The sequence below is a fragment of the Rhipicephalus microplus genome, chromosome 2 (genome assembly GCF_043290135.1).
Source record: "Rhipicephalus microplus isolate Deutch F79 chromosome 2, USDA_Rmic, whole genome shotgun sequence".
In the NCBI taxonomy this organism is placed as follows: Eukaryota; Metazoa; Arthropoda; class Arachnida; order Ixodida; family Ixodidae; genus Rhipicephalus; species Rhipicephalus microplus.
This window is the reverse complement of record NC_134701.1, coordinates 177,919,194-178,028,600: the sequence shown is the minus strand read 5'-3', so window position 1 is coordinate 178,028,600 and position 109,407 is coordinate 177,919,194. Positions and strand designations below refer to the sequence as shown.

Below are 109,407 nucleotides of genomic sequence, written 5' to 3'. Positions count from 1 at the left end.
TTCGGACTTTTCGGAGTTCCGTTTCTTATGTGTCATAACTACAGCAGAGCGTAATAACTAATAATAACGCTCTGCTGAAGACGCACGTAATCGCATTACGCGCGTCTTCGAAAATGAGTCCTGTTGGAACGTCTGCGGCAGCTGCGTTTTTTTCGTGGTTTTGCTTTAGTCAGCAGTCAGCTCGTCAAGCAGAGTTCCACATTGAATTCCCGGAAGGTTGCTCCCTTTCAGGGCCACATCTTACGGCGCGATGACGAATTTCTTTCACTCGATAAAGCGGCGCTTGCTCGAAGGGACCTTGTTTTATTCGCAGCTCTGATGCGCAGCTAAATATTGAGTATATAGTGTGGAGTCATGGTCCTGGTTTTAGATCGTACCTTATAGATCACGGCTACTATATTCCGGTTATGTGAACGATGAACTAAGGTGCTATGAGTGATGAAGATTTCTGAAGAAATGGGCAAATGATCCACACGAAAGAAAAATTGAGAAGGAAATCACGAATTACCTTCCATGCCATACTTAGTCGCGAGGCAGGGAAAAAAAAGAAACAAGATAAAATTTGAACCTGCGCAAGGCTCTCACCGCAGAATAAAGGTGTCTAAAATAAATAAACAAATAAATAAATAAATAAATAAATAAATAAATAAATATAAACCGTGTGCCTTGCCTCCACATTCAAGAAAACTTCAACAAACATTAAAAAAATTCACAGTACTTTGCCATCTCCGTTATCTGACGAAAAGGGCCTGGTCCAAAAATATACTGCTTAGAAACGGCTCAGTAGCTTCCTTTTGTTCAAACCGTGTCGATAGAATTTTCGTGTTTGATGGGGGGAAAATTAGCGCGTATTATGTCGTGAAAGCTTGGTCACAGCATAGTCGATGAGCACCGGGCTCGCCCTGACTTGGCTAGATTTTTACCCTCTAACCTTGCTCTTTCCCACCGTCACTTACAGTTGTAAACTGTAAAAAAAAGTAGACGCAAAAGCGTACGATTTCACTGACAGTGACATAATTACGTGAACGATTTTACCTCGGAGAGAGTGCTCGCGTAAGAAACGAATAGCATGCCATTTTTTGTACTTCCGAAACAACGGGATTTCATATACTACTGGATGTCGTTTTGATGAGATAATATGCGCCATGCCCAAGAGAAAAACAGAGATCTCTAAGAGTGTATATATATATATATATATATATATATATATATATATATATATATATATATATATATATATATATATATATATATATATATATATATATATATATATATATATATATATATATATATATATATATATATATATTTATATTTATATATATATATATTTATATATTTAAATATATATATATATATATATATATATATATATATATATATATACGTGATGTACGTGATGGCCAGCTGATGAAAAGCATGCCCGTACTAAAGTATAGCGTATTAATAATAAAAGATCTTGAACGAGCAAGAAAAGAAAATAACTTGGTGCGTGCTGAAGTGCAGATGACCTAAATGCCGAGGTGAATCCATTGATGGACACTCCTGTAAAACGTAATTATGGTCACCGAAGTTCTGCTTCACGGGGCACGCAGAAAGTTTCTACGAGTGGCATCGAAGACACGAAAGAAAGAAAGAAAGAAAGAAAGAAAGAAAGAAAGAAAGAAAGAAAGAAAGAAAGAAAGAAAGAAAGAAAGAAAGAAAGAAAGAAAGAAAGAACCTTGCCGAAAGCTCAAGGAGGTATTGGCTCGTGTCCTGTCTTATTAGCTTTTTCCTTTTTTTCGGGGGGGGGGGGGGGGGGGATGAACGATCTTGCGATTATGAGACTTTATGAGATACCTCCTAGGTACTGGCTGTCTTGAATTACCCGCAAAAAGATGGATGCCGCAGACCGATACCGCAGGCAAAATAACAGCTTCGCCGGGCCAAATTACACGTCTTTTTTCAAGTGCTCGGGCACTAGCTTATGCTTGAGCCCGTGTTTGTTTGCGTGTCTGTTATCTTCACATAGGCGCCGCTTTGGACGGATAGTAGTGTATTTCGGTACAGAAATTACATATATATCGTATGGAAATCATGGGAGTTGGACGGAAAACTTCGGAAATATTAAAGGTGTCTTGAATATCGTGTTGACGCAATGCTAACGTATTTGTTTGTTTGTTTTTCACATAGAAGAAGGTGGTACGCTGGCTTTCGAAGAACAGTATAAGAAGAAGAACAGACGCAATTTAAAGCGGTAACCTATCCTTAAATTGCATACTCATATAATGTATAATGATAATAAAAACGGCAATAACAAGCAGGAAATAAAAAAATGCTGGAAAGCTACCAGGTCGGTTTTTATATTGTTACTTTTCCTAGTTGTAATAAACGTTTTTTTCCAGATGTTATGATGCACATATACCTTGCTGTTAATTCTTAAAGTATCAATTATTTGGATTGCTGTATTAATAATTTTTCATGTATTTATAATACCACCTATGATTGCTGGCCAATCCTTCGCAGTGGGTGTGAGCTCCAAAAACCAAGTGAACAATAACAACAAGAGAGAGTTCCGGAATAACTCTGACGTTTTTGTAGATGAGAAGCAGCTTATGAATGAGGTTTGTCCTCTGTCTCACCGTAGCCGCCGCTGACGGTGACGGTGATGCCGATGACGATGACGAACAAGCGCGTTTCAGACGACACATTCTCTTTTTGTCATCACGGCACAGTACATGCAAGATACCCACTACACGTCATGACGATGACACTGACGCTCATGACGATGAATATTCTTACGAAGATGATCACGAAAAACGACTGGCTCGTGCAGTTTATATACGTCTCGATATGCTCTACGATGCCTTTCGAATGACTGGAAACAATCAACAACCACCAGGGGAACGTGCCCAGACCTCGTCTTTTCCTAGTTCGGGGCAGATCAGATACCACAAAACAGTAATAATGAAGATGCAAAGACATTCACAACTCAACACAACACACCAGTTATGACCAATAAACATTGTATATACCTGTACACCACTTGGAACTTATTTACATGCGTGGGTTGTCAATGTCACGGGTGATTTACGGTCACACCGAACGATCCTACTGCTTCACCCACTCATCATCATTCACTTCGTGGATATGCCGTGATTTTTAATTGAGAAAGCCTTGCCTTATCTATAGTGGGACAGTGTGTCAAAGATGAGCAAGCTTGTTTGCTGCTGAAATCCAAGAGAGAACAGTGAAATGGTCCATGAACACAATAATCAGGGTTGCGTGGTCAGCATGGCTTGAGACATGTTGCTTTTAGGTGACGATGATAGCTTAAATGCAGATCTAGACAAGTAATCAGCAAGTGTGTTACTGCCACGTGGCGCATTGTGGCGTCACGAAATGGTCACGATGTACCGTAGGGGCCGCGGTTTTGTTGCGGCCGGAGAGCCGTCACAGACGTGGTGACCGTAATCCAGACACAAAGCCTCCGTGACGTGAACTCCCATCGGTGGTTTAGTTCCACAGAGAGGTCGGGGTACTTGTCGATACTTAACCGAAGGATACCGAACGATACTTGTCGATACTGATCAATGATAAATTTATCTCCTTTTAAGCGCTTTGTTATGATGCGTGGCGTAAACACACACTCGGCCCAGATTGCCGTTATCACAATAAGTCTAGTGGAAATTTTGATTATAAGTTTAGCTAAACCTAGTTAAGCCTCGCTTATAGCTGCCTGTAGTATTCCGTGGCATATACTCATGGGCGGATGCATACAAACCGGCACTAATGAGCGGGCACTCTACAATGACGTCATATGTCAGACGGCTTGTGACTCCGCCTTCGGACAACACTGCCGAGTGCATGGACCAGTCACGTAGGTGATCGGCGGCCGCGCGTCGGGGGGCCTCCCGACACGCTGTGCTCGGAGGCAGCTTTGCAGCAACTGTGCCAGTTGTCACGTTATCATAGAGGGCGATGTAGAGCGTCGGGCTGGGCCATGGAGGAAGGAAACATCTTGGGCTGGGTGAAGCCTGAGCGGCTGGACGTCGCTACAAGTGCCTCAGTATGTCGATGGCAGTATGTCGATGGCTGTTAACAAACATGGGATAGGTCTATAGTTATGCACTGCCTCCATGTTCGACTCACCTCCATGTTCGACTCACCAAGTGACGATGCCGTGTGATGATGTCATGAGGTGACGTCATGTTATGTGACGTCATACTGGAGTCGTGAAGACGCTGGAAATTTTGGCGGCATGTGACGTCACGATGATGCCATATGATGACGTCATCGCGTTGCGATGATTCTTGGCGTCGTTCGTGTTGATGGCGATGCTGAGAGACACCGACAGCCAATATCCGCGTTTGAAGAGGTCTACAAGGCTCTCGCCTTAATATTAGGATATGTAAACCCGCCTCTTTCGTGATGCCACGGTGCATGCGCACTTCCTCTTGCGGGAAATGAGTTTTCCTCTTGCGGGAAATTGAGTTTACGACACAATAGCAAAGATAAACGGTTCCGCAGTTGTACAATAAAACAAAATAATTGGTTATTGGCAACAACCGAAGGAGCGACGAAATATATGTATAGATGCATATATAAAACAGTCCTGAGAGTAACCACATGTTAGTGTCGTACGAACGTCATCATCAGCATCATCAGAAACTTGACTACACCTTCCACAGGGCAAAGAACTCGCCCATGTTCCGTCAATCAACCAGGTCGTGCAGCTTCTGTTGTGACGTTATACCTGCAAACTTTGTAATCTCATCTGCCCACCTATTTTTCTTTCTCCCTCTCACGACTTTGCCTTCGCTTGGAATCCGGTCAGTTACCCTCAATGACCAGCGGTATCCAGCCTACGCGTTACGTGCCCGGCCTATGTAGATTTCTTCTATTTCAGTTGTCTGATGTCCATAGCCCCCGTTTGTTTCCTGACCTACTCTGCTATCTTGCTCTCTCTTAAGATTGCACCTATCACTTTCCTTTCCACCACTCACTGAATCGTCCTCAATATAAATTGAACCCTCTTAGTAAGCCTCCAGGTTTCTGCTCCTTGGGTAATACCGGCAAGATGCAGCTGTTATATACCTTCTTCTTGACGGTTGCTGGTGGATTACCATTCATGATTTGATAATGCTTGTCGAATGTGCTCCACCACTCTCACTGTTCGGCTCCGTGGTTAGGCGAGTTGGAGCTTACACTTGAATCAATATAATGATTAGCATGATGCAATCACACGAGAGATGCTACTCTATATTCTTAGCGAAGCGAAAAGAATGATAAAGGGGAGAAAGATAAGATGACGTTTTCTTTTTTTCCACTCGTTGAAAGGATCATAAAGATGAAATACAAATAAGCAAATTGTTCGTGGTATGTATAAGGATTGGCAAGCATTTTAGAGCTAGTGAATTCGTAAAAAAACATTGTTTCATATACCGAGCAAACTCTGGCCGCTCGACAGAAGTGGGCCCAGAGATCGAGCTAACATGCATGTCGTGCCTTCTATAACATGCCACTCCAAATGTATTCCATCGCTAAAAAGATAAGAATAAGCGATGCATGGGAAATTATTTGCGCGGCCTGCTTACATGGAACGCTCGTCATAACCCCGATGTATTCATTTTTTTTCTTGTTTTATATTTCTCAGCAGCCAGCGAGTTCGATCGCTCTTCGGATACGTGGGCGGCGTTGCGAAATGTTTCTCGTTTCTCAATATAACTTCGCTGACAGCCATACAGTCGCAGCGACGCGCTCGGCTTGTTTTTATTGAGTACGTTCTATGGACAAGGGACGTTGCGCAAGCGCCTCAAAGCACGACCGCCTCGCAAACATTGCAAGTGCGCAAAAAAGAAGTAACTGCGTTGGATTACACCTCTTCAGGGGTGTCGAATTGTGACTTTGTTGAAATGGCCGAGAAGATCACGAGGAGGCACAGAACCTCGTTAGAGTAGGGTGAAATTGCACCCCCATTTTTGTTTTAAGTTTTCTGCCTATACAACGTAATCTTCTTGTAATTGTGTGGAGGTAAATATAGTAAAACCTGACTATCCGCGCGAGCGAAATCGGGGACGTCAGAGCGAGTTAGTGCACCCCCACTTCCAACTTCACGCCTTTCCAGTGGACCCTATATATATTACGTGCATGCAACTTCGAAAAAAAAAAAAAACGGACGCTGTAAGTACAAGCTTGTCGTGACCTGCATTTGCGTTACATCTTTACGCTAACTTTCACAGTTGTGCAACGGTCCACACGAACACAATCGAGAGACGTGAAATAATACAGCACATGTTAAATGAAGAAAGGTGCACATAAAAAAAGTAAAGAACAACTGGAAGTTTAAATTTCTATTGTGTATCGTCTTGCTATTATATAGTGAAAGCGTTTTGCTCTGTAAAGTTGAGTGGGTGAGTGAGTATGCGTCATACATGAAAAGTGAGTACTTGATTTGTGGTTTGCTACCCTATATGTGCCCCGACTTAGTGAATGAAAAGTTAGATATAAAGAAGAAAGACAGCTTATGGTTTAACCTATTTCGTTGTGGGCTCCCTAAAACAACCATTTTTTTTCGATTGAGCAACCTCATGACCACAAATACAACTTGAGACAAAGACAGGCGCAGCGTTTTTTAATGTTTAAGAATGCAACATTTATTCTCAAAAATAATCATGTCCACTGACCTTTATGTACCTTGAATGGCTGAAAACAGCTTCGGGCCTCTCCAGCGCACACGTGATCTATAAACAGGAGCGCCTACTGACCACCATTCGTGGACGGAAATTAACGCACAGACAAACATCCCAAATGAAAAAGACCCAGAAGACACGGGCCGCTGAAGCAGGACGACCCAGTAAGCATAGGTGCAATCTGTCACGTTCAGAGCCCGTTTCCGGCCTCGATGCTTCACATTGCACAGGGCACGTTTCCACATTTATAGCGAAGAAATTCATTGCACTGAAGTGCTCTACATTGTTCTCACGCTCTGTTACATTATAGCGCATTTGAGCGAAAAAAAAAAGTGGGTTTACGCGTGTAAGATAGGGCAAAAGCAGGTCACAATCATATATGACCATTACATCGCTTAAGCAGTAAAAGTAGCTGTTTTAACAAGTATCAATACTAATGGCACAAAAATTGTACACCAAAATATCAAGAGCGCTCAGTACACAACTTTAAAAAACTTTAAAGGATGAACTGTTTGCAATAGGGGAAGTATACCATTATTACAGTACCAAAAAAAAAAAAATATCCCACCGTGAAGCAAGAATCAGATATGCATTTTGTGATTGTGGTATCGATAACACCACTATTAACGTTGAATAAATTAAAATTTCATTTTTATTCATTAAACGTTTCATGACTGAAAATAAGATCATCACCATCATCATCAGCGGCAGCCTGACTACGTCCACTGCAGGACAAAGGCCTCTCCCATGTTTCGCCAGTTAACCCGGCCCTGTGCTTGCTGCTGCCATTTTATACCCGCAAACTTCTTAATCTCATCTGCACACCTAACCTTCTGTCTCCCCTTAACCCACTTGCCTTCTCTGAGAATCTAGTTAGTTACCCTTAATGACCAACGGTTATCCTGTTTACGTGCTACATGCCCGGCTCATGTCTATTTCCTCTTCTTGATTTCAACTATGATATCCTTAACTCCCGTGTGTTCCCTAATCCACTCTGCTCTCTTCTTGTCTCTTAAGGTTACACCTTCCATTTTTCTTTCCTTTGCTCGCTGCGTCGTCCTCAGTTTAAGCTCAACCCTCTTTGAAAGTATCCAGGATTCTGCTCCGTAACTAAGTACCGGCAAGATACAGCTGTTGTATACCTTCCTCTTAAGGGATAGTGGCAATCTACCTGTCATAATTTGAGAGTGCTTGCCAAATGTGCTCCACCCCATTCTTATTCTTTTAGTTACTTTAATCTCGTGGTTCGGTTCCGCGGTTATTACCTGCCCTAAGTAGGCATAGTCTTTTACAACTTGAAGTGCACTATTACCTATCTCGAAGCGCTGCTCTTTCCCGAGGTTGTTGTACATTACTTTAGTTTTCTGCAGATTAATTTTAAGACCCACCTTTCTGCTCTCCTTGTCTACCTCCATTATTATGAGCTGCAATTCGTCCCCTGAATTACTCAGCAATGCAATGTCATCGATGAAGCACAGGTTACTAAGGTACTCTTCATTAACTCTTATCCCTGACTGTTCCCATTCTAGGCTTCTGAAAACCTCCTGTAAACATGCGGTGAATAGCATTGGGGAGATTGTGTCCCCTTGCCTTACACCCTTCTTGATTGGTATTCTGTTGCTTTCTTTATGAAACACTATGGTAGCAGTTGATCCCCTGTAGATTTCTTCCAGGATGTTTATATATATTTCATCGACGCCCTTATTCCGCAGTGTCTGCATGACGGCTGATATTTCTACTGAATCAAACGCCTTCTCGTAATCTATGAAGGCTATGTATAGTGGTTGGTTATATTCTGATCATTTCTCAATTACCTGATTGACAGTATGAATGTGGTCGATTGTTGAGAAGCCTGTTCGAAATCCTGCTTGTTCCTTTGGTTGATTGAATTCTAATGTTTTCTTTACTCTGTTAGCAATTACCTTTGTAGATAGCTTGTATACTACAGAAAGCAAGCTGATCGGCCTGTAATTCTTCAAGTCCTTGTCATCTCCTTTCTTATGTATTAAGATGATGTTAGTATTCTTCCAACACTCTGGTACTGTTCCCATCAGGAGACACTTCGTAAACAGGGTGGCTAGTTTTTCTAACACAATCTGTCCTCCATCTTTCAGCAGATCTGATGTTACCTGATCCTCACCAGCAGGTTTGCCTCTTTGCATGCTCTTCAAAGTTTTTCTGACTTCTTATCATTACTGGTGGGGTGTCATCTGGGTTACTGCTAGTTGTTATAGTATTAATGTCGTGGTTTTCCCGGCTACTGTACAGATCTCTGTAAATCTCCTCCGCTATTTTAACTATCCTATTCATATTGGTAGTTATTTTGCCTTCTTTGTCCCTTAGTGCATACATATAACTTTTGCCTATCCCAAGTTTCTTCTTCACTTCACTTCAATATAAGATATGTTTAGTTTTACGTACTTAAACTAACAAATTCTTTACCAGCTTCTAGCTTTGCCAACGCTGTTTGGGGGTGTATTTTTCCCAGCACGTTAGTTTTGTATCCGGCACTTTGCATGACATAGTTTGTCATTGGTTTTTGTCATTGCTGTTGGAGTGCGACGTGGCCTGTATCCTGTGTTTCTACTGATGCAGCGATTTTTACATTGTTCGTAGCTGCTGGAAACCTCTCCATATATATTATGACGAAAAAAATGATTTTAAAATCTTCAATGTTTGATTTCACTGAAATGAAGTAGGTAAAAAATGAAAATTATACCACATTTTATCTAAGTTATCCGCAGACGCTCTGAACCCGATCTGTTTATAGTGTCGAACGGACGCATACACGGGTGTTATGATGGATGGATGGATGCGTATACACTAATGTTCTCTTGGTGCCTTCTCTCTTGCTTCATAAACATTTCTCTTCTATGCATCACCTCATATTTTTTCTCATTTACCTTATTTTCTTTTCTTCCCTGTCCCATCAATCCCTGTTCCCCCCCGGGTGTATCAGTCGTTGAGGGGCACTCACTTGAAAGACAGTTATAGGGCACTCCACACCCCATTTTCTGACATTTCTGCCTTTCCTTAAAGAATCACTCCCCCCCCCCCCCCCCCCCATACACGAACACTTCCAAAAGCACCAACAGAAAAATAAGTGTAGCGTAACGCAAAATATACCGATACATTTCCGTGCTTGATGTAGACGTGCCTGTTTCCATGTCCACAGCTGTCGCCATACTAAGTGAGCGGAATGTTTTTGATTTCTTTAATCGATTCCGTCCTTGACTGCACCTGCACTCTCGATGCACGAACTCTGCCTGTGTTCAGTACTATAACAATCGAGCGTACTTGATATGCATGTTGAATATTTCATCTTTTTTTTTCTTCTAGATATTAACTCGGCATCAGATATGTAAAATGTTCCACTCATTATTCTTTCAACGAGCGTGTCTTCTTATAAGCGCCCTGCGTTTATATAGATAGGTTGAATGAAAGGAAAAAGCGAAAGGGCGGGGGGAGGGAGCGGGCAGGCTTTATGTCGTGGCCAACGTGTTACATACTTTGTGGTAGACCAACGTAAGCGCAAGTCAGATTCGTCTCTGTACTTTCAGATGCCGACGTGCACACAGCAACAGAGAGGCGGGAAGTCAGCCGTGTGAAAGTTTATTTTATTTAAGTTGATTTATTCTCACATTGCCTGCGTTGAAAAGTCTGTAATGGCAAATTAACACTTATTTTTGAAATCAAAGAGTGAGAGCAAGAAGGTTCGCTTATAACGGAAGAAAAAAAATATAAATAAAAAATCGATCATCGCTGGATGGATGCAAGGGTGCAGTGCGTTTTCATCCGGTAAGATCCGCTTGAGGGGCCCTGGTTTTCAGAGGACGGAGCTATTGAATGCACAGTGGTTTATATACGCAGGAAACGTTTAGAGTGTTTCCATAAATAGCAAACAATAAAAAACGACAGGGAAAAGCTGGATTCATTATAACCGTGAATAAATTTGCATCACGAAGATAAAAAGTTACATGAAAAGAGAGAGATCAGCTGTACGCTAGTGTGTAGATGAATCCGCGATAATAGCACATGGCCTTTTGATTATACTGTCGGCATTGAAGGAAATTCTCATAAAGACCACCACGCACCTCTACCAGTGATGTGTGAAGGTTCAGTGTTTTTGTGAAATTTCATGTAGTGCGAGTTCTCTTGTTTACAAACATTTACTTATATTGCAGTGCTGAGACTTCGAGTACGTGAATGTACATTCGCCTCTTCTTTTCTCCGTAGTCGTGTTTTCTGACAAGTTTGCGAGGTGATCGAGCTATACCACGTATAGAAAGAAGAGTAGCCGGCGCCATTGCTAGGCACATATTGCTCTTTATATATGCCCATTTTTTTAAAGAAGAAGGCGTAATGTGGTCTAACGAGAAGTTTATAGACAATTAGTGTGTTTTAATTTTCATTAAGGTCGAACAGTACGAACGACGCCTTGCTTTGTGGACTATAAATTCAACCAGAAAACCGACTTTATTCTCTATCTCTCTTCTTATTATCTAACCACCACTGAGCACTCGGAAGGTTTATAAGACAATATTATTTTGAACAGGGCCGAAGCAGCCCGAACTTATAGCCCGCTGAGCTAAAAACGTCGATACGTATTCGTACGGTAAAGATGGCGTTCGAGTGACAATAACGGCTTTCTATTTTCAACCAATGAGACTCTCGGGAGCCGTAATTTCGACCCCGGATCCCATCTCCGTGCGTGCTTCGGCCGCCGCTTGCTCCACGGGTCGCTCTGTTTACCCTGCCTTCCGATGTCTCGCAGATTCTCGTGCCGTGTGATGGAAAGCAAATAAGTCACGGTTGCGACCGTATGTTCCTATTTACGTCACGCGCCCCCGTTTTGTGGGCTCTTCGGCTTCTAGGTCGTGGGTTCGTTGTTCTCTTTCTCCTGCGTACACAAACACAGACAGAGGGGAAGAAAGAGATATACAGACTGACAGGAATATTTAGCGACTACCAGTCGTTGCGATGCGGAGTGGGGTCCAGTCTTGGTGATCAGTCTATTTCTGGGGGGGCTGTTCTTACGTTGGCTACCAGGAGCGGCCGCAGCGTCGGGTGTAGATATATATGCAAGATGTATAAAATAGTGAGCTTAGAGAGCTTATACGTGCCACATCGCAAATAAATGAGGCTGTTTACTTAAATAGACAAGTATGAATGATGAGGATCCTGCTACATGCCATAACTCAACCGTTACATGCCTCGCGCAACCACATGCTATAGAGCATGTAATAGGGACGGGTCAGGGACGTAGCCGCAAATTCTGGGCACACCTCCCTCCCACCTGACGACGCCATTGGTCAGGGGGACGACACTCCCGCCATGTCCGTAAAAATAGGCGTTCGCGCGTGCTTCCATAGTGCTGGCGTCCTTTTTGCGCACGACTACTTTGCCAAGAAAGGCGCGAAAAAAAATGGCAGGTCCCCCGTACAGTGGCAATCGATGATATGCGAAGCACGAATGAGGACAGTTGATATGTCTTGAAAAAAAAAAAGCACAACGTTACGAGGCGGATGTGAATCATGCTGTACATGACTTCCTTGTCATGATTATCATGTTTGGGCGTGTCATTAATCTTTGTCGTCTATTCACGTCACATGATACCAAACTTGGTATATGTGTAGCTAGCGAAACAGCCGCAAGCGTGCTATGAGCGTAGCAAGTTGTCATGTTCTACATGACACGTATGTCCTGATTATTATGTTTGTACGTGTCATTTACCTTCGTCGTCCGTTCGCGTCACGTGACATCCAATTTGGAATGTATGAAGCTAGCGAAATGGTTGCGAGCGTATCTTGAGCGTGGCATGTAGTCATGCTGTTACATGACACGTATCTCATGATTATCATGGTTGGACGTGTCATTTACCTTCGACATCCATTCCCGTCCCATAATACCGAATTTCGTGTATGTGAAGCTAGCGAAACGGCCGCGAGTGCATCATGATTGTGGCATGTATCATGTTGGCACATGACACGCATGTCATGATTATCATGGTTGGACGTGTCATTTACCTCGGTCATTCACACATGCCACATTATACCAAATTTAGTACACATGAAGCTAGCGAAACGACCGTGAGCGCACAATGAGCGTAGCATGTAATCATGCTATTACATAACACGCATGTCATGATTATCATGCTTGAGCGTGTCGTTTACCTTGTTGTTCGTTCACGTCACGTAATACCGAACTTGGAATATGAGAAGCTAGTGAAATGGCCGCGAGCGCATTATGAGCGTGGCATGTAGTCATGTTCTAACATGACATGCATCTCTTGACTATCATGTTTGCAACAGTCATATACCTCCGTAATGCATTCACGTCCGTAATACCAAATTTGGTAGATGTGAAGCTAGAGAAACGACCACGAGCGCACCATGAATGTGGTGTGGACTCATGACTTAGTTGACATGCATGTCATCATTTCCATGTTACGTTCTGTCGCTTGTGTTCGCCACGCAGTCATGTCATACCTTACCGGTTTTGCAACATGTCATGTAAATTAAACCACCGCAAGAGCAGCAAGACCATGAAATGTAAATCATGACACTTGTGACATATATGTCATGATATCAATGTTATGACTAGTAATTTATGCATGTCCTACATTTATGTTATGCCATAAGAAATTTGGTATTGATACCATTATCGAAACGGCCAGGAGAGCTGAAAGTCGTAGGTGGATAGATAGATAGATAGATAGATAGATAGATAGATAGATAGATAGATAGATAAATCGATAGATAGATAAATAGACAGATAGATAGATAGATAGATAGATAGATAGATAGATAGATAGATAGATAGATAGATAGATAGATAGATAGATAGATAGATAGATAGATAGATAGATAGATAGATAGATAGATAGATAGATAGATACGCTCAAAGTCGGCGAAGTTCACTAAAAAATGCTTCGCATTTAAAAAAAAAAACGTGGTATGGCAAACCACTCCAGTACAGTTCTCAAAAATGCTTCGAATACAAGCGGAAATGGTGTGATGACACTAACGGCAAAAGTACGCATTCTCTTCACACGTGGTGTCGTCAGTATACGACAGGCTTCTCCTCCGAGCATGTTCCCGCCGATTTTCCTTTCCGCGAATGAGCGAGCGATGCAACTAACTTGTCCATATATGATATTTTATATATTCTGTATAGACTACGGTAAACTGCAGCTCGCGGAGCTATGCGGCGTAGAACTGGAAGGATACCACCAACCACTCAGCCTTGCACATGCTATCACGGATACGCAGAATATCCGGAGTGTTTTGTAAGCACGAGTCGCATTTAGTATGCGAGGTCACAATGAAGCGCATCTGCGTGGACGTAAGAGACAAGCGGCCGTGGCAGAGAAAAGCCAGCTGCCGCTCTTGCCGTCAACCTTGCTTCGATTGTGGGCTGCAGCAGATATCCATGCATGCAGATCCTTTGACACATCTGTAATGGTGCATACATGTGCCCTGTCTTTCTCGGGTGACATACAGCTTGAATCGAACTGCTCAGCGTAAGATTAACGCGTTAGCGAAAAAATAAGCAAAAAGTTCAAGACGATTTATTGTGGTTTAACCAACAGGCCCGTGAGGCGGCGGCCCTCGTCGCGGGTGGCCTAGGCCCAGGCCACGAATTTACTGGATTTTTTTTAAAATTGAAGGTTTGATTATGCTACTATCGGGTTACCTAATATCAGAACCTGTTAGATTAGTGCACGTCAGGTTATAAAATTATAAGAATAAAGTGGAAACCTAATATAAAAAATGGCCAAAAGGGAAAAACAAGGCTTTATCTGACAGTATTAAAGACGTGTTTTGCTCGTTTGTCATTGCACTACAATCATCTAGTAGCAATGAATATTTGTAATCAGTTAAATGTGTCCCTAGTTTCGGGTAACATATCGATACCGATTTGCGAAATGTCTAAAATCTGGACGCTGATTCCGAAATGTAGACGTTTGTTTTAAGGTTCTGTAAAAATGAATGACGACCACAGGGGGGGTTCGCCTTGAAAAAAAAAAAGTTTGTATCATTAAACTTTACATCAGTCACGCCTTTGAAGCTCTTCAACATACTTATTACGCACTTATCAAGAAAAAAAACATGTAAGGTACGAAAACAGCCGTTTGTGGACCGAGCCGCTAGCGAGAAGTTCGTGGGTCGTATATTGAGAATACTACCGGCACATATTGTATGATATCCATTAATAAACATAGTAATAATATCTGCAATTCTACATTCCAGAAATACGGTATGATTACAGAGACGTAGTGGCGGGTTCCGATAGTCTCAGCAGCCGCATACGAGCACCGTATCTACTGCTTCATCGCAGCGGAGACGTATTGTATTCATTTCGTTTCAGGTCGTCCGTCCATCCGTCCGTCCTAACTGAATAGAGCGCAGCGGACGCGACTCTTCAACGCGCCCAGTGCGGAACGTGTACGTCGACGCCCACTCCTCGGCGATCCGATTCACGCCAGACCCCGTGCGACCACCGCGGTGGGAAAACTTCGCTTGGCCTCTCGCGCCCACACACCCCCCGTATCATCACTGCGTACAGCATCGCGCTTTTCCCGTGCTTTCGTTGCCTTTTCTGTCCAGCCCTGCCCTTTCCTGGTTCGCCCATCGCGACCGTCTTTAGATAGCCGAACATGCCCTGCGTCGACACGTGCGGTTGTTCGTTTACGTGTTTGTTTACGTCTTTTTGCACAAACACGTACACACGAAAAAGCATGCACAAAGAAGTTGCGCGAGAAGGCCGCCATGTAACGTGTACATGCGTGCATCTGCATGTCATGTCGTCGCACATTTAATTTTACAAGTGGGCATTCATTTGTCTACCTGTTTTGATGCTGCAATCTTTGACAAGGCCTATGCAGTGTGCGACCATGAAATGTTTCCGGTGATAACAAACTGAAACAGCAATTACAATACGAACAATTTCAATCGCATCCATATAGAATACCTGCTGCATAAAAGTCGACTGGTATAGGGTTAATCCTGTTTCTGTTTTGCTGTATTATTCCAGCGTGACTCCGCAAGGAATGCGTAAGAATGTTCAAAGGGACTGATGTAGAAATGACAATGAAAGCGAGGATGATGCGTGTTTGTCTTTGAAACTTCTTGCGATCGAATCGGAAGCAGTCATACTTACTGATTCTCTCTTAGCATATACTACACTCTCTGAAGCAAACAATTTTACACCCATGAGTATGTTTAGTAGTTTATATACGAGCAAACCTGACTAAAATCCACTTGTTATGGGTACCTGGCCTGCGCGGGATTTATCTCAACGAGATGGCAGACTCGTTAGCCGCCGCATCGTTAAGCGGACCGCTCTTCCATATTTTACCTGATTAGCAGCATTAAGATTTACTAATGCTTGTTTCCACAAGCGAACAGACAAATTATCATTGGATAAAGTCAAAGACTTCGTACATCTAAGATTTTGCTGGATTAAACAGTGGTGTGTATCTCGGCAGTTATAAATTACAATCACCAGTTTACGCTGTAGAATACCACTTCTGAATTATTACTTACATAAGGCTGGGCTCACAGCATCTCCATTATGCTTATGTTGCAAGGAAATAGAAACAATAGACCATTTCTTTTTATTCTGTCGCCGATATTCTTATCAAAGGAAAAGATACCTTGTCGATCCTACTGAAAAGCTATGTTTAGAAATAAATGTTGCAGTAATTTTATCATTCGGAGGCATTACATTAGGTTATAGTCACAGGGAGGTTTGCTCTGCGTGTTTGCGTATGCGTAAAAGAGACAGAAACATTACCATGTTAGTAAATTATTATTCCTATCTTCGGCTCCGAGCCTGTCTGATTGCCCGACTGCTCGCTCGTGCAGCATTTTCATTCATTATTTACAATTTGATTTAATAGGCTTAATTTTTATTGGATGGTTTTAGATACATAACCCCCTAATTCAGACATCCTGCCGTCCTGTTCTTGGCCGATCACCTTTTGTGGGTTAGTGCCATAATTAAGAGAGGCACACCATCACCATCAAACTGCAGTCGTGTGTGCAGGGGTGATGCTACATTCTTTTTTGATTATGATGTTACTGAGCAAAAAAAAGGGGGGGGGGGGAGGAGGATGTTGAGGCGACGAAATTTTATGCGCTGTGTTTTCACTAGTTTACCTTAGGGAAGTCAGGGAGAGGGGAGCGAAAATTGGGGTGGGAGGCGGGACCCACCGTGAACCTTCCCCCTTGGCACTCCTGACTGTGCGGAGGAAATTAGGTTTTAGTACGTTTAATGAAGTACAGTGTTTCGCATACTTTTCTCGTTATTTTCTGCCTTCCTTAAAACCTCTATCCCTATCTATTTTTTCTGTTTACCTACTTCAAATCATCAAGGATTCCAGCATATAGTTTTGGTTTAATCGATATTGGATTTAGTTATTACTGAACTCTAATCAGTTAACGCTGCAATCAGCTTTGATCTCTATGCTTTTTTTTAATACGAACGATGCCTGTTGTCCTGGCTTAGTGAATATATTGGCATTACGTTTAAATGCGGTCGGTCGTCTCTGTACTGTTTTGCTGCAGTTAGACGCAGACCTTTCCAAGTAACGATGTATACTCTTTCGTGCTCGTATCCTCACTTAGTTAGATGGCTCTGCTCCAAAATTACTAGATCATCGGCATTATCGCGCAAATTTTAATTCTTCTTTCTCACTGTTTAATATTCGTCAATCTTAACCAACTAATGGTGACCACATCCGTTGCATCAAATTTACTATAACTGTTGCTCTCACATACATTTTGACGACTCCAGGTCGTCAACTTGCACTTTCACTTGCCTTGTTCTTGGTTGCCGACTTTATCGACCTCTTACGGCAATCCTTGTCACGAATTTTATTCACGCATTTACTCAAATGTAACGCGAACTTTTCTCTTTTTGTTTCACATTTCTCCTACTTAAAAGTGGATCCACGCGTTATCCGAAGAAAACCGAAATTACATTTTTTTCCCTTCGTGAACGCAATGAAGAGTCACCCCTCGTGTTTCAAAAGGGTAAATATGGTACGAATCTTGCCGCTAATTAGCATCCACAAACAGCCAAGAAGATTATTAGAGTCGGTTAGGTATACGGTACGCTCTTTCCGCAGCTTAATTAGCGTACCCAAGGGAGCGCAAGAATCATGCGCGGTGGCGGCGAGCTCTAGCGCAACGTTTTGCGTACGTTGTTCGAAGACTGGTTTATTTACGAACTAAGCATCTGCGACCCGTGACTGAAAATTCCCAGCTATGACGACGTGCGTCGCGCTTCTTGACGAAGGTCCCGTTTTGCGAAAGAGGGCTGCAGCTGCTTGCTCGGACGCGGTGCGCGGGCGAGGCTGATCTCCACACTTCCGAATACAAACCCTCCCGCCCTTTTCGCTCCCTGACACACCTCCCCTCTCTTCCTTCGCTCCTTGCTCGCTACTTTCGCGATGAACAACAAACTCCGCATCGACGACCCACTGTGGCATCGTCTCCGTCGGCGCCGAGGAGGGTCGCGACGAGCGAGCCATTTGTAACCACGACCCGACCAACCGTGTTACGAGCAGTGAGTGCGTTTGGGTAAAGCAAAAAAGAGAGAGTACACTCGGTGGTGTTAGATTGGAGAAGAGAGAGAAAAGGAGAGAGAAATATAGAATAAGGTGGTTGCCGTACGCTGGGCAAACCGCAGAACCGTACAAAGGCTCTGTGCACCGACACGGCTCAAACGCGTACCCCGCTAAACGGAGAGTTGTGTGACAAGTCCCAGAGCGCACAACTTGCAAGGGAGGGCCGAACGTCGAGTCTTCGCGCTTCGAAGGCCGCCTCTCATCTCCCCCTGACCTCCGTTATTCACTTGGGGATATTTGGGGAGGGGGAAAAGGACCACATCTCGGCTCTGGATCGTGGCGCACAATTTCACCCTCCACGTTCCCTCGCTCCGTTTACTGTTTGCTTCTGAGGCCCTTACCGGTGCCTTCCAAAGGCAAAGCGCGCGTAGTCATCCCCAACTGGAACGTGTTCATTACTTCTTGCCGTCTCTCATATGCCTCGTCTTATCTGTTCTTGCTCATGGATTTGATGCCGGAGAAAAAAAATGTTGAGGATATAAAAGGGGATGCGTTTGGCGATGAACAACGGGGAATCGCGTTTGCCGTAAAGGGAAGGCCACGCACCACTAAGGGCGCTCGCGACGCGAAAACACCATACCCCGCTGCCATGGAGATCACACCCGAGCAGCTTCCTGCGTTTCCGCTCGCTCTGCATCGTTCCCCGCTCGGCCAGCGGTTCCCCTACCACTGCGGGAGGACTGACGTTTGCGTTCACTCACGGATAACCTAAGCTGCTATTTATATTTTTGTGATGCAGCTATGAAAAGTGAGACGTCTCCCGACTTGTAGAAAGTTTATTGAGTGGAGTGCTCAGTGCCCGAGTTTCGGATTATCACAGGCCCGGCGATAGTGTATGAGGATGAAGCAGCTTTTCTGCGTTCTCTTAGATGAATTCCTTCAAAGTTTCTTTCATTCGAGCACCGAAAGAAGGAGTTGTTGAAGTCGCCCAACACAATCCTTTCGAATTCATCGTTTTGTAGCGTAAGCTACACTGGCCGAGGTTGAGCGGTTTCACATGGCTTGTCGAGAGCCGTGCTGCGCATGCCCAAGAAGCAGTGACGTCACAAGGTGCACAGCTGGCGCGCCGGAGAAGGCGTGGAAGCTCCTGGAGAGACGTGTAACTGGTGGGCTAGCGCTTGACTCGCATGAGCTCGCTCGCTAGTCTGTCTGTCTGTCTGTCTGTCTGTCTGTCTGTCTGTCTGTCTGTCTGTCTGTCTGTCTGTCTGTCTGTCTGTCTGTCTGTCTGTCTGTCTGTCTGTCTGTCTGTCCACCATCCGTCTATAGCTCACGCTACGTATATCCTGGCATAGCCGAACTAAGCCTCTGCTAACTTTTTTTCTCTCTGTTTTTTTTTTTGCATTTCTCATTTTTGATTTTCGCCAAACCTAGATATATACGCGCGCTTTGAGATGACATGTTAATGTTTCACTTCATTACAAGTTGTACCCAGCCCGATGGTACAGCTGTTAGGCCAGTCCCCAACCGCAGCAAGGAGGTATTACCAGCGACCATTTTGTGCCATTCGTTGGCACTTGGCAGTGAGTGCAGTCAGTGGTGGTGTGTGAATGTGGTGGCGTAGCGAACGGCCCAATTTCAGTCACTGTTTTGTGGTTTGCAATGGGAGTGCAAGAAAGGGGTGGGAAACCCCACTTCTTTCACAAAATACCAGAAGCTAAGTTTGAATGCTAGAACCAGGAGAAGCTGAGACGCCAGCGCATTTCACCATTACCGCGAAGAAAACCAGTAAAACGTGAAAATAGGCAATGCTGAAGCGCAAAAAGCAGACACAGCTTACCGGTTCAGTGCCACTTTTCCCGGTTTCTGCCTCTCAGTTTTAGGGGCGAAGCTCCTCTTAGTCTAACCTTGTCATGCGTCTCGCGTAACCGAGAGAAGGAGAGACGAGAAAGAAAAGAAGGCATTATCTCCCGAACAGTATAGTAGACGGCGCTGTCTCATAGAAGTGCATACAAACTGCAGTCACGTTGTGTCAGGATATTCTAGATGGCGGTGTACCGCTACTTTCCGGTTGGCTGCTGCGCAGGCTGTGCCTGGGTACGCGGAGAACGAGTGCCTCTCTCAGCCTTCTGGATCGTTTCCGTGCGTGGCGGATTGTTGGTGGCGGGGCATGGATGAAGCAGAGCGCCGAACGCGATGAAGACGCTTGCGCTCGGCTTCCTTGGCTCGCGTCTCGTCGGTGTTACCCGCGCACCGTCTCCATTCTTGAACGCGATCGGACGCAAGTATGCATGCACGGACGGGCGGACACTGGACGGATGGAAAGACGGACGCTTCGCCCCACCCATCATCATTCACTCCGTGGATATGCTGTGATTTTTTTCCTATCTCCACTTTTTAGGAGCGAAGCTCCTTAAGATGTGGGCTGTGCGTCCCCTGTATGTAGCCACCTCTCGTTCAGTTCTAAGTATTACGCTAGCCACCGCCCGATTTAAAGGGTACAGCCATATCCATCCGTCCATCCATCCATCCATCCATCCATCCATCCATCCATCCATCCATCCATCCATCCATCCGTCCATCCATCCGTCCGTCCGTCCGTCCGTCCGTCCGTCCGTCCGTCCATCCATCCATTCATCCGTCCATCCGTCCGTCCGTCCGTCCGTCCGTCCGTCCAAAAGATGCAAGATGTTATAAACTAGACGGCGGTACGTGTAGTTGATTATGAAAGATGCGAGGTGTTATAAAATAGGAATGATGCCACATATGGCGCGTGTCATCGTTCGATATAGTGCGGCGACGTACGCTAGGGGGAGCGTTGCAATAAAATCGAGTGGGCAAAATGTACGGAGGATTCATGGTTTACCAGGTTTACCTCCGGAGCTTCGCCCACTCATCATCATTCACTTCGTGGATATGGCGGCATTTTTGGTGACACACTTCGGGTTGAACCATATACAGACTTGGCCAACAGGCAATTTTCTTGTACGCTCCATATATATTAGTAGTTCACGCACCATAGAAAGATTTCATTTGAAGTGCACGCCATAAAAAAAGAAGGAACTCAAAAAGAAGGTGACCACGTTGTATTCGCTAGAGCACTTGGCGAGTGGGAATATATATATACAGCCAGATAGCATGGACTGGGCAAGCGAGAGGGAAACCGTTGTCATAAGTACGGGAAAACTGTCATGTTCAGACAAAAGAGCAAACATTGCAGTGATCTACATCTCAATGGACACCAACTACCGGATTAAGTACCGGAGCCTATCCTCTCTTACTTTTTTTCTCCCTGTCCCTTTCATTCCCATTTCCCCATACCTTTGCCGACCTATTGTGGTGTCATCTTCAAGATAGACAGTTGCGGGTGACACTTTTCTCTTCTTTTCCTTTTATGACCACTTAGAGAGAGCGAGTCGTGCGCGAAACCGAAAAGTGTATGAGCGCTGGACAACCTGACGCAGCAGGGACGCCTAGTGCATCATATTATGACTCCGGAAATATCTCTTACGGTAACTCTTGCATCACCAAGACTTCCCTAACGCTGTTTGCCTAAGACATTAGCTTTCTGCGCAAACCGTATAAATAACTTGCTCTGCCTGATTCCACGAGGTGTTTTCTCTTTTTTTTTTTGCCCGCTTTTGTCTGGTTCTTATATCTTACGAAGGTGGCATGATTTATTGACCTGTATGCAAAGGCCATTTTGTTCGACGCGATCTATAAATACACTTTATTGCTGTGAGTAGTGCCCATATGTCTGTGTCTCTTCCTTGGTGTCCTTGTCCAATCCAGTGCTAACTAACTGCCTTTCCATTATGCGCCAATCAGCGCACGTCGCTGCGCCCGAAAATACCACCCTAATGACAGCTCTAGCATACGCCTGTTGTCGTCTGCTATCGGTCCCTTTTTTTTAAGCTTTGAAGTTTTTTTTTTTTGGTAGAGTATAAAGTTGTATACCACGCGACGGCTTTCAGCTCTCCCATAGTAGAGTACATCGTACTCTGAATCGTTAACAATTTTTTCTACACATACAGGTCCTCATCATGTAAAAGGCTCACGGCAGGGATTTTTTCTCTCCCATAGTAGAGTACCAAATACTCTAAATCGTTAACAACCTTTTTTTAAACACATATGTACACAGAGGCCGTATAACACTAGTTCCCAAGAAAGACCTAATGTCCACGCGACCAGAAGATTGGCGCCCTATTACCCTGCCTAATGTAGACTCTAAGCTCTTGGCCAACATCTTGGTGCGCCTAATCAGTCCATCTGTTGCAACATTATTCGCTCCCCAGCAGGTCTGTTCTGTTCCGGGCCGAGAAATACACACCCATACGTGGTTATCGCGTGACATCATTCAATACACCACTAGCCGATGTGCGCAAGGACTGTTGGTTTCCTTAGATCAGGAGAAAGCTTTTGATTTTATAGAACATGGCTACTTACTAAATGTTTTACATGCATTCGGATTCCCGGATAAGTTCATGGAGCTCATTCACGCATTGTACACTAATTCAAAAAGTACTCTTTACATGGATTCCTGTGAGAGTCACCCATTTAAAGTAATGCGTGGGGTCCGTCAAAGGTGTCCCCTCTCCCCAGTTCTATTCATACTTGCATTAGAACCCTTCTTACGGGCCGTTGAACGTCACCCGCAGATTCAAGGCTTATTCCTACCTGATAACACTCAAGTAAATGTCACTGCATATGCAGATGACATGACTCTATATGTACATAATGAACAGTCACTGCAGCATGCTCTTGATAGTTTACATGATTTTGTAAATATCTCCTGTTCAAGGCTAAACTTTTCTAAAAGCCAGTACATTTCTAAAACCCCAGTGATCGTATCAGCATCACGTCGCCTTTACACGGTGGTGCCCTAACATAGCAATACTGGGAGTTACCTTCACTGCATTTGGTGTACAGGACAGCATCTGGTCATCCGTTGTACAAACTCTTCAAAGTGACATAAAAGCAGCCAGGTACTTCAAATTCACCCTCTCGGAACGCCGATACTTATTTCAAACGGTGTACCTCAAAAAAATTTGGTACCTTTGTCATTCTGTTAAGCCGCCGCTCCTCGTATGCAGGAAAGTACAAAGCTGCATCAGTTTTTTTTTTTTTTGGTCTGGTGCCACAGAATTGTTATCTCGTCCGGCGTTTGCTCAACCGCGAAATCAAGGCGCTTTTGCATTCCCCGACGTTTACGTCAGGTCTTCTACATTGTGCACCCGCACTCTATTGCGAATACTAAGCAATGATGGCACGTCTGCTCAGACACTGGCTCGCTACCATCTGGGGCCATCACTACGTGTCTTCCTGCCTGCCGGCTAGCCAAATTAATCAAGGCCCACAATCAACTGGATTACCATCTTTGAATGGAGCCCTTCTGGCATTTTGCCGACGTTTAGAGGCTACTTGCCCAGAAAAAGAGGTGGCTGAATCTAAAGTGGTGGACACAATGGCGGCCGTTCTACGGCCCTTGGTGCCCCATCATCGTCAATCTATGAACCAGGCTGGGAAACCAACAACGGCAGCAGTGTTGCCACGGCATCTCCGAGACTTTGTCTGGTGGTTGTGGTGGGGCTTGCTCCCCACGCGAGATTGGTTGCAGCGATGGCAGGTGGTTCGCACTTCCACTTGCCCCAATTGCGTCATGGTAGAGGCCAATCGACATGCGACGATTGAATGTGTGGTCTCCCGCCTTTTTTGGCGAGCAGTCCATGGCGGTTTTCGGGGACAGGGTGTGCGAACATTCGTGTCCAACGGCCGATTTCCGCGTGGCCGCTTCTCCGCTCTTTTAATAGTTGCAGGGCTGTTCAACCTTTGGCAAACCCGATGCGAGGCTGTTGTTGCGAACTGCCGCCGGTGTGCTTTGTGGCCGATACTGGGCCGAACTAGACGAGAGATCCTCGCGTTCCTCTCTGAGGAGCTTTTTTTTTTTTTTTTCGGGGAGCACGAGTTTCTGCGGCATTGGTTGTGCTCTTTCATCAGCGTTGAACACGAAAGAGTACAACTCATTTTCCGACCGACGTGGTGCTAAGGAGCACCAGTGGAGTAGTTATTCATGATTTCATTTGCAACCAATCATGTTTCATTGCAACTGTTGTATCGTTATATCATTAATTGTATTATGTTATCACATTGAGTTCTTGTGTACATGTATGCCAACATTGTCATGTATGTATTAGGACAATGATGTCTTCGTTGAAACGCAGTGATGTTTGTCTTGGTACATGTGCCAAAGTGTATGTGCTCTCATTACTGAAATGTTATGAATTTTTTGTTCTCTGTACATAGTGTAAATAAACTTTTTCTAAACATGTGCATGTTCTTTCCACGTCATTTCATTTCCATGTTCATGTAAATGAAGTCTGTTTTGTCATCATCGTTAATGAATGTCTAAGAAGAAACTGTTCTGCTGAAATGTTATTGACATCTGTGACAATAGTTTTTTAATAGGCAATCATCAAATGTGAGGCTCACGGGACGGCTTTATGCTCTCATATAGTTGAGTACTCATAGTACTCTAAATCGTATTCACTTTTTTTTAAAAAAACACACCAGCCAGAGCCTCATTAAATGTGAGGCCCACGGGATGGCTTATGCTCTCCCATAGTGGAGTACCTAGTACTCTAAATCGTTACCCGTTTTTTCTAAGCTCCCATGTGTTGCATCGTTCTACGGGATGGTATTATGCCCCCATAACAGAAAACCAAATACTCTGAATTGTTGAATACTATTTCTATACACACCGGGATAGCCTAATACTCTACAATAGTAGAGTACCTCGTGCTCTATATCGTCGAACATTTATTCTAAACCCTATCGTCGTCCCCGAAGACAGCTTAAGGCTTTCCCATAGCAGAGCACACGGTACTCTAAATCGTCGAACATTTTTTTTTTTAAATGCGGAGCGTTTTATAGTCGCACCTACTCGCACATGTAGCGTCCGTGGTGTCGTCTACACCCCCACTGCGCATGATCCCGTCTCGTGCCGCATGCTCACGTCTCGCGCTAACTGTCGCTTCTCCCCTCCCTCTCTCGCCTCGCAAGGCCGACGCAAACAGCGTCTGCTAGTAAAAAACCGACTCCACGCGCTGCACAACCGTTCACTGGCTTTGGATCGCACGTTCGGCATTCAGTCAAGGGCATCTTTACTTGGCTTTCGCTTGACTTGACGCTTTGGGCACCCGCTCACATGGATAATCTTGGCAACGGGGTGGCCAACTCTATCGCTCGCAATTCGACCGATCGAGCAAGCCCGCCTCCGCGGGAACGGATACGCGCGAAGCGCTTCTCGCGTACCACGACATCACACTGCACTACCGTCTCTCCCGCCTCACCTTCCCCCCACCCCAGCAATCCCTTTCCCAGCACCAACAACACCTGTGGCGCCAACTTCAGGCCCGCCCCTTCCTTACTCCTGCACGTCTTGCCCTCTTCCACCCCGGAACGTACTCGCCGGCCTGCCGCTTATGTGGCAGCTCCATCGTCAACCATGAGCACATATTTTACTTTTGCCCGGCACACTTGTCCCCTGCCTCTTGGCACCTCAGAGGTCCGCAGCAGTGGGAGGCTGTTTTGTCCAGCACCAGGCCGGACCTGCCATTGGCTGGTGACTTGGGCGGAAGACGTGGAGGCTGGGCATTACGCGGACGCCGCAACCGACAGCCTGAAGGCCGCCCACAGTGCTGCTTTTTAATTTTTAAATATTATTTTACTTTTTGGTCTTCAAAGGAATAAAGTTTTTCACCGCCACCACCACCCTGCTTGACTAGACGCTTTGCTGTACTCGAGTATAGATGCGATGGAAGCAACAGTACCTTCAACCACTATAGGGGGCGCAACCCAATATCAGCTTCCCACTACTCGTTGAATGCAACGCTTGTACTTCATTCAATAAATAAGATAAATAAAGACGAAATAACAATTAAGCATTCCCAAACCATACCCAATTACGTAACATTCACGCGATGCCCCCCACACACTGTGACACATTCACTCGAGTCCCCCCTTGGGGAGATGCGGACGACTTCTTTTTTCTAGACGCACCGAGTCCACGAAAATTCGGATGTACAGAATAGTCGACCCTTCGCTCTAATGCTGTGAGCATTGCGGTTTGCTACGTGGGTGCGCGATGACTTATTCATCGAGCCGTACATGTATTATGCGCATAACTGCCATCAGCCCCTGTACACACAAGAGCTGCTGCGAAATCGCGCCATCGATCCGACACTCAGTGAGACAGTGAGTAATAAGCCCGTCCCCAAGGCGTGTGTGTACTCCTGCAGGTGCCGGAACGGCCGGTGTTGTTCTTATCATTCAGCAGCAAACGGTGCCCCGTTCAGAGTGAGGTTCCGTCACTTGATGTGTCCATCTATCAGTGGCCTGGCCCGCTTCCGTTTTCTCGTTGCTCTGAAGGTTGAATATAATTTGCTTTCTCAATATCACTTTCACAAGATAAATATTAAGCATGCATGCACAAGTGGGCAATGCACACCGTCGGAGAAGGGGGGGGGGGGTGAAATCGTAACAAAAAAAAAGAGAGGAAGGTTTCTCCGCCACACTTCGACAGAAGTTTCTGCGGAATTTAAAGTAGGCCGTTCAATGTTGCATAGCTCGTTCTGTATGTATGACCTCAATTTACACATCGTACAAATTGCAGTAGAACACATGTACAGTACACAGTTCTGGCAACGCAATGCAGCGGACCTTTGGCGCAAACTGCCTAAGATTCGCTGCATTGCGGACGGGGGAGGTATCTTCGCTTCCTCACCTATGCACAAGTTTCAGGATTGCAGGTGTAAAGGAATCGAATGAGGGCCTCCCTCGCTTGGCACCGCTTGGACGCGCTGAGCGTATACCTTGATTTCTTCCGGGTCAGTGCTTCCAGAGGTGCGCCAAGAACGGTGACAGCACGAAAGTCGTTCTTCAAACTCTCCAGGCCCCTGGGCGCACCTCGTAAAACCCTTTGGACAAGCCTGAACGACTACCGGATTAGGAAGAGCAGTTGTTCGTCCAGGCTGCTTGGTTCTGTACGTCAAGGTGTCTCGGACAATGAGGCAAGTCAGGGGACGTTTGCCACGTACTCCGTGGTGCCTTCATGGCGGCAGTTTTCCACAAGCCATGGTGCGCCCGGCGCCACTGACCATGGTCAATACGCTGCACCTGAATACAAAAGTTGATCTGCTCGTAGAACCCAACGTTTTCGTGCAGCGCTGTGTCGTGCGCATTGTGTAGTGTTTTTTTCTCTCTCGCCATGGGACTAACTGGACGGGCCTCTTCCCTCTTTCCTGGGTTAAGAAAAAGGTGGTGTTTCACACTCCCCTTTTGGGGGCGGAGTAGAAGATGGCACTTTCATTGGACTGTCCTGGCCTCAACTGTTTTTCATGCGCTGTGCCGTGCTCTCTGCCGGGCTGCAGAAATTAGGCGCCTTCTTTTTCTTCTAACCACTATCACTACCAACTGTTTTCCCAGCAGGGAATTCTGGAAAGACCAGGGCATAAAACGAGAGCGCCGAGACGCTCCCGTCAAGCTTCAATTGTGAGCTTCCATAATGTTACCATCAATAATGTAATCACGCTACCTGAAAAATGTAAATATTGTAATTAAAAGTTCCTGTTAACGGCTTCGGCAGACCACCGACTACATCAGTATACGTTTGCAAGGAAACCCAGTACAAAAGTGTACAAACGTGGCTTGCGGATGTGTGTTCACTTGCAACAGTGCCCCAGGTGGCTTGCCCATTGTGGCGGGAACTGATTGCATGTATAGAGCTCGACGACTCAGCTCTATCGATCAAGCTCTGTGATGGGCGCCTCCGCCGTCAGCGATCAAGCTTCTATTTAATAATCGTTCGCTGTCGTGGTGAAATGGATAGGCCACTCAGTGGAGTATTACAACGCCCCACTCACTATAGGAATAATGGTATTGACAGCGACCAAATGGGAGCAAGCACTCAAGGCGTACTGGTGGACTGATTGGTTCATAACTAATGGAAGCGTGCATTAAAGAAATACGAGAAAGTTGCATATAAATAGACAAAGACGTAATCAACGTATACAATAGACCAGGATGCAAGTGAACGTAAACAAAGAGATCTCGCAGTGAACTGAGTGCGCAACATTGTCACGCCAAGATTGGTGGCAAATATAGCGATGAATTTCCATCTCCGTTAAAGAGGAAAACGCATGAAGATACTGAAGGAGTTGCGCCTTATCGTTGATGCAAGGAAGTCGTTTGGAGACAGTATCACGGATATGTAAGTAAGTATGACAGCAGCAACAGGTTCCTGCAAGAGGAGAATTGGGCAAAATGGTGAGATATATAGATATATATATAGATAGATAGATAGATAGATAGATAGATAGATAGATAGATAGATAGATAGAGAGAGAGAGAGAGAGAGAGAGAGAGAGAGAGAGAGAGAGAGAGAGAGAGAGAGAGAGAGAGAGAGAGAGAGAGAGACGTTCTTCGTACGCGACTCCTTTTCCGACATAAAGCCTGCTAAGGAAAGTTTGCGAACAACTCCCAAGCACCGGCGTGGCTCAGTCAGAATTGTAATATATTTATCTTACCCCTCGTGTGTGAAATTCATCTGAAAATGAAGAAACGAAAAAAAAAAAAACGGCGTGGCTTAGCGGTAGAATAGTGGGCCCGCACGCAGCTGACCTGGGTTCGAGCCCCACTGTGTCCTTGGTACTAGGTTTCTCTTTTCTTAAATTGTGTGACGGTGGTTACGGACACTATCCCTTAAGAGGAAGGTACATAACAGCTGTATCTTGCCGGTACTTAGCTACGGAGCAGAAACCTGGAGACTTACAAAGAGGGTTCAGCTTAAATTGAGGACGACGCAGCGAGCAATGGAAAGAAAAATGGTAGGTGTAACCTTAAGAGACAAGAAGAGAGCAGAGTGGATAAGGGAACAAACGGGGGTTAAGGATATCATAGCTGAAATCAAGAAGAAGAAATGGACATGGGCCGGGCATGTAGCGCGTAGACAGGATAACCGCTGGACGTCAAGGGTAACTAACTGGATTCCCAGAGAAGGCAAGCGGGTTGGAGGGAGACAGAAGGTTAGGTGGGCAGATGAGATTAAGAAGTTTGCGGGTATAAATTGGCAGCAGCAAGCACAGGACCGGGTTAACTGCATGGCGGAACACGGGAGAGGCCTTTGTCCTGCAGTGGACGTAGTCAGGCTGATGATGATGATGATGATGATGATGATGGTTACGGACATCGGTGGCGGCGACAGCGGCAGCGGATAATTATACGGCGCCGCGCGTGACCCGAGTTATGAACACATAACAGCTTGCGCTGTAATATTCATTCACATTTTCCCAATTGTACATCACATCACCACAACACAAAAACAAAAAACATTTTCACACAGAGCGACATTTCACATGGATCGAAATTATAACAAATGCGTATAACTCAATTGGCACTGTAGGAAATGAGTGTTCAGAAAAAGTGTTTAATGATTTAGAGTACTTGGTACTCTACTAAGCGTGAGCAAACACCGTCCCACTCAGACACATGACTAGCCCTAAAGAGAGAAGTGAAATGGGTATTACAGTGTGTTTAGAGAAAGTGTTGAACGATTTAGAGCACTTGGTACATGGGAGAGCAGAAAGCCGTCCCAGGGTATATCATGGGTATTACAATGCTGTGTCTAGATAAATTTATTTTCACAGACGTCAAAACATTTCAACAGAACATTTTCTTGTTAGACATAGATTAATGATGCTGACAAAACAGACTTAATTTAGATGAAAACATAGATGTGTTTAGAAAAAAAATTTACAGAACCCAAATGTACAGAACCCAAAAGCTTCATACCATTCCAGTTACAGGGCACATACACCTCGGCACATCTATATTTCACGACTAACATCTACTCAAAACGGTTCCACCATCTGGTGCTTGAGACGCTCGTCGACGTTGTAGCGAAGTGTCGTCTAGAGACAAAAGCCTCAGACGGCACCTGGTTGTGCACAGTGACGTTGAGCGTTAAATTTGGTGAGCAGTGCAAATACTTGAGTCGCAGTTGCGCGCAAATGTGCAATAGTAATCTGGCAACGTATCCTCTATACTAATTAGCACGAAACAACCGATCAGTCTTTTTTTTTTGTTGTTGTTGTGCCGGTGGTTTCTTATTTCGTATATTATTATGTACAGTAAGTAACTGCACCTCGTGATGTTTCGTTCGTAAAGGAAGGGATAAGGAGGGATTAAGAGAGGCAGAGAGAATAGTAAACATGTTGAGAGAACAGTAAAGGATTAGGAGAAAGAAGTCCGCCCGATCCACGAGTGGTTGTTGAAGAGAGGACATCGTGGATGGGACAACGGAGCCACGAAATGGCACCGAGCATCTCCTGTTCGGCGGCCTCGTCAGATGAAAACCCACCATTCTCAGGTATTAAAATATACAATTTCCATTTCACCTTCACTTGAAAAACCTAAACGTGTCTTCTAGAGATAACCCATGAAAACCAGGTGCGTCTTATGCGCTGTTGCCCACCAAGTGACGTCAACCCAAGGGATTTATCCCCAATTTTTGTCAACAGGGCTTCGTCGAGTGTGAGGCCCACGAGATGGCTTTATGATCGGCCAAAGGAGGGTACCTCGTACTCTAACACGTTACCCACTTCAAGTTTCTAAACATACTTTTGTTCATTTCTATTTGACGATGTGCCAGTGAGGCTGACTAATGCTATTTCATGCTGTTCTATTTGATTTATTATAGCTTTTGTTCATAATTTCATTTGTGTATATCTCTCCTGCACTGGTGTTATTATTTATTCAATATTCCTGTCACGTCTGTGTTGTATATGGCAAACTCAGTATCCTTACGATTGCAAAAAAAAAGAAGAGAAAAACGTAGCTATGATAAAAAAAAACATCCCACCAATATTCAGCTATTCCCCCCCCCCCTTTTTTTTGCAGCTTATAACAATATTTCTGTAAATTATTTTTTATCAGTTTAAGAAATATGTATACGCTTGGACCACGATAAGTATTTATTTTATTTAAAAAATGTAGCACGTCCAGTATACGCAAAAAAAAAAGTGCTGCTCTTTTTTTTTTTTTTTGCAAACTAGACAGCTTGAACTCATGAAAGGGAAGTTTTTATGGTTGACCACGCACTGTTACCATGGTAATGGTATGTGGGGTTTAACGTCCCAAAACCACCATATGATTATGAGAAACGCTGTAGTGTAGGACTACGGAAATTTCGACCACGTAGGGTTCTTTAACGTGTACCCAAATCTGAGCACACGGGCCTACAGCATTTTCGCCTCCACGGAAAATGCAGCCCCCGCAGCCAGGATTCGATCGCGTGACCTTCGGGACTGTTACCATGATGCATGCGGAACAGCCTTCAATATGCATACGTTTGCACATTAACATAATGATACACGGAGTTTTCCGATTTAATATAATTATACTTTATGAAAAGACAAGCAAAAAAGTGCATGATTTGTGGTTGATACAGTCATGTAATTTTATGCCAAGGCCGCGGGATCGAATGACGGCTATACGGTGGCTGCATTTTCGATGGAAGCGACAATGTTTGAAGCCCGCGTACAAAATTTTGGCGCACATTGCAGAAGCCCAGGTGGTCGAAATTGTTGAAGCCCTTCACCTTGGCGTGCATGGTTTTTGGGACGCTGAAGCGCGGTAATTATTATCATAGTGTACAATTTTTCGTCCTCGGTTCGTTATCGCCTAAAAATGATGCGCCTGCGTATCAATAAATCAGCTCATTAGATACAAGATAAGATAGCAACATAAACAACAGCGTGGCTAACGGCATCAGCAATGGATCTCGCGTGTGGCGTACTATTTCTCGGCACATTATATACGCTGTAATGCGATGTCGATACGCTCGCGACGCATCCGGCTTTGTCCGCTAAACGACGTGCATCCGCTTATCTGGTTTTCTTCTTCTTCTTCAATACGACACGTGGCGCTAGATGACTGACGTCATTCTACGCACGCATTATCGGTAACAACAACAACAACAACAACAACAACAACAACAACAACAACAACAACAACAACAACAACAACAACAACAACAACAACAACAACAACAACAACAACAACAACAACAACAACAACAATAATAATAATAATAATAATAATAATAATAATAATAATAATAATAATAATAATAATTGGGGGGTTAACGTCCCAAAAACCTCGATATGATTGTGAGACACGCCGCAGTGAAGGGCTCCGGAAATTTCGTGTTCTTTAACGTGCGCTTAAATGTAAGCACACGGGCCTATAGCATTCTCAACTCCTTTAAAGCGAGACCACCGCTACAGGAATCGAACCCTTGAACATCGCGTCAGCGGCCGAGTGGCGTAACCACACTTTGCGGGTGATTGGCTCACTTTACTGACATGGATATTTTTTTTCTCTTTTTTCCGATCATGTAGTTTGGTAGATATAGCTCAACCATTGCGCTCTTCTATTCGAAGTATCGGGTTCGATATTGCCGGCGCCATCCGCATTTTAACGGTGGCTAAAAGTAAAAAGAGAAGTAGTAAGAGAAAAAGCAACCACACAAGTCCTAATATTTAGGCCATAAAGTATACACAACAAGTCAAAATGACTCGAGAGTCCCACACTATCAGGCGTGCCTCACAAAAAATATTGGAGGTTAGACATAGCAAGAACTCTTATATACAATTCCAATTAATTGAAGACCAGAGATGGACCTTTCCAGCCAACCTTCTCCGTCCCTCGTTCTCGTCAAATAAATCAACTTAGCCTGAGGTTTAACAAGCGCTTCTAACCGTGTTTTGTAAAGTGCCAATAAAACATTGTCACAATACTGCATTGTGACAATATTACTTACTTGTTCGCAGGAATGTTTTTTTTAATGCCTGTAGCGAAAAAGCTGCACGATGGCGAAGGACACGCAAGACGGACAACGCATCTCTGTGTTCGCGTCAATATTCGATGACACTGACACACACACACACACACACACACACACACACACACACACACACACACACACACACACACACACACACACACACACACACACACACACACACACACACACGCACACACACACACACACGCACGCACACACACACACACACGCGCGCGCACGCACACACACACACACACACGCACACACACACACACGCACGCGCACACACACACACACACACACACACGCACACACACACACACACACGCACGCACACACACACACACACACGCACGCACGCACACACAGGCAAATGAGAAAAATACGAACACAAGCACTGTGTGTGTTCGTCGTGAGTGTGTTTGCTTATTTGTATTAGACAAAAAAGATACCGCTATACTTCCTGCATACTTGTGATTATGTTTCAGTTGGTGTCACTCTGTGCGCTGATCTGGGACCAGATGTGCTTTGCGCAGTTCTGTGCAGATAAATAGTCTATGTTTCCGATTATAAAACCATTTATATAAATCCCCTGTACTGTGTGTATATTCTCTGCTTCGTCCAAGTGTTTATTAATTTTTTGCACGCTTCTTAATCATGCACCAATTCCAAATAGGTCAGATAGCCGTGTCGCTTCTGATTTATACGTGTGTTTGAGTGTGTCTTCTGTTTACGCAGTATGTTTTTTTTTTTCCTTTCTTTGCTCGAGGAGGCACAGCTATATATGGATCGACCCACCAACTAGCGAGAACTCTCCACTTTACTCTACAAAGTATCCTCCTTTCTTTATTTATTATGATAATAAAGTCATGACATTTATTCACTTGACAACTCAACAGCTGAACTCGACTCACTATAGTACATAACCGCGTGCACGTTCAAAGCGACACGCGAAGCTAACGGACTCCATGACCGATTATGCTGCGAAACACAATAGATGCAAATCTCGTTTGGCTTCCCTCGAACACAGCTCGGTGAGAGGCCTGCATTTGTGTTTAAATCATTCCTATCTACAAAGGGGATTATTTCGGCTTCAGCAGCAAGCTAGGATTGTGAGTTGCGTTCTGTAATCACTTGTCATTGAAGTTAGCGCGTTATTCTTGCTTTTAAATTATTTCTGTGAGATTACAAGGCATTTTACTGTAGCTCTGTCACCCTGCTATGTGCATCACAATCATTCTCAATTCTACATTGTAAAAGAGGTCCCCTTGCAGTCTCTGACTATGGGACCTCTTTCTGTATATTATGCACATGTATTCTTCTTCATTTAGCACAATAAAACCTTCTGTACAATAAAACCTTCTCTTCTGTCGGACATAAACTCGGTCGGCAAACATCATACCTGTGAAGTTTGTGGATTCGCAAATCACTCACGGAAAAAATGTTTTCTTGTCATTTTATTTCTTTTCAATTAATTTCAACTTACGCAGTAACTACTAAATTACAGTTAAAAAACAACAAATAATTTCCCCTGCGTTTTTCTTGGTTTCTGTTGTTATTATTGGGCTGTGCCCAACAAAGGAAAGAGTTCCTCGAACAATTTCACTACTTTCGTCAGGTTTATTTTTTGGCTCTTGAACTCCATATAGTTTTCTTTACAATCTCGATCACCACTTCATAACGACGTGAAAAGCCTAATAATAACGTGTGGCATTTTGACCACCTGGCATTTCGCGTGCACTGATTACGTGACGATAGCCGTGCACTCGGTGCACACGTTTTTTTAGTTTTTTTTTTTTGTTCGCAGCTGGCCATTCATGGAACCCGTGCCTTTTAACAACTCAGCCCATTAGCCTATACAAGCTATACGAAAGCAAGTGCGGAAAAAAATGGGCTCAATTAAGAACAGCGTTTCTCTGCGAAAATCCGCGTGCGACGGTCCTCACACAGGCAAACGCGCCCGCACCCAGTAACACTCGCGAAACACAATACACTCGAGACCACATGCTCGCGAAAACACAAGTTCACAGCGCACGAACACCTTAAACGCACCCACCCAGGGAGAGAAGCTACGCAGAGATAGAAGAGCAAGTGGCTATCAACGGGGGTGGCGTACATTTTGTGTGTACATAAACGAACAAACACACAAACACATGCACGAACATAGATCAATGGGCGTAAGTACCACCTCTACCGCCCCACCTCCACGGAAGGAAAAATTCATGCGACGCCCCTGAAGACAGAGATGAGAGAAAGAAACGCAGGGTGGAGGTCAACAAAAACAAAGATCGGTTTCTACATAACAACAACGCGCGTGGGCGGAGAAGGTAGAGATGCGCGGAGAGAGAGAGAGAAAGCACATGCAAACAGTCTATGTTCTTCGAAGCACAGTATATAGAGCAGCACAGGTTAGTGCATAGTGAGAACTAACAGACAAATATACCCTATATATTGGTCGGAGGGATGACCGCCGCCCTAGCTCATCACAGGACGCGTTATTCGAAGGTCGCCAGTTCGGCCCTTGCCGGCGGAAAGTTCTCTTTTTCGTCTACTTTACTTTCTTCACATTTACGCTACGATTACTACTAGTAGCATCTCCTATCCATTCCTTGCAATCCATTGTTTGTTAGTCATCATTAACACTGTGTCTTAACAAGAAACACGAGCCCTTCAATTGACGCTTCTGTCCTTCATGTCTGGTATGTAATAACTACAGTCGTTAATGTCAACCTTACTGATCGTAAGAGCTGTCATAAAGCGATTGTATAGACCTTTGGTTTGTTGGCTTATAAGTTATAAGTTTAGTAAAGCAGAACCAGATAGCGCCTTCTTGTCAACTGTATGCATGGCCTGACGGGCCGCATCACGGTCGTATTGATTAGCGCCAGTGAAGTCACCCAACATTTTTATGATTTTTTTTCCTTGAAGAACTGCTGGAGTATTTACGAGCCAAAATGAGGATATGAATATGAAGCGCTTTTTTTTTTCTTCTCTTGTTCACTGTTGCGACTTGAAACCTTCTTTTCTCGTGCACCAAACTTTTTTTTTTGTTTGTAACTTCTCGCGAGAACGAGGGTACGGAAGCGTTTAGGATATTTTGCACAGGCTATAAGCAACATAAAGCGTGACGCCGGTCTTTGTTCGGTACAGACGACCGTGTACCATATGTCGAAGAAGGACGAAGGGGAGCCGTGTCTTGAATGCTCTGTCACAATCGCCCCAATGATTGAGCGGCCGTATATGTATGCAAGCTTCTTCGTGCATCGAAATGATTCAAATGTCCGTCTCGCTTGAGACAAAAAAGACAAAAAAAAAAAAAAAGACTACGACGCGCGCGCAATGGGAGTTTTCCCGGTGTGACTCTAAGCGACCAATCATTACCCCCTCCCTCCCCCTCTTCCCGCTCCCACTTTCCTTCCACACTGGTCACCTTCCTTTCGGAAACTGCACATGCGCCTATCGAGTTGTCGCAAGGCCTCTCTTTCTCCTTTTTTTACTTTTAGGTTTCGCGATTGCCATGCTTAAGTATACAAATGCCCAAGTCAAGCCCGTAGCCAGCAACTTATTATTCCGTTTTTTTTTTGTGGGAAGGGGCGAAGAGGGGGGGGGGGGGGGCACCTGGTGAAGGTTATGACTATTGTAAAAAGTAAGCACCTTCCCTATTTATTTTTTGGTAAAACACCCCCTTCAATCAGAGTTTTTATAGGAGGGTAGGGCAACCTCTCTGGCTATGGGTCTGGTCCTATTCAGCTTGGAACCATTGTTGCGGAGTTGCCCCTGCGGGATCGGAATGATTCCGGAATCATCAGATTTTCGCGACCCCGTAATAAAGTCGGGTCAACGCTTGGGGGCAATGGAGTGGGAATGGAATTAGGCGTATTTCGCATGGCATGGAAAGTGAATAGAATCGCACCTTTTTCTGGAAATACAGCACGTTTTAGTCAGCGCGCTGTTTTTCAAACTTCAAACATTAGTAAGTTAAGGCCTCTAATTTAACAAGAAGGCGGTATTTTTTTTAAACAGTTTGGCTGATTACAAGCACTGTACATTTATAAGCAACGCACCTGCTACAATTCTGTCCTTATATAGACTGTCTTGCTCCGAAGTTTGTCTCTATTCTCGTGTGACCTTGGCTCTATGCCGTTGGCATCCATGATGCAGAACTGCGGTAGCGGCATACTCGCATTACGCCTTGTAATTTCGTTAGGGGCGAAGCTTCTTAGACCCCCACGCTATTCGACCGTTGTCGCCGATGCTCGCCATCGTCACTTGTCGAAGTGTAAGTGCGAAACATTTTAGCGCAATATCGTCTACAGAGACTGCATAGCACGCTTATATATGGTTTAAAAGCAAATATTAGTTATATCGTTTATCATCTCGTCAATAGAGCTTCGCTTCATCATCAGCACTCACTTCGTATATATTAAGCAACTTTTTTTCCCTATAAGCTCCTCGTGGGGAGCCCAGCCCATGGAGTAATGTGCTGAAAATTAATAAAGTTTTTCTCTCCCTCTCACTTTAATTGTAAGCGAGCGTCCACAACGTTTCTTCCCGAACTGTGTTTTGTTTCGCCATTTCACAACGATTTTACGGTTTTCAGGCTGAAATATTGCCCACCCATTTCTATGCGTCTTTCGTGGTGTTGCAAAAGCGACGATGTCATGAGGTGACAGCGTCATCAGACTGGGTGAGAACCACGTGTTGTGAGTGACGGCGCAAACCTTGACGGTTTTGGACGTTATCGACGACGTCGCTTGGAATTGAGGCCGTGTTACTTTTGGTGCCTCTGGTGTTCACGACGTCGCCTTCTATCGGACATAGTGTGGTTCCCTTAATTCATTCACGTGAGTGTAGTGCGACATTTAACTGAGTTTTATTATTGAATTAAAAAAAAAATCTCTTGGTGTTGATGGCTGTCGCCGTATTGTTCGACACTTTAGGCTTACGCCATAGTAAAATATCTTGCGTTTCCCCTGTTCTTCATCGAAAAAAAAGAAAAAAAAAACGCTCGGGGAACCTCTATGCACTCACCTAAGGCCAATCGAAGGCGAACGACATTTTCTCCTCAGTCGCCTGCATTGACCCCCCCCCCCCCCCCCCTCAAAATTCGTCTGCGCCTAACGTGGTTTTGTATTTCATCTGGGATAGACCCACTTTCGACCAAGCGGCGCTAAAATGCTTGAGCATCATGGTGATGCCGTGATGACGTGACAGTCACGCCACAATTTTTGGGGATCGCTGACGTCACATGATGATGCTTTGGCATCACTTCGTGTTGACGTCAGTGTTCGCGTTTAACAAGGCATTCAATAAATGGGCGTGCTGGACGCACAGTGAAGGTTGCAAAGTACGGAGCGAACTAGGGGTGGTTTAGAGGCCATTTAAGCCAAGTAATTGTGTGCGTTGTTTAACAAAAAAATTAGTGCCTCGAAAAAAAAAGGTTGCCTCATCTGATTTTGTTATTTGACAAAAATAACACATAGACTCTAACTTCTTGTGTCTCATTGTTAGGCCTGTCATTGCCGTAACTTCTTTACTCTACGAAGACTTAAACTAAGCAAGAAAATCAGTTGCAAACTAAGCTCTTCATCTTGAAACATTAATGTTCTAGCTTCCCGTTTTTTTTCCCGAGCTATTGTTGAAACAAGCTATTGTCAGGTTTTTTTTAATGTAAGAGGGACGAAAAAGAAAGACAGCGCTTTACGTCAACGTAGGGACAGCCCACAAACAAACGTGACTCGGACGGGTGTCCCATTTTTCGCCGCTGCAGCATCGGTACACTTTTCTACCCTGCCTCAACGAGGATGTTGACCGATCGCCCTAAATTTAGCGAAGTCCCAAAACAACAACACCTTGTAGGCTATCATGAAATGGGTGCAAGACACATGATTAAACTTCGCGTGCAATGGTTATCGCTTGAAGAAATATAGATTGGTTGTTACATGAACGTGGGGCTCGGTAACTATCGCAGATGTTGTAAAGGTGGCCCTATACATGGTGTCATCTAAAGGTACAAACGATGAAAAAAATAAACAAATGTGTTTCACGTTTAATTAGTGAGTGAAGCAAGTGTGAATTTCTGAAGGCCGGCCTAATGAGAGACAAATTATACTTGTAGGGACATCCGTCGGTAGTTTATTTGTATGCCTTGATGCAGCATATGCAAAAGAAAGAAAAAAAACAACTGGGAAAGTGCAAATGATGTGGGGAAGGTTGTTCCAGCTCCAATAACGTCGTCGTGCATTTGCTGGGCTAACCGTTGCCGTTTTCATTCTTAGCGGACGTTGGAGAGTAGTGGCATTTACCCATTGCGGCACATAGCCGCTTTTCTTTATTATTTTTTTGGTTGACCGTGACTACGTGACTACACCGTGACGACCGGAAAAGCCGTTAAGCCTGGCTCCTAAGGTGATTAGCACCTAGAATGGCCCAGGTGGATGAAATTTAAACCAAAGCGGATTCCTCGATGTTCATCTAAATCTCAATGTACACGAGAGTTTCCGGTTTGAGGTTACATTCTACAAGCAACTCTATATAATATTTGCCATAAGGGCTTCGGCGCCATCGTATTGGGCTGCTAAGCCAATGTTTTCTTGTTTTTGTATATCGTGGCGCGGCTATGGAACATCGTATCTACCAACCCAAACGTTTTCATGCGTATGCGTCTACCGTAACACTTTTAGTTTAATTGTTAAAAGATACAAAACACAAAGGTTACCCAATATGGCGACCAGACCAATCCATAAAGTAGTGTGCAGTTACAACTCAATTGTTTAAGAAGCAGTCCTTCGTCTCTTTCTCTTTTACACTTGTCGCACGGTTGAAACTGAATTGTCGCACTACGTTTTTCGGTGAAGATGCCTGTCTCCCAAATGACCGATTATAACATCCGCCAAGACAAATGGCGAATTCGCACTGGGAGTGTATCCAGGGTACAGGTAAAGAAGGGAGGGGGATATATTTTGGTGTCACAACACAAAAATGTTCTGAGAGTGGCATACCCCGATTCACTTTCCTTTTGGGAAGATATCCTATGAATTCATGATAATCAGTTCTTTCGAGCAGCTTTGGATAATGTTGCATCACCCAAGCCTTGTGTTCATGTTTTATTTGTGCGTAACTAAAATACGTTTGACATCGAAGCCTACTACGCAGATGTTTGTAACCTTAGTGCGTTTTTATCGCTTTTCTGAGATGACTTCATATGCTTCTAATAACTCAGCCAGAATTGTATGATCCTTAAGCCTCTGCTCTAAAACCAAGCTACTATCTTATTTATGTGTTTTTATAGTTTACTTTAACCACTCCCATCTTTAATGCCTTCAGCCCTGAGGGTTTTAATAAATAGACAAATGAAATAAATGTTCCACAAATCAAGTCCTCAGCACTCCTGTCGTCGCATCTCTCCTTCTATTGTCTTCGTGTGTAAGCGTTGTATTATGAAGCCCTCGGAGTCCTGTGTGTGCTCGTATTTGCATGTAGATATTACAGTGAACGAATCAACCAACCGGCTAGGGCAAGCTAGGGCCGGTCTGTTGGACATGAACTCGGTCTTCAAACGTCATCCCTGTGCAGTTTGTGGATTCCCATCTCACTGACGGAAAATATGTCTTCTTGTCCAACCCAAGTTCATTTCAATTTACGCAGTAACTACTTAACTACAGTTAAAGATAACAAATAATTTCCCCTGCGTTTTTCTTGGTTTTTGTTGTTATCATCGGGCTGTGTCCAACAAAGAAGAGGGCCCTTCGAACAATTGCACTTCTTTCGTCAAGTTCATTCTTGGTTCTTCACCTCCAGCTTTAGATAATGTTGCATCACCCAAGCCTTCTGTTCATGTTTTATTTGTGCGTAACTTAAATACGTTTGGACATCGAAGCCTACTACGCAGATGTTTGTAACCTTAATGCGTTTTTTATCGCTTTTCTGAGATGACTTCATATGCTTTTAATAACTCGGCCAGAATTGTATGATCCTTAAGCCTCTGTTCTAAAAACCTAGCTACTATCTTATTTTATGTGTTCTTTTATAGTTTACTTTAACCACTCCCATCTTTAATGCCGTCGGCCCTGAGGGTTTTAATAAATAGATAAATGAAATAAATGTTCCACAAGTGAAGTCCTCAGCACTCCTGTCATCGCTTCTCTCCTTCTATTGTCTTCGTGTGAAAGTGTTATATTATGAAGTCCTCGGAGTCCTGTGTGCTCGTATTTGCATGTAGATATTACAGTGAACGAATCAACCAACCCTTCAGATTTTATTAAAGCAGAAAAGGAACCAAGATGGGTTCTCCTTTTTTTTTACCTGCAACTTTTGACGCCCCCATCCCTCCCGGAAAATATTTCTGGCTGCAAATTGTTTGTTTTTACTTGAAACTTATGGCGCGTACACACCTTGGCCAAGAATGCGTTATTGAAAATTTAAAAGGTTACCAGAAAAAAGCTGGGGGATTAAAAAAAGAAACGAAATGGCAATAATACGTAATACATGAAATTAAGACTACAAGTAATACGCTATTGAGCTCGTATTAACCTCATCGAAACAATTTTGAAGAGATTAGTACGATTTCGCCGAATTTTAGTAACGAATATTTTTGAAGACAAGACAAGATTAAAATGGTACTCGTTTAGGTGTTAGTATAAAATTACACATGACATCAAAGGCATCTCTGGGGCAGTATCTCAAACCTGAGGCAGCGAAGCTTCATACAAGTTCTTCGCACATGATTAATCCTATTTTGGAAAGCGGAGTAATGAAAACCTGGCGTCGATCAACTTTTCTCCACCCTCGATGTCTCCTTTCTCAATTAATCTCCGAGTTTCGGATGGTTGTGAAACTTGCAAGTTATGGTTCATTCTTTCATTACGCCTGAAAGGGGAAACGCGGTATTCCGGGCCGTACGTTTAAATTCAGGCGAAGAAGAAAACACACGCTGGTAACAATCATCAAAACAATTAAAAAAAATGAAATGAGTGGGTCACGAGACCTGCGAAACCGAATTAGTAGTGAAAACCACTAATTCCACAGGAAAGGCGTGTTTGTGGTGCCTTGCAACAGGAAAAGCATCGCAAGTTCCAGGTGTTTGTGGTGTCTTGTCTCTGCCTTGCATGCCCCGCCGCGGTGGTCTAGTGGCTAAGGTACTCGGCTGCTGACCCGCAGGTCACGGGATCGAATCCCGGCTGCATTTCCGATGGAGGCTGAAAAGTTGTAGGCCCGTGTGCTCAGATTTGGGTGCACGTTAAAAAACCCTATAAGAACTAGCAGTAACCCAGATTACACCCCACCAGTAATGATAGAAGAAGTCAGAAAAGCTTTGGAGAGCATGCAAAGGGGCAAAGCTGCTGGTGAGGATCAGGTAACATCAGATTTGCTGAAATATGGAGGACAGATTGTGTTAGAAAAACTAGCCACCCTGTTTACGAGGTGTCTCCTGACGGGAAGAGTACCAGAGTCTTGGAAGAACGCTAACATCATCTTAATACATAAGAAAGGAGATGACAAGGACTTGAAGAATTACAGGCCGATCAGCTTGCTCTCTGTAGCATACAAGCTATTTACAAAGGTAATTGCTAACAGAGTAAAGAAAACATTAGAATTCAATCAACCAAAGGAACAAGCAGGATTTCGAACAGGCTACTCAACAATTGACCACATTCATACTATCAATCAGGTAATAGAGAAATGCTCAGAATATAACCAACCACTATACATAGCCTTCATAGATTATGAGAAGGCGTTTGATTCAGTAGAAATATCAGCCGTCATGCAAACACTGCGGAATCAGGGCGTAGATGAAGTATATATAAACATTCTGGAAGAAATCTACAGGGGATCAACTGCTACCATAGTGCTTCATAAAGAAAGCAACAGAATACCAATCAAGAAGGGTGTAAGGCAGGGGGACACAATTTCCCCAATGCTATTTACCGCGTGCTTACACGAGGTTTTCAGAAGCCTAGAATGGGAGCAGTTAGGGATAAGAGTCAATGGAGAATACCTTAGTAACCTGCGCTTCGCCGATGACATTGCATTGCTGAGTAACTCGGGGGACGAATTGCAACTCATGATTACGGAGTTAGACAAGGAGAGCAGAAAGGTGGGTCTTAAAATTAATCTGCAGAAAACGAAAGTAATGTACAACAACCTCGGCAAGGAGCAGCGCTTCGAGATAGGTAATAGTGCACTTGAAGTTGTAAAAGACTATGTCTACTTAGGGCAGGTAATAACCGCAGAGCCGAACCACGAGATTGAAGTAACTAGAAGAATAAGAATGGGGTGGAGCACATTCGGCAAGCACTCTCAAATTATGACAGGTAGATTGCCACTATCCCTCAAGAGGAAGGTATATAACAGCTGTATCTTGCCGGTACTTAGCTACGGAGCAGAAACCTGGAGACTTACAAAGAGGGTTCAGCTTAAATTGAGGACGACGCAGCGAGCAATGGAAAGAAAAATGGTAGGTGTAACCTTAAGAGACAAGAAGAGAGCAGAGTGGATTAGGGAACAAACGGGGGTTAAGGATATCATAGCTGAAATCAAGATGAAGAAATGGACATGGGCAGGGCATGTAGCGCGTAGACAGGATAACCGCTGGTCATTAAGGGTAACTGACTGGATTCCCAGAGAAGGGAAGCGGGTTAGGGGGAGACAGAAGGTTAGGTGGGCAGATGAGATTAAGAAGTTTGCGGGTGTAAATTGGCAGCAGCAAGCACAGGACCGGGTTAACTGGCGGAACATGGGAGAGGCCTTTGTCCTGCAGTGGACGTAGTGAGGCTGATGATGATGATGTTAAAAAACCCCAGGTGGTCAAAATTTCCGGACCCCTCCACTACGGTGTCTCTCATGATCCCATGGTGGTTTTGGGATGTTAAACCGCACGTATCAATCAATCATCTTCCTTGCATACATGTTTACAAGCCCTGTCTTTTGATGATTAATTATGACCAAAACGGATGGCATACACCCACTCTGGGGGATTGGCAAAGAAACGATTATTTAGATAGTGGATCACATATTAAATTTAAATCTAATGAATGTTAGAACGGTGAGAAGAAATCAAATTTTTAATAACTGAGAGATTTGCAATCGAAACCACCTTGATTCGACTAAGAATCGTTGTACAGCAGAACAGATATCCCAGTGACAATGACCTGATGAGGAGGCTCCCCAAAAAGAGAATATTAGAAGTAATGAAATTCAATCTAATTCGATTAAAAGCCACTGTAACAATGTTTTCCTTACTGCATGACTTGAAGCGAGTACACGATAAAAAAATAGTAGAATGAGGCCAAACATTTTGGTTTTGTTTGTTATTTCAACGCTATGGCACATACTCACCCAAGGGATTGGCCCAGTATTCGTAGTTAAGTTTTAAGAAGATAATTTGTACAATGTGGAATGATAACGATAGTAAATAAAACGGAAATAATAGGCAATATATTAAATACATGCTGAAATTAGTCCTTTCCACTCTGCACTTCGTTGTCGTCGTACTGTGCGACTGTGTCAATATTACTAGTAATCGCCATGATAATGTCAATTAAATCATTGCGTTAAGTGACTCACGCGCAGTTTATATGTATAATTTAAACATGGGCTTGATAACTTCATTATTAACCAGTAATGTAATTTACTGGGACAGTTGAGCAAGGTTATATCTGTCGTTTGGTTATAAGGAAGTTTTTGTTTATTTTTAAGCACGATGATTGTATTGGTTGTGTACATATGTAAACTGTCTGTATTTCTGAAGGCGTTAATGTTTGTCTCAAGTACTATGAATGTAGAAGATTTAGTTGTGCTTTTTTAAACATTTTGTTAAAACACGAGAGAGAAGCCTCTGAACTGAAAATGTGCCTATCTAGGCATATGCACTAAAAATTCTGCAAGAGTTTCAAGCACCGCCTTATTAAGTATGAATTCTACCAAAGTCTCGGGAAATCATTTGGTAAAGCTAAACTGAATTGCCTTCCACAAGAAAACTCCGCGCCTATGCGCTACGTTTCAACAAGATTGTTCCACTATCGCGTCGGTGAGTCGACTCAGTTCCCAGAAACTTATGCGATGCTCCGCGCAGGTAAGTCAATACAAGATAATGAAGAAAGAACCAAGAATGGACGAACGTTTTGTACAACGTGAATCTCGAATCCGCCTCGCTGGGTCCACGTGACCCCTTAACTGCCTGCCCGAGTGATCAATCTTTCTGGAACTGACAAAGTGCTTCGCGCGGTGTTCCTAAGTTATATTGTCCACGGCACTCGTATGGAGCGAGTCACATTTCTGTCGCCGCGCGGGCTTCAGCTGCCGTAACATCGCGTAGCCAAGACGACACGACACCGGAATGAGAAAAATAAGAGGGTGTGAACACGACGACTGCAGGCGGCGAACAAGCTTCCTTCCTGCCCTGCCCGAGGCGCTTAAAATAGTAGCGACCGCCAGGAAGTTGGCCACGCTGACGCGTCGGTTTCGGATTTCCGTTTCTTCGCTGCCTCAGTCGGTCGTGACATTTCAATCGCAGCATTTTCGCAATACGGCGTGCGCGCCTTCAGCAAGCACCGCCCGACTCATATTTTCGCGATGATTCCATATCGAGCGGAGATTACAATGCGCCGAGCCAGCGCGGCACTTGAGCTAGTGATTTTAACGACCGGTCCGCCATTGCGCGCCCGACGCGTAATGGCGGTTGGCGAAGAGCGCGCCCGCCCGCCCGCTCGCTACGGTTGAGGCAACAACGCCGCGAAGGACACACGCTATCGCAAACTGGCTCCGGCCAGCCCAAAGGTCGTCGGCGTTTCCCAGCCGCTCGGGCTTCGCAACGCAGCTGGCAGGGCCGTTTTACGAAGCGCCGCACCCCCACGCCCTACAAAGGAAACAAACCAAGCAACAACGCAAAGAGAGGAGACACGCAGGACAAGCCGCGTCAGTTGTTCACATGACTAGCCACGTGACACTGTTTGCCGCCTTGCGCCCTCTACTAAGGGACTCCGACACTATGCCGCCGCAGCGCTTCAATGAGATGAAAATGAAAGCTCGTTTAAAATTGCCGAATTAAAATTTATTGGACACTTCTTACCACAAACAACAAATGTCTGATTAAAAAAGACGTCGAGAGTTTACAGCGAGCTCTGAATTGGTGTCAAAGACGACCGAGACTACTTTCTTGCGCGGATGTAGCTCGGTGCGCGTCGTCTGTTTTGAAACGGCAGAATCGGCGGGAAAACACCAGGACGCCATTTTGGATGTGAAAAAGTACGCGGCCCGATTTTCTCAGCGGTGACGGGGACCGCTTTCCAGATGAATACGTCGCCCGATTCCGGCTTACCGGACCACATCTGATCGCCGGAGTGACCAGGGACCATCGTGGTACACGAATAATCGAGGTGAGCGCGCCGTGGCGCCTCCAAATTGCTTCATTTCTCAAAGTCCAGTCGCCTCAGCGGCCAAACCGCCGCGCTCCTCATGACATCTAGGGTGAAACGGAAGCACTACTCCGATAGCGCCTGTTCCCGCTGGGCCAATATTGAGGAACCGACGGCGGTGCACATAAGAAAAAAAATGGTCGGCGATCGCTCTTGGCCTCGTAGAGTTTGAGCTCGCGGTTTCTTTAGCATTTCCCGCGATCTTCTCCGTTTCAGTTGCCGCAGTTCAGCGGCGAAATAGTCTACGCAGCGGCATTGCGTAGGTTCTCGAAAACTCGGTCCCCAGCATAGGCCGGCGACTTGCAATGGCGGATTTATCGCTCTGCGGGCGCTCTCCGAGTTCGCTGGTGTGGCTAGCCCCTTACGTTACCGTTTCGTGGTTCATTTCGTTACCGAAAAACGTCCACGCTACGTCGGTCTTTAACGATTTCTACAATGTGCGACCGGCGCTGAGAGCCGACCACCTTGCGTGCTGCGAAGGCTGGCGTAGCTGTTTCGCTCGGGGGCGGGTGCCGTTTTTACTTTTTTATATATTTACAACGAGCTCGCGCTTCCGTATAACAAGCGGCCGCCGCATCGCAGCCGTTCCTTGCGCGAAATCTGATATTCCCGGATTGATGTCATGATTAAGTCAAAGTTAGAATAGGATACGTACCGATTAGGCGCTGAACGCCTGAAGGCGGGAAATTGCGCGCCAGTTTTTGAGGTAGCGCCCGCCAGATGTTTACGCTTCGCGATGGAAAAGTTTTGCGTAGTGCACGCTTTTGCGATACGTTGCCGAAATAACTGCTGCGTGCGGCATCTCTAATTTCGCGCGAGCTGAAGGAAATCAGCCTCGGTGACTACGGATCGAGATCGGTGCCCGATGCGTAGTTAAATGGTGAAACCTGATAAGATGTGCGGCGTGTTTTGATCGATCTTTCTGGAAGACGGCTGCATTCGTTTCCGCCGGCAATACTTCACGCTCAAGGAAACCTTGCGTGCTCAAATAACCGATTATTTGCAAAACGCTCGTGTAACTTCAGTAACTCGCTCTTGGAAAACTGCTCACGCAAACAGAACGATAATTGCCTTGTGCGGTATTTTGCGCTGTTTCCTGCTTAAGCAGTGCTTGCCAACTTGCCCGATATAAAGTCCATCCTTGAGCATACCAGCTGCGACGCTTAGAGCTGGAAGCCCCCGGAAGTGACCGGGCCGAGCTTAGATGTTTAGCGTACCGTAGACACGAATAAAAATGCGGGTCTGCGCCCGAGTAATGCAGCATACCTTTCAGCCTGCACGGAAATTTGAGCGTGTTCACGTTCCGTCGCGCAGTATGGTATGCCAAAATCGAACCATGAAGGATCAGCAATAGTTATGTCTCTAATGCACGGAACTGAAGGGAATACAAGCAGTTCTGCACGAGTTGCAGTAACAAAGCTGTTAAAAATTTTGACTTGCAAAGCACAGTGTAGCTGCGTCATACTTGTTGTGAAAGCCTTGCACTTTGTTCTTTTTTTTCCCTGCATATTAAATAAACAAGCAACTGTAATATCTTTCCCCTGTCTCCTTTATGCACTGGAAATGGTGCATGCATAATCTAATTCAACAATCCTAACGTGATCTACTGTGGTGACTCAGGGGGTTAACGTGCCACGCTTGGAATGACAATCAACGAAATTAAGGCATTCCTGCTTCATTAATGTCTACATAACATATTGCACAGCTTATATTTAAAGCTGTACAAATAGTGAATTTTGGAACCGAATCGAATATGGATAAAACAGTGATAAATCGAATACCAATAGTGATCAAATACTGTTCGAATGGTGAAACAAACATTCTTGAAATAGTCATAGAACTCAGCCAGCATTTTATTTAAAAGAAGTATCTAGTAACTGCCACCAAGAAACATTATGGTTACTATTTGACTCGAAATGCCCCAATTATAATAACCAGGGTAATCTCTTGTAGACCCTGTTTATCTGGTTTTGTACACCGATGTGCATTAAATTTTAATAGCATCGGTGGACATCAAGAGCTTTAGAAAATAGCCCGCTGATTTTCTACAGTTTCTTTCCCTTATTTGGCAAAATATATGCAAATAAATGTTGTTTTGAGCTATGTAAAAAATTTAAAAGATTCTCTTGTACTTTATGCACGTTCCTTTTATGTGAAAAGCGAGAGACTTTCCTTACCCCCTGAAAGAAACCTGAAAACTTGCAATCAGTTTCGACCTTGGGAACTGTGTAAATGAGATGACTGGAAGTTTTGGGGGGTACAACACTTGCAAACTTGAAACCGTCTATACAGCTGGTACTAGAGCCTTCGTACTATCTTGTCATTGTAGGTTGAAATACAGGTGTCACTGCAGGAATCAATGTGAGGCTTTGTTGCGAGATTTTCAATAAAATTGGGACGCAAAAACTACACAATTTTGAACCAAACACTGTGGATACAGCTGAAGATGGAATGAAACAGATCAACCTGTTACTGCATGGGCCTCGTCACTGAAAGCATATAAATATCAGCATTAAAAGCTATATCTTCGAAGACAATTTAGTTGTAGTTCTCACCTTCAGTAATAACAAGATGCAGATGGAAACTTCATAATGCAATACAGCTTCATTAAGTAAAAAGTCAGCAAAAGTAGGCTTTTTAGAAGAAATGCCTTCATTCAGTAGTCAATGTAGTGTCAATATTCTCGTAAAAGCTTGGGGTGCATGCATAATAATTTAGGGATTAAAAGAAAAAAAAAGAGTAACCATTAGCTGTTTCAATATTCTATTTGTTTTGGAGTTCTTTCGTCGGTGCTGATTATTCGAAAACCATTTAAAAAGATATTTGGCATTTCAAATATTTAATATTGGATCTAGCACTGAATCGAATGGAATGCTATTAGAAATTTTCGAATGTGTGCTCATTCCTACTTAATTTGACTAGCAGTATCAGTCTATGCACTTGTGCGAGACATTGCTGGCACAGAAATATAGCAGGCAGTACAATAACCTGACAAAAGTTTGTGGAGCCCAGTTGTGTTACCTAATGATATCCCTTTTCTTACAATTTTCCACAAGCAATCACATACCATTTCACAGTTTAGCCAGATTTGCCTGATGTAAATGTGCCAGGTTTGAATTTGTTCAGCATAATATTTGTTATGGCAAAGCTGGGCTAATAGTATTCATCTCATAGCAGTGGTGATGTTGATCATTTATACTTTATGGTTAGTGCAGTGTGCAACAGCTACGCCATATTTCAGTGAAATAGGTGCTTATATGCATGTGGTATGCTATCTTAGACGTGTGGCACATACCTATGAACGAGAATGCACCACAGGTATGCTGGTAAGATGTGCTATGCAGGTTAAGTATGTGGTAAGATGCATTCTAGACAAGCTATGATTAGGGACGTTGCAGAGGGAAGTTTTTAAATGAGAAATATGAGAATAAGGACACATTGAGAGCATCATGTTTACTGTTAAATTATGCTCATTATTGTCAGCACTAGTTTTTCACATTCATCGTTCCTCTCTTTATTCTTCCATTGAAACCTTTAAAATGTATTGTAATCTCTTTAAACACGAGTTAGTTGTGTTTATTGAAAAGTTTAATTTCGTTCCCCGGATTTTTGGAACCGTGGAATGCATACAGCTGCAGAATCTATGAAAAACTTCCTGTTCGTCAGAATGTTTTGAAATGTCGGCGTAATGTGAACGCTGCCGAAAACTTTCCGGGGAATCTCAGCTCTGGGAATAGCTGCTGTGTAATGTTTAACATAGCTGGAGAGCTCAGATCAGGCTGGGGAAAAAAAAAAGAATAAGAAATTCATTTGATGAGAAACCACAGAAACAGTTAAACTTGCCAAATGACAACATGATGATACTGAGAGCAGCCACTGTATTGTCTTCCTGCTAATTTCGCTCAGACACGATGCATTTAACAAACTCTCAACACAGGCACAGTTGTAGACATGCATGTTTAAGCATTCATATGGTACACTCTGAAGTTTTGGCATTTTCATCGGCGCCTTTGCTTTAGGTACACCACTCGAGTTTGTGCAAAACACAGCCTAAAAGGCCTTGCACAATTGGAATTTTGTAGATCTAATTCTTAAACTGTATTGTCTGAAAAGCTTGTTATTACTGAAGGGATCTATCAAAGTGTAAAGCTACTTAACAATATTTCGCTAATTAAATAAAAACTAATTACTTAGGAGATATTTCAAATTTTAAACTAGCTGGCAAGTTCACAAGGCACATTCTTATGGTGGACAAGTTAAATTAATGACAGGAAAATTTAAATAATTAATTTTCCTGTAAGGTTCACTATGCAACTTACCCTGTTCTTAGAAAACGCTTTTATGCATTAAAGCCACGCAAACGGTGAGAAAGCCAGCGTATTCTGTTATGCATTATGGAAATTATAGTTTTTAAGCCGGTGTCATCCTGGGGATCCTTTGCAAGTTGATATGCCTTGCAAACTCGTTGCTTACAATTGACAATATTTACTGCAAGCTAATAATTAAGAATGAACTAAGTAGCTTATTATGCACCCCAAATTATTGTGTAACTTCAAATCCAGTCCTTCGAGTGATACGTCGTGACAGCTGTAATAGTGCTGTCGGCTGTAGGAGAATAATAATAAAGTTTCTGTATATTTCTTAAGAAAAATACAAAGAAGCAGCACTTGCTCTATTATTGTGCGAGGGAAGCTTGGTAAAGGGACTCAGCGGCTACCTTGTAATGCATGGGACAGTGGCATGATTCCGGACGAGGCATTCTAATAGAAAAATTGCTAATAGAACTGTACTCTTGCTCTTCAGAGCCGATTTATTGCTCAGGCCAGATGTTCTACTTAATATGCCTGCAACACCTTCCTCTTTTCTTTCTGTGATAATGAAAATGAGCAGCTGATCGAACACATTATGGCTTGCCCCTCGACACTTTAAAAGGAAAAATTATTCACCAAATAGCATCTTAGTTTTCTTGCACTGCATTAGAGCTGGGAAGCATGCTTAGACAATGTACTAGTGACCTTAGATATATCGAGTGGGCTGTGTTACTTTGTAGTGAACCATATTGATATGGACACAGGGCAGCGGAAGCATTAGTGTGAGGAGCATAGAAAAGTGCAGATAATTGATTGAGGTTTCTAACATGTAGTGAGGCTGTTTCTTGTTCTCCAAAGGCAGGGCAAGAGTTTGTACCTTTCTGCTTAGCCTAGCACGCTACCGAGCGTAGACTTGTTTTAGTACAAATAACACTTCTGTCAAGTGGTCATTTATTGCAATCAGGTCTGATCCGAATTAGATTTGTTGATCGGGATTGGCTTCTTTAAGCGAGGAATTCGTTCCAGATCAGACATAATCGCGATCAGCGGGGCAGTGTGTGAGACTGATATGCACTTAATTCAATTAAGGTGCTTTACCACAAAAGTGATTTTTCAGTGGGCAATTGTATTTGCTGTTTAGGTATTTCCTTGCTTTCTTATCGTCCTCAGGTATAGCCCAAGTTTATGTTCAGGAAGTTCTTTATCCTTGCCATGTGGTGCCACGCCGAAGTAGCTGATGCCTGCGCAATCTGCTGATACCTCGAATGCGATCTCTTGCAGGAAGGGGACGTCGTGAGTGGAGGGCAAGCGTCGGGTCGGGGGGCAGCGTTCCCCCTGACAGCTGAGGGCGGCCATGTTTTACGCACACTTTGTGTTGGCCAAGAAGGGCCCGCTGGCACGCATCTGGCTAGCGGCCCACTGGGACAAGAAGCTGACCAAGGCGCACGTCTTCGAGACCAACATTGAAAGCAGCGTCGAGGGCATCCTACAGCCCAAGGTGAAGATGGCGCTGCGGACGTCCGGCCACTTGCTGCTGGGCATCGTTCGCATCTACTCGCGCAAGGCCAAGTACCTGCTGGCCGACTGTAATGAAGCGTTCATCAAGATCAAGATGGCCTTCCGGCCGGGAGCAGTCGACCTACCTGAGGAGGGCAGGCAGGCTGCTCTCAGCACCATCACGTTGCCCGAGGTGTTCCACGACTTCGAGGCCACCATGCCCGACCTCAGGTGAGGAGAAAGACGAGCCCTCGTTTGAGGGAATGGGGAGGGCATCGCCAGCTTCGTATTCGTTGGCGTGTGTTGCTCCTGAAGCCTGGCGTCTGCACACTTGTGTCTGGATTTGGCTAAATTGTCTGCATTAAGATGACTGCTCTCATGTTAGGGCTGCATCTTCAACTTGGCAGCCCGAAATTTGGCAATAAGTCCAACTGAGAATAAGAATTGGGATATGGGGATCCCAACATATTTCAAGTGTCGACATATTCTAAATGAAAAATTACAGTTAATCTTCTGGATATTTTAATGCTATGGCCTGCATGAAAGATGACCTAATCCATCAATGCGGTGGTGAGCTGAATGCAAGCTACCGTAGCAGGGGCAGCAAATACATGCTAGGCATAGTTTCAGGCAAATTTCTTCAGAGCGCATATAAAGCACATTACTCTCTGTCTCTCTATCACATGCATATTTTTATTGCATGTATTAGCTCATCTGAGAGGTGACTATACTATCAAGTGCTCTTGCAATGTGCTTTACATTGGGATTCACGTTTATGTGCCTGTTGACATTTTGAATAAGCGATCTCGGTCCTATAGTTCAAATGCAAGTTTGCTTTCTAAGTATGACACAAAAGGCTGCGAAATGCCCTGATTGCGAAGGCGTTTTTCTTTTAAACAAAAACAAATCAATGCTGTTGTTCAGATTGCGGTATGGAACTTTGGTAGTGGCTTAGCACTAACAGTGCTCTTACATCTGGAACTGTAAAACGTGTCTCACTGAGTTCCTCCTGGCCATTCGCGCATGCAGCAACATTGACATGGAAGCGGCAGTGACGCTGAACCAAAGCCGCGCGGAAGACATCACACTCAAGGAGGACTATGGCTCTCTCAGTCTCATAAATGACGACAATTTTGGTGAGTATATCTCTTGCTGCACGGGGATGTGTTTGGCTAATGAATGTATTGTCACTGTGTCTGAGGACAATGTGAAGGATTGTGCGACTGTGCTCCTCAACGAACGAGACCTCAGTTATGTGCCTTGCATTTCTCATATTGCACGTTGAAGAAGGTTGTCCCAGTTTAAAATGCAAGAAAAGTGTGTGCTTTGTGTCGTAGGTATTTGTTGGCCAGTTTGGTAGGGCTACTGTCAATGCTGTAGCTTTTCAGTTTCAGCACCCAGCAATATGTGATGGGCAGCTCTTCTGGCTGAGGTATGAAAGTACTCCCTGTAGTTACAGCAACCTTGGCTCATGTGTACAGTGACTGGTCTGTCATAATTATTTAATAAGCCTAAAAGTGCTGCCATAGTGGACCACCTTCAAGTACTTTAAGCATTAGTTTTGCAGCATTGTTGGGAAGTGTCGGTGGCCAGACCGTTCGCTCTTGCGTGGCTTCTGCCTGTAATCTTTGCTGTTACATTACTTAAAAGTACTTTCAATGCCTTTAGAGAAGAATGGGTGAGTTCTGTTCTGCCATACTAGAGATTGTGGCTTGGAAAGATTTTTGGTCAGGATTGTTGGATGTAAGAGGCATGAAGGTGTTTCTATTTGGCAGCAGTCAGCGGGAGGAACGAATTAAGAGTTAGTTCAATAGTTGGGTGTGTACTCTTAAACTGGCGGAATGCCTGGGGATGCAGTATTCATGATTACAGAACGGCGCAACATAAATTATCAAACGGCACGGCCCGGCTATCAGTGCTGTGGGATGTTGGAAACTGGTACGAACAAATCTTGAGTTCTTGGAAAATACATCTCGTGGAAAAGACGTCGATGGGCAACTCTCTTTCCTCTGCATGACTTTTGCATGGTTTCCATGGCACAACACGAACGCAGAGATGAGTAGCAGATTGCCCTCAGTGTTCCCAGGAGTGTGCAACCCTTGCTTACAGGAGATATGGGCTTTGACGACCCCGAGATGGCCCGTGAGGCGACCAACATAGACGAGGCGTTTGACCAGGCCAGCCTTTTGCTGGGAGGGTCTATGCTGGGGCGTCCCTCTGAGGTCCCTCGTGGTGGCCCCTCTTCAGCCGACAATGAGGCCGGTGCGTCGTCTTCAACCACCGAGAACTCGGCTCTGGCAGCGATGCCGGTGCCTGGGGAGTCCATGGAGGCTGGAAGGAACGCTCGGGAAGGGGAAGCGGATCCGTTTGGAACTGCGGCTGCGTCGACCGAGGCCGAAGCTGCCGAGGGTGCCAGAGAAGGGGCACTGCTTGGTAAGTGGCGAATCGTACCTTTTTCTTCTGCAGTGCGTTCCTGTTTCGCCTGCATTTGGATGCCTGGGCATTAGCAGCTGCATTATGAGTGTGAAAAATGCCGTTGTTCGTCTTTAGTAGAGATAAATTGTGAAATGAATATAAAAAATGAAAAGAAAAAGTTGAAGATTTCATTCTTCCTCACTGTTCAAAATCCAGGACCCCTAGTTTAAATGTTGGGTACATATGGCATAGACACATATGTGCCGTATATTGCTGATTGTAAGTCAACTTTTATTTCATAAAATGGCCTTCCAAATTAAAGGGTCGGCCTGTAATCGGAGTTGACTTATACATGGTATCGTAAAGTCTACTTTTCCGAGGGGTCTGACTAATGGTCGTCCTCGGATTCACTGCTATTAGACGCATCGAAATCATCAGCCGCAGAGGCAGCGGAGTCGCAGTAACTATCGTACAATGCCTACTTGCCCCATCCAGAGCGGGACATTTTTACAATTTGACGATCTGCCGCGACGATCGCAACACTGGATGAGGTGTCAGCAACAGCACGAAAGGGGATCCGACGGCCGAAACATTGGAGTGGAAATACAGCATTTTTTCATAATGCGTCGCCGATAGTATCCGTTTCAATGGTAGTGCCACCGCATCGGATGAGATCGGATGTCGGATGAGATCGTCAGCAACACCGGCACTCGCCGCGTATCAGTATCACAGCGCATTTGGCTCGCATTATGCGTTTATCACTCACTAACAATGCGACATACGTTTATCTTTCGCGAAAAACTCCACATGCATCTCTTGCTCCCCCAAAAAAACCTGATGTTTACCGTACGCTAGAGACGTCACATGCGTTTTTCGCTTTAATGGACAGTGTGCCCAAACAGCGCTAGCTTACTAGACAATCAGGTTTTTTGCGAAGCACCATGGGCATTCCACGGAAAAGCTGGCTGTGCCGTGTGGGCTGGCAACACTTTGGGGGGCACTAAACCGCATAACCAGTCACATGTGCCCCACGCATGTGCCCACAAGCGTCTTTACGTCTTTTTGTGCTCACGCCTGTTTGCCATTTCTTCATTTATCCTCGCTTGCAAACAGTGGTGTGCGCGATTTGGGAAGCTACTTGCCCATCCTGCATGGGCCAGCGTATTGACTTGCAGTATCGATAAATAAATAAATAAAATGAAAACCTGAAAAATGCATTTTTAAGGTCTTTGAAAGTCCTGGAATTTTTTCTGGTCCTTGAAAATCCTGGAATTCTCTGAGCACTCCCAATCTACATTGCGGCTTATTTTATGTGGTAGGTCGGCATACCTGCTAAGTCTCTCTGTGTCTCTTGTCTTCTTTCGAGTTTGCGCCAACGATGTTTTACACGGCTCTCGGATTTCGACCAGTTCTTGCGTTTGTACGGTTGTCAGGAAAATCTCTAGGAAACTGAAATTTCTGTCATAATCTGGCCGCATTCACAGAAATGCAGTCCAATCCAATCCAGGCTTTTTGCAAAACCATCACATTTCATTGTAAACGAATTTAAGAGGAGTTCTTCTAAACGTTCATTGGGCCAAAATTCAGATGATCTGAGCTCTTTTCTTCATCGCGGCGGGTCGTATGAATTTTAGTCCGAAACCATGGAACGATGGCCGATAGCACCGTGCTCGAAGCTTCGGAAGAATACGCATAGCCAGCGCACGCACTGTCAGAACTGCGGTTATCGTTTGCCACAAGTGCTGTGCACAGAACGGCGGTCTCTCTTGACACGATCAAGTGTGGCGGCAACGTAACTCCCAGAAGTCCGAAAGTGCATGCGCGTCTAGCGCTCGACCAGTTAAAGCGATGTTACTTTCCACAAACGCTGCAGACGAAATCGTGGAAGATGTGATCACTGATAGCGAAAGACGACATGGTTTTGAAGGCGCGTGCGTAGCCAATGCACACATATTGAAAACGGAGCTATTGTGTTCCGGAACTGCCGTGTGTGAAACAGCGGTCACGACAACGCGATTACTAGCCGAAGGCATGCGGCTAATGCAGTGGTAGAGGTGATAAAAAAAAATGTAAAAAATGCTAAAAGCGTTTTGGCGTTTCTGTCCAAAGAGTCTAGTAACACTGTTCCTGTCCACCTGGGTACATTGGCTATACTTTGGCCTTAAGTGAAGCTTCGACCCGCGTTTTCCCGGCAGCCGGCTGCACTGTCCTGTTTGTTCACGTGTGTCGCAGGAAGACATATGCGAGTTCTTTCGACAGCAATAGATTTTGCTAGTCGTTTTGATGACGCGAAATTTTCAGTGGTAGAAGTATGCTCACCCCCCTTTGAGACTCGCACATTTTACTGTAGTTGGGAAACGTTACCCTCGGGTGTTCGGCCAAGCTGGTATGAGACTGTGCCACGCTGATGTTTACTGAAACCCTTTCTTCCTGGGGGCAAAAAAGAAAGGAGAGAAAATAAATCAGACCCCCCCTTTCCTGTTGCTGAAATCTCCAATCCTTGAACATGGCAGATTTGGATCGACCTCGACCTGACTAACTCCCCATTTCCGAAACTATAATTTGGCGTGAGTTGATATGGTTTCATTTTCCAAAGCTGCATAAGGAATAGTTTTACTGCATCAAACCACGAACTAAGATAGTAAGAGACTCGTAATGCTCTTTGGTGCTGGCTTCTTCCCTATTGTGGAAGCGGTGAAGCTAGTGAAGCCAAAGCGAGAGCTAACGTGCAGACTAGACATGTTTGTTATAATTGCAATATGCATGTACTTCAGAAGTGCAATAAAATTGTGTCAATTTTGAAAATTTTAGAGTAAGAATATTTTAACATTGCGTGCTGCTTTTAGTCCTTGAAAAACGTGTGACAGGTCCAGTGATTGAAGTGCTGCTCCAATTGCTGCAAACTGCTCCAAAAGAGAAATGTTGCTCCATGCTGCTCCAAACAGTAATTTTTGTTAGTAATTGCTCGAAAGCTGCTCCGAAATGACACTGAGAAAATGGAAGTGATGAACCTTTACTCTTTGATCATCTCATAAGTCCTTAAGAAACTTGAAAGAATCGGTGTATTTTCATCCCAGTGTGCAGCAATGTCGGCTCTGATCCCATTTGTGCGACAGAACTGTCATATTGACCATATAGGCTGTTTTTTTTTCCTCTCAGCTTGACATGCAGGCTAGTCTTGTGAAATGTGAAAATGAGCCGGATTGCTTTTATCTCGTACCTATTATCTACTGCTCGTTTGGCAACACTCATATGGGACTGTGGTTACTTCTAAAATGTGGTGCTTAGCTTTTCCGCTTTAATTCAGTTTCTGCCCCAAATAATAATATTTCAAGTTGTAGGTCATTTCACAGCCCATTTTTGACAATCTGCCATTCTTTGCGTCATGAAATTTACTTTGATTGTTGTCTGGTAAATACATAATTAAAAATATTTACGAGATGCTTCGACAATGCTCTGAACTCGAATTAATGCATGGAAAGCCTAATATCTGCTCCTAAAACACTACTAGCAGCTCTAAACAAGCATTTTTTTTCTGATCCGAAAACTCTTATGGCTGCTCCAAAGTAGTACTTTTCCTGGTCTAAATTATGCTCCGAAAAGTAAAAAGTCACTTCCATCACTGCATGGTCTTGGAAAGTCCTTAAGTATCCTTGAATTTCCACTTTGGAAACCTGTACAAACCCCGCTGAACTCCATAGAATGGTCTTCTACAGTAAAATAAATAATAAAATCGGGAAAAATTCTATGCCATGCACTATCAAATATATTCAATAAGCTATAGTGTGCAGAACTGCGCTGTTCACTTGCTGTTGTAACAGCAGTGTGGGAAGATAACAACACAAGACGAAGGATGTCAGAGGCACTTAACTATCAGCTTAAGAGTTAGTTCAGTGCCTATCTTTTGTTCTTTGTCTTGTTTTGCAGTCTCTTTGGGCTGCTTTGAACATGGTAAATAAGCATTTTCAAAGTCTACAGTGCAGCATGTCTGATTGATACTGTTAACACTCGGGTGCTTTCAATTGTGATCGGAACTGATCTAGATTAAGCTCGATATGGATCAGGTGCTGCTTCATGGTAACAGTTAGTCATCGCGATGAGGCCTGATCTGGATCAAGACGATCACAATAAGCTCACTGTGATCTGACTGATGTCAGCGCCAATCTTGATATGAACGAGTTTGGACTGCGTAGCCAGTGACCATTGCTGATCGTGATCAGGCAATTCTATGCAGATTTGCCCTGATCGTGATCAAAAGTAAATATGTGAAACTGGTGTGATGCTTGATTATAAGTGCAAATCAGCGTAATTGACAGGAGGGAACAGAAGATAGGATGCAGTGAGAGCATCTCTATGATACATTGCACTTCGGCATTTAGGCGAAGCACTTTTGGGGAAGAGTGATTTAAAGTGCGTGCGGGTGCGCAGAGGGTGAACCAAGTGGCTTGTTCGAGCCAGCGGGGCTCTTCGATGATGCGCCGCTTGGACACGTTCCCCTGGACACCAGTGGGTCAGACCGGGACGGCCCCTTGGGGGCTCCGGGTCCCGTTCCATCTGGTCCTGATGCCCGGCCTGCTGACGAGAGTGATGATGATGATGACATGTATGGTAAGTGCGCTGGCTTTATTGGTGTCTCGACAAGGCGGTGCTGCTGACTAAAAGTAGCACAGAACTTCAATATTGTTGCAGAATAGCATTTCTGTCACCTTAATTTAACTTCATTTGTCTTTGCCAGTTAGTGTATTAATTTATTATCTTGCTATGAGCACTGACTTGTGTGATGTGTCAAAGAAAATTATCAAAACTCTTTCTTTTAGCCACATCTTATAATTTATTGTCGACCTTAAGTAGACGACAATCTTTTAAAGGGGCCTTGCTACACATCTTAAGCAGGGTCAGGAAACCCTGCCGTTTGGTAGTTGAGGCTCACGAGAACACACAATCCAAATATTATAGCGCAGCATGCAGCCTGTAATCCACAATAAATTCTAAATGTCAGCTTGAAATTGCTTTCTCTTCCCTCGACAAATGACGCTACAAGCTAAAAAATCCCTTGTCACAGCCATTGGCTGATTTGAGCATGGCATGCTTAGCTGTTACTGGGCCTGTGATTGTGTCAGGGTTCGAACATGCCTATACATCTATTGATTAATTAACCCTATCAATTAATAAATTATTACTGTTATACAGATATGGGTCCTCCGTCAATGGGTGCCCCGTCGGGGCCGTCCAGTCCTGGAAGTTCAGTAGGTGATGCCCGGGACCTCGATGGAGGCGCCACAACGTCGGCTGCTGTTGGAGTGGCCGGTCCGTCATCCTCTTCGGCGATGCCGGGCATGGACGATGGCCTGCTCGATCAGCAACAGCAAGAACAGGCTGCGATGCCCCCGCCTCCGCAGCCCCCTTCCGCAGACTCTGCTCCGATGGGTGGCGTCGACGTTGGGCCCGGAGAGCAGACCACTCTGCTCAACAATGAGGACGAGAGCTTTGCTCTAGCACCGTTGGACACCACCGTAGTGCAGGGTGGGTCTTGCGTGGGAAGCACTTGCTTCAATGAAGAAAAACTTTATAATATGGAGAAGAAACCAAACAAATTTACTTAGCAGAGCTCTTATTTGAGTTGATTTATGATCTTGATGAAGCTTTTTCCCAACGAGAAACGGATGAAGTCAGAGGATTCAAGGACCGTGAGACAGTGCTTGTCTGTGTTTTGTTGTTTTTGGTCCTTTGTCCCTCGCCTGTATCGTGATGGGAGAAAACCCGCTTATGAAATAGATCTGACTTGCCACTGGTGAGTTCATGACCCTACTTAGCAGCTCTGTCGCTTCGCATGACCCAGTTGGTCAACTCGTGCGACTAAAGCGGGTGTAAATGTTTGGGATGTATTTTCAATGGGATGTTAACGGATGTTGTAGTTGGTGCTGTGAGTGACAGTGTGGAAGTAGGAAACAACTGAAGATGCACAAGTAGGGGACGATCCCTCCAAAGATGTGCACTTCTACAGCAGAGCATACAGGAACGATTCTGATGGCTGCAGATATTTGTTCAGTTTTGCTCTTCCTTAATCTAAACTCCTTCTTCTAAATAAAGATATTCTTTCTAGTTTACCTTAGACTGTGTCTGAGAATAAAGAATTGTGAACCTCAAACTATTTTTTTTTTCTATGCTGCAGGTGTGGAAAAAGCCCGCGCCAAGCGGAAGCGGAAGCTGATTGTAGACGAGGTGAAGAACATCTCAGGCGAGGAGATGAAGTCCCAACTGTCGGACACGAGCGACATTGTGACCACGCTGGACCTGGCGCCACCCACTAAGCGGCTCATGCATTGGAAGGAGACCGGAGGAGTTGAGAAGCTGTTTGCACTGCCCGGCCGGCCGATCCTGTCCAAGACTCTGTCGCGTCTCTATCAACGGCATCTGACGACGCGTGCCGTTGAAAACGAGCTGGCTGCAGGGGAGGAGCATCTGTTGCAGCAGCTCGACGATGAGCAGGACAACATTGGCGAGCAGCCGCAGCAGATGGTGCAGCACGACGAACACATGCAGGAGAACAGCCTTGGTGAGCGTGCCTTGCAGTACTTTAGCCACCACTGTTGCACTAAGCATGACACTAAGCACAGTGGGTGCGGGCAGCACCCACTGTTCTGCCTTCCTGATCATCTAGAAAGATTGGGGGGGGGGGGGCGAAGTCTTCTCTGTACTTTTACTCAGTCGACCTGTCCCGTCATTGTTTACAAAGCAAGCAGTGTTGAGGGCGTGCAGTCTTTTAAGAATCGCGGTGGCGTAATGTCCTTGATATTGCATTCCAAGAAATGCCTTTAAATTTTTTTTGCATTGTGAAGCATGTTCTCTTTTGAATTGTGTCAACGAGAAGGGTGGAAGCTACAACGAAACGTACGCATTGCGGCCACATTTTGATTGGGTAGCATTCCTTGCACAATGTCAAACACACTGTGGCCCACTGGTGCCAACACCTGACATGGAGTGCTGCGATAGCTTTTCCAGGAATAAATGACCATTTTACCACCGTACCACCATGTATACTGTGCACCTGTAAGTGATTTTGACACGAGCCCTTTTTTACCTAACGCAGGCCACCACACTAAGCGGAGACGCCTGGAAGAGGACCTCGTGGTTCCCCATGGTGCGGTCAACGACCAGTCGGCCCACCACTACGATCTCGGCGCACCCGACTTTCCCCACGGCGGCCCTCCCAGTCACCTGGGGCCGCCTTCCGTGGACCACTATGCGGCGAGCATGGTCCCTCCGCTGCAGCACCAGGAGTACCAGCAGCCCCTGCCGCAGACGCCCCTGCAGGACGGCTGGCCCACACCCGCCGACTACACGTACGCCCAGCCGCCACACACGCCCGTGCCGGACTACACGGCGGCGTACCAGATGCAGCAGCAGCAACAGCAGCAGGCGGCCATGATGGCCCACCATCCAATGGCAGCCATGCACCACCCTCACCACCAACAGCAGCTGACGCCTGCACCGCACCTTGAAGAAGAGCACCATCAGCACCACTCCTTACATCACCAGGCAGCAGCGGCACTCGTAAGTTGGCCAGCACCACTGTTTACTTCATGCCTTCTGTGTCAGTTCTTTGTGTTGTGCATTTTCAGTGCATCAGCAGCCCGCAGAAGTTGTGTAGCGGATGTGCTCAGCTGCTGACTTGAAGGTCTTGGATTTGGCCTTGGCCGCAGCAGTCACATTTCGATACAGGCGAAATGCTAGAGGCATGCATATTGTGCAATGTCAGTGCACGTCAAAGAACACGGGATGGTTAAAGTTTCCGGAGTACTCCATTAATGCAGCCGTCATGATCATATCGTAATTTTGGGACATAAAACCCCACGGGTTCTTATTTATTGCATCACTAGCTTCAGATTCGGCGACCATGACTTGATGCCGCGCTGATGCAGGTCTTTTTATACTGCGGCCATGCGTCAGGTGTAAAGCCTAAAAAAATGCAGATTGATTGTACTGCAGATTGTACCGAGCTTAAAAAGCTGTCACACCTCTTCTGCGTTCGGAGCTCACCATCAGAACTTGAGCTGTTGCTGAGAGTGGTGTGACGCTGATGATCATATTCAGAAATGGTCGGTGTTATTTTGCAGTTCCCGACGCTTCAGCCAGACCAGCTGCAGTCTGAATACCCAGTTCACCCAGCAACACCTGTGCCGACACCACAGTCACCCCCAGCCGCCATGATGCCTCCTGCAGCCCAGATGGGCCCACCTCCAACACCGCAGATGATGCCTCCACACACGCCACAGGTATGGTAGCATTGGGGTTCGTTGATTGTGACCAACACAAACACCCCGTGTCATCTTGCTGTGATTTTGTCTTAGGTGAGAGCTGAAACAGGTTGCATATATGCGACATTTTAATGTGTTCAGTGATCACTATACTCACGTTGTTGCTGGTAGTGTTGCAGGAAAAAAACCCTTCCATGTTGTAAATTGTGTAAAGGAGTTTTTGATTCCTGACGGAGTGTGTGCTTGTTTGCTCTGCTTTGCAATAGCCCTCATCTCAGCATCTTTTTTTCACATGGTGTCAGTACTGTATTTGCTCAAATTTATTGTTTCTTTTTCTTCTTTATAGCTGGAAATACTTAAGATTAGATTGCGTATGCAGACTTGGATATGATATAAAACCTGTAACTCATAAAAGAATATTTCTCAAACTCAGCACTGTGGGTTAAATGAGCTCTGATGTTGGGAAATGACATCGTTTGTTACATTGCGAATTTCACAGAGTCGAGATTTCAGGCTTTGCAGCAATAGTTCATTCAGTTTATTCAAATTTTATGAGGCCCAGATAAAATGTCTGAATTAATGGATTGTCGAAACACCAAAATGATCAAGAAACCAATGAGTAGATAGATGCTTGTAACATAAATACAGTAAAACCTAATTAATTTGAACTCTGTTATTTTGAAATCCTGCTTAGTTCAAAATGTTTCCGCAGCCCCGTATTTTGCAATGCTAGTCTGAGTGGATAATTTGAAGTGGCGTTCAGCACCAGTCCGGTTAGTTCTAAAACTTTGGGTGCCATGTGCCAATTCCAGATTCTGATTTCGCTGCAAGTCCACCGAAACGACAGCCCTTAAAAGCCACAAGGCAATGCAGCGTAGCGATATAATGAGTGGCAGCTGAACCACCCCAGGGTTCGTACAGGTCGTTGAAATCTTTGAAAGCCCTTGAATTTCAAAAATGCGTTTTCGAGGCCCTTGAAAGTCCTGGAATTTTTGGCCATCCATGAAAGTCCTTGAATTTTGTGAGCAGCACACTCTCATATCAACATCGCGGCCCCCTAAATATGGTACATCGGTGTGTGAACCTGTCAAACTCCTCATTTCTGAAGTAATAATACGGCATGGTTACACATGATCCCATTTTGCAAAAGTGCAGGTGAAAAAAAAAAGTTAGTTTCTGGCGAGGGTGAAGCAGTGAATGTGATAGCAAAAAATTAGAATGTCACAAGAAGAAGGGCAGGCAACCCCACACATGTGACGCGCCGCTCAAGCACGGACGCACGAAAAGAAAGTGCTAAGGACGAGTGCTGATGAACGACTGTCACTGCTCGACACGGGAAGAATGCTGCTTAAACAAATCAAGAAGGGTGCTAGAAAAGAACACACTTGTATCTACAGGAAGAGTATAAATTAACCACTGTCCCAGTTGTTACTTCTTAGTTGTTGAGCAACGTGCTGCGAGTGTCAACTGTGCACAAGCTGACACTTTTGATAGTATGGTGCCATCAAACTTCAAGGCTATAGCAAGCACCGTGTGAGTTAATAATATATTTTAAGCCACTTCCCAAGTATACCTAAATGCTCATTTTCCTAATCGAGGCGCATCGCGAGCGCATCCAGCACTGACGTAGCTCTATAGAAAGGACAACGAAAGTTCTAGTGACGTCACACTAGATCTCTAGTCAGGTGAATGATTTCCGGACTTCCATCCCATACATACCGGCAAAGCATCGCGGCTGCTGCAGGTAGCGACGAGTTTGTTTTGCAGGTGCTTGTGTGGCAAATGTGTGCGAGAGCTAACGATACTCAAAATCACGCGTGCAAGGCTTTGTGATTACATGACTAAATCAGCTACACTGCTACGTACCTGCCCAACTCGGACCCTACAAACAGGAACTGAAAATTGTTCATATCAAAAAGGCGGCAAGTTATATTGAGAAAATGAATCTTGGTGCTTGTATCGTGCTTATTGGAGCTATAATTAAAGCTTTGCAGCAAAAAGCGCGCAAGCCACAAATATTGTGGCACGACCCCTTTAAGGCCTGACGACACAGGCGCGTTTAAGCCCATCAGCGCCTAACTTTCCGACATGACATCATGCCCTTTCCTATGGATAGGGTGGGAGAAGTTATAACGACTACGCTCTTTTTTTATAAATGCGATATTCATTTATTGTAAGTGCAATAAAATTGGTAATTTTTCGAAAATTTTAGAGTGAAAAATTCAAACTGAGCATGCTGGTTTGAGTCCTTGAAAAACTTGCGACAGGTCCTGAAAAGTCCTTGAATATCCTTGAATTTTCGCTTTGCAAGCCTGTACGAACCCTGCACCCCAGCCCTGTCACTTCCAGAGGGGGGAGGGGGACGGCCTCGCGGTCTATTGAATGTTAATTGACGAGCTTTCTCTGTACCGTTCTCTCTCCCAGATGCAGCATCAGCAGCCAGCACAGGAGGAAAGTCCAAGCATGGACCAACCCCTAGCTCCGCCATCTGAATTTGACGCCCTGGTGGCGTCGAGTTCTGGGCTGCACGGTTTCGGGGCACCCATGGAGTCAACGTCAGTTGAGCAGCATCACTTAGAAGAACCAGAGCCCCAGGCAGAGCCGCAGCCAGAGCCCCACACGTCTGCTGAAGAGCAGCAGCACCAGCAGCAGCAACAGCAGGACCAGTTGGCCCAGCTGGACGACGACGATGAGGACTACGGGCCTCCCGCGTCTGTCGGACCAGTGAGTGCAGATCATCGAGCTTCTATGTAGCGTCTACCGACCTGTATTTCATTCTTCGCATGGTTGTGACTATAAGTTGTGTGGAACTATCTGTAATTATGCTTTTATAATTGCTGTTGTGCTCCCAAATCGACAAAGCATGGCACCACTCATAGCAGGAACGGGGCCTAGAAAGATTAGGGCAGCTATGCACTATTGGCGTGAAGACAGAGCAAAAGAGTGTAACTGGTGGCGTTATTCTCCCCTCAGCCTCGCTTCCCTCTCCCACCCCTTGACATATACTATACTATACAGGGCTATGCTATGCTTCTTTTCACTCTAACTCTATTTTGTTTCTTTCGCTTTGATTTTTTTTTATGTCATACTCTCTCTTTTTTTTAATGTCTTTTTGTTGTGTTTCTAACCTTTTATTTCCCATATTTATCTCTTTTTATTTCTCTCTGTACAACCAAGTCATCTAGCTTTTCAGAAAATGGATTTTAAAAATTCGTAGCCAATTCCGAAATCACGGCTGTAAACGTGGCCTTCATGTGTAACATGCCTGCTCTTCTCCAACCCAGCTTCGTCCAGCAGACAGATTTGTTTTACGCGGCAACGATGTGAGCACAGCTTTCTTTGCTGCATAGCGTGTTACTTATTGTTGACATCAGGTCTTACAGTTAGCATGCTCAATATTGAGCACCGTGGAGATCGATGCGGAGTACATCGTCTACATTACACTCCGGAGTCTCTAAATCAAAAGACGATGCTTCCGCGCTCAGATAGTAGCTGCAAGAATCGCTGAATTGTCGCTGGTAAGTTCAGACAGGCTGGCACAACTTGATTCCACGTGGGATGACATCGCCAGCTTGGTTTTCATGTGATAGAAGAGGCAAGTGTGCTATGGTTACACCTTGTCTAGCTGTGGCAGTGTGAAGCATACTTTGAGACATCTCATACCCAGCACAGAGCAGCTCCTTGTTTACGTTTCGGTTTTGACTCTTCTTTTATTGCTTACTTAATAATTATTGACGAGTCTCTCGGCAAAATGAACCACCCTAGCTGTTGCAGTACAGGAAATCCCAGAGTTGACGCGACAGCTTGCCCTCTTTCTCTTGCAGGCCGAGGAACAGCTGGCCGACGAGACGTACGAGCAGTTCGAAGAGCGGATACTGAACAAGCGCACTGTGCACATGCTGCACATGATCCGGTCACCACTTGAGGCAGGTCGCCAAGTGCGCTTCAGTGATGTTGCACGAGGCAGCAATCGCAAGCAGGTATGTTGTCCTGTCCCATGGGCTGCACTTTCGGGGCATCCCTTCTTTGCAGTCTTAACCCTGTTGTGTAAATCGGCGTGTAAACCCTGTTGTGTAAATTGGCGTGTGAGCCTTGTTGTGTAAATCAGCCTAATCGGCATTGGTTGCCGTTGGATTGCGTGCTATCATATTGGCATGGAATGAACGAAACTCTTTGCAATGGCTGCACTTGACGAGAAGGGATACATATCGTTAATGAAAACCAGGGTGGCATGTGTTGCGATCGAATGGTGGTTTGGGATTCAGTGGCGACGTCTTGTAATTGGGTGTGTGCCCGTGAAATTGAATGATAGGTGTCTTTCACAGAGCGAAATTTCGGGCACGATTCGACATTATGTGTAATGCGCGTAATCGAGGCGGTCTGAGAAGCAGTCGTTGAATTTTCATGATGGTACTTTCTCTTGTTGAACCCTGCCCCCCTTTTCATGTTCAATTCGTTGGCAACATGTTTCTTTCATGTAAAATTCTTTTTTTTTTTATGAACATTCTGAAATATAAAGGTTGTAAGCACCACGCACTGCATGCCTCGATTCACGAACTTGCGAGGCGGCTTGCTCAACACATTTTGCACAATGGCGGCCCCTGAAAAAGGTTGTTTTAGTTGTAGTGCAGTACCGCTTATAGTGCTGATATTTGCAAATCCCCAGATTTACGTTATAAACGATCTATAATATACACTTGACCCTGTAATAGAAGGTCTCTTAACCTAAACGGAACCGCCTCTAATATCGGTTTTGGGACGTTAAACCCCACATATCAATCAACCGCCTCTAATATGATTAGTTTCAAGTGCTGCAACCCTGTTCAATACTCAGTGAGTGGAACTCCCGCTAAACTGAATGTGTTTTGCCTATCTTTTCAGGTTCTATTTAACGAGAGTCTACCATGTTGATAATTTGCAGCACAAAATATTCCCGCGTGAAGCTTATCTAAAAACCTGGTGCATCCCGTGAAATCTCATGAGATTGTGAAGAGTGCTAATTTACAAATTTGCTGCTCTAAGTCTACCTAGGATACGTGAAAGCTGAATTATTACCGTAAAAAAACAGAATATAGGTCGAAATAAAGGAAAATAGCAATGATAAGTCGAACCTCATCCTATATATCGGTCGTTGGCAGAAAAAAATGTAGAAGTCTTGGAGCAATGGGCAGCTGAAGTCAAAAGCCTCCATTGCCATCGTGAGCATCGACAGCAGCGCTGTTGGGCTAGGCTAGGCAAGGCCTACACTGTACTAGCAATGCTATTTTGCTTTGGCTATATTTGTCAGTCTGCTGCTTTTTAAAAATTTTTTTCAGAAATGAGTGCTAGTTGACGGCAGTTTACGATAGGCTTTAAGAAAAAGTTTATTAAGTATGCCGAAGCGCACGGCAACCTGGCAGCACAACGGGAATTAGACGTGTTGAAGAAAAGCATCCGATACTAGAGAAGCCAAAAGCAGCGCGTCACATCTTGCAGCAATTAAAAAAAAAAATTGTTTCGTGGACGAACTGCAGTGCACCCTGAGCTGGAAACGCTACTCGTCGAATTCGTCCCGGAGCTGCGTGCCAGGTCGCTAGCCATAACAGTCGAGTGCACCCGTGTGAAAGCTGTCAAGATAGCACGCGAATCTGAGCTCACGAGGGCGCAATTCAAGGGCTCGCCATTGTGGGTGCGCCGATTTACGACGTGGAAGGGCATTGCACTGAGGCCGCAAACTTTTGTGTGCCAAAAACTGCCCGAAGTATTCGATAACAAGCTGATTGAGTATCAGCGCTTCGTCATCGGGCTTCATCGACAGCATTGCTACGTGATGGGACACATGGGCATTGCTGACGAAACTCCGATCTGATTCGATATGCCTTCGAACCGGACTGTGACCACTAAAGGATGTAAGCTAGTGAAGCTCTTGACAATGGCCAATGAGCATTCGCGATTTACAGTGATGCTCTCGTGCACAGCCGATAGAAAGAAGCTGCTCCTTTATATAATTTTTAAGAGAAAAGGGCTACCAGAAAAAGACTTTTCCCGGGATGTTATCATGAGAGCAAACGGAAAAGGGTTCATGAATGAGTCCCTCATGCTTGAGTGGATCCGGCTCATGTGGAATCGGCGACCTGGTGTGCTTTTTTAGCGACTGAGCATGTTCGTGCTCGACTCATGTTGAGGCAACCTCACGGCCGATGTAAAGGAACCTCTGTCCGATGGCAAGATGGACCTTGTCGTGATCCCTGGGGCACTAACATCAATCCTCCAGCCACTGGACATAGTGCTCAATAAACCCTTCAAAGATAGTGTGTGTGAGATCTACAATGAGTGGATGCTGGGCGACAATCCGAATGCCCCCCCCTGGCTGCCTACGACGTCCGCCGCTAGCTACCGTTTGTAGCTGGGTATCGTCAGCATGGAAATCTCTCCTGAAAGAGACCGAAAGTCTTCTCACAAATGCTGCATCAGCAACGCATTGGATGGAACGGAAGACGATGCACTCTGGGACGTAACTAGTGTGAAACCGACGTCATCGGAGTCAAGTTCGGACAAGTCTGAGTGACAGCACTTTGTGGTCTTCTGGTGTTTTAACTACATAAGATCAGGGTCGAAGTAAACGAAAACGCGAAAAAAGAGAGAGAGAAAAAGCACTTAATTAAGGGCATGAGGAGCGCATGACATATCTTCTTTCTCCATGCCATCCTTCCCAGCTTCGCTTCCAGTGCTTTCATCGGGATGAGAAAAGAGAATGCAATCGCAGTATGTAATAAATCTTTGCAACCTTGCTGATACTGGACGGATTCTAAATATTTTTGTCGCGGTGAATTCGTGAGGCAGTACGTATTTTTATTGAATCCATTTCATGGCTACTTGAAAAAGTGCTGCAGAACCCCTTTATATGAACATACTATCCTCAAATCGATTCATCATTTTTTTTTTCAGCTTGAAAGCTTGTTATGCCAGCTTACATGCACTAAATTTAATAAATTTTAAAATGTTACATATTTTACAGGTTACCACTTTATCCTTCTGAAAGTCAAATACTTCTGCTACTCAAAGCTGTTATGACTTCTAACAAAAAAAAGACAAATTTGCATAGAGGCCTTATTTCAAATAAAAAAAAATATTGTGCAAGTTAGGTCATGTTAAACATGCCCATTTTCCTTTCTACGTCATATGTGTTACAGTGGAATGAAACTGATGGGGCACTAAAAATTTTCATTGAAGGGAAAATTTCATTGTCGGGAAATCGAAAAAAATATCGCTGATCTGAGCTAGCAAAGCAAAGGAATGTTAATTCTCAAGATTCAAAGAAATGTCCGCTGCTTCTTATTCTTTCCCATCAGCGTCACGACGTGATTCTCACCTACGCATAGCGAGGCCATGGTGAAAAGCACGCTGAAACAACGCCTAAAACCGCTTTGGCGAATGAACAAAACAGTTGCATTAACACATTAACACCAGCAGCTGTCCGTCGTCAAAAGTGTCCGACAACGCCGAGATGGAGGGAGGGTATCCTGGAGCGGTGACTTTTGCATTATTCTATGCCATTCTTATCGTGCATCACTTGCGGCTAGCTGATTTTGTTAATAATGCGGACGAACAGCAGCTCTGATTAGTTCCCTCACTGACCAAGCGCGAACATGATTATAAGCATCGGAATCGGAAAAGACATTGTGCTGCGGTTGCACCCAGCAGCTGCGAGAAGGAAATCATGAACTGAGCTTCAGCTTCGGATCGTCTGCGGCTCGAAAGCAAGCCAGTGGCAAAAGAAAATCAGGGCAGTCTCATTGTCATCACTATCGAGCAATGGCGGTGCCCATGCTGGCTGAACAGCGGCGGTATAGCGGCGGTTTCTGGTGGTGCCAACGCGTGTTTTAGAATTCGTTGACACATTTCCAGGCTCTGAAAATGCATTTGAATGTTAAAGATTGGGTTGACTGCATAGCAATAAGTATCTGAGCCTGGAATTGCAAATTTCGTTCAAGCGAGACGATAGAGAAAAAAGTGGGCGACAATATTTATGCATGGACTCCTATAAACTGCTGACGGGTAATCGTGATTTTTTCGTTGTGGCAAAAATTTCATTGAAGCAGTGTTCGTTGTAGCGGAGTTCGACGGTATTCGAACTCGATTAGAAATTATTCGACCAAAATCAATATATCATTCAAACCTAAAATTCACTATTTGCATAAGCCTAGTTCTTACGCTTCCAAACATGTGTGGAGGGCATGCTGAGCCGAGTTCAAAGTGAGCGAGAACAGTTCCTAAACATCGAACAAATCTCGGATTATCTATGTTCGTGGGGTAGTGCGAGCGTCTGCGCTGGAACGATACCATACTGATCCAGACGAGACACAGACGCAGTTGATTGGGTACAGTAGATGGCCAACGATGATGGCAAAGGGCCTGGTCACCCCAGGCTGGCAACGCCAATGATAGTGTAACAAAACTGAAGATCAAAATCTGAGGAGAGTCTAGTTGGCCGACCGGTATTCGAAAGATCGGTGGCAGTATGAAACCGCAGGCCTCGTCTGGCAATGCAAGGTGCTCAGTGTAGCGGCGGGGACAAAGGATGGAGCGGGCGTGTAGTAAATAGTTGTCAGGGTAAGCGACAACTGGAGGGCTGCAGAGGTAGGGTCAGTGTTTAACAATAAGAATCTATGGGCATCTCGCCGATAGTTTGGTTGAAAGTGGTTTCCCGGGATTCGCTGGAGCGCCGACTTCGTTCGCTTTAACTGATCGACGACGCTCAGAGACGTTCGTTGTAAGTGCGATTTTGTGCCATTGAAATAATGTACATTTCCATGGTCATGCGGGTATTATTTGTTTTAAGCGAGAGTTCCCTGCAAGTAGGGCTGTCATATCTGGGCTCAACTGTATTACGGGCATGCATAAATGAAAAGCAAACATTTGCGCCCATCTAACATGTTCCTTCACTCCAAACAGAGAAAAAATTGATGCAATGCCATGCTAAAAATGTTTTATATTGTAACCACCACAGGGCTTTTTTTAACGCAAAAGCACTCCTTAACTAGGTTAGCGAAACAGTGCACCCAGCTGGTGGTGGCCACAATCGCTGCGTGTTCCACTATGCTGAAGCAACCACCTGCAGCCACTGCGTAGGAGCTGACTTTTCGGCAACCCTCCTTGTCTGCGTCAGATATATCTGGGCCCGATACATCAGAGGTAGAATATATTATTAACACAAATCTCCAAGGTGGAAAACATAGAAAGGAGAAAATAACAGAATCTTGCTTAACTGTGCTATCATTGAGTTTTTGACGTTTGTCAACTTCACGATACAATTGCATGCTACAACAAATGACAGCCCTTTCATGACGACCTTTTTCTTTGACTGTTAAGCTTTCACTGGCAATGCTTACAGATGCTTGCGACACCAAACTATAGTGCTCCGTGCACTGCGTTTTGTCGTTGCAGGTTGCGCAGAAGTTCTACACCTTCCTGGTGCTGAAGAAGCAGCAGGCCGTCGAGCTGCGGCAAGAGAGCGCCTTCGCCGAGCTCTACATCGAGAAAGGACCCAAGTTCGAGCAGTCATTGCTCTAGCCCGCCAACCCCGCCATGGCCATCTCTTCTCACTCCCTTCCCACCCTCCGTCACCGAGACAGCATTTCCCCCTCCTCCTCCGTCATCACCAACACACCCCATTTCTAAGAGAGCACTCATGGACACGCTGATGCTGCCTCATGTAAATGCCCCCTTTCCCCTGCTCCCAACATCTCTTCGTTTGCGGTTCCTGTGTTGTCGCCCCCCCCCCACCATCATGTGCGCGAAACAACGCCAGTGCAATCACCCACGGACGTGGACACTTCCTCCGGCCGCCTTTCTGGCGAGGAACGAAAAGAAATTTGCACCGAAAGTTCGCGCACGGTCTGCTACGGTGTCCCAGAGCGCGCGTGTAAGCATTGATTGGACCGAGAGCTCTCGACTCGGCATTGCGAGAGCACGCGCGATGTGCAACCTGGCAGAAACAAACCAACACCCAGGCAGGAAATCTTTTTGGTTGGTGCATGTTCATCTTTTCCCCGCTCTTTTGTCTCTCGCATTTGCCACCAGCAAAAAGAATTTTAACTTTTCCGCAGAACTTTTGCGCTTGTTTTGCGGAACAGTGTGACTGGCGGGGTAAATGAAACACCTGCGTAAAAAAAGAGAGATAGAGAGGGTCTTGTCACCTGCTTTTTTTTTTTTTTTTATTGGCGAGAGAAGTTGCAATCGAGTTGTTCGTCACATAGATGGCAATGCGTGGATTTTTGACGACAGTGGCTTTGCATTCTTGTAGGAGGTGAATGATCTTTCTTTTTTGTTCCACCTTCTTCTGCTTTGCATGAACACGTGTGTGTGTCATTGTCCGATGAAATGCAGCAATTCGTTTAGCACTACTTCTCTCCGGCGATTGGCATTTTAACACGACCTCCCTTGCTAGCATTTAAAAAGTATCGCCGCCTTTGCCGGTGACATCGGTGTGCATCAGCAAATTCTGTGAGCAGACAAGTAGCTCGAGGGGGAAAAAAAAAAAAGAAGAGGGATATTTTCTGCGATTGCATGCCGCATGGCTTTTGCTTGCCTGAGGCTTTGAGAGGGTATGTCACACTTATGCAGTGTTCTGGCACACATTAGCAGGCTTTGATGGGGGTGGGGCAAAAGAAAAAAAAGATAGGTCAGACAAATGTGGGGCCATTTACCAATCAAAGCAGTTTTTCTTTCACATCTCCTCTGTGAACCCGGACTGTCCACTAAATGATCACGAGACTGTGCTTTTAATTCATTGCTGTATGCGACTCGCAAATTTTAAGTTGAGAGGGGAAAGGGTCTTGTAAAAATCAGACATATGCATCGATGTTTTCGTTTGTTTGTCGCATTTGATTCTGGCTGCTTTGCACTTTTTGCATCGTCACAGCACGTCATTTCCGCTTCACGGCCCCAGAATGTGTGCTGTCTGCCAGACCGATGAATGACCTCATATGTGTTCCCGTGCAGTTATCTGGTTGTTTTATGTGGTAGTCACTGAGGGGTTTTGTAAACCAGTCACAAGGCAGTATAGAACTCACTGTGCGTCTTAGCTAGACAGCTTGTTAACGATATTCCTTTATTAGTTACCATAGCTGTCATCCCTCACGCTTTCTCTGAAGGTTTCAGTACGCAAGTTAGTGTATACGAGGGAGGAGATGAAGCATTGAAGAAAGGGCCAAAGAAAAATAGGCTTGTGTAGTGCCGCATTTATTATGACAATGACATTCATCAAAAACAAGCTAAATCTAAAGCTTGCTAAAGTGGCAGTAACTAATTAGCTTGAACACTTGTATGGACCGGCTGATGGTAGTGGCAACTCTGCCCTAGAAGTCTGCCATCAGTGGTGGTCCGACTGCGCCAGATCCACCCGAATTCAACTTCCTTACCTTTTCTGCAACAAACCTCTGCGGATGCTTGCGTTCTTAAGAAGAAACAGAAATGCACGGAAGCCAGGTTATTATCATTGATCTCTTTCCAGTTTGCAATCCTGTGGCAAGCCTGGCATTCTAAGTTTACTGTGCTCGATTACAAAACTCTGCATTTGTCTAAAGCTGCCCGAGCATTCGTGAACGCTGGCAGCATGATGGAAAGTGGCATTTTAGATCACTTGAAGGGTTTGAGAGTAACGCTTTCGTAGATGCAAGTTCTGCCTTCATACGTATTTTCTTTTTTTTTTAACCTCGCAATAATGTTTTGTTGTCTGTAGGCATTGTCAAAGTCAACTAGGAACGCTAATGGATGCAGTACCATTTCATTTAAGGTGCTTCCTCAGTGAAGTTTCGCATCGTGACATAGTCGAGTTCTCAGACCAGCACTGATGTGCAACCTACATGTCTTCAACTACGGCTGGGCAGCCGGCTGTCACCATTCTCTTTCCTGTCCTTGCTGTCGACATTTTCGCTTGTGTGCACGTTTAGATTGTCTAATTTTTTGCCCTTTCTTTTGCTCGAATTTGTTGCCCTCGGACAATGTTGGCCTTAATGTTTATGGTTTGGAATCATGAATTGTTCCCCTGCTTAGGGCAACGAGTTTTTTTTGAAAGGTTCTGCTAACGGCCTTTTTTGATCAAAATGAAAGTGCTTTTGCTCCACAGTTCATTTTGTAAGTGCTTCGCTACGAAATCCCCATAAACAAAGCAACTATATATTTGGTCTAGTCGCAAGCATGCTTTTTTTTACGTCTTTATATGCAGATATTGTTGTTCCAAGATTTTGTGTAAGACGGCACAAATGGTTGCCTTTGTCGATTGTGAAGAGTTGTCTCCTGCACTTACATTAGTCTTCACATATATTTTGCATGAGACTATGCAAGCTAAGTTTAAATCGTCTTTTTTTATCAAGATGTCAGCGCCGGTGGGATGAGCCCTCAAGTCATTCAACGACTCGCCAAATCTTGCGAAAGTGCGAGGGGTCTCACGATTGTGCAACGGACAGAAATCGCGAGCGAAATTCTAGGAGGGCTGTTGTGCTTTGTGCGGGTCTGCATCGTCTCTTGATCGTCGTGTCAGAGGGGGGATACTTTTTACGGCCACGCTTTTTCACCAATCTTCTTGTACATTGCAAAACATCTACTGCGCATGTAAATTTGCTGGTTGATAATGATGTGAGACTGTTATCAATATAACGCGCAAGACACCTCTTGCGCAGAGCTTGCCAGGCTGGAATGTTTGGATGTCGATGTAGTGTGCGAGTTTGGAACTTTCTTGAAAGGGTGCGAGAAGCCGGCCACGCCGTTGTGGGGGATCGTGTTGATAGTTGATAAAGGTTTTTCTGCCCCTGTCTAAGCGTAATTAAATTGGAGAACTGTAGAATTTTCACTTCTGTTGGATACGCTCAAAACACTTTCATTTCTTGAAAAAAAAAATTGTATTGCATTCGGAAAAAAAGTAGAGGGTGCCGCCCATTGTCTAGTGACGCCCATTAAAAACGCCGAGTATTCTCATTATTCTTGTCCGTTGAGAGCGTATTGGATTGTCTAGCACTTGTGTATTTGAACAGCGGCCCATTCACCTATGGACTTGAAGGGACACTAAAGGCAGGTAACAATTTGTGTCAAAGTGAAAGATGATTGTTTGGGAATGTAATGTCTAAAATAGCAACATTAACAACAGAAGTGGTGAACTAATTGAAAAAATAAGCTAAATATACGACACCACATGTGCTACGAGTGGAACATTTTGGAAATGATTCGAATGATGTCAAAGCGACTGCATTTAATCAATAGTAATTGAACTAGCTGCTATAAAAAAGAACCTTCTGTGCATCAAGAGACGTAATAAAATGTTTCTTGTCAGTTTCTGTTTGATTTATAGAAAAAAGAACTGCCGGACATTAATATGGGGAATGGCGCGAGTGGTTCAAAAGTTACATTTTTGCCTGGTTAGGCTGGGTAGGTGGTGCCATCTAGCAGGGCCTAATTGAACCAAGCAAGCTAAAAATTGTTCGATGGCCATTGTTGTTGCTGTGCCTCCTGCTACTTTAGCCCTGCTGCTGCTAGCGCCAGCAGCCGTGCAGTAAATGCGGGCGACACTGCGCGAGGCAAGTGCTACGTCAAGAGGTACATTTTCAGGCAGGTGATTTAAAGTGTGCTAACACTGAGCGGACCACTAAAACGTGATTTTGTTTCAATGTGAGCGTTTCCTTGGCATGAAAGTTGCACTACAAAGTTTCTGGACCTCTATTTCAGCAGTCCACATCAGCTTATTATTTGCCTTTAGTGTCTCTTTAATTTAATCGATAGAAATCCAGCTGACCAAAGTACTGGCATTGTATTGCTGCCACTTGAGCTGAAAACAGGGAGCAACGCATTTGCAGTTACTTGCAGTGGACAGACTGGTCTGTGATTGTTGAACGTTTTTAACAGTTTTTCCATTATCGTGTGTGCTTTTATAGTCGTATGTTGCTGCTGCGGCAGTCACTTGTCCTGGTTGGGGCATTACGACAGCACTGGCTTTACTGTAGCTTTCCGTTGCATCAATCATGGTCTCTGGCACAATTCATTTTACTTTTGGGTGTTGTGTGTCTTCAGCAAGCGTCATTGTGTGGTCACCCCGTGCTGATTCGACGGGTTACGGCTGCGATAGGTAATATCAAGGTGATCGTGGGCTAAGGAAGAGGCTTTTGTGTTTGTGCGTGCCTGGTTTTTGTGGCACCTCTTTCTGTGTTTAAACGTTTTCGGAGATTTCATTCATCTTGCAATTTCTGTCCCAAAGCAGCCGTGCTCTTTTCGTAATTGCACGGGCGACTCATCGGAGAATGAATCTGTCGCGTTTGAAATTTGCTGATTACGGTTTCCTTTATTGAACTGTTGAAACCATATCTCTTGCCATGTTGATTTGCAGCGAGCTTGTGCACTGCATTGATTGCAAGCTTTCTTTATTGTTTTGGAACAGTAGAGTGCTGAGCGTGGACACTTGAAACAAAGCAGGAAATATGACTGTCGTATGTTGGATACATTTGAAGACTGATGCAATTTGCCTACGCACTGTCTATGTTTTGCATAGCTAGGCTTTAAGAAATTGCCTCCCATTGCCATATGTTTTGTGGTCTGTGTTTTAAGCTCGTTCGTGCTCATTAATGCGCATTCTGGAACATGTCGTCTGATTTGTCTTTGTGCAAACACTTATTCTATTAGGGGAGTACATTACATGAATGCTGAGTTGTATGCTGCGTGCGATGGAGCCGTGATGTGTTATGTTAATGCTCCAAGAATTTGCAGAAAAACAACAGTGTGGCAAAGGGAGTATGGGTGTAAAGTAACATTCGGGATAGCTACTGAGATGACTTGACACTAACAGCCTCTTTATCACGACATGTGCACTGTTGTGTGTTTGACAGATTGCTTTAATCTATCATCGGACCCAATCGAGAGGGTTCAAAATGAGCGCAGCATGGGGTTGTGGTTTTCCCGGCTGCATTTCCGATGGAGGCGGAAATGTTGTAGGCCCGTGTGCTCAGATTTGGGTGCACGTTAAAGAACCCCAGGTGGTCGAAATTTCCGGAGCCCTCCACTACGGCGTCTCTCATAATCAAATGGTGGTTTTGGGACGTTAAACCCCACATATCAATCAATGGGGTTGTGGTTTGAGGAAACCTGTAACATTACTTGGAAGAGGTGGCATCCAATTTCCCCGTTTTAAGCAGTTGTTTCCTGTCAGAAAAAAAGGAGTCTGTTTTAAAGTTATGACATTATTTGACGCCGCAGCAAAGATGTGGTGGTGCTTTGTTCTTCGTATGGTCAGTTCTGTGTTGCCAGAAAGGTGTTGTCGCATCTGCTCTCCAAGGAGGGGTGTTTCCACAGCTCCACAGAGCACTTGGCTTGTGTTAATATTCTCAGTACTTTGGAAAGGTGTGCGCGCATTTGTGCGTTTTTCATTTTTTAGATTAAAATGTTACGCTATGTGTTTCTGTGCCGCGAAAGCTCTTGCAAGTATTGATGGTATTGAAGCTCGAAGCAGTGAGAAGGAACACTCGCCGTGGAGTATAGGTGGGAGGGTCGTTAATGAAAGACTCGTTACTCATTGTGACAGCAAGCATTGGCTGTCAGTTGTACATTTCAGCAAGTGGCAGTGCGGGTTTATGTGTGCCCACCCCGTCGCTATTGAAGGCAGAATCAGTCCAGTGTAAATAATTCATAAAGCACACCCACACATGACAACAGATATCAAAGAAGCGTTTTGTCATGGCAATGTGCAACTCTTGGCTTATCTTGATGAGTGGGACGAGCTTATTTCCGAGAGTTAGGTTTCAAAAAAGATAAAAGGCGGCGATAATGCTTTGTCCTTAGTTTGCAACACCCACGCTCTTTCCACAGCCGAGACTTGCACATTGCCACAAAAAATGTACATGCGCCTTTCTTTTTGTTGGTGAAAAGCATAGTTGTGTTGCTTAATTCAGCAAAAAAGAAAGTTCTTGTATTCATTGTCTAAAAGAAAATATCAGATTAGTGTAATCATATTGTTTTCTTCTTTTTGTAAGAAATAAAAGAAATATATTGTGAATATGCCATATACATTCTTGGTACCTCTTGTGTCCTTCATTCGCATGGCCTGTTCTCAAAGCAGAACGTAGATCATGCGTTTGCGGTTCAGCAAATGTGCTTTTTTGTTTTTTTGAGGAAGTGATGAGTGGAAGAGATGTTACCCGCAAGAAGTAGCAGTGTTGCTGTTACTTATATTTTTTGCCGGTAGAGAAAAATAGCCCTGTCACACTGATAGTTAGAAGTTTCAACAATGTAAAAGTGTTTGCTGTCGTTGATCAAGTAAAATCATTTTTCCATTATTTGTATGGTAAGAAATGTCATTAAAATGTAACACAGCAATATATTTTATCTTTTATCTAGATTCATGGGGGATGTCTTATTTTGTGATAATATGCATAGCATTATCTACCTCCTGCACATTGTCTTTAATCTACAAAGTGTCATTATTTGCTAGACACAACCACACATTTTACTTGTTAGCAATATTGCTTAAAGTTAGCTGTTTAAAAAAGGTAACAGTGTTACAGCTGCTAGTCCTTTGAGTGAGAAATTGGATATTTACAGTTAGAGCTTACTTAAAGGGGCCCTGCAACACTTTTTGAGCATGGTGAGAATACGCTGCCGATCGGTAGGAGAGGCTCGCGACGCGAGTCAAATGTTATAGAGCAGCATGCAGCCTGGAATTCACAATAAATGATCAAAGTCAGCTAAAAATACCTTTCTGTCGACAAATGTCGGAATAAGCCCAAAGGTCACTCGTAGCAAGCCCATCTATCAGCCATTGGCTGATTTGAACATGGCGTGCTCGGTTGTTACAGAGGTAGCCGCAAGAGGCCGTCGCTTTTCGGTGCCGTCCGCGCGTGCCGGCGCGATGGCACCGAAAAAGCCGTGTGTTCGAAAAAAAAAGAGGTCAAGGTCGCGAGACGCGAGTGACGTTTTTCGTTTGCCCCTCCCATGCCTCTCTGCTTAGCTTCCAGCGCTTTCATTGGGACGAGAGAATGCGATTGCAGCATGTGACAAATCTTTGCAACAGATTTTCAAAATTTTTGCGGCATTCAATTTGTGAGGTAACATGCTTTGCCAGTGAATTAATTTCATGGTTACTCAAAAAAGTGTTTCTGGGCCCCTTCAAAAATGTAACTGGTTGCCAGTAATGCATTGAACTACCGTAGTTGCTGCCAAACGCTGCGAGTCGCACGTATAGCGAGTACTGAAAGATGCTGCAGCGGCTCAGTGATTATAGTTGCGCAGTTGCTGACTCAAAAGACACAGGTTTGATCCGGGCTGCAGCAATCCCGTTTTCATGGAGGCTGAATGCATGAGGCCTGTGAATTGTGCTATGTCTGTGCATGTTAACGAGAGGTGGTTGAAATTGCCCTCAGCAATCCACTTTCATAACCCGAGTCACGTTGGGATCGTAAAACCCATAAACCTACAAACTTGTCGTGAGTACTGCAACATGAGGAAGCTTACAGGAAATGCAGCAGGAGGAAAAATTTCGACCAATGCAAAGCAACCAAAGCACACTTTAAATGAAGCAATGTGAATGGGATTGGCATTTAGCTCGCGGTCTGGCCATACAGCAAGGACAACAGTGCGCTTAATAAATGCTCAATTGTTTAGTAATGCACACCTTCACTGTGGATATGCTGTATGGGCAGTCGGGAAAGAATTCGTTAGAATGACAAGTGAGAGAATAATCTGATGGAGAGTCCCCTTTGTGTCTACATCTGTGCAACACTGCTTTGTTGAGCCAATGACTGGAAGACACGAATCGCAATACTATCGGTTACTTTTTATTTCATCTTTTACCAGACATTGCACAACGGCACAAATTGGTTCTACTGCAGTTTAAAGACGGCTGGTGCCTTCTGCAGATTACTACTCAAACAGACATGCATATAAAACAAAAACAAGGTACATATTTGCTCACTAGTGTAGTTTAATTTTAGGAAAAATATGTTTAACAAAATGCTTAACGATGGACACTTTTGAAACACTTTACACTGCGCATGCAATAACATTAAGCTCAGTTAAAGCAGTCAAAGCGTGCACTCTAGCACAGCTATCACAAAAGTATCATAACAAGTAACCTATGGTATACGGTATACCATATGCTTGTTTGGCTCAAATGTATGCACATAGTCACTAAACCTATCACTAGATTTCTTTTAGTTTCACAAGATCCTTGTCTGCTTGAGCACACGTTTAAGTAGTACAGGAACGCTGTGATAGCAACAGTATGGACATCAATAGTGAAAGCTCCCGTATCGACTCTCAAGACTGTGTGTGCCTCATACTTAGTCTCAAGTCTGACCGAACCTCTTCAGAGCAAGCAATATTGTCCCCGAATCTGTGTGCTTTTTATTTGCCAGCTGCACCATACCAGTAGGAAAAGAAGCACACTAAAGAAGGTCTGAATACTGTGCAGATTCTGGCATCGCGATTGTAATTGTGAAGTATTAAATGCTTTTGGTACATCCGGCAGGTACTGCAGCACAGCCAGTTCTGACACTGCAAAGCAGGCTGGGCTTGACGAAATTCCTTTGAGCGTTGACAAAGTCTTTGTTTGAGTTCACCCCCACCACACGCTCGGAGAGGAACTTGTGGGTGCTGTGTCCGAAAGTGAGCCCACACAAGAGTCAGTTCGAGGAAGTGCCTTTGCTTTCGACCTTGTGTCCCAACTCCTGAGCACGGCGTGTGGCAGCCTCGACAGCCTCGGCAAAGGCGGCACGCACGCAGCGACTCTCCAGGGCCGATAGACCGTAGGCCGTGGTTCCCCCTGGTGAGCAAACGTTGTCCTTGAGCTCCTCCGGGTGGTAGCCACTGTCGAGAGCCATCTTGCCGGCACCCTGTCAAAAGATCACAGGAATTTAGTGCCGCTATGAATGTCCCGTATAGTGGCATCAATATCGTCGTTCATCTGTTTCATAGACTAAAAAGAAGGCAGCTTGAAATAGCCGTCTTAGATGGATGTTAAGCCTTCATCTGGGCAGTTGGTAACTTGCACTCTCTCGTATCTGTGCTCTTTAATATAAGTGCAGCTTTGGTTGGCTTTTCAGTGTGCTTTTCATGTGGAGAAACATAGATCAACAAATCATTTATGGTAGCGCACAGCTGTGATGCAACGGTCATCTAGAATGTGACTACTGCCGCATTCATTAAAAATGTGTAGATACGAAATTGCACGAAGTTCCAATGGCTGCAGCTAGCCGAAATGATTTATTGTTCATACATGGCGGTTGTTCATATGATGCCCTTTCAAAGTGCTGAGCAGTTTACAAAGTAAATACAAGATTGCAAACATTTGATCTTGGTAAGCAGAACAATGGTGATGAAACAAGAAAAAAAAGAGCACATAATGAAAAAAAGTGATGAAATGTATAAACTTCTCACAAAAGTGCAGCAATAGTAGTAGCAAACATAACAAAGCTCTCAAGTATCAATGCTGGCACTGACATGTAATAAATGCATGCATACAAAGGACAGTACCAGACGTTACAAAGGTATTTTTGTGTGCTATATGTGCCAACATTACGACCAGATGCTACCTTTCAAGTAGAGAAGGAAAAAGGTGGGGCCAGTGTTCCTGCTCACCATAATGGTTTGTGCAGCAAACTTGAGTGCTAGCTGTCTCGGCATGCCCATCTTGACTGCTCCATCCGCCATTCCCTGGATTGCCAGGCATACCTGTGGGCAGCAAGTGGGGGCGAGAATGACGCATCATCATTTGCTCCACTGACTCGTGTTTTGAACTCAATCTGCCTCTACTGAACTCTCTCCAGCTGCTCCCTCTCAACCTGCCTGCAAGTCATTGGACTCTTGTAGAGAGCTCAGCGTCTCCTGGTTATTCTTGAACTAGCCTGAAAACTGTTGTGGTTGACTGCTGCTCACCATTTTACGCAACAAACACACCGAAAAATAGATAATGAACACCACAATCTGCCATTGGTTCAGCCGATGTGTTAAAAAAAAAACTGATTATTTGCAACTAGAAAACAGGGTCATTTTATTAGAGAAGCCGAGGGACAAAGCAGGATATGGACAATCAACATGGCCACTCATTACCGATGAGGCAACTTGCGACAGGTGAAGTAGCAAATTAGGCTAGTTTTTGTGCGCTGATCGTGATGAGTGAACTTGCGACAGCCATTATTGAATCTAGCAGTTGCTTGCCAGACACAAGAGTAGCTAAGTAAAATAATTGGAATAAAGCATTATTGCCCGAAGAGCTACAGTAGTTCTAAAGTGACTTGCACATACAAGAGGTGTTCAAATGAAAAATACGAAATGTCTTACCAACATTACTGACATAGATGTCTATGCCGCTATCCGAGAACATTGCAAGACATCTAGAGATGCGACTGAAGTCGTGTATTAAAGAATGCGAGGGTGACCGCATGTGCAGGAAGGAGCAGAGGCTCTTGGTAAGGATCACTATCCAATTGACGGGGCAGTGCGTGCGAGGACACAGTGGCGTTCACACTGCAAAGCTTGACGATTTAGGAGCACATGTGATTTTTGATGAGCCACCGTTAATCGCCTGCGACTTCAACGTGTTTGGTACCGTGTTTGGTTCTGACACAAACATTTCACCAAACCATACGACATCTTGTCAAGCCATCAGTTTTGTGCCGGGCAATGCAGTCTGATCCATGCAAGGTGTAATTTAGTATGCACTGGGAGCTCACATAGGCAGGGCCTGAACCGCTGAGTCCACAAACAGCGTCCATGATGCTTTCCGAGACTTCCTCGCACATGCCGATGCTACCCAGCAAGTTGGTGATCAGCGCAACATCGTCCGCATCCACACCAGGGCCGCGACTGATGGCGCACACACCTGCACCCACTGTCACGCACGTGTTCGGCATGCACCGAACCACTCGGCATGGCACGCGGAGCATCTGTAATGCAGGAAACGGGCGGTTGGAGGTGTGTGTTAATGCATTTTTTCGCTATGCAAGTACACGACTCCCTAATGCATACACCTCACATGTGGGCTTTCAACAATGTGTAACTGGTGGTGCTAACAGTGGTTCTTTCAAGAATGTGAAAATGTGCTTCACTAATACGTGAAAAATTGTTGTGCCCTTTAGTGCCCCTTTAAAACACCATTTAGCCTGCACTGGCTCAAACTGGGTCCAACGATGCTAGCTGCTAATAGTAGGCCTTCATGCTACCAGACTGTTAAATGATGCATCTTGACCCCATGGGCCTTACCATCGAACCATGGTGATGTATACTGCCAAAACTAGCCTTAGCTTGTACCATATACAACAGCCCATGCCAATGGAGGCACTTTTAATATACTAATAGAAAAATCTTTTTCATGGATAAAACTGCTAAATATCTTCGTTGACTTCAAGTCAACATACAAACTTATGTATAAATACTACACTCAAGAAAAAATACAATAGGAGTAAAGCCTAGCATGTTTACTCGCACAGTTGGAATGATAGTGAACATTGGCTATTTGTTTTAAAACAATCTAATAAGGTAACACGTATGTACAGCTATGCCACTGCTTCCCTCTGTTCAATGCTTTGCATACGACAGTTCCCTTTAACGAAATTTGCAGCAAATCTTTATGGCATCCTCGAAAATTTCTGCACCAACTGTCTGTCTGTTAGGATGTCACTTCCTTATGTTTAAACTGAATAGGTTAGTATAGTCGCTTCACTTCTTTATTGGGCACTAATTTTCAGCTAGTGTCAGCACATAGGAGCCCCTCGCAGTTCGTGCTTGGCATAGAATGTAGGTATTTGGGAGTAATACTTGGCATTTGGGAGTAATACTTCAAGAGCTTACAGTTGGTTAGCATGAAACCCAAATATACCGTCACTATATTCTTGAGTTCACTAGCATGCAGAAATAAGAATGTACAGCACTAAAAGAAAGGCATATACACAGCATACAGCTGCGTCTATGAACACGCCAGCGTAAAGATCCTCAAGTGAATATTATATGAGAAACTTGATGCTGATTTATGCCCTTTTTTTCGTCTCTGGTCATTTTACTGTTTAGAACTCCTCATACTTCGAAATTTTCAAGAGTGTTTACTCGGCGAACACGTACAGCGACTAGGTGAGAAATCTTGACAGCCGCTGCGACGCTGATGACAAGATGGTTGGTTGTCAACTGCGGCTGAATCTCGCCACCAACAACATCCATCAGGTGTGGCTTCACACAGAGAAACACGATGCTACACTTCTTGGGTACCTCTGCGTTTCGCTGCGTTGTGTTGTATCCCTCCTCCTGGGAAATCAGATGACATCAGGGATGAACAAGGTATGCGTAAACATGGGTGACATATCCAGTAAAACATTGCTACAACTAACTTAAAGGATTGCTAATAATATTACTTTATTTATTTATTTTTAAATGAAATGCTTCTCACCACCATGTCACGAAGTTATCGAGCGGTGCAAGACGGCTTTACACATTGAAGGCTTCTCAAATGTCAATTCTAATCAGATTGCAAGAGTGTATCCAGCAAAAATTTATCGGTCATCGAAAATCAGTAACGCGTGCTTTTGAAATAAAAACTCGCAAGCCTTCACACGGTATCTTAACCAGTCAGACACCGCTGGCAATCTGCCAACTGCGAGCGGTAGGGCACTACGTCGAGCTCTCCTACAATATTATGGCATGCATGCATACTGGTTCCCAAAATGTGGCGCCACACCATGCATTTCCTCCTTTCTTTGTTCGATCTCTTGTGAGGTCACGCACTTCAATTACCCCTTCCGCTCTTCCCTCTTCTCAAGCTAAGCGGCAGACGCGGTTGCCAACGCACGCAGCCGCGTTTTAATTCGCTCTAAACAGGCCTTACGCGATCAAGGTACTTGTTTGCACATAGTGCGGAAGGTTCCCGGCAAACCGCCCACGCGAGCACTTTGTTATACGTTACGCAAGAAGTCCGCGACATCCAACTGTAGGCGAGAAATGACCATCGACACGTGTGACAGGTGGCTGAGGAAGAAGAAATATAAGAAGATGGATTGGTGAAGGCTAAGCATACTGACTGATTGAACCATGCCAGGCAACTGCAAGAAAAAAAAACGACCAAATATTTCGCACAAAGCGTTTATCTCAGCGAAATTAAGTGAAGTCGCGTTGAAATTCCCGCTTGAAAGCGATGAAAGATGCACAAGACCGTCGCACTCGCCATTCATCGTTTGAAATGTCAAGAAACCAACCTTGAGCGCATCCAGGTTCTTCAGGGATGGAGCACTGACCCAAATGTTTTGGGCTGGTACACCTGCGTCAGGTGAATAGCGAGAAAAAAAAAAAAAAGTTTCACGCTAATATTTTGGCGAAATGAATGCTCTACCGTGATCGACTCCATTCACGTGTTTACCTGCGCTCTTGATGCCCCTTATGATGCACTGGGCCATGTTTCCGGCGCCTATAAATCCCACATTGTCGATCTTTTTTGTAACTTTTCCGTTTGTCGCCATGTGTGACAACCGCAGCGATCACAGTTACGAGAAACAGAAACTGGGAACGAAGACGGACGAAGGGAGAGAAAGCAAACCTTGCGCGACGTGACGTTTTTGCTTCTTGTAAAACCCGCATTGTCGTATTTTATATTGTCTTTACAAGCTATCCTAACATGCATAAAATATTGTGAAAAATTTTAAAAAAATTTTATATTGTTAAGTACATACAATTGAAAAACTGCCACACAGTTTCAACGTGTGTTCTTGTTTATACGAAACTCACGCAGTTCAGAAAAGTTGAGACCGAAACTGCAAGCTCACTTTCTTGCTGTACCTGCAGGCGGTCGCTGAGTCATTTCTGTCGCCGTTTTCAAAGTTTGTGGCTGAACGACGAAGTTCACGATGACCAGGGGACTTCTCTTCGGTGCCAGCTCGGGCAGTCAGAGCCACAGCAAGTACCTCGTCGAATTCCGGGCCGGCAAGATGACGCGTAAGGGCAACATGGTCCACCCCGACAAGCGCAAGGGGACCGTCTACGTTCACCAGAGCGAGGACTCGCTGATGCATTTTTGCTGGAAGGACCGCACCTCGGGTTCTGTGGAAGATGTGAGTCGTTTTTTTACTGTAGCACCACATTCTCCTGTTTCAAAAGCTTGTGAAAACGACCTTAATTCTTTTAGAAGCGCCAAACATCTCACGCACAGCCAGCGATCTATGCACTCATGGAGCCCGTTGTAAGCGAACGACGCGGCGGGATACCGCACTATTGATTGTTTCTTGTAGATATTTGCTGATTCAAAGGACGTTTTTTTTTTTCGTTTCAAAGCCTATTTGCTCCAAGCGCAATGATTCCGCCGAATCACGTGCCATTTGCAATCTCTGCGGGCAGCTTGATTCTCATCGTTGAAGAACTTACCTTTACAAACCATTAGTGTTTGCGTTTATTACTAGAAAGCCTTCAACAGCTAAGGCTACTGGTAGTGCTGTCCCTGCATCTAATCTAAAAAAAAAAAAAGGTAGGCGACGAAATGCCACTGAGACTGTCTCACAGGATACCGTAATTGGTAGAATTAGTCTGAGGAATATGGCGCAAATGTTTAACCCCGCATCTGCGGTTTCACCATCTTTTACAATCCTGCTGTACGGGGAACACAAGCAGCACAGCGAAATGAAATTTATTTTCTCTTTTGTTGCTTTAAGTATGGAATGACGGGGCAGCATAAACAAAGGCAAGAGGTGCCACAGGAAAGATAAAAGAAAAGTGTTTGTAGCTATTTTTAAGATGGAGAGGGAAAAAAAAAACAAGACTTGACTACAACAGATGCACAATGGCTCATAGTAGTTACACATAATAGGAGGAACAAGTGAACATTGCTTAGCACAGATGTTATTGAAATTGTAGTATGCTACCGTCTGAATGTTTCACACACTCGCTTAAAACTTTAGCAATGCTGCTATTGTCAGAAGCGACCATTACATTACATGAAGGCAATGATGATTTCATAGTGTGAAATAAGCACCTTTTCGCTCGTAGAAAGTTTATGTGAATAAATAATCTTCCTTCTTAACTTAATGAGGAGAACTACAGCCTTTTAGCTAACTCATCAGATAACCAGACTCAGTGCAGACTACCTGACTGGACTTCTTCCTTTCTCCATAGTTTGTTGGGAAGAGAATTTGATAGGACTGGAATGCAGCTTCGTAAACTTAATTTATTATTCTTTATTCGCGCAGAGTGTGCGGTATTGGATATGTGTCTTCTCGGCAAGACCCTCAACAAATATGGGCTTCCGTTGATACATCTGTTTAGATACGCATCATATTTTTATGCACATATACCTCTTGTCAACTTGCTTCTGTTGACAACCAACATTTGTTGCTTTCGTTCGCGACACAGACAGGTGCAGGCGAAGAGCCTGTGTTTGTGTAATCTGCTGCGTCGCCGCTAACTTGCTAACCTAAACAAGCTTTGGATTACTTGGCTCTTATGCATAAATTTCGTAACCATGGTAACCATTATCGTAGGACTTGATCATCTTCCCTGAGGATGCTGAATTCAAGAAGGTGACACAGTGCACCACAGGCCGAGTGTATGTCCTCAAGTTCAAGTCGTCCAGCCGGAGGTGCTTCTATTGGATGCAGGTGAGACAAGCCGACGCTCGCCAAGTCTATTGAGAATCCATTTATTGCTTTGTGATGTTGCAACTTGCTCCTTGGCCCGCCACGGTGGTCTAGTGGTTAAGGTGCTCGAATACTGACCCGAAGGTAGTGGGATTGAATCCCAGCCGCGGCCGCCGCAATCTTGATGGTGGTGGAAATGTCCGAGACCCGTGTGCTTAAATTTAGGTGCATGTTAATAAACTGCACATGCTCGAAATTTCTGGAGCTCTCTACCACGGTGTCTTGCTTAATTGTATGGTGGTTTTGGGATGTTTAATTAAGCTTTGACAGTTAACTAATCCACTCCTTTTACAGCTTAGTGTTTTCCTGCAGTGTGTACAGATAAATGAAAAAAAAAATACAGGAACTCTTATCCTGTCGGGGGGAAATAGGGTGTGCGTGAACATGCTTGATGGACTACTTGTCCTTTTTTCTTTCTTTTTATTGAATTCAGCAACACTTTTTCTTGAGCGTTTCCTTCCTCCATGCCGGCAGCTGGACTGCCATCCTTTTGCTTAGCAGTGCAACACTCCACTTGCCACCAGCAACGATGACTATCATGCGTTAATATATAAGCAACAGTTAAATGTGGCTACATGTAATCACTAGCTACCTCGATAACAGATCAGATTGGTATATTCGTAACTCTTGATCGGTTTTTCGTGTATGCCACCGTTACCAAAATCAGAGTTGTAGACGCTTTGCTTTAAAATACGGTATTTACTCGCATAATAGGTGCACTTGCATATTAGGCTAATCCCACATTTTGCTGCTAGAAGTCATATTTTTTTAGTTCCGCGCATGATAGGCGCATTCCGAACTTGGTCGGGATCAGTAGTTATGTCCAGTAATTGCACAGTTGCAATTCGACGCCCTCTTATGTTAACTGTAGCGAGGAAAAACAAAAGAAAAGACCTTGGCATCGCTGAGCCAGCTGCGCAAGCTCGCTGATTGAGGAAGAAGGGCAGTTGCCTGAGCGTCTGAATAACCTTTGCACCAGCGTGGCTCCGGTTGCATGCGTTCGCGTGGAACATGCAATCGTGGCCTCATCAAGTGTGCTTTGAGTTTGCTGTCGGGCAAAGTGTCGGCATTATCTCGTTTGCTACATCATCCCCAAATTTAAAAGCTTTTCGACTTTCTGACACGAGCTTTCACTTTTGCTGCCACCACTACGTGAACTTGGACAAGCTCGGCTGACTTTCTTCGCCATTTGTTTACCGGCCGCAAACATCGTATTAAGCACGCTGCTCCTGAATCAGTGCTTGAGTGCGATATTTTCCACGCCCAATCCTCATGTTGTCTTCTAAAACTTCCTGGCACAATATGCGAAACCGTAAGCTAGACCTAATCAGCGTTTTTGCTCTTCAGTGGCAGCCGCGGGCAATCAAAGTTGCGATTTTGTACGGAATCAACTCTTTGTGGTGGCTCTAATTGAAGGAAATAAAGAATAGGCAGTGCTTATAGTAATACTCGAATGCTGGTTCGTGACTTGATCGCAATGTCTTTGGATATGGGGTGTGAGCCCGTGAAATCGAACGATCGGTACAGCTCAGTGCACAAAATTTCGGTGGTGGCTTGAAATGAAATTGGTGAATTTTGGCGATGCACTTTCTTTCCATAGATTTTTTTTTTTGCATTCATTTTGTTGGCAGCACAGATCGTTCAATGCTAATTTTTTGAAATTTCATGCTTGTAAGCGCACCACATTGCATGCCTCGATTTGCGGACACATGAAGCTGCATGCTCAACACGTTTTGGGCCTGTGTAAACTATGAAGGAAGCTGTTTTGGCTGTAGTGCGGATACTTTCGCACTACAGAGAAATATTTACGAAGGTCCACCACATGTATAGAGTGTGGAAGTTGCCTTCTCAGCCAATTTTCAGCTGCTTTGGTTTCCCTTGTATCGTCACATCACACACAGGCCCACATCTAGTGTCACTAGTCGCTTCTATGGTAGCGGCGTCATGCGTGCATCTGGGCTGCAAAAAACATGCGCCGCTCGACAGTGTATTGCAACCACATCATAATCGAGTGAGGACGACAGCATCTCAGCTTCAAGTTTTGTGGTGATTTTTTGTGTCAGCCTGAGACAACCGCAAATGTTCATGGGTTTGTTTTGTTAATGGGCTCAAGCTGTCTCCTCCACTGTAAATGCGTAGCTGCTGACCTTTGTGTGCAGTGTTGTAGGTACTCTGGTTACATATGAGGTCCACACGTCGTTGGGGCACAGTGTGCTGGCGCCGGCTGCTGAGCTTCTCCTCGCGACAAGCAGGCCACCAGAGCACACCTTGGCCTTCACTACGGAGCAGCGTGAAAAGTTTTAGAACTGCGCAATAAGATGTGCAAAAATGCAAACAAATATGCTTGGATGCGTATGTTGGAGCACTAGCCCATGCAGAGTGAGGTGGCTCATGGATAGAGGTGCCGCTAGAGGAAATAAGGAAGTTCATTGGACATCTTATTTATAGATAGATTATTCACATCATGGAATCCATCTATATTGGAATACCTGCAGGCTCTTATTGAAAAAAGAAAATTACTGAGAAAAGTGAACGAGTTCACTTGTCTCATACACACACACACAAAAAAAAAACAAGCAATACTTCACTGCATGGCACAAGCAATAAAGCAGCACCTCGGTTCCGATTTTCTTTGTCTATATGAAGAGAAACATTTTGTATGATATATATATTTTTTTATACTGTTCCTAGCTCATTTATCTTTAAAATGTATATTCTGGATTTGCTTTGTTCTCAATGTTTTTGCATATAAAGTGTTCTTTCTTGCACTGCTTACTAGCTGACCACCAAAAATTACTTTTTACATTTTATTCATTCCAAAATACTTTTGTTGCTCTAAAACATATATTTTTTGGAAAGAAGACTTCATTGAGCAAAATTTGATAGGCTGGCTGAAATGCGTGCTGGAGTACTTTTTCAACTGGCAAAAACTTTTTTGGCAGGGACATATAAAAATAACTACTTTCTCACGGTAATGAAATAATTTATGTCGTCCTTTTCATATGCAAGAATTGTGCAGTACATTGCATAGAACTGTGAAAACGTGTTTGAATGCTTGTTTCAGTACACCCAATGGTGATGAGAATGATCAAGCAATGTCGACGCCATGCAGTTTACGTAAAAGCAACTTTACAACATTTATGAATGCTGGCGCATCCCATTTGCAGGAGCCCAAAGAGGACAAGGACGAGGAGCTCGTGCGCAAGGTAAACGAGTACCTCAACAACCCACCCGTGCCGGGCTCTGGCCGCGGTGCCGGATCCAGTGGTGCTGGTGGCTCGGGCACCCACCTGCACTCGGACCTGCCCAACATTGGGGATGACGACCTGCAGAACCTGCTGAACAACATGAGCCAGAACCAGCTTGTTCAGCTCCTCGGTGCGCTTTTCGATGCATTAATTAGAAGGGAAAAAAAAAGCGCAGGAGTTTCTGGTGACCAGGATTGAAAACGTGTGTACATAGCGCCATCTGTCACTGACTTCCTGCCATAATTGAATGGAAAATAACAAAGAAAAGTATCCGACAAAAAAAATATTGTTAATAAAAGAGAATCCCGGTTCTACGCAGTATGGATCAACTGGAAAATTCTGGTGAAGTTGCACTATCGCACTACATAGTGCATAGCTTCCCCGAATTCTTAGACTTTTGTGTTGTCACCCCAGGTGTTTTTTTCAATAGCCGCTGTTCATATGTCTTGGAAAGCCACATTCCTTGTAGTGGGATAATGCAATTTTACCCGAATGTTCCAGTGGGTCTCTGCTACACAGAAGCAGGCATCCTTTTTTTATACTTAATTTTGTCGGCAGATAGAACCTTTTTTTCTTCTGCTTCTGGCTAAGTTCTGACTGAGTGGTTAATGCAGTTTCCCACATTGCAGCATTCCTCTCTACCATGTCACTGCGTCAATGTGTAAAGTCCTAGAATTTGATTTTTACTTTAGTCATGCTTGTCTTCTGATCATTTGTCACTCAGCAGCCATAGAACGTTGCTGTCAATCTTGCAACGCTACCGCGTTTATGCCTTATAGTGTGCATTAACACACAAACTGTCTTGTGCACATATGCATAGCTTGCTACCAGTATTGCACATATGAACATCGTATGATCTTAATGTTTCAACTAAGACGATGCAAGAAAATTTGCATTACGTCATCATCGCCGTCGTGAACCTGACTATGCCCACTGGCAGAGAAAAGGCTCTTCTCCCATAATTTGCCAATTAACCAATTAACATGGCCCTCTGCTTGCTATGGCTATATTTCCCATCCAAATTTACGTAAGGGCATTAGGTAGTGCTACACATAGCTTGATAATGTGGAAGGCACTTTCATGCATTTTGTACAGTTTCGTGACATTCTGCTGGCTGCTTCGCATAGACTGCATCATACATGTGCTAGATGTACGCGCACTTATTTGGGGTGTATTTCTGTTTCTAGGTGGTATTGGTGGCGTGGGAGGTGTTGCCAACCTGACTTCTCTGCTGAGTGGAGCGCGAGGAAGCCAGAGGTGTGTACCAGCAGCTTAGTATTCAACCCTCCCTGTTTCGACACCTGTCGTGGTGGGGACTGTGGCATTCAGCGGCCAACCTTAAAGTTGTGGGTTCGATTACTTGTTTGTGCGTGCCATTTTGACAAGGCCAGGATGAAAAGGATGCTCTTGTGACGCTAGAGATTAAAAAAATGATTCAGAGTCACTTTTACTAAGTCATGCTGTACAACTCAGTGTGCAATATGGGGATGTTAAGGTACTTATTGAAAAACATTTTTGCAGTGGAATCCTTTTGTAATAGGCTAGAGGCTTGTCTACTGTGTGAAGTCGATGCACATTAAAAAATATACTAGATGGTCGAAGTTTCCGGAGCCCTCCACTACGAGGTCCCTCAGAATCGTATCGTGGTTTTGGGATGTTAAATGTAAACTTATTTTTATCAAAAGCTGATGTAACAAACGATACACCGGCGTGCTTGCATCAAAATATGGGTTGATAAGAAAATACAAACGTCGTACCCCGCTTAAAAGAGCCATCTAATATAACTGACAACAATTGTTCTCTGGTTTAAGCCTCCTATAAGGGAGTTAAACTGTAGTTCTTTTGAGAGAGAGAGAGAGAGAAGCAGTCTGCTGTAGTGAAGACAAATAAAAATAAAAAACTGGTGGCGGGGGGAGGGGGAGAGCGTGGTTTTTGATGAAGGCATTACTGAAACCTGCTGTAATGTAGCTTTCTTTTAGTTTCGGGAGCTGTGCAATGAAGTGTGACTGCTCCTTTGCCAGATTTACCATTGTATTTGAGAACTGGTTACCAGCCTACCTTCGGCAAAGCCATTTAGAAACATAAAGGGGATATGGATGGACCTGATGTGTTATGTAGGTTGAGAAAAAAAGCAAGCCACCCGCGGACCTTCCTGGTGTAGTTGCTCAGTGCTGATAGCAAGTTACAACTAAAAAAAAAGAAGCGATGCCTAGTTGAAAATAAATGCTTTAGTTGAAACCAGATATGTAATCAGATTATCCAATATATGTTCAATGGTTGGAAGATTGTCTGTGACATTTCCATTCCGATGTATAGCATGGTACTACATCCATATATGATACATCGAACAATACTTGACCGCTAGTGCGCTTCTTCTAATTGGATCACAGTGAGTCAGGCCATTGAAAGAAATTTGTGCAGATGCGACTGTTTTGGCAGACACTGTCGAACAAGTGGACACTGAAATCAGAGGGCAATGTGAGCTATGCAGAGAAATGAGTAAGGTGTGTGTCTTATAATAAAAGAGTGCTTGCACAAGTTTTAATTCCGCTCGACAATAATAGTTTTTTTTCTCTGCAGCACAGATATGTGATGCAGTAAAAAATACTCATGGCAGAGAGAACTTGTTGTGCAGTGAAGCACACTACTTGTGACCTCAGTAATGCAAGAGGTTCTCCCTCTTACACTATGTGAATTGCACAAGGAGGCGTGGAACGCAAATGAATGAGCAAACTTCTGTGTCTCCAACCATTTCGACCAACAAATAGAAATATTTCCTCTGTTCATGATCTCGAAAGACTGTCCAAATTGTGATGGGTTTTTGGAATAGTTTCAGATGGGCATAATTTGCACTGAAGTGCAAATGAAGCCCTATTTGCTTCAGGTATATTTCTCTATGTTTATGAATATACTAATAAATCACTAGACGCAGTCAGGGGCTGCCAAATCGTGGATAGCTGTTGTGAAAACTTGATATCAATGTCACTATAATTTTTTTATTTACACCTTTTCTAGCTTGCAAGCTATTTTTTTACAGTAGAGACAGAGTTCTTGGAATTGTTGGAGGCTAATTTGCCAAGTATAAAACTCAAATTAGCCTTCCTCAGTGAACAGTAGTGCTGTGCTCAGCTGCTGACACGGAGAGTCCAGTGCCCAATCCTGGCCACGGCGGTTGCATTTTGGTGAAGGCTTGAGGCCCAAATACTCCAAGTGTACTTTAAAGAACACGTGATGGTAAAAGTTTCGGCAGCCCTCCACTATAGAGTGCCTCATGATTGTATTCTGGTTTGGGCACTTCGGACACCAGGTAATATTGTTTTCATAGCTTGAATTAATTGTTATATTCAGTGTGTTTAGTGAAGCTGCTAGCTCACCTAGTTATCCCTTCTCCCCACAAGTATCACGCCAACTGGTAGCGTTGGATCCACGTCCGAGGCTGCTGCGGCATCTGCTAAATCGGCCCCAGCCCCGAGTACAACGGCGAGCTCGACCGCCGGGCCTGTCACTGAACTCCCTGCTGCCACTGCTTCCGCAGCTTCCACGTCTGGTAACAACTCAAGCGGCAGTGCCTCCACCTCTGGCCCGGCCATTCAGCTGAGCGATCTCCAGAGCATCCTCTCTGGCATCAAGGGTGAGTGGGAGACATGGAGTACTCTTGTGTTATGCATACACATATGCACAAACCTCGTTTTGCTGTGACAAGGCAAATGTAATGCAATTCGCCGTAAATGACACTTATGCAGAATGTCATTGCAGTCTTGCGTTCCTGATCTGCGTGGTGTACAGAACGGCACTTGCAATTGTGGTCTGTTTGAGATGTGAACCATTTATGAGCGAGCTTGCTCCGAGGTCTTCTGCGCTCCTACGACCATGCTCCACTGACCACGTGCATCTCCTCCCCTCTATCTTCTCTCCTACGTTCCCCACTCTCTCGCCTCGCAAGGCTGATGCAGGCAGCATCTGCTAGCAAGTGGCTTGATTGAAAAAACCGATTGGTAGCGCCACGAAACCGTTCACTGGCCACCCCGAATCTTGATCTTAAAGGTAGTGCCGGTGGGAGATTTCCCCTATGCGCTATTGAACAATAAAAATTGGCAGTGTGCAGGTGAACTAAAAGCAGACTGGAGGTCTGTGTGTCCATTTGGACTCGTCCGTCTCTCATTGCCCATTAGCACTGTTTTCGCCACACGAGCTTCACACTGAACGCCGAGATGGCCGCCTCGCCCGGAGTGGACAGTGTGTGCGACAAACTTTCACCCGCAGGCATTGCCAGTGTTTCGACTCCAGCCAGAATAACCCTTGAGGGCTTCGCTGACACTGACAAAGACCTCGAGCTATGAGCAGAATTGACCGATGACTAAATCATTCATCAAGCTACAGAGAATTTCGACGACTCCGACACCAAGCTCGAAGAGGCCGCACTTACACGAGCAACGAGCTCGGAGATGATGCGAGCACTGACACTGTCATCGGTGTACAGCAATAACATGACGTGAACTGAAGTTGAGGCACAAATCGCGGGCAAGTGGAACGCCATGCAAATGAAAATAAGCGAACCCCCCCTTTTTTTGCAGCTTAGCGTTTACAAGTGCGTTAGTGCCAGATTTTTCTTCTCTTCTTTATTTTTTTTCGGCTATTTTCACAGCCTTCTAAATGATGCATTTGCTGAATCGCTATGAGAGCTTTGTACACCTGCTGCAATCCTCTCCGTCAGTGAAAAATACCTGTTTTTTTAATAGTCACACACTTTTAGTAGACTATTAAAAAAGTGTGTTTTAGTTTGCATTCGTTTTTCAAGACCACCCGGTTTTCTGGACGTTTTCGCAGTCCCTGAAGGCACAGGGAAATCGGACGTTGACTGTATTTAGTTCCAGTTTTACTGACCATGCGTGATCTGTGTGCTACTTTTGTAATGAAAGAACACTGTTAATTTCCACTATGAGTTTATTTGCTTACTCATGCATGTAATGCACGTGGTGTTAATCTAATTGTTACTGCTTCAATGTCGTTGCTACGAATGCTCGTTAGGGAGCATGTTCAATCATAGCAAGTCTTTCGTGCTGTCAGTGGTGTTTCAAATGCCCACGACATTGAAGGATTTTCTTACAGAGTTGGAGAACACATTTCCTCACGAATTCTGAGAAGGCCACATGTAGTGGAGGTGAATAGTAACTGCAGTTGCTATGATAAAATGCATTGCTATGATGACCTGGGTAGCTTTTGAGCTAGAATGAAATTGCGGGTGAAAACGAAAGATCACCACAGTTGATGGTATTCAGCTGTACTACAGAAGGCACCACTGCCAAGTTACCCTCAGGTTGGGATGAACTGAATCGCAATATTTGAAATACGAGCGCAAGGGCTTAGTAAGACATGGGGCAAGTGCCAGGTAGTGAAGTTTTCCAGTGTAGGTCCCTTTTTTTTTTCGTTTGGTGAAATCAAAATTTTATGTTTTGGTTTGCAGTTCCACCTGGCTCCGAGGCAGTTGGAGCAGAGGCCAACAAGGAACAACCTGTCAATGGTGAGTGCTGCAACAGTTTGTGTCGGTTTTACTTTTGAAACATAAAAGTTGTGTGGTGTAAACGTGGCTCTTGAAGCTGCGCTTGTGCCGTTTTAACACGCCCACTCATATTGTAAGTGTTTTGGACTTTTCACTCCGCTGGGTTTATCGAGATTGGTAAACAGTTCTTTAATCTGATGTTTTGCGTTGGCACACACCCACGGAGATTCAGACAGGACAATTTAGTTGAGCTGTGCGAATAGCGGAATGTAAGGTGTGAAGCGAATCAGAATATTGAAGTGCGAGTGTGAATCGAATTGAATATTTTCGAATATTTCTCAAATATTTCTAGAATGTTTTTGGAGTACAATTGAAACTCACAATAACGAAATCGGCGGAGAAAGCACAAAATTTGGCTCTTGCGGGAATTTTGTTGGCGCGAGAATGCGGCAGAAAAGACATAGAATTTACAAAAAAAAAACATTTTATTTCCAAAAGTCAGTAAGTTTACTTTGGCGGGTCTTACCATGCAGCGACTTCATGCCTCTCGACTCACACTGTAAGAAATATCCCATCACCAGGTTGTCGTCGTGCTCGCCAAAAAACGTGCGAATTGTGTCGAAGGCATTCAGCACGTCTTGTTTTCTCTGGCTGCTCCGGTCGTTGCTCATCGGGATCGGCCACATCGCACACGCTACTGACGATGGCTTGATCAGTCACTACTTCGTGCACGACGACACCTTTGTCCACGCAAACGAACTCATGGACGCTGAGGCCATTAAAAATCTAGTTTGCCACGGCACAAAGTTCGCCCCATGCACTGGTCAGTGATGGCGGCACTGCGCTGTTACCAGTACTGTCATCAAGTGTGCCTACAGGCAAACCTTCTTCCGGTTCTGCTGGATCAGTGCATGATGCCTGCGGAGTGACAAGGCCGGTGTGTGTAAAGCAATTCGTTATCATGGCTGGACTCGTCGCAATCCATGCGGCGGCGATCATCTCTAGCGCCACGAACAAGTCCACGTCAGTGGGGAGCTTCATATGTATATTCAGCAGCAAATGCTGAATCAGCCTCTCTCTGTAAGCGCTCTTCACGCTGCGAATAAATCCCTGATCGAGAGGCTGCAGCACCGAAGTGCAGTTTGGTGGGAAGAACACGAGGTGCACATTTCCGAGCTGCACGTCGACGTTATGGGCGCTACAGTTGTCGAGAAGAAGGCAGACGGACCTGTTTGCCTTCCGCATGTCGGCATTGAAGGACTGGAGCCAGGTGCTAAAAATAGCGCGCGTCATCCACGACTAAGTTCGCGATGTAGCTTACTGGCAGCCTGCGATTTCCCTTGAAACAGCGGGGCTTCTTGCTCCTGCCAATAACGAGCAGTGGCCGTTTATCTGTGCCATTCATGTTGGCGCACAATAAAATCGTCATGCGCCGCTTGCTGTGCTTGCCACCATAGCACTTCTGGCCTTTTAAGTCGAAAGTCTTGGATGGCAGCATTTTATAAAACAATGCCGTTTCATCGGCATTATATATGTGTGAGGGCTTGTACTGGCCGAGCAGTTCTTTGTTGCTCAGCAGCCACCAGGGGGTGGCATCTTCACAGGCAGCGAAATCGGATGAAGCAATCGCAACACATGGCTCACGTTGCACCAAGCGACCAAGCAAACTCTCCACAAATGGCTCCACACATGCGACCACGTGTGTGCAAAGCCAATAAAGCCAAGCACAGAGCCAAGCCAACGAACCACACTCCATGAGGATTGTGGCTTTGGCTACGTATGTAGTTCACGATAATAAGCAGGTGTTTCGGCAAGCCACCATCATCATCATTGTCGCGAGCTTTACGTCTTTTTTTTTTTTTGTAAACAATGATGGCGGCTGCTTTTCAATTGCGCTTATTGATAGTTTTGCACAATTTAAGCGTAGCATGAATGCATTTCAGCAGTTTTCGAATGTAAATCTTGCGAGAATAGATTATTTGCGCACTCGTGTTTAAAAAATTTCGTTAATGAGGGACTGCGGTATGAATATTTTTCGTAGTCGCGAGTTACGAAATGCATTGACTCCTATGGGCGTTCGCCGCTGCTCCGAAAATATTTCGTTGCGGTGAGAATTTCCTTTCCTCCGGATTTCGTTATCGCGGGTTTGGACTGTAGTTCAAAGCAACATTGGTCACCATCGTGACCACTTTCAATAAGGGAAAAGGGAAAGGAAAAGGAAGAAGGAAATGTGAAGCCAGGTTTGCATGTGCTTATCTGCTATCTCTGATTTTCCCCGATATGTTGCCCAGAGTCATGCTTTTGCTTACATCTGATAATTCGTGCTTCTGATAATTCAAATTGCAGGGGTGCACTTGAGTTTGAATTATTGAGTCTGCCATGTTTTGCTCGATTGCTGGCTATGCACAGGGAATAGGTTGCTACAGAGCAGGCTATTTTACAGCATTGTTAACCCTTCGAGAGTCAGACTTGCATGTACGTGATTGCCTGCATGTTTAAGATGCGCCTTTTTCAATAATTTCTCTTGCTTGGCATGTGCTGCCGCACTAAGACAATGCGTGTAATTTTTTTCTTGTGCCGATGTCTCTGTTTTTTTCTTTAATGCTTTAGTGCAGCTCACGGACAGATTTCAAAGCGCGGGGATGGCTGGCCCATAAAACTGATGGTTTTCTAGTTTAGAATCATTCAAAAGGTGAGGGACTGGTTACTCTCTCTTTTATTGCTTCTGAGTAGATGATTACGCCCGTTTCCGAGCATGCGTTGACTGACACAAATCCACTGTGATTGAGTTTCCCGTTTTGAGAATTCACAAAAACCGCTTCAGTCTCGTTGGCGATAAGGAAGAGCACTGTTACAGATTTCAGACTTGCTTTCTCTTTCTGGAGGCAATCACAAATACACAGTTTTCTTCAGTGCGCTCACTCGTGCAGTTTGCTTTGGCTGTGGAAGGGCGTGCCCGTTTCTCTGCTGCAAGTGAGTCTAGCAGCGATTGAATCGCTTCTTGACTGCAGAGTCATGATCACTGTGGTGTAGTAGCTAAGGTACTCGGCTGCTGAACCGCAGGTCGCGGGATCGAATCCCGGCTGAGGCGGCTGCATTTCCTATGGAGGCGGAAATGCTGTAGGCCCGTGTGCTCAGATTTGGGTGCACGTTAAAGAACCCCAGGTGGTTGGAATTTCCGGAGCCCTCCGCTACGGCGTCTCTCATAATCATATGGTGGTTTTGGGACGTTAGACACCACATATCAATCAAATAAATAAATCAATCGTTTTGTGTTGGTTTGGAGGGACTTCGCTTGTACTGGCTACTTACTTATACTTTGACCTCGAGCATTTGCAAGCATCCGTGCACAGAACTTGTTTGCCGCACGTGCAGTGGACCTGTCAGCGGCCATCAACATGGAGGTGCTACAGCCCTTGCTGGACAACAAGGACCTGATGGGGCGCGTGGAGAAGCTTCTTCCTCCGTCCACAGATTCTGACAAGCAACCCGACGTAAGCGAACTCCTGCAGGACACCGTCAAATCCCCACAGTTTCAGCAGGTACTACAGCAGAGTGTCCCCTCCCCCTGCCCACTAACCATTCCCCTCACCTTTTATCCCTTCCCCCCCTATCCGCCCCTCCTGTAAAGGTAATCGAACGGTGGGAAAGATGGAAAGTGGTCTAGATGACAGCCTGCTGGTATTTTGTTCAGTTCAGTTGCCTTTAAAGAGTGCTCCAGGTAGCCTGGTTAACCTTACCATATTGATTTGAAATAGGCCGATACAATCAACGTCCAATTTCTCGAATTGTCTAAAGGCTGTGAAATCATCCTAAAAATAAGACAGCAGAAAAACAAGAACAAGAAATTTATTAATGCTTCTTCGCTCCACTCAAGCAGTCATGTTGCCAGAGATGCATTGGAAACAGCTCTCGATGCCTGCCAGTACACTAATTAGTTTTTTTGTGCTTGCCAGGTGTGCAGCATGTTGCCTATTAATTTCATGTAACTACTGCAGTGCTTGGTGCACCGTATGTATGTGTTGGCCGTGAGCGTTCTCGTTTCTATGGCATTCTAGACTACACAGGGGCGCGGCGGTGGTGAACTGCTTTAGTTTCTAAAAGCTACGCATCTGTGGGGCGCACTTAGCAGTCTCGTCAGAAGCGGCAACAGGGACGGCATGCAAATGTAGTAGGCTACGTGCTGCACACAATTAGCTGGGAGTAGTGGGCTTCACGCAGCTGCAAATGTGGTGCTTCAATCAAACGGCTGAGATTTTATGAATAGTTGCTCATTGTCTATGTGTGCACATGTGTTGGGGAAAGCCAGACGATTCGTCCAAAATACCACTGCTTTATTCACAATTGCATGCCATCTCTGCGCAGTCCAGTCCTCATTATGTGTCTCTTCTTCATTGCAATATGGTTTTGTATTTCAGAACAATGGCTTTTGGTGCGCCTGTACTTCTGCGTAAGCTTGGTGCGATTCCCATCGCAGCAGAGGCCATTTTTCGCATCGCGGTACCTCTCGCTAGTGAATAAATTAGGTGTAAGACACACAACTGATATGTACCTTCTCAGCTCTCGTCTTGGCTTGAAATACTTAGTTCTTGAATTGTGTTCACTGTTACATTTAGTTAAACTGGTGCAAGCGTGAATTTCGCCTCTACAATATAAGATAGTCTAGGGGAGAAGCGGGTCGAAAAGTCGCGGTTTTCCGGAAAATTTTCAGTTTTTTCCCCCGGTCGTATTGGCATCCTTGGACTATAATCCTTTACTTCTGAAAATATCAATCTGAAATTCGCACGAGAAATGATCTAAAAATGCTTCCAAGTAGGAAGTGGTGACGTGACAAATGCGCAAAAGTCGCCAAAAATGCCATAGTTCGCGTTGTCCTGTTGCGGAAACGACGCGTTGGCCGCCATTTGCAATTGTGCACGCATGCTGTGAGTGCCTTTCCCTTCACAATCCACTAGTAGCCAGTCTCGTATCTTCACGAATAACTAACCAAAAACAGGAAAAACAACTCTACGTTTCGCGTTTCAAATATCGCGGCAAGCAGCGCGAGGCCGCCATTGGTCAGTGGTGCGCTCCCCCTCCTCCCCATTTTATCCTTCCGGCAAAAGAGCGAAGCCTCGGAAGTCGCAATGGAGTTGTTCGGTGTTTCTCTGCAGTTTCGCGTCATGGCAAGCCCTGAGAAGCGCAGTCTATATAATCGGAAGTTCAGAACTCGCCCCAAGTATTGAGGGAAATGGCGTCAGACGCTTCCCAAAGCAACAGTGAACGCTGATGTCACCGCCGACCAACGCCCCGACTTCGGATAGGCCTCACTGACACCGAACCCCGCGGCGATAGTAGTTGTGAAATAGCCGCTGCCGTGGGATTCGTCACTGCATCCCAAATGAAGAGCGGATTCTTCGAGAGTGAACGTTGACCAGTAAGCGCTGCTACTGCCAACAGGCTGCTTTGGGAAATCGCTGCGCTGACTGCCCTTGGGGCGGGTGCGCAATGCCCAACCTGCCGCGAACGGGAACTCGGCATCCGAGGTAGCTGGAAAGCACAAAGGGCTTTCGGCATTCCTTGAACTGTGCTGTGAAAATACCGATTGCCCTGAATCTACACTTTCATTCACACACGCGTCGAGATGTACTACTTCAGCCAGGGACCAAGGGACGAGCGCTCGTTTCGCCGGCGGCAGCTCGCGTAATAGCTTTGCTGTAAATGTTGAAGGCAGTTCTGGCAGCGCAGGCCATGACCAACTTTCACAATTCTGTGCGATTCTCGGTCTTCCGAGCATTCAGTGCAAGATGCTTTTCATTGCGCCCCAATTTGGTGCAAAAAAATGGTTTCCTAATAAATTCCAACTTTCCAAACTTTCAAACGTTTTTTTCATTTTCATTTTTTTTGACAACTTCACATTTTACGGGCAGCCTTTTAGATACTTATACTTATTGTATAATAACGAAACACGGCACGCATATTCTTCAACACATGCAGAATACAAATATCTACTTGAATTTACAATGCCTACCAGAATTAGTAGTGAAAATATTAGGTTATTGTTTCAAGAGGGATTGAAAATAATTAGTCATTCAATACGATTTTTTTCCCTTGGTTTCAATATTTCTGTGACATATAGATAATGTGACATATAGATAAAGATATTTGCACTTTACAATCTACAGAGAGTCAAATAAGATCAGAGACAATGCTTTTACTGAAAGTAAAGTACATGAAAGAGTACCCGCAAAACATGCAACTTTTTGCTATTGTGCATGACCTAACTCAATAACTATAGCTGCTACACAAAAAGAATGGTTGCATATTTGAAATCTCCACGAAAAACTATATTAATGACAAAATTTTCAAGTGTCTGTGACTAGAAATAAAAAAAAAAGTTATTTCGAGGAGCGTCTCCCCCGGGAGAATCTTAATGGGGTTGGGGGAAGTAGAGTGTAGAACCTACTGTTCAAAAAGATCTTTAATCTTCAAGCCACTCTGCTAAGAACTTGCGAATGATGTGTACAATTATGTGTAAGGGCACATCTTTAAGTTGATCTTTGTCTTGCTTAGTGGCAGTGCTGTGCGTATGCTTTGTACATCTGATTTTCATTAAAAGTACTTCCGCTTGTGAAACATCTTATATTGCCCTTGTTCCCATCTTTAGAAGTGCCGACTCAGTTTTGGTAAATTTTGTTGTCTTTCTTGGTGGTATTACCAATTCAGACTCAAGAATATGGAATTCCCCTGTTCCTTTCCTATGAATTTTTCGCAAGTTCTGCCAAAGTTGCACACACATTCTGAAGCTCTTATTCAGCTGAATCACTTTATAAGAGACCGGCACCTGAGAATAGTTCTTGTCTCCTTTGTGAAGAGTCTTATAAGCAGGGTACCATACTCTCCTTTTCTCATCAACCCCCTATTTCAGTGTTGGGCACAGTAGTGTCTCTTGTAACCAGTTGCCTATTTCACCAGTGTCTGTTATGAAGGGTGTCAAGTGTGAACCAGAAGCCAATGTAATCGGTGTGCCTGGTCGACTCGTGCTGATATTTTGCACGCTCTCACGACTGGGGTGAAACAACCAAGAGGTTACACGATTTTTCATCCCTAACCTTGAAAGGGAACCAAGTTCCATCTAGCCAAAATCACCACTCTCGAAATTGGTTGACAGGCTTGGCACAGTTTCGTAATGGCAGCCAGCTTCTAAACATTTGTTCGTTTTGTGCCAAGGCATGAGCAGTTGTGTTGTGATGAAACCAACGACGCATGTTGTCACGTGGCTCTCACGTGTGTTGTGTTTATGCCGTTGCCGCCATAATACCCTGGCCAAACATTTGTCGAGCTGAGTCCAAATCATCTTGACCTCTGCGCAGGCACTCAGCATGTTCAGTACGGCTCTTCATTCAGGGCAGCTGGGGCCTCTGATGCAGCAGTTTGGCATGGATGAGAGCGTCGTTGCGGCTGCAAACTCTGGAGGTGAGGCTGTCAATGCCATGGGTCATTTTAGGGGTGTGGATTAGAGTTGCATTTTCAGCTGTGCCTTAATCTTTGTTCAACTGTGTGTTAAGGGGAGACGCGGGTCGAAAAGTCGCGGTTTTCCGGAAAATTTTCGCTTTTTTTTTTTTTCGGCTGTATTGGCATCCTTGGACTATAATCTATTACTTCTGAAAATATCAAGCTGAAATTCGCACGAGAAATTATCAAAAATTGCTTCCAAGTGGGCAGCGGTGACGCGAGAAATGCGTGAAAGTCGCGAAAAACGGCGAAGTTCGCGGCGTCCTGTCGCGAAAACGACGCGTTGGCCGCCATTTGCAATCGTGCACGCATGCTGCGAAGGCCGTATCCTTCATAATCCACTAGTAGCCAGTCTCGTGCCTTCACGCAGAATAAACAAAAAACGAGAAAAACAACGCGTACGTCACGCGTTTTGAATATCGCTGCACACAGCGCGAGGCCGCCATTGGACGGCGGTGCGCTCCACGCTCCTCCCCCTCCTATCTCTCCGGCAAAAGAGCGAAGCCTCGGACGTCGCGATCGAGTTTTTCTGCGTTTCTCTGCATTTTTGCGTCATGGCAAGCCCGAAGAAGTGCAGTTCAGATAATCGAAAGTTCAGAACTCGCCACAAGTATCGAGGGAAACGGCGTCGGACGCTTCGCAAAGCGACAGCGAACGACGATGTCGCCCCCGACCAACGCCTCGACGCTCCGACTTCGGATAGGCCTAACACCGTCACCGAACCCTGCGACAGTGGTTGTGAAATAGCCGCTGCCGTGGAATTCGTCAGTGCATCCCAAAGGAAGATTGGATTCTTCGAGAGTGAACGTAAACCGGTAGATGCTGCTACTGCGAACATGCTGCTTTGCGAAATCGATGCGCTGACGGCACTTGTGGCGGGTGCGCAATGCCCAACCTGCCGCGAACGGAAGCTCGGCGTGCGAGAGGCAGCTGGAAAGCGCAAAGGACTTTCGGCATTCCTCGAACTGTGCTGTCAAAATTCTGATTGCCCTGAATCTGCACTTTCGTTCACGCACACGTCGAGACGTACTGCTTCGGCCGGGGACCAAGGAACGAGCGCTCGTTTTGACAGCGGCAGCTCGCGTGACAGCTTTGCTGTAAACGTGAAGGCAGTTCTGGCAGCACGCGCTATAGGCGCAGGCCACGACCAACTTTCACGATTTTGTGCGATTCTTGGTCTTCCGAGCCCGATGCATCACAAGACATTCAACGGCATTTGCAAGAAGCTCCATGGTGCGGCGATGACGGCAGTGAGCAAAAACTTGCACCAGGCACGAAACATCACGAAGGACGCAGTCGGCGGCAGAGATGTGCCAGTCATGTTTGATGGCACCTGGCAGAAAAGAGGTCATAAAAGCCACAATGGAGTGGGCACAGTCGTGTCCCTGGACACGGGGCTCTGCCTCGATTTTGAAGTTTTTTCGAACTACTGCCATGCTTGCAGTATACACAGGGACCTTGGGGAGGATGAAGAGATATGGCGAGCTTTTCATCTTCCAGTTTGCCAAAAAAACACTGACTGCTCATCCCATGCAATGGAACCTGCGGCAGCTGTCAATATATGGCAGAGGACCTTGTCTTATGAAACTCCACTGCGATTCACCAGCTTCCTAAGTGATGGTGACAGCAAGGCCTACACTGCAGTCTGCGAGGCAAATGTATACTGTGACACCCCCATTGACAAAGAAGAGTGCACGAACCACGTTGCAAAGCGCTTGGGAACTGCCCTACGGAAATTGGCAACGCCACTGCCACGAGGCGAAAAACTGAAAGATGCGACAATAATAAAACTACAAACATATTACAAGATCGCCATCACGAGCAACATGGACAGTGTCCGAAATATGTACACTGCCATATGGGCATCGTATTTTCATTGCTGCTCCAGTGATGGTGCCAGTAGCCACAACTTTTGCCCCGCGGGACCAAATTCGTGGTGCAAGCACAAGCGTGCGGAAGCACTGGGGGAGCCTGCACCACGCCACACCCCACTGTTGACGAAGGCTCAAGGATTGGCAATTATGCCTATCTACAAGCGCCTTACAGAGGAGAAACTCCTTATTCGGTGCCTTCATGGCAAGACACAGAATGCAGCCAAATCGCTGAACAACAAGATATGGCTGCTATGTCCAAAAACAAAGTTCGCCTCCAGAACAACTGTGGAGACAGCCACCGCTCTTGCTGTACTCTGGTACAACAAAGGCCACATGGGCTTTGAAGAAGTGCTCGAAGGCATTGGAATTCTCCCCTCACAAGATCTGGTCACACATGGTGACCACTGTGACGTCATGCGCATCAGGAAGATGAACCTGAAGCAAACTGCAGAAGCGAGGGCACACCGTCGCAACACAGCGAAGAGAGCTCGTGTTGAGGACACTGACCGCAAGAGCCGTGAAGGACCAAGCTATGGTGCAGGGGACTTCTAGACACTTGCAGTGCATTCAAGGCAAGGTACTTTTCATTGTGCCCCAATTTGATGCAAAAAGAATGATTTCCTAATAAATGCCAACTTTGCGAACTTTCAAACTTGTTTTTCTCATTTTCATTTTTTCTGACAGTTTCACGTTTTCCGGGCAGCCTTTTAGAAACTTATATTCATTGTATAGTAACGAAACTTGGCACACATATTCTTCAACACATGCAGAATGCAAATATCTACTCTAAATTGCAATGCCTACCAGCATTAGTTGTGAAAATATTAGCTTATTGTTTCAAGGGAGATTGAAAATAATAAGTCATTCAATACAATTTTTTTTTCTTGGTTCCAATATTTCTGTGACATATCTATATAGATATTTGCACTTTTCATCCTACCAAGAGTCAAATAAGATCAGACACAGTGCTTTTACTGAAAGTTTAGTACATAAAAGAGTGCCCGCAAAAAATGTAACTTTTTGCTATTGTTTATGGCATAACTCAATAATTATAGCAGCTACACAAAAAATGATTGCATATTTGAAATCTGCATGAAAAACTATACTAATAACAAACTTTTCAAGTCTCTATTACTAGAAATAAAAAAAAAAAACTTTTTCGAGGAGCGTCTCCCCTTAATCTGTGTTGGAGATGCATGTAACAAAAGCCGAGAGCCTCAGCTGCATTTTTATTTTGGCTACCTTGGTGATCCTTAAGGCTTGTTCGAGAATGAAAAAGAAAAAAGTGCGAGGCAGGGAAAACTTTGTGCACCATTGTTTCCACACTTTCTGTATACCAGCAGATCTCTTTTGGCTATTTTGGGCACCTTTGGGGCAATTCAATTGCCTAGTTAAATATGTCCATCAGGTTTAGTTTATTATACATAGCGGAATGTTTATTTCTGTGTTTCTTATATCATTGTTCAGCCTACTGTTATAGTGCTCCTCTTACAAAAAAAACGTACATACATAGATTATCCACTGCTGTGCCTAGTTCACTTGCAGTAAAAGTTTTAGTTGCACCAAAGTTTTCCAAAAAATGTTAAATAAATTGTGTAATAAATTGAATAAATGATGAATAAATTGTTCGCAGGACAAAATTTCAGCACTGGATATGATATGACATGTCTTGCTGCTCTTTTTTCTTTTTGCCAAGTATCTATAGAGCGTTTCATTGTTGAGAGCTTCATCATCCTTGCTAGTGGATGTAGAGCGCTCAGTTGCGCAAGCCTGGCTTTCGTGCTCATTTGTATGACGCATGTATATACCTGATGCATTTCAGACATGGCTCAGTTCGTAAAGGCTCTGCAGGCATCGAAGGCTGCTAAGGAGGCGAAGTCCCCGAAGAAAGAAGAGAATATGGATGAAGACATGGGACTTGACTGAAAAAAGACCCATCTAAGCACCGTTTGCTCACTGCGACTTTTAGGGTCACCTTACTGATGGGAGACAGTAGCCAACCTTTGCAAAACCATCACTTCTTCCCCCTCCGTGCCGTTTTTCATCAGACATTTGTGTAAAAGTGCTTTACAAAAAAAGCAAAAAATAAATTATGTTGACACTTGGGACTTCATTGTACTCGCTTTACTGGACTGTCCATTCAAAACCAAATCTTCGTCAGAATTGCTAAGGCAGGTGACCGTCCCATGTCGTCGTGCCTACAGCTTTCTTCCTTCCTAGGTGGGAGTGGCCTTGCTTGAGTATAGATGGCAGACACCTTCATCTTAAAATGGACGATGGTCAAACTTTATATGCATATTTTTGCTAACATAACAACTTTGTGTGACTATGTGTATATTGCAATGCATAGTCGTACAAAGAAAAATTATGCTGTTGTGAACTTCGTTTTTGGGAATTGCGAATTATTTGCAAATGAGATTTTTTTATTGGTATCTGCTTTGTGATGATGTTCGACTCTCCCTGGTGACCTAAAAACAAGTTGCGAGTGAATTTCTTTTGGAAAGTGGGTTTTCAGGAAGAGCCTAACTCTGTTCTGTCAGAGTTAAACTGCGTGAAAAACGTAAACATGGGAAAAAAATTAACAACACAGGCACATTCTGCCAGTGAACTCGCTGTATTGGGCATCACA

General features: G+C 44.7%; 3 protein-coding genes across 5 annotated transcripts; 2 read left to right on the top strand and 1 right to left on the bottom strand.

Annotated features, from left to right (window-relative positions):
* The first annotated feature begins 46,385 nt into the window (after positions 1 to 46,385).
* vtd (RAD21 cohesin complex component verthandi) lies at positions 46,386 to 72,733 on the top strand. Of its 2 annotated transcripts, none has more exons than XM_037421753.2 (12): positions 46,386 to 46,524; positions 52,155 to 52,601; positions 53,400 to 53,506; positions 54,483 to 54,803; positions 59,214 to 59,393; positions 59,976 to 60,308; positions 60,958 to 61,341; positions 61,876 to 62,339; positions 62,903 to 63,061; positions 65,468 to 65,767; positions 66,868 to 67,023; positions 72,470 to 72,733. In XM_037421753.2, the coding sequence occupies exons 2-12, from the start codon at positions 52,228 to 52,230 to the stop codon at positions 72,593 to 72,595; spliced, it is 2,904 nt and encodes a 967-aa protein (XP_037277650.1). In that variant the 5' UTR covers positions 46,386 to 46,524; positions 52,155 to 52,227; the 3' UTR covers positions 72,596 to 72,733. The 2 variants fall into 2 exon arrangements, with proteins under 2 accessions (XP_037277650.1, XP_037277649.1); XM_037421752.2 differs by having other exon boundaries at positions 54,480 to 54,803.
* Positions 72,734 to 80,961: 8,228 nt separating this feature from the next.
* Positions 80,962 to 86,594, bottom strand: LOC119170561 (pyrroline-5-carboxylate reductase 3). The gene is made up of 6 exons (XM_037421754.2): positions 86,400 to 86,594; positions 86,239 to 86,300; positions 85,115 to 85,294; positions 83,731 to 83,943; positions 82,637 to 82,729; positions 80,962 to 81,891 (listed from the first exon to the last, which is right to left on the bottom strand). Exons 1-6 carry the CDS (start codon positions 86,497 to 86,499, stop codon positions 81,682 to 81,684), a joined length of 858 nt encoding a protein of 285 aa, XP_037277651.2. The 5' UTR covers positions 86,500 to 86,594; the 3' UTR covers positions 80,962 to 81,681.
* A 183-nt stretch (positions 86,595 to 86,777) lies between these two features.
* LOC119170562 (proteasomal ubiquitin receptor ADRM1-B) lies at positions 86,778 to 108,886 on the top strand. Of its 2 annotated transcripts, none has more exons than XM_037421756.2 (9): positions 86,778 to 87,087; positions 88,507 to 88,623; positions 91,830 to 92,040; positions 93,098 to 93,167; positions 95,309 to 95,541; positions 97,375 to 97,431; positions 100,786 to 100,904; positions 104,763 to 104,865; positions 108,601 to 108,886. In XM_037421756.2, exons 1-9 carry the CDS (start codon positions 86,884 to 86,886, stop codon positions 108,702 to 108,704), a joined length of 1,218 nt encoding a protein of 405 aa, XP_037277653.1. In that variant the 5' UTR covers positions 86,778 to 86,883; the 3' UTR covers positions 108,705 to 108,886. The 2 variants fall into 2 exon arrangements, with proteins under 2 accessions (XP_037277653.1, XP_037277652.1); XM_037421755.2 differs by having other exon boundaries at positions 86,779 to 87,087; positions 100,786 to 100,952.
* Positions 108,887 to 109,407: the final 521 nt, after the last annotated feature.

Excerpts from the sequence above, each read along its gene's own strand:
- LOC119170561 (XM_037421754.2), bottom strand. The coding sequence starts at position 86,499 with ATGGCGACAAACGGAAAAGTTACAAAAAAGATCGACAATGTGGGATTT. Across the intron at positions 86,301-86,399 it reads AAGGGGCATCAAGAGCGCAG|GTGTACCAGCCCAAAACATT; the intron begins GTAAACACGTGA and ends CACCTGACGCAG. Across the intron at positions 85,295-86,238 it reads AGAACCTGGATGCGCTCAAG|GAGGAGGGATACAACACAAC; the intron begins GTTGGTTTCTTG and ends CTGATTTCCCAG.
- LOC119170562 (XM_037421755.2), top strand. The coding sequence starts at position 86,884 with ATGACCAGGGGACTTCTCTTCGGTGCCAGCTCGGGCAGTCAGAGCCAC. Across the intron at positions 87,088-88,506 it reads CCTCGGGTTCTGTGGAAGAT|GACTTGATCATCTTCCCTGA; the intron begins GTGAGTCGTTTT and ends CCATTATCGTAG. Across the intron at positions 100,953-104,762 it reads AATCCCCACAGTTTCAGCAG|GCACTCAGCATGTTCAGTAC; the intron begins GTACTACAGCAG and ends ACCTCTGCGCAG.
- vtd (XM_037421752.2), top strand. The coding sequence starts at position 52,228 with ATGTTTTACGCACACTTTGTGTTGGCCAAGAAGGGCCCGCTGGCACGC. Across the intron at positions 54,804-59,213 it reads CAGAGAAGGGGCACTGCTTG|AGGGTGAACCAAGTGGCTTG; the intron begins GTAAGTGGCGAA and ends GCGGGTGCGCAG. Across the intron at positions 61,342-61,875 it reads CATGCAGGAGAACAGCCTTG|GCCACCACACTAAGCGGAGA; the intron begins GTGAGCGTGCCT and ends TACCTAACGCAG.